The sequence below is a fragment of the Salmo salar genome, chromosome 01, assembly GCF_965601325.2.
Source record: "Salmo salar chromosome 01, fSalSal1, whole genome shotgun sequence".
Lineage (NCBI taxonomy): Eukaryota > Metazoa > Chordata > Actinopteri > Salmoniformes > Salmonidae > Salmo > Salmo salar.
In genome coordinates, this window is record NC_138291.1 from 139,415,186 (window position 1) to 139,537,081 (window position 121,896).

Consider the following 121,896-nt stretch of genomic DNA (forward strand, 5'->3'; position numbering starts at 1 on the left):
TATCAGAAAAACATTTCAAACATTATCACATTTTAGGAATGGATTGAGACTTCATTGTACTAGTGGATCTAATGTTCATTCAGAGGGTGTCAGGTCAAGGTATTGTAAATGCAAATGGTGTTTTCAATGGATAACAGATAGTTAAAGGGAATATTATTCATTGTATATCAGATGATTTCATACCTCAAAGATCCATATGACACTGATGTGTAGATCCCAGTAAATATGTTGCAATAAATCTGCAGGCCTCTGTCTTGAAGTGATCCTAAATGAATAGGAGGGATTGTCAATCTAATTAGGAACTCTGAGTCTGACATAATTACCTCCCAAGCACAGTGGTGTCAAATCCTCACTAAGGAGGCTACTCATCTGCCACACAGAATAGGCCCAATCATACAAGTTAACACTTCTAAGGGAGTAATTGAAATGGAAGTACATTTTAGTCATTTAGCAGACGGTCTTATCCAGAGGGCCTTACAGTTGTGAATGCATACATTTCATCCCCCGTGGGAATCGAACCCACAACTCTGGCGTTGCAAACACCATGCTATACCAACTGAGCCACACAGTCAACATGTCTCAGTTAGTAAATCCTTCATAGACTAGGCCATTACTAATGATGCGTCAAGTATTTGTAAATTATATCATTTTTGTCAATCAAATCACTTTGTAAACATTGTGCAATATAGGCCTACAGTTTAACCAATAATAGGCCTATTTGATTTGTGTCACCAAGGAGTGACTGAAAGGAGATACTACGGGGTCACTGAAGATGGCAATCTGATATCTAGGCTAGTCTGCATTCTAAATGAAGTTGGTCCTCACTGGTAGATTTCAACAGGGAAATGTCATTTTTCTGCAGGACACGTTTTGAACGCAGTCATTCACGGATAATATTCTTATTTGTTTTCGAACATAGGTCGATCTCAGTAAATGACAACTTCCTCGCTATGTGAAGGCGCTTCAGACGGTGAAAGGAGTCCGAGAGAAAACTTTTGTAAAAACTTCTGAGCGAAATGACACGGAATGTACCTCTTTCAACCGGAATGGTGGTTCTTTCCGCGTTTCTTTGGATGGGGAGTCTCGTGCCACTCTGTCAACCGTTAATATACACAAATGACTGGGCGGTCAGGATAAATGGGGCACCCGCGTCTGCAGACAGTATAGCAGAGAAATATGGATTTCACAATTTGGGTCAGGTAAATTCTCCTCAAAAGTTGCATATGATCATTATACTTTTTCTACTGTAGCCTAATGTTTCTTTTGCAGAGACAAAGTTAGCATTCATGAATCGACTGCAATGCAAATATATGGGGAAAAACGTTACACCGGTCTATAGCCAAGGCCCACTAAACTTCTCTTTGGCTAACGGACTAAACTGCTGGTGACAGAATTTAAGTTCACCGTGGAGTTTAGTCCGCTATTCTTCGGCCTAAACATGATGTCTAACTTTACTCGTGCGCACATCATTACCTTTGTCAAATTTGTCCATCGACCCAGCATTTTGATACATAGCCTATGTCTATTTTTGTATTAGCTGTTTCCTTTAAAGTATGCCTATTTTTGGATGAAAGACGTTTTCTATCCCATGTGGATGACAAGCTTTTTGCATGAAATGCTGGATTGGATCTGAATCATTCACGGTTGTTTGGCTGGGGCAGACATCAGATTCGTGTCTGAGACTTCAAACAGTCATGTGGCCCCCATATCAAATTAGCCAAGTCATTGACCTTGTAGTGAGCACCCACATCAGACTATCTTCCTTATCAGAAGATTCAGGCCAAAAGCCCTATTTTCATATGACCTAGGCCTACATCTTTTCAGAGCTGAACGGAAGGCTCACGCAACAATTTGCCATACTGGTTCAAGGATAAGATTGAGTTCAGTCACCTCACAACTCAGTAGGTCGGTGTATGATAGTTTGAATTGGGACCAATGAGTCATCATTTCCACTCATGGATTACAACAGTAGTATGGTCCTAAATAGAAAAGCACTACTCTTACTGTTTTGTCCTTCCCTCTATTAGCGCCCTGATGGAAACATGATCTGTTTTGTGTAGCCCTAGCCTAAGTTCCATTCTGTTCAGGTCCAGGCACACATATGTAATGGTGGTATTATGATAAGCCTGGGTGTCAGAAAGGAGTGTACCCACAGGGTATAGCCCGGCCCATGGCTCGGTACCTGGGGTTCAGGTTGCCCTGGCCTGAAAGTCTAGTAGGGGTGTAAAGTAACCTTCTCAATGACTGATGTCAATGACAGCTTCATTATTTATCAGCCATTTAGACATGGGGACACAGTTGAAAAAGCGGCAGATCTTGTTAGGATACATATACCCGATTATACACGGCAAGTAGCCTAGTGTTTAGAGCATTGGGCCAGTAACCAAAAGGTTGCTGGATCAAATCCCTGAGCTGACAAGGTACAAATCTGTTGTTCTGCCCCTGAACAAGGCGGTTAACCCACTGTTCCCCGGTAGGCCGTCATTGTAAATAAGAATTTGTTCTTAACTGGTTTGCGTAGTTAAAAAAAATAATAATAATGTGTTTCCTACTTTGCGCAGATTGGAGACTTGAACAACTTTTATAGTTTCCGCCACAGTGGGACGGTGGAGCGGTCCACGTTGTCCAACAAAGACTTTACCGACCTCATCGCCAAGGAGACCAAGGTAGAGTAACTTGATCCCATTGGAGGTGTTATTGATACCCTCCTATATCATTTATTAGCTGCATGACATGCTGCACACACACACGAATGAGCACACACACAAGCAAGCAGTCACGCACACACATGCACACACAAAAGACATACTCAATTGATGTAAAAACAAATAAATCTATATGAATATCATTTTACCTTTTACCTGTACGGGATTCAGCAGACTCAGCAAACATGTAAAACTCCACCTTGTACTGTCTAAAGTGTGGATTCCATACTACTGTAAGTAGCCTACACTAGGAGTCCTATAACCTCCATTCCTCTGCAGGTGGAATGGGTGCAGCAGCAGGTGGTCCATTGGAGGACCAAGAGGAACTCCAGAGCCAGTCACATCTACTCCATTGACGTTCGGACGAAACACATTCACCCAGGCCCCGTCCAACCTAACCAGACCCAGACACTGGTTTTCAATGACCCCCAGTGGTGCAGCTTGTGGTACATTGTGAGTATCTCTCAGCTGAGAGGGCACAACTGCACTGAAGACATACAGTAATGGCCGCGTTCCAGCACTTTTTCTTAAATGCATCCTTTCTCTTACCTTGAGGTACCCACTAATCCAACATGACATGATTGATGAGAGCATTGTAAGCGAAACAGATCAGTGATTACCTCAAGGAAGGAAGGAAGGATGAGTTTCAAAGGTATATTTAAACAGGGTCAAACATACATTTACAAACATGCTACAGGTGTGTGTGCATTAGCCACATTTGCCCCATTGTTTTGTATTGTGCTTTGCAAGGACGCCTTGTAGTTATAACTATTACTGAAGTAACAGCTAATGATCCAAATAAACAAGTAAACATGACATGTACTGATCCACCCCCCATCAACAGCACTGCAGTGAGGGCTCCCAGGGCTGTCCTTCCTACATGAACATCGAGGGGGCCTGGAGGAGAGGACACACAGGGAAGGGAGTGGTGGTGTCCGTCTTGGATGACGGCATCGAGAGAGAGCATCCTGATCTCAGGCCAAATTATGTAAGTGCCTCGGGAACCGTCTCTTTGAAGACTTCACAAGGACATTTATTAAAAGCAATTTGGCATATGTCCCGAATGTAAAAGTCCAGAGCTGAGACAATATGCAGTCAAAGCTCTTGGCCCGGAGCTTTTAAAGGTCAACGCAGAGTATTAAAATACAGGCTAAACGTCTTGTCTGCTTTAGTGTTCAGACACGCCTGGTTGATTTGTGAGTCAATAGGCTCTGACTGGTGGAGTATAGGCTAGACCAGACTAGACTGGAAGACACTAAAAGCCAATTAGCCATTGACTTTTGTTTTTTTTATGTGTCGCTGTTTCTTAGGACCCCTTTGCCAGCTATGATTTCAATGGGAATGATGATGACCCCACGCCCAGATACGACTCCAGCAATGACAACAGGTTATTCTTATTTTCAATATGCATATTGCTCATAGCTGGGGCTGTGAGTTTTTTGTGGTAAGTTGATGTGGTCAGGAAATACTCAAGGCCCTACTTATTGCAGCTTTTTGCAGAATCTTAGCCCATTTTATGAAGCAACTTTTTTTTTAAATCCCACAAATACACTCATATATTATGTTCATGTTATATGAATATGCATATTCACTTGTTTGAATGTGTCTATTCTTTGCCAGTTTGATATTGTACATATAGCCTGTCTCCTCATAGATATGAAACTAAGCTAATGTGGTATACATTCCCTTTTTTTTCTGGTAAGCCATGGGACAAAATGTGCTGGGATGGTTGCCGCGGCAGCAAATAACTCTCAGTGCACCGTTGGAATCTCCTTCAATGCTCGGATAGGTGGTGAGTTTTGAGTTCTTTATTAGTCCCGTTTATAAAAACATGAAATGTAGGGGACTTCCGAGTGGCGCAGCAGTCTAAGACACTGCATCGCAGTGCTAGAGGTGATACTACAGACCCGGGTTCAATCACGGACGGTATCACAACCGGCCGTGATCGGGAGTCCCATAGGGCGGCGCACAATTGGCCCAGCATCATCCGGGTTAGGGGAGGGTTTGGCCAGCGGGGTTATACTTGGCTCATCGCACTCTAGCGACTCCATGTGGCAGACCGGCCGCCTGCAGGCTGACTTCGCTCATCAGTTCAATAGTGTTTCCTCTGACACATTGGTGCGCCTAGCTTCCAGATGAAGTGGGCGGGTGTTAACCTGTTGAGGACAGACGTTCCGCTAGCGGAACCCCGTTCCGCCTGCGGAACCCCTAGCCAACAGCCAATGGCATCGCACGGCGCAAAATACAAAACCAACTAAAATACCACAATTCAATTTTCTCAAACAATCAACTATTTTACACCATTTTAAAGATAAGACTCTCATTAATCTAACCACATTGTCCGATTTCAAAAAGGCTTTACAGCGAAAGCAAAACATTAGATTTTGTTAGGAGAGTACATAGACACAAATAATCACACAGCCATTTTCCAAGCAATGTCACATAAACCCAAACCACAGCTAAATGCAGCACTAACCTTTGATGATCTTCATCAGATGACACTCCTAGGACATTATGTTATACAATACATGCATGTTTTGTTCAATCAAGTTCATATTTATATCAAAAAACAGCTTTTTACATTAGCATGTGATGTTCAGAACTAAACACCGAAAACTTCTGGTGAATTTACTAAATTACTCATGATAAACGTTCACAAAAAATCTAACAATTATTTTAAGAATTATACATACAGAACTCCTTTATGCAATCGCGGTGTCAGATTTTAAAATAGCTTTTCGGCGAAAGCACATTTTGCAATATTCTGAGTACATAGCTCGGCCATCACGGCTAGCTATTTTGACACCCACCAAGTTTGGGGCTCACTAAACTCAGAATTACTATTAGAAAAATTTGATTACCTTTGCTGTTCTTCGTCAGAATGCACTCCCGGGACTTCTACTTCAACAACAAATGTTGTTTTGGTTCCAAATAATCCATAGTTATATTCAAATAGCTCCGTTTTGTTCGTGCGTTCAGGTCACTATCCAAAGGGTGACGCACGAGCGCATTTCGTGACAAAAAATGTCAAAAATATTCCATTACCGTACTTCGAAGCATGTCAAACGCTGTTTAAAATACATTTTTATGCTATTTTTCTCGTAAAATAGCGATAATATTCCAACCGGGCAACGTTTTATTCATTAAAGGCTGAAAGAAAAAAATGGAGTAGTCTCGTGAACGCGCATCTCAGTCTCACTGTCCCCAGGCTGACCACTTACAAATTCTGCTGCTGTTCTTTGCCCAGAGACAGCAGACAACCCATTCCACTTACTGATGGCTTTAGAGAGCCAATGGAAGCCTTAGAAAATGTCACGTTACAGCACAGATGCTGTATTTTCAATAGAGATGCAACAGAAGGACAACAAATTGTCAGACAGGGCACTTCCTGTATGGAATCTTCTCAGGTTTTGGCCTGCCATATGAGTTCTGTTATACTCACAGACACCATTCAAACAGTTTTAGAAACTTTAGAGTGTTTTCTATCTAAATACTGCCCCCTATCCCAAAGAAGTTAAGATGTGCAGTCAGGCCTGTCATGTTTTGGAGGACCCATGACTCGACCTTCGCCTCCGGAGCCGGTTGGGGAGTTGTAGAGATGAGACAAAATCGAAATTGGGGAGAAAAAGGCGATTTAAAAAAAATAAAAATAAAATGTATCTCCTTGGTGCAAGCACCATAAATATGGACAAATACTGTATATTCAGTTCAAGTTCAGTTTAAAAAAATATTAAATAGAAGGTATATTGAAGATGCATACATACTGTATGGTGCTGAAGGTCTCTAAGTCAGGCGGTCCCATAACAATATAATCTCATTCTAGTCGGTCTATTCCTATGGGTGATCCATCCTATGTAGTGAATACTAAGGTTATGAAGGTCCATCCCACTCCCGTATCTGCAGGCATTCGTATGTTGGACGGAGATGTGACGGACATAGTAGAGGCCCAATCCCTGAGCTTCAGGCAGCAGCACATTGATATTTACTCTGCCAGCTGGGGGCCGGAGGATGATGGGAGAACTGTGGAAGGACCTGGCCCTCTGGCTCGCCTCGCATTAGACAACGGCATACGCACTGTGAGTGTGTCTGTGTGTCTGTCTAACTCCTCTGCATCAGTACAGTCAAAACGTTTATTCTCCACTGTGTGTGTGCATGTGCACATGTGTATATACTTGTTTTCCTACCTTATCAGGGCCCCAATGTCAATACAACAGAATGTCCTGACAAGGTAGGAAAACAATTACTTTATTTCGAAAAGTCAGGACTTTTTTCCATGTCCTGAATTTGTTCAACTGCTATTTTAAGTTTAAGGATTAGGTTTTTGTGGTTAGGGTTACATTTAGGGTTAGGGTTTTTGGGGTTAAGGTCAGGGTTAGGGAAAATGACCATTGAAAATCCTAAACTATTTTTCTCCACAAAAAGTCCAGAAATTTCATGAAAATAAAGCTGTGTGTGAGTGTTTGGCCTCAGGCTGTATGTTTACTTCTAGTGCTTCTCTTTATCTTCATATCAATATGTAAATAACATACAAATATGAATCATTAGTGACTCTTCACGCTTGGCATTAATCACAGGGGAGAAGGGTGCCCTTAGATCTAGGATCAGTTTGCACCCCCGCTAATCTAAACCAACGGTGAGGGGAATACGCAAGAACAACCTTAGATCAGTGTCTAGAATCCAAATCCTATAAAACCTTGATGAAGGTAATTTGACCAAAACTACTACTCGCATGAACCCCCCCAGGGAAGGAAGGGGCGTGGCTCCATCTTCGTGTGGGCGTCGGGTAACGGTGGGCGGAGCAGGGATCACTGCTCCTGTGACGGCTACACCAACAGCATCTACACCATCTCCATCAGCAGCACCACCCATAGCGGGGCCAGGCCCGACTACCTGGAGCCATGCCCTTCAACACTGGCCTCCACCTACAGCTCCTTCTCCACCGACAGACAGGGAGCCAAGATGGTGAGTCAAGCTGTATATCTGCCCCAACCCGGCTATACGTGACGAGTAAATTTAGATTTGACTTCGTTATTGGATTTGATACAATAGCTGCATATGACAGTGATTTAAAACGTGTTAAATGTGCAGCCACTTCAGCTCTTTTCAGCTGCAGCGCTTGTTTGTGAAATGAAAGGATGGGGTGAATATATCCATTTGTTTTTTTTATTTTGCTTCTTGACAGAATGTGTTTGTAGTTGTCACAGGGGAAATTAAACGACCTGAAAGTTACAGAGTGTATCTTTAAAGCCCCGTATGATGTTTATAAAGCATAATAACACATCTACTGTACCATTTTGTAGTCACACAACAAGACTTTCTATCTGGCAGGTAACATTGGACCTGAAACAAGGCTGTAGCAAGGAGCATTCTGGGACCTCAGTCTCCGCTCCAATGGCAGCAGGGGTCATCGCACTCGCCCTGGAGGCCAAGTAACCTACTTTCCTAGAGATATCATCACCGATATCTAAATCTCATGATAATATTATAGGTAACAAGGAGGTTTTCTTGACCACATGACCTGACCAGGAACAACTGTGGGCCCTAGTTAAAGGCTGAAACTTGGACCGCAAATTCTTCCTTGTCAGGTCACGTGGTCAAGAAAAACTCCTAGCCCTAGTTATAAGCTATTGAGAATGTTTTTGAAGTATTACTAAGATAATATGCTATACAGTGTTGTTAACTTGTGTCTGTGGGATCCTGATCCAGCCCACTGCTGACTTGGAGGGACGTGCAGCACATTATTGTCAGAACGTCACAGGCCAGTCACCTGACCTCCCCTGACTGGCACACCAACGGAGCTGGATACCAGGGTATCTGATTTGATTGAATTTTCTCCCCATACCCTGTTCACAAATTAGTTTGTGTTTCTTTAACGCTTGGCTACAGAAAACTAAAAGGGCTTTCCTTCATTTATAATAATTTCCAATGACATTCAAAAACACATACAAGGGAACAGTTATTTATCTACCACTACACATCAAACGACAAATAACCACATTTAAGACATTCCTACCTAGATTGACCAACTAATTGCTTCATTGATTGCTTACTTAAGTTTTGCTTACATTGATCCATTCATTTATTTGTGTGTTTGTTAGTGTATTTGTTATTCCTTCTGTCCATTCATTCATTCATTCATTCATTCATTCATTCATTCATTCATTCATTCATTCATTCTTTCAATTATTAATTGGCAGTGAGTCACCTGTATGGCTTTGGGCTGCTGGATGCAGAGAGCATGGTGAAGGAGGCTGAGCGATGGAGACTGGTCCCCTCTCAGCATGTGTGTAAGGAGGCTCCCACCCAACAGAGCAGGTACTTGACTGACTGCTTCCCACCATGGACACAATCCTCTATTCCCTTTGAAGCATATCCATCTCCACAGAGAATCCATCGGCATGGGGAATTTCCTCACAATTTCTCTGTGTTTCGCTCGTACTTTCTCTCTCTTTCTCTGTATCTCTGTCCTTCCCTCTCACTCTCTCACATTCTCTTTCACCCCTCTCCCTCTCTTCCGCTCTCCTGTTCTCTCTCTCTCTCTCTCTCTCTCTCTCTCTCTCATATAACAGAACCATTCCTCCAGGCCTTGTGCTGAGGTCTGTGTATGAGTCCACCGGCTGCTCCCTTCATCCCCTGCAGCACATTGTTTATCTGGAACATGTAGTCATCCATGTCACCATCACCCACAGTCACAGAGGTGACCTCTCCATCACACTCACGTCACCCACCGGGACCAAGTCACAGCTACTGGCAAACAGGTAAGTCCCTTTTCACACTTCTGAGCCAAGACAAGATGAACTGTATTGCGCTGGCCTGGTTACACATCCACCATAGTTATTGGAGCTGTGAAAATGACAATGTGAAAAGGAACAAAGTACGGTTCAGGTTGGCATGATAGTGTGAAAAGGGTGTTGTGCTATAGTACTCAATACAAGTGGGATTGGTCGCTTCACCCACTCATAACATATTCAAAATATTTGTTGGTGATAGAAACTGGCTGATGTGCGGAGGGAGTTAAAAACCTCTTACATCTAGACGTTCCGCTAGCGGAACACCTGCTCCAATATCCAATGATGGGCGTGGCGCGAAATACAAATTCCTCGAAAATCCGAAAACTTCCATTTTGCGTTTTGTTGTGCGTTCAAGACACTATCCGAAGGGTAAAGAAGGGTGACGCGCCCGGCGCGTTTCGTGACCAAAAAATTCAAAATATTCCATTACCGTACTTCGAAGCATGTCAAACGCTGTTTAAAATCAATTTTTATGCGATTTTTCTCGTGAAAAAGCGATAATATTCCGACCGAGAAACCCTGTTTTCGTTCAAAGACTAAAAATCTAAAATGGACTCTTCACGTGCACGCGCGAGCCAGTCTCATTGTTCTCAGATCGACCACTTACCAAATGCGCTACTGTTTTTCAGCCATGGCCTGCAAAGTCATCATTCAACGTTCTGGCGCCTTCTGAGAGCCTATGGGAGCGTTAGAAAATGTCACGTTACAGCAGAGATCCCCTGTTTTGGATAGAGATGATCAAGAAGGCCATGAAATGGTCAGAGAGGGCGCTTCCTGTTTGGAATCTTCTCAGGTTTTGGCCTGCCAAATGAGTTCTGTTATACTCACAGACACCATTCAAACAGTTTTAGAAACTTTGGAGTGTTTTTTATCCAAAGCTAATAATTATATGCATATTCTAGTTTCTGGGCAGGAGTAATAATCAGATTAAATCGGGTACGTTTTTTATCCGGCCGTGAAAATACTGCCCCCTATCCATAACAAGTTAAAGTGATAGTTCACCTCAAAGTTTTCTCACCCAAAAAGTGGTCTAATGTGGAGATAAGTCCATATCCCTCGCCATCTGCTGTAGATCCCAGATACATCCCTCAATGCTAAATTAATAGGAACCGTAGGATGTACACAACAGAGGGCATGGGACGTGGACTATTGTGGACATTGGATGACATTTTGGGTCTGAAAACGTATTGACAAACTTTGGTTATGGAGAGAATCCAGAAATGACAGTGTAACATGGCTCTATCCTGTTGTATTTTGGTTCCGGGTCACATTTGCATTATATTACACCATGGTTGTGTTGTGGTCCTGGTCATAGTGGTCAATGTCTTTCAAAGATAATTTGTAAAAATCCAAATAATTTCACAGATCTTTTTTGTAAAGGGTTTAAACACTGTTTCCCATGCTTGTTCAATGAACCATTAATGAACATGCACCTGTGGAACGGTCGTTAAGACACTAACAGCTTACAGACGGCAGGCAATTAAGGTCATAGTTATGAAAACTTAGGACACTAAAGAGGCCTTTCTACTGCCTGAAAAACACCAACAGAAAGATGCCCATGAACGTGCCTCAGGCATGCTGCAAGAAGGCATGAGGACTGCAGATGTGGCCAGGGCAATAAATTGCAATGTCTGTACTGTGAGGCGCCTAAGACAGCCCTACAGGGAGACAGGACGGACAGCTGATCGTCCTCGCCATGGTAGACCACGTGTAACAACACCTGCACAGGATCGGTACATCCGAACACCACACCTGTGGGACAGGTACAGGATGGCAACAACAACTGCCCGAGTTACAATCCCTCCATCAGTGCTCAGACTGTCCGCAATTGACTGAGAGAGGCTGGACTGAGGGCTTGTAGGGCTGTTGTAAGGCAGGTCCTCACCAGACATCTCCGGCAACAACGTCGCCTTTGGGCTGTCCACTGTTGCTGGACCAGACAGGACTGGCAGAAAGTGCTCTTCATTGACGAGTCGCGGTTTTGTCTCACCAGGGGCGATGGTCGGATTCGCGTTTATCGTCGAAGGAATGAGCGTTTTACCGAGGCCTGTACTATGGAACGGGATCGATTTGTAGGTGGAGGGTCCGTCATGGTCTGGGGCAGTGTGTCACAGCATCATCGGACTGAGCTTGTTGTCATTGCAGGCAATCTCAACGCTGTGCGTTACAGGGAAGACATCCTCCTCCCTCATGTGGTACCCTTCCTGCAGGCTCATCTTGACATGACCCTCCAGCATGACAATGCTACCAGTCATACTGCTCGTTCTGTGCATGATTTCCTGCAAGACAGGAATGTCAGTGTTCTGCCATGGCCAGCAAAGAGCCCGGATCTGGGATGTCTGGGACCTGTTGGATCAGAGGTAGAGGGCTAGGGCCATTCCCCCCAGAAATGTCCGGGAGCTTGCAGGTGCCTTGGTGGAAGAGTGGGTTAATATCTCACAGCAAGAACTGGCAAATCTGGTGCAGTCCATGAGGAGGAGATGCACTGCAGTACTTAATGCAGCTGGTGGCCACATCAGATACTGACTGTTACTTTTGATTTTGATTCCCCCCCCCCCTTTGTTCAAGGACACATTATTCCATTTCTGTTAGTCACATGTCTGTGGATCTTGGTTCAGTTGTTGAATCTTGTTATGTTCATACAAATATTTACACATGTTAAGTTTGCTGAAAATAAACGCAGTTGACAGTGAGAGGACGTTTCTTTTTTTGCCGAGTTTATTATACTGTGGTTGTATTTTGGTCCAGGCCTCTTGACCACTCCACTGAGGGCTTCCAGAGCTGGGAGTTCATGACCACTCACTGCTGGGGGGAGAAGGCATCAGGAGATTGGAGTCTGGAGGTCCTGGATACTCCCTCTCAACAAAGGGACAACAGTGAAACAGGTTTGCCATGCTATACTTTTACCATCATTCAATACCACAAGAATTATACCAGATATCAAATACTGTTACGCATGAGTGGAGTCCTGATTTTTCTTCCTGATCACGTGACCTGACCAGGAAAGACTTGGGGACCTAGTTGATTCTGGTTAAGTCATGTAGTTAGTAAAAACCTGATAATGTTGTTTTTTCTTCCTCTCTCTCCATTGATTTACAGGGGAATTGAGAGAGTGGTCTCTAGTGCTTTATGGCACCTCAGAGCAACCATACTCCATGCGGCGTGAGCAAGCCCGCTCGGCAGAGCTGCCAACTGACGGTGGTGACCTCACTGAGGAATACAACGGTGAGTCACTTTACCCGCTGTCACAGAGCAGCTTTGGAACAAGACGACACACAATTATCACACCCTTTTATAGCTTTGACACCGGAATCTAACTACTAATTGTAGCCTGTATCAAGCTCCATTTGTTTAATTAGTAGCCTACGTCAAAGCTAAGTCTTCAGGCTTCACCAAGTCTTAAGGGTTCCACCACTTTTTGTGTTTGTAAGAGATGCTTTCCCTATTCTAACTATTTTGCTTTGTCAAATGAATTATTCCAGGCTATGAAAATGCATGATGAGAAATTACGTTTTGTTTCGTTCCTTCCAGGCCGATGTGACCCAGAGTGCAGTGAGGATGGCTGTGAGGGACCAGGCCCCCAGCAGTGTGTCACATGTCTACACCTCTTCCTCAAGTTCAAGAACAACACCAGGTCAGACTATTCACTCTAAATGTATAGGTTGGCTTCAGTGACGTTGCACTAGGTCTCCCACTCGTGCTGTAAATCATGGGCTGCCGCAATAGTCCGGCGGCCCAATATTACATACTTACGAACCTCATTTAATTGGCTGTTATCGAGTCACAGATGTTTCTCACTGTAGCCCTCCGGCTTTCCAGCTTTGAACTCTGTAGGACACGCAGTTAACACATACATTTAGTATGTGTCCCATGTGGAGACAATCCTAGTGTTGCACTAAACAACATCCAACCAACCAACCGACAAGGCATGTGCTTTCTCTCTTACAGGACGTGTGTGTCTGTGTGCCCAGTGGGATTCTGGGGCGACCGGCGTCGTTGTAAGAAGTGTTTCTCTTCCTGTGAAATCTGCACGGGCAGCCGCAGTGACCAGTGTACTACATGTCGCGCTGGACACCACCTGACCGAGGGAACCAGTAGTTGCACGGCAAGCTGTGGTGACAATTATTACTTGGACCATGGTATGTCCCTGGGTGTGTTCCAAATGACACCCTAATGCCTAAGTAGTGTGCTACTTATGGCTAGACTCTCATAGAATTTTGGTCAAAAGTAGTGCACTGTATAGGGAATAGGATGCAATTCAGGATTTGCCCCCTACGTTGTGAGGCATTCATCGTCATTCTACGACAAACACACATCGATCTATATCAAATTTAATTTAAAAAAACTTGAACACAATTTGAAGATGCGAAACAAAACCACTTTGTGTTCATCACAGAGGGACACACTTTATAGTAGATGTAAGGTGATATCGTGACGAATCGTTAGACTTGCTAGCCAACTCTTTGGTACGTTCACAGGGGGAAGGAGAAAACAATGAATTAGAGCAGTACACCGGGAAATTAGGCGGATTTTCCCTGACCACTAGTTATAAAAAATTATTACAGTAATAAGGCAGCTGAAATCTTACAGCATGTCAATTGTAAAATTGATGGTGAGTATATGTGACCAACCAGCTCGATTCGGTCTGATGTAGACAACATTTGAAATTGTGTTTTTTACATTAGATAAAAGTATAGACTCGTGTACTAAACAACCAAAGATTTCAAGACTAAAGGCTGGTTTATACTACGTCTATCGACATGTCTGTAGACAGTTGTCGCAGTGATATAACATTTGTTGTTGTCGTTATGAGAACGCATAAACACAACAACTACAGGCTGCATGACATCAGCAACCTGGTGGTCCAAAATAACATCGTAAACCCATCCGTTTAAAAATGTATTTAGTATATGTCAATCTAGCAAACTAGGCAACTCAAAGCAACTTTCTAAACAATGTTTTGGTTTGTTTCTTGCTTATTAGCTTGCTAATGTTAAGTTAGCTGGCTAGCCTGTTAAAATAATGACCATATCTTATAACTGACAACGTCTTAACTTTATCTAATTTGTATTTATTATTACAGGAAAATAAACTCTCAAGTTAATGACGAGCTAATTACAGAAAATGGCTTACGTTTGTGAGTGTGACGAAATAAAAGCAGGGCATTCTAACTGAGAATTTTTGAATTTGGACACTGTCTCTTAGGCCTAAACTTATATCCTAATTTGAGTTTAGTGCAGGTCATGTTGTTCTTCACATTATCGTCTCTGGTAAACACACACCATGTCAAATAAAATCTAAGTTTATTTGTCACATGCACAGAATACAGAAGGTGTAAACAGTACAGTGAAATGGTTACTTGCATTGTGGAGTATTTTGTTTTGTGAAATCTACATTGTACTATTTCTCATACTATTTACTATAGCATTGCATACTGGGTGCAAAAAGTGCATGCAAAACATATATATATATATATATTTTGTTATTTACTATTTATCTATCTGAGCTTTATAACTCATGAGGAAATGTTTAACACGGCCATCCACTTAACATTAACATTCAACAGGGTAGCCCTCGTACCCACATACGCATAGCTGCAGTAAGCAGGGGTGCTGAGGGTGCTGCAGAATCCTCTGATATATAAAATAATTTTACAATTTTAAAAATTCCATAAAATGTGTGAACTTGGTCTTTATTACGCCACCCGTCTCGCATGACAAGAAGTTGCCCCCATCCCTCCCGCTGTTTGGGCAAAGCGTTTGCAAATGTTTTGTTGTTTGAGTGAGGGAAATTCTGTACATTTTAAGAGGACTTTATGTATTTTGAAAGATGAGACGTTGAGGATTATTATAAATACTGCTTTGATGTCATACAAGCAAGCCAAACGCCCGTGAATCAAAATGTGCACTTCACATTTCCATATCATATCATTGTTATACCCTGGGTTGTTCTGAACCGAATGCGATTATTTTCATCTGTTGTTATGAAAATTTGCTGCATCACGCAACTGAATGCATTCTTTACTCCTTTCTATGCACACCAAAATGATGATATGTTTCCCTGAATTGCATTTTGAAAGCCTAACACTGCAATATCGTATTTTCTAACTTAGCTAGTCATGTTGGCAATAGAACAAGCCTTCAAATGATGCCCACTTGAGCCAGATTGGGATTTATAATGGACCATTTTTGGATTGTGTGATGGCGGTGATGGAGGATTATGTTCCAACCAAAACAACTACAAGTGTGCTTGCTGTAGTTCCTCAACGGCACAGCTAGGAGAGCTCAAAAAAGCACCTTATAGTTGAAGACTCTTCTTTGAATCAAAAAATTGCATAGAAATTGCTCAGGAACTGTGCTCACTTTGGAGAGGTGTGTGGCCACTTGGAGACATCAGTGTGACCTCTCACTTAAACCCTTGTCAATTATTTGTCTTATGTTGCAATTCCCCAAATTTTCCAGGAATATTCTTCTCATGTTACTGAAGGTATGCAGAATATTTTTCAGATTTGATCAACAAATGTGGCAAAGTCCAGTAAATGTAAACTAGAAATAAACTCAACAGTGATTCAGACTTGTCAGGTGAACTGTTGTGTCCTCACCTTTTGGTCTAATAATGTTCCCATCATCTCCAAACTGTTCCATTTCAATTGCTAAGATTGTTATGCACATGCTTTTCATATTTCTTATGTAAGAAACATTTCAATTTAGCCCTATCCATATAGGCCAATTCCCCCAAGTGTAAAGGGTTTTAAGGATATTATGCTGTATTGTTGTAAAAACCAAGCCGATGTCTCTACTGAATATGTGCTTAATGAACAATGCTTTTACTTCAACTGGAGTGGAATTATACTTGGCAGGTATGAATGCTTGTATTGTTGTTTTCCCCACAGATGCAAATATGTGCAGGAAGTGCAGTGAAAACTGCTTGAGATGCACCTCGGCGAACATCTGCACAGAATGCAAATCAGGCACAAGGTGAACCAATCCCTCTGATGACAGCCGAATTACCAACTCATGCATTTCTTCTCTGTACACAGTGATTCTCCATCTCTGCCACAGAGAATACTAATTCGCACACACACACACATTCTAAATCTATTGCAACAAAGCCACCTCCTATTATAATATTTGTTGTATTTTGCAGTGTTGATCGTTATCAGATGAAACTTCTCAATGAGTGTGTGCTCTGGGTCGGAACACAGAGCCCAGATAATGATGAGTCTCTCTCTATCTCGCTATCTATCTATCCCCCCCTCCAGTCTGTTGGGGAACCGCTGCCAGAGGAGCTGTGGACCAGGAAGTTACCACAACGAACAGGAGAGCACCTGCGAGCCCTGCCACGAGGCCTGTGCCACCTGTGCAGGTAAAGGGAGGGGTGACTTGGATAATACCAAACCAAACAGGACCCTAAGCCATATATATATGTGTGTAAACCAAATACAGTACTAATCATGGAGCTAGTCATCAGCGTCACCATCTACCTGAAGCGATAATGTGTCATGAGAGGGACAATTTATGTGTTTACGGTGCAGATGTTGTCACCAGGTGCAGGTGTTTAGATGGGTTACAGGGTATGTGTGTGCGTGTGTTTGTATGTGTGCACATGTGTGTTATCACAGGTGCGGGCATTGAGGCATGTAACCAGTGTGCTGATGGGTACCTGATGGAGGAGTGGAGGTGTGTTTCCTCCTGTAGTGTTGGCTTCTATGCCACTGAGAGCAGCCCACAAAAAACTAGTGATGGACCCAGGATATGCAGGAGGTGAGTGAGCTCTGTGTTTTGGTGTAGGTGGATTGTTCATTATTATTATGGCTGACCTCATTCCAACATGTGCATAATAATAATTTGCTGGGTGCTTATTTGTCCTATTTTACACATGCGCGTGTTAATACACACGTGTGAATTGTCAGTGCATTTTTTTTGCAAATTCCAACTCCCCCTGAGAGTGGGGTCACAGCCAGGGTCTGCCATTTTCCAAGGTGACCCCAGAGCAATTAAGGTTGTGCCTTCCTCATGTGCACATTGACCGATTTTTCATCTTGGGGATTCGAACTAGTGACCTTTCGGTTACTAGCCCAATGCTCTAACTGCAAGGCTACGGGGGGGCGTGTGTGTGTGTGTGTGTGTGTGTGTGTGTGTGTGTGTGTGTGTGGTGTGTGTGTGTGTGTGTGTGTGTGTGTGTGTGTGTGTGTGTGTGTGTGTGTGTGTGTGTGTGTGTGTGTGTGTGTGTGTGTGTGTGTGTGTGTGTGTGTGTGTGTGTGTGTGCGTGAGTGTGTGTGCTAGGGGGTGTGTGTGTGCTATTGTGTGTTTGTGTCTATTTCTGTGCAGATGTGTCTGTTTATGTAATCTCAGCCAGTCTGCTGGTACCTCCTCAGGTGTGATTCCAGCTGTCTCACCTGTGTGGGAGCAGGGAAGGGGAACTGCAGCAGCTGTGCTGGTGGACATAGTCTTATGGACAAAATGTGTATGGTCAGCACTGTCTGTGGTGATGGTCAGTCAATCAATCAATCACTCTCCTTAAACTCACTCGTACAACCCAGTGTCTATTCCAGGGGTGAAAGTAAGGCGGTACGGTCCGGTACTGCATCCTAGCAAAATAAATAGTGGGGGTACACCATACCTTAAAAACGTGAGCCTATCACAATTATTAAAACTAAATCTCAAGTAAACTGTAGGCTATTTCACCACCTCTTATCATTACTGCATGTCAGAGGCATGAAAAATGAGCGAATGGACATGAAAACGTGTTGTGTAGCCTTCCCTCCAAAATGCGATGTGGCTCCACGAGAACACAGACATTTTGCCAAGGCAGAGATGAATGGCCCACACCGAGACGCGCACGAACAGCAGTGGATGCATAAATTCTGGCCTAATGACAATCACCAAATGTCATTACACTTTGTAGTGTTTTGTGTAACAGATGTCTCTTTCCATTCACCACTGTTTGGAGGCTGGAAATACACTACATGACCAAAAGTATGTGGACACGTGCTCGACGAACATCTCATTCCAAAATCATGGGCATTAATATGGAGTTGGTCCCCCCTTTGCTGTTATACAGTAACAGCATCCACTCTTCTGGGAAGGCTTTCAACTAGATGTTGGAACATTTCTGCGGGGACTTGCTTCTATTTAGTCACAAGACCATTAGTGATTAGGCCTGGCTCGCAGTCGGCGTTCCAATTCATCCCAAAGGTGTTCGATGGGGTTGAAGTCAGGGCTCTGTGTAAGCCAGTCAAGTTATTTCACACCGATCTTGACAACCCATGTCTGTATGGACCTCGCTTTGTGCACGGGGGCATTGTCATGGGGAAACAGAAAAGGGCCTTCCCCAAACTGTTGCCACAATGTTTTAAGCACAGAATCATCTAGAATGTCATTGTATGCTATAGCGTTAAGATTTCCTTCCACTGGAACTAAGTGGCCTAGCGCTCTACTGGCGTCCGCCAAACCCTGATTCGTGTGTTGGACTGCCAGATGGTGAAGCATGATTCATCACTCCACAGAATGTTTTCACTGCTCCAGAGTCCAATGGTGACGAGCTTTACCCCACTCCCACACTTGGCATTGCGCATGGTGATCTTAGGCTTGTGTGCAGCTGCTCAGCCATGGAAACCCATTTCATGAAGCTCCCGACGAACAGTTCTTGTGCTGATGTTGCTTCCAGAGGCAGTTTGGATCTCGGTAGTGAGTGTTGCAACCGAGGACAGACGATTTTTACATTCTACGCACTTCAGCACTCAGCAGTCTTGTTCTGTGAGCTTGTGTGGCCTACCACTTCGCGGGTGAGCCGTTGTTGCTCCTAGACGTTTCCATTTCACAATAACAGCACTTACAGCGAAGAATGAATTCTACTTTCACCCCTGGTCTATTCAGATAGGGAATCGTATAGCTACTGTGTTAGTGTAGGTCACACATTATATTATTATTACAGAACTATACATATAACTAATTAAACGTAATCTGATCAGTTTCCTTTCATTACAAATCAAATATAGTTGTATATGCCTCATCTGCAGTTGCTAGGTACAGCTGAATACTTACGTTCTGTATTAAAATATTACATGGTAATTACATTGAATTAGAGCAACATAAATGTAAAATGTTGTCTTTGTGTTTTGCATGCAGGAGAGTACCAGGATAGCCATGGGAAGTGCCATGCATGTGACGCCACGTGTCTGAAGTGTACAGGCCCAAAGTCCGAGGAATGTATCAGCTGTGGCCCCTCTAGGTAAGTCTATGGTGAGGACTGTATCAACTATGGCCCCTCTAGGTAAGTCTATGGGGAGGACTGTATCAGCTGTGAGCCTTCTAGGTAAGTCTATGGTGTCTATGTAAGGCTATGGCGAGGACTGGATAAACTATGGCCCCTCTAGGTGAGTCTATGGTGAGGACTGTAGCAGCTGTGCGCCTTCTAGTTAAGTCTATGGTGAGGACTGGATCAACTATGGTCCCTCTAGGTGAGTCTGGTGAGGACTATAACAGCTGTGACCCCTCTAGGTAAAGGGATTTCCATACAGGAAGAGATGGGGCGGAGCAGATTTCCCCATAATGCAGCAGATTCTTATTTTCTCCGCCTTGGCTGAGTGGCTTTCACATGCATGAGCACCGCCGATCGCTCCGCCTGGATAGAATTCCGCCCCCGTCTAGCTGCATTGAAAATGAATGGCATCTCCTCCACCGCTTCATGTCTTTAGAGGGAAACTTCGGAATTTTGGCAATGACTCCCTTTATATACTTCCCCAGAGTTACAGTAGATTAACTCGTGGATACCATTTTTATGTCACTGTGTCCAGTATGAAGGAAGTTAGAGGTATCATGCTAGCAGATACCCATAGACTTCCAGTCATTGCGCTAACGCTAGTTAGCAATGGCTCACAAAACTACCTCTTGACTTCCTTCATGCTGGACACAGACATAAAAATGGTATCGACTCACCTAGAGGGGAAATAGTTGAGACAGTCCTCACCATAGACTTAATAGTTGATATACAGTCCTGACATTAGACTTACCTAGAGGGGCCATAGTTGATACAGTCCTAACCATTGACTCACCTAGAAGGCTCACAGCTGATAGTCTTCACCATAGAATAACCAAGAGGGGCCATAGTTGATAAAGGGCTTCATTGCCAAATCCCAAAGTATCCCTTTAATCTATGGTTAGGATTGTATCATCTGTGGCCCCTCTAGATGTGTCTATAGTCTGAGAAATATATAGATATACTGTAGCAGACTTACAGATGTCATAACAAAGAGGTTGATTCAGGTGACATACTGTACAGTTCAGCCATGGATATAAAATGCTCTCTTCCTGTGTCATCCTGTCTGAGACACTTATTTTTACATATAAAAGGTGCATTCTGGTAACTTTACATTCCCTTTTGGTAACACAAGGCAATTCAAAAACAGAATTAACCTAGCGTTAGCACAATGACTGGAAGTGTACAAGTACCGCTAGCATGCTCCACCGGAAGCAAATGTAGTTTAATAGTTAGGTGCTGTTGTCTCATTGTCTCAGGTCTCTGGATCAGGGTTGCTGTGTGGCTCAGTGTGCCCGGGGGAAGTACCAGTCAGGTGGGCAGTGCCACCTGTGTGACCACACCTGTGCCATGTGCCTGGATGGAGGGCCTGCCAACTGCACCAGCTGTGACACCGGTGAGGGGAAGGGACACCTGTCATTCTAACTGACACAGTCCAGTGGACACGTGCTCTGGCTCTGGGACAACAAACACATTGCACTTATATCACAAAAAAACCCCGATGTTTCATAGTAATAGACTTAATAGTGTGTTTTGTGTGTGTGTGTGTGTGTGTGTGTGTGTGTGTGTGTGTGTGTGTGTGTGTGTGTGTGTGTGTGTGTGTGTGTGTGTGTGTGTGTGTGTGTGTAACGATTGTGCGTCTGTCTGCCTGCCTGCTTGTCCATCCATCCATATGCTTGTCCATCCATCCATATGCGTTTCCCTCAGATAAATTCAACATGGACCGTTACCTGTACAAGGGGGGTTGTGTCGACGCTTGTCCGGAAGGACATTACCATACCCAGGAGAAGAGCTGCGAGGCCTGCCCAGACAACTGCAAGCTCTGCTCCTCCGCCACACACTGTCTGCGCTGTAACTCCTCCTACTACACCACTGATGGAGTCTGCACCCGACTGGAGTGTGGAGAAGGTGACAGATATAGCCAGAATGTTGTGTTTTGTTTGATGTTGTGTTCTTATGTAATATCTGTCGCTACAGGTATGAACATGAAGAAGAAAAGTCTTTGAAGTATTTCTGTCTCCATAGAGAATCGTAATTCCCCTTCCCCCCCCCCATCTCTCTCTCTCTCTCTCGCTCTCTTTGTCTGGCTCCCCTCTATCTGTCTGTCTTTCTGTCTCTGCCGCCCCCCCCCCCCCTCTCTCCCTCTACAGGGGAGGTGGAGGATCCAGAGTATGATGACTGTATGGCCTGTGAGGAAGGCTGTAAGAAGTGTGTACTGTGTAAGTTAGTCTACCCATGTGAACCCTATCTATCTAACAGTTTGAACATGGTTGGCGAGGGCCATGGGGAGAGGAATAGGATGAGAAGATGTCTGAGTGTGTTTTTCTGTATTCGTCAGATAATCCCAGGCATTGCCTATCCTGCACTGACGGCTTTTACAAGTAAGTAGAGCAAGGAATACAAATCTTGTTTTAATCTTAACGAAACCCCCCCTTAATATGGAATATGACCTCAGTTATCAATATCTCCATGTGTGATATGTAAATGAATGGGTGACAGGGGAGGAAGACGACACAAACCAACTTCTTGCATTGAGTTTAGATTCCAAGATGGCTGCTATAAGAACTGCCCAGCGAAGACGTTCAGTGTAGAGGAGGAGATGACCTGTGTGCCGTGTGATGAAAAGTGCGTCAGCTGTGACGAACATGAGTGCTACTGGTGTGAAACTGACCTCTTCTTATCAGGTAAGGGTTTGGTCGGTGCAACTGTTTGTGTGTGTGCGTTGGGGTTTGTGTGTGTGTTTGTTTGTTTGTGTGTGTGTGCGTGCGTGCTTGCGTGTGTGTGTGTGTGTTCTTGACATGTTTTAAAGTGGGCTCTGTTCCACCCAGAGGGGAAGTGTGTGCCGGAGTGTCCGGACGGTTTCTACGGAGACGAAGACACCCAGGAGTGTGAAGAGTGTCACTCTGACTGTGTGACATGCAGCGGTCCCGACAGTGACGACTGTGTGTTGTGTGAGGAGGGGACGAGCCGGGAAGAGGGGGAGTGTGTCTCTAAACAGGATTCCTGCCCTGTTAAGACCTTCCTCACTGGTGAGATTTAAAGGATCAATTTACCGAAAAATAGATGGATTGTTACCACACTGTTAGGGCGTACTTCAGAAATGTATTTCATTACACAAGTTATTGTTAGATGATTGCTAATGACCTTGGCACTTCACTTTACCCTGTGAGGGTGTTTGTTACATTAACATTGCACCTTGCTGCAGGAAAGCCATTTCGAAAATAACTTTTTAATCCCAACAACTTTAGTTGTAGGCTATGATTATTATGAGAATAAATCCCCTGGTACTGTATGATATTGACTTGTTTGGTGTTTTCTCGTGTTCTTCCCTGCAGGTGAAGGAGAGTGTGAGGCCTGCCATGCCTCCTGCGACTCATGTTCAGGAGAGGAGAAGAGCCAGTGTAAAACCTGTGTGAAAGGTCTGCCTGACAATATTTCTGCCTGTCAGTTTGTCAGAATGTGTGTAGTGTGTGCTCGCCTGTTTCCAGTGAGGTCACCTTAAACCCTGCGAAAAAGAGAAAGATAAGCACATCCCACTGGTTCAGTTCTGGTCCCGATTGCAGACCGTGACAGTGTGCGTGCCTGCGCCTGCGTCTGTATGTATTCTGACCGTATCCTTCCTGTGCTCCTCCCAGGGCGGTTCCTGTCAGCAGAGCAGGTGTGTGTGCTGAAGTGCCCAGCGAGCTCGTTCGCCAGCCGGCTGAGCGGTGTGTGTGAGCCGTGTCCTCGGGGGTGTGCGCAGTGTGTGGACGAGCATCGCTGCACCCGCTGTCAGGTGGTACGCAAGGCCCCGCTCTACCTGCAAGACGGACAGTGTGTTCGTCAATGCCAGAGGTCAGAATTCATATGAGTATGTTAAAGGTGATAGCTCAGGATTTAGGCAAAGAGGCCCTTGATCTACTTAGTCAGATGAACTCGTGGGTACCATTTTTATGTAGTCTGTGGCTGCGAATACGGAGCTTTTGCCCTCGTTCTCGCCCTTCCGGGAAACTGGATCACGTTCTGCACATGTGTTATTTTACGCACACTATGTAACTACTGCTCACACTCGACCCCTCCCTTCATGTTTCTCTCTTAACTCTTCTAAACTATGATGATGTAGCCTATGTCTCTGCCTCGTATTTCTGAACAGCGGAAATAAAAAACCCTACGGCGAGATGAACAAACGTTGCCAAAAATACATATTATGAAGGCTATACAACCTCATCCTGACCGTTGTAACGGATATTGCAGTTGCACAAGCAGCACACAGTCCCTACACATTGCATTGGAGCAAAAACAATCAGTGTTTTGTGTGAGGATGTAGGGTAATCTTCATAGTTGCTGCCATATCGTAGCCACCAGACAGAGTTCCTGAAAAAAGAACACTACTACTTAGACTGCCTGTCTGCCTCCTGCTTAGCCAATGCTTGCAATGATGATGAAAAATGAACATTATATCGCTGCTTAGACTTCGTCTCTGTGTCTTGCTGGTGTTTGATATGCTGTCTAGACAGCTGCATGCAACTTCCTGCTTGAGTTTTGCGTTTGGGTCCAAAAAGACTATCTGTGTTTTAACTATGCGGAGGCCCTACTAATTGCTATTTTGCTTCTCAATGATCATGCAAGTACTGCACGACTTGGATACCTAGCTGTTCAACTAGGCAGCCGTTCTAAGCAGCCGAGCGTGTATACGGACCGGTAACCAGAGTCTGACAATGGGCGAGTTCATTTTGCGTCATGAAAACCGTAGGGATGGTGCCAGGTTTCCTCCTGACCTGACACTTGACATTTAGGCCAAAGAGTTCAATCTTGTTTCTCATGGTCTGAGAGTCCTTTAGGTGCCTTTTTGCAAACTCCAAGCGGGCTGTCATGTGCCTTTTACTGAGGAGTAGCTTCCGTCTGGCCACTCTACTATAAAGGCCTGATTGGTGGAGTGCTGCAGAGATGGTTGTCCTTCTAGAAGATTCTCCCATCTCAGAGGAACTCTGGAGCTCTGTCAGTGACCATCAGGTTCTTGGTCACCTCCCTGAACCAGGCCCTTCTCCCCCGATTGCTCAGTTTGTCCGGGCGGCCAGCTCTAGGTAGAGTCTTGGTGGTTCCAAACTTCTTCCATTTAACAATGATGGAGGCCACTGTTCACTTGAGGACCTTCAATGCTGCAGAAATGTTTTGGTACCCTTCCCCAGATCTGTGCCTCGACACAATCCTGTCTCGGAGCTCTACAGACAATTTCTTCAACCCCTATAGACAGATGTATGCCAATCAATTGAGTTTACCACAGGTGGAATCCAATCAAGTTGTAGAAACATCAAGGATGATCAATGGAAGCAGGATAACCCTGAGTTCAATTTCGAGTCTCATAGCAAAGGGTCTGAATACTTTATATATATTTATTTTTTTCATTTTACAAACATTTCTAAAAACCTGTTTTCGCGTTGTCAGTATGGGGTATTATGTGTCGATTGATTTTAGAATAAGGCTGTAATGTAACACTTTTTTTCATCTTTAATCCTGCTCCTAGAAACTCCCAGGGTCTGCAGGTTTCTGTTCCAAACCAGGACTCATACACCATTTTGATCATGAGTCATTGCTCCTCTCCCCACACATCATTGCTGTGGAAAATGATGATATATTGTATGACATGGTGATGTATTCACCTCTTTATCTAAATGGCGTATATACCTTTCATTTTACAGAACTGGAGTGCCTGCTGAACTCTACTGTACCTACTCAAACCCTCTCAGTTGTAATGACAAATTTCCCGGAGATGCTCTTCTCCATCACAATGTCGTGGATTGACTCCAATTGCTCACTCCCCCTTGTGGATTTAGAAGCGTTGGATTGGCCTAGGCAATTTACACCATACTTCCAACACCAGTCCACGAGAGGGAGTGAACGAGTGCACACTTTGGGGAGAAAGGTAGAGAATGAGCCCGTAAACCTCAGTGTGCAACTTAACGTCTTATGTGCTCTGCTCTCCCACTGTGTACTGTAGTGGGTATGCAGCGGGCCAGGTGTGTCGCGGCTGTGCGACAGGCTGTGCCTCCTGTGAGAAAAATGCCACCCACTGTCTGAGCTGTGTGGAACCCTTCCTTCTGTACAAACACCATTGTGTGGAGGCCTGCCCCCCTGCACACACACTCAGGGACGGGGAGTGTCAGCACTGTCCCACAGCCTGCCAGGAGTGTAGCCCCAACAGCGAGTGCACAGGTGAGACACACACAGACGAGAGTAGTGATGGCATATTTGTATTTATTAAGGATCCCCATTACAGGTCTACTCTTCCTGGCGTCCAGCAACATTAAGGCAGTTATATACAATTTCAATATTACATGACATTGCATTTCGTGACACTTTTCACAACATATTAAGTATGTTCCCTCAGGCCACTACTCTACTATCTCATATCTACAGTCTATGTGTACGTGGCTGTAGAGCGCGTCTTATCATGTGTATGTGTGTGTCTTCACAGTCTCCGCCGTTCCATAAGGTGGATTTCTATGTTTTTTCAAATCTGATTCTACTGCTTGCATCAGAATCCTGATGTGGGATAGAGTTCCATGTAGCCATGGCACTATGTAGTACTGTGCGCCTCCCATAGTCTGTTATCGATTTGGGAATTGTGAAGAGACCTCTGGTGGCATGTCTTGTGGGGTATGCATGGGATGTCTGAGCTGTGTGCTAGTAGTTTATACAGACACCTCGATGCATTCAGCATGTCAACACTTCTTACAAAAACAAGTAGTGATGAAATCAATCTCTCCTCCACTTACATGCATATTTACATACATATTGTTAATATTAGCTCTCCGTGTACATTTAAGGGCCAGTCGTGCTGCTCTGTTCTGAGTCAATTTTTCAAGGTCCCTCTTTGTGGCACCTGACCTAAACGACTGAACAGTAGTCCAGGTGCGACAAAACTAGAGCCTGTAGGACCTGCCTTGCACTTTAATCACCTCAAATTGCTAAATGTCCACATTATTTATTACAAGATTTAGTTGAGGTTTAGGGTTTAGTGAATGATTTGTCCCAAATACAATGCTTTTAGTTTTAGGACTAACTTATTCCTTGACACCCATTCTGAAACTAACTGCAGCTCTTTGATAAGGGTTGCAGTGATTTCACTCACTGCAGTAGCTGACGTGTATAGTGTAGAGGTCGACCGATTAATCGGAATGGCCGATTAATTAGGGCCTATTTCACGTTTTCATAACAATCGGTATTTTTAGCCACCGATTTGCCTATTATTATTATTATTATAATTTTTTACACCTTTACTTAACAAGGAAAGTCAGATTAAGAACACATTCTTATTTACAATGACGGCCTAGAAACGGGGGTTAACTGCCTTGTTCAGGGGGGATTCGTTTTTGCAACCTTCGGTTACCAGTCCAACGCTCTAACCACCTGCCTTACATTGCACTCCACAAGGATTAACAGGCTGACTACTTGTTACGCGAGGGCAGCAAGAAGCAAAGATAAGTTGCTAGCTAGCATTAGACTTATAAAAAACGATCAATCTTAACATAATCACTAGTTAACTACACATGGTTGATGATATTACTAGTTTATCTAACGTGTCCTGCGTTGCATATAATCGATGCGGTGCCTGTTAATTTTCATTGAATCACAGCCTATTTCGACAAACAGGTGTTGATTTAACAAGCGCATTTGCAAAAAAAGTACTGTTGTTGCACTAATGTACCTAACCATAAACATCAATGCCTAACAGGAATATTTAGACTTAGCCACCCGTTAGATAAAATACGGAACGTATCAGTATGTCACTGAAAGAAAAAAACTTTTGTTTTCGAGATGATAGTTTCCGGATTTCGACCATATTAATGACCTAAGGCTCGTATTTCTGTGTGTTTATTATATCATAATTAAGTCTATGATTTGATAGAACAGTCTGACTGAGTGGTGGTAGGCAGCAGCAGGCTCGTAAGCATTCATTCAAACAGCCCTTCGCTGTGCTTCAAGCATTGCGCTGTTTATGACTTCAACCTGGGTGGGTATAATTTGTGGAACGTTCCAACAGGAATCTATTCCAAAAACTTCGTAAATAACAAGGTTTCCAAAAAACAACGCATACAAAGTTGTGTAGCGGCAGAATAAGATACCGGGTAGGGAGTGGTCTATTTCCTTGCGTTTTTCACTCATCACGTCTATTCCGAAAAATGTCTCTCCTCACATGTCTGTTTGCCTATGGACAAACATTAAGAATAAGCTACGTGGTGAGTTGATGCCTATTCGGCAGCTAGTTAGCTAGGTTTGTATGCGTTGTTGGTTGGCAACCTTTTACTTTACGTTTTTTGGAACAGATTCCTGTTGGAACGTTCCACAAATTATACCGACCCCTTCAAGCCTGTCAACTCCCAAGATTAGGCTGGTGTAACCGATGTGAAATGGCTAGCTAGTTAGCCGGGTGCACGCTAATAGCGTTTCAAACGTCACTCGCTCTGAGACTTGGAGTAGTTGTTTCCCTTCCTCTGCATGGGTAACGCTGCTTCGAGGGTGGCTGTTGTCGATGTGTTCCTGGTTTGAGCCCAGGTAGGAGCGAGGAGAGGGACGGAAGCTATACTGTTACACTGGCAATACTAAAGTGCCTATAAGAACATCCAATAGTCAAAGGTATATGAAATACAAATCGTATAGAGAGAAATAGTCCTATAATTCCTATAATAACTACAACCTAAAACTTCTTACCTGGGAATATTGAAGACTCATGTTAAAAGGAAACCACCAGCTTTCATATGTTCCCATGTTCTGAGCAAGGCACTTAAACATTAGCTTTCTTACATGGCACATATTGCACTTTTACTTTCTTCTCCAACACTTTGTTTTGCATTATTTAAACCAAATTGAACATGTTTCATTATTTATTTGAGGCTAAATTTATTTTATTGATGTATTATATTAAGTTAAAATAAGTGTTCATTCAGTATTGTTGTAATTGTCATTATTACAAAGAATAAAAAAACTAAAAAATAATCGGCCGATTAATCAGTATCGGCATTTTTGGCACCCCAATAATCGGTTTCGGCAGTGAAAAAAAAAAATCATAATCGGTCGACCTCTAGTATATTGTTGTCGTCCGCATACATAGACACACTAGCTTTACTCAAGGCCAGTGGCATGTCATTAGTAAAGATTTAAAAACGTAAGGGGCCTAGGCAGCTGCCCTGGGGAATTCCTGATCCTACCTGGATTATGTTGTAGAGGCTTCCATTCAAGAACACCCTCTGTGTTCTGTTAGACAGGTAACTCTTTATCCACAATATAGCAGGGGGTGTAAAGCCATAACACATACGTTTTTCCATCAGCAGACTATGATCGATAATGTCAAAAGCCGCTCTGAAGTCTAACGAAACAGTAACTACAATCTTTTTATCATCAATTTCTCTCAGCCAATAATCGGTAATTTGTGTAAGTGCTGTGCTTCTGAATGTCTTTCCCTAGAAGCGTGCTGACATTTTCTTCACCTCTTACACACTCACTTTACAGAATTTTAAATGCTTGTCTTTCATAATTTGATCAGTTATACTTGGATGTGTAGTGTCAGCGTTTGTTGCTGGCATGCCATGCCTAAGTTTGCTAATCTTGCCAATAAAAAAAAAATATTGAAGTAAATGCCATGTCAGTGGGTTTTGTGATGAATGAATGATGAAATGAAGTTGAGTTTGCCTTTTTGCCCCAAATTTAATTTAAGGTACTCCAAAGCTTTTTATTCTAATTCTTTATATCATGTATCTTTGTTTCATAGTATAGTTTCTTCTTTTTATTCATTTTAGTCACAGGATTTCTCAATTTGCGGTATGTTTGCCAATCGGTTGTGCAGCCAGACTTATTTGCCATTCCTTTTGCCTCATCCCTCTCAACAATAACGTTTTTCAATTCCTCGTCAATCCAAAGGGATTTAAAGGTTTTTAGCCATTTTCTTCATGGGTGCATGCTTATTATTAACTTCAATAAGCAATTTCATAAATGTGTCAAGTGCAGCGTCTAGTTGCCCCGGATTACACACCATCAACAACATAGGTATCACTACAAAATGTCTTATCTGACCTCTTATACACGATATCCAGCTTTTGGAACTTTGGTTTTCCTAGATATGGCTACTATATTGTGATCACTACATCCAATGGATTTGGATACTGCTTTAAAGCACATTTCTACAGCATTAGTAAAGATGTGATCAATACATGTTGATGATTTAATTCCTGTGCTGTTTGTAACTACCCTGGTAGGTTGACTGATAACCTGGACCAGGTTGCAGACACAAGTTACAGTTTGAAGCAGCTTGATGAAAGCCAGTCAATATTTAAATCACCCAGAAAATATATCTCTCTGTTGATGTCACATACGTTATCCAGATAAAGGGCAAAGAGAGAAAAATAAATATAAAAATCAATAGGTAGCCAGACAGGGAACAAGAAATTACCTATCTTAATCCATCAGTCTCCTTTCTCTCTCTCCCTCATCTCTCTCTCCCTCCCTCTCTCCATTCCTCCCTCCCTCACCTCCTTCCCAGGCTGTGAGGAGTACCACTTCCTCTACGAGGGCCGCTGTGTGATGGACTGTCCTGAGAGGTTCTTCCGGGACTCTGAGCAGGACGTGTGTGTCCGCTGTCACCCTGACTGTGCCCGGTGTGATGGTCCGGATGGGGACGACTGTGACTCCTGTGCAGACCCAGAGGCCACCCTGCACAACGGAGCCTGTCTGCCAAACTGCCCCTCCCACACCTACAGGGACAGCAGGACTGGGCAGTGCAAAGGTGAGGAGGCTTGGACACAGTGGTTCCCATGCATTTTAGGACTGAGATCCCCTGAAACCCTTTGAAAGTTTAATGTGACCCACCAAATAAAGAAAGCCAACCATAAGGGGAAAATTATGCACTTCTCCAGTGTACTATAGGTCATCTAGACTCTTGACTAGGTCATCTAGATTCCATGCAACCCAGTGCTGTGACATATCTGGTTTCTGTGGGATATCTCGTTTCACTGTGTTCACTTTTTCCAGACTGTGATGGCTCCTGTCTTACATGCTCGGGGCCCCACGCTGGCTCCTGCTCCAGCTGCAGAGAGGGTCAGAAACTGGATGCCGAAGGGCAGTGTGACCCCCTGGTTAACAGGTGCACCCCCCGCCACTACACTGACCAGGATGGAGAATGCCACCCATGCCACAAGTACTGCCAGCAGTGCAATGGGCCGGGCAAGAGCCACTGTCTGAGTTGCAACCAGAACCATTTTATACTGAGTGAGTGGAGTCATTCTCATTCCTCAATCCTTGATCATACAATGTTACGCGAGCTGTAGATAAGACAATGCTACAGTGAGGGAAAAAGTATTTGATCCCCTGCTGATTTTGTATGTTTGCCCACTGACAAAGAAATTATCAGTCTATAACTTTAATGGTAGGTTTATTTGAACAGTGGGAGACTGAATAACAACATAAAAATGCTGAAAAACGCATGTCAAAAATGTTATAAATTGATTTGCATTTTAATGAGGGAAATAAGTATTTGACCCCCTCTCAATCAGAAAGATTTCTGGCTCCCAGGTGTCTTTTATACAGGTAACGAGCTGAGATTAGGAGCACACTCTTAAAGGGAGTGCTCCTAATCTCAGCTTGTTACCTGTATAAAAGACCCTGTCCACAGAAGCAATCAATCAATCAGATTCCAAACTCTCCACCATGGCCAAGACCAAAGAGCTCTCCAAGGATGTCAGGGACAAGATTGTAGACCTACACAAGGCTGGAATGGGCTACAAGACCATCGCCAAGCAGCTTGGTGAGAAGGTGACAACAGTTGGTGCGATTATTCGCAAATGGAAGAAACACAAAATAACTGTCAATCTCCCTCGGCCTGGGGCTCCATGCAAGATGTCACCTCGTGGAGTTGCAAAGATCATGAGAACGATGAGGAATCAGCCCAGAACTACACGGGAGGATCTTGTCAATGATCTCAAGGCAGCCGGGACCATAGTCACCAAGAAAACAATTGGTAACACACTACGCCGTGAAGGACTGAAATCCTGCAGCGCCCGCAAGGTCCCTCTGCTCAAGAAAGCACATATACATGCTCGTCTGAAGTTTGCCAATGAACATCTGAATGATTCAGAGGACAACTGGGTGAAAGTGTTGTGGTCGGATGAGACCAAAATTGAGCTTTTTGGCATCAACTCAACTCGGCGTGTTTGGAGGAGGAGGAATGCTGCCTATGACCCCAAGAACACCATCCCCACCGTCAAACATGGAGGTGGAAACATTATGCTTTGGGGGTGTTTTTCTGCTAGGGGGACAGGACAACTTCACCGCATCAAAGGGACGATGGACGGGGCCATGTCCCGTCAAATCTTGGGTGAGAACCTCCTTCCCTCCGCCAGGGTATTGAAAATGGGTCGTGGATGGGTATTTCAGCATGACAATGACCCAAAACACACGGCAAAGGCAACAAAGGAGTGGGTCAAGAAGAAGCACATTAAGGTCCTGGGGTGGCCTAGCCAGTCTCCAGACCTTAATCCCATAGAAAATCTGTGGAGGGAGCTGAAGGTTCGAGTTGCCAAACGTCAGCCTCGAAACCTTAATGACTTGGAGAAGATCTGCAAAGAGGAGTGGGACAAAATCCCTCCTGAGATGTGTGCAAACCTGGTGGCCAACTACAAGAAACGTCTGACCTCTGTGATTGCCAACAAGGGTTTAGCCACCAAGTACTAAGTCATGTTTTGTGGAGGGGTCAAATACTTATTTCCCTCATTAAAATGCAAATCATTTTCTAACATTTTTGACATGCGTTTTTCTGGATTTTTTTGTTGTTATTCTGTCTCTCACTGTTCAAATAAACCTACCATTAAAATTATAGACTGATAATTTCTTTGTCAGTGGGCAAACGTACAAAATTAGCAGGGGATCAAATACTTTTTTCCCTCACTGTAAATGCAATGCTAAGAAAAGAAGAGAAGAGAAAAAACAGTCACTGAAAGTAGTTTTTGGTTTAGAACAGGGGTGACGAACTCATTTTGCCGTGGTGGCCGCATTCGGTTTTCATTGGGGTCCGGAGGGCCACACTGATAATGTGTTATATTTCCTTGCCGTCAAAATTTGCTAAAAATAGTCTTCTATCCATCGTTCTTGGAATTTTTAATGCTCCCCGACTGTCTAGTAATTATTAGCAAGCTGGACAGTCAAGAAACTGTTTGAATATCGGTCCATTATCATTTCTACACAGTTTCGATTTGGTTTTAGTCTTTTTAAAGTATATTGAGTTAGTTCAAACCACCCGCCGGCCAGATTAGACCCTGTGTTTGACACCTCTGGTTTAGATGTTTAATTCATGAGTAGCAGTAGCAAATTTAACAAACAGACACTTTTCCACGCCAGCCATCGTGATCGGAAATTGTTCATTTTGCCTGAGCCACCATTTCATGTTGAATGATTTGTGTGTGTGCGTGCGTTTGTGCAGATGGTACCTGTATGGACTTCTGTCCTACTGGGTTCTACCAAGAGGAATCAAGCCAGAGATGTGAAGGATGCCACCCAGCCTGTCTCACCTGCATGGGCAGACACAGCCACGAGTGTCTCAGCTGCAAGGACCACCTATTCAGAGAGGGCAAGGAGTGTGTGGACACCTGCCAACCAAGGTTTAATTATAGTGTTGTTATTTAGCTGTCACTTTGATTTTGGAAGATAACGTTACGATATGGTTGCATAGTTATTTGATTCATTTTATTTGATCCAAAACAACTTATATTATTTATGACAGTTCTATAATTTATGAACAGTTAACATTAACTCCAGTATATGTGGCTCATGTACAGCAACTCACAAACACAACGTTTTAGTGTTGTATCACCATGCTCCATCGGACCAATGGAGTCTGGGCAGACCATCCGTCATATTGTGTTGGTTCATGCGCACTGTCTTCTGTGCTGTGTAATATATTGAGACCTCAGACAACAGGTACAGACCATTGAATAACAATGGAGCTCACGACTGAGATTGAAATGGCCTTTCATATGGCCTGATAAATGCTAATTAGACCAGATAGTGATTGAGACCGTTACATTTAATGTGCTGTTCAATTGATGCCCTGTTTAAATTTCTCAAAGAGGCTACAAAAGGCGCACAAATGGTAAAAACTGATATTTATTGCTGGGACGTTTCCCAAAAACACACCTGCAAGCATTGGGACACACCACTGACAGTGCATTCGCAAAGTATTCAGACCCCTTGACTTTTTCCACATTTTGTTACGTTACAGCCTTATTCTAAAATGTATTAAATCTTTTTTTTTCCCTCATCAATTTACACACAATACCTCATAATGACAAAGCAAAAACAGGTTTTTAGAAATGTTTTAAAAATATAAACTGAAATATCACATTTACATAAGTATTCAGACCCTTTACTCAGTACTTTGTTGAAACACCTTTGGCAGCGATTACAGCCTCGAGTCTTATTGGGTGTGACGCTACAATCTTGGCACATCTGTATTTGGGAAGTTTCTCCCATTCTTCTCTGCAGATCGTCTCAAGCTCTGTCAGATTGGATGGGGAGTTTCGCTGCACAGCTATTTTCAGGTCTCTCCAGAGATGTTAGATCGGTTTCAAGTTTGGGCTCTGGTTGGGCCACTCAAGGACATTCAGAGACTTGTCCCGAAGCCACTCCTGTGTTGTCTTGGCTGTGTGATTACGGTCGTGGTCTTTGCCCCCAGTCTGAGGTCCTGTGCACTCTGGAGCAGATTTTCATCAAGGATCTCTCTGTACTTTGTTCCGTTCATCTTTCCCTCGATCCTGACTAGTCTCCCAGTCCCTGCTGCTGAAAAACATCCCCACAGCATGATGCTGCCACCACCATGCTTCACCGTAGGGATGATGCCAGGTTTCCTCCAAACGTGACGCTTGGCATTTAGGCCAAAGAGTTCAATCTTGGTTTCATCAAACCAGAGAATCTTGTTTCTCAAGGTCTGAGAGCCCTTTAGATGCCTTTTGGAAAACTCCAAACGGGCTGTCATTGGTCTTTTACTGACGAGTGGCTTCTGTCTGGTCACTCTACCATCAAGGCCTGATTGGTGGAGTGCTGCAGAGATGGTTGTCCTGGAAGGTTCTCCCATCTCCACAGAGGAACTCTGGCGCTCTGTCAGAGTGACCATCGGGTTCTTGGTCACCTCCCTGACCAAGGCCCTTCGCCCTCGATTGCTTAGTGTGGCCGGGCGGCCAGCTCTAGGAAGAGTTTTGGTGGTTCCAAACTTCTTCCATTTATGAATGATGGAGGCCACTGTGTTCTTCAGGACCTTCAATGCTGCAGAAATGTTTTGGTACCCTTCCTCAGATCTGTGCCTCGACACAATCCTGTCTCTGAGCTCTACGGACAATTCCTTCGAACTCATGGCTTAGGTTTTTGCTGTGATATGAACTGTCAACTGTCGGACCTTATATAGATAGATGTGTGCCAATCAATTGATTTTACCACAGGTGGACTCCAATCAAGTTGTAGAAACATCTCAAGGATGATCAATGGAAACAGGATGCTCCTGAGCTCAAATAAAGTATTTTTTATTTTTAATACATTTGGGAAAAAATCGAAAAACTTGTTTTCGCTCTGTCATTATGGTATATTGTGTGTAGATTGATGAGGGGAAACATCTATTTAATACATTTTAGAATAAGGCTGTAACGTAACAAAATGTGGAAAAAGAGGTCTGAATACTTTCATATGTGAAGACTGAATAGTGCATTGAAGCCAAGTGAAGTCAGTTAAAATGGTGTCCCATGGAGACATAACATGCACAGTTTGAGCTACTCCAGGAAGTAACCTCGCAGGCTGCCACTTCTCATTGAGTAACTCAAATTGAAGTCAGACCAGGGTACTGCAGGCTGCCATTAGCAACTAAATTAGCCTGTCCTTATAACTTCTACTGTGTAGGATTTTAAAATAATTGTTTCAAGGACATACATCCGGTGTATTAGAAGAAAATATTGGTACCGTGATTGTCTTACAAAAACACATCTCCCACACAGACACCTAGAAACAGTGACACATCCACAAATACACACACACACCAATAAATAGTCAGTCTCACACACACACACACACACACACACACACACACACACAAACACCTATAAACATCCACACATCACTACACACCTACACAGACCGTCCATGATGGGTGTCCCTGTCTGACTTGCACTGTCTCACAGTCACTATGGAAACATGACCTCGAGGACGTGTGAGAGGTGTGACCCGAGCTGCGGTGAGTGTTCCGGGGGCAGGGCGGATGGCTGTCTGAACTGTGCAGATGGACTGCTCTACCTGAGGAAACAGGGACGCTGTCACTCCAGCTGTCCCCAGGGCCACTATCAGGACAGCCAGCACCACACCTGTGAGCCCTGTCACTCAAGCTGCAGAACCTGCTCAGGTAGGGAGGACGAGAGACCTGTGTGTGTGTGTCTCTGTCTTAGTCTCTTTTTTTCACAGTTGGATCACAAGATACTTTGGAACCCAGTCAATACTTGTTACCATAATCATGAAGGGGCTGTTTCCCGGACCTGGACCCAGATTAAGCCTATTCCAGGACTGAAAGGCACTTTCTATGGAGCTTTTTCATTGAGCATGCATTTTAGTCCAGAATTAGCCTTAATCTGGTCTGGGAAAAGTACATCGATCTGTTTTTGGCATTCACAAGTGATTGAATATCGACCTATTCCTAAAACAGAGAACAACGAGACAGATTTCCCAGCTAGCACATTTGATTCCTTAGAAGTTGTGGGAACGTACGTTTTTGGTTTCCCATTGGTTCTGGGAACAAAGCAATAAGTTTCCTGACCGGTAAAACAAAACGTTCTGAGAACGGAAGTGAACGTACATTTTTAGGTTGCAGGGAGGTTCTGAGAATGTTTCACTATGGTTCCCAAAACCTTTCCTGGGACGTTTTATTTATGTTCTGAGAATGGAAATTATAGGTGATTTGAAGGTAATGAAATTACCCCTCCTCCCTCTCTGCGGATGACTTCGTCAACCATTTTGAAAAGAAGGTTGACGATATCCGATCCTCGTTTGCTAAGTCAAACGACACCGCTGGTCCTGCTCACACTGCCCTACCCTGTGCTTTGACCTCTTTCTCCCCTCTCTCTCCAGATGAAATCTCGCGTCTTGTGACGGCCGGCCGCCCAACAACCTGCCCACTTGACCCTATCCCCTCCTCTCTTCTCCAGACCATTTCCGGAGACCTTCTCCCCTTCCTCACCTCGCTCATCAACTCATCCTTGACCGCTGGCTACGTCCCTTCCGTCTTCAAGAGAGCGAGAGTTGCACCCCTTCTGAAAAAACCTACACTCGATCCCTCCGATGTCAACAACTACAGACCAGTATCCCTTCTTTCTTTTCTCTCCAAAACTCTTGAACGTGCCGTCCTTGGCCAGCTCTCCTGCTATCTCTCTCAGAATGACCTTCTTGATCCTAATCAGTCAGGTTTCAAGACTGGGCATTCAACTGAGACTGCTCTTCTCTGTGTCACGGAGGCTCTCCGCACTGCTAAAGCTAACTCTCTCTCCTCTGCTCTCATCCTTCTAGACCTATCTGCTGCCTTTGATACTGTGAACCATCAGATCCTCCTCTCCACCCTCTCCGAGTTGGGCATCTCCGGCGCGGCCCACGCTTGGATTGCGTCCTACCTGACAGGTCGCTCCTACCAGGTGGCGTGGCGAGAATCTGTCTCCGCACCATGCGCTCTCACCACTGGTGTCCCCCAGGGCTCTGTTCTAGGCCCTCTCCTATTCTCGCTATACACCAAGTCACTTGGCTCTGTCATATCCTCACATGGTCTCTCCTATCATTGCTATGCAGACGACACACAATTAATCTTCTCCTTTCCCCCTTCTGATAACCAGGCGGCGAATCGCATCTCTGCATGTCTGTCAGACATATCAGTGTGGATGACGGATCACCAGCTCAAGCTGAACCTCGGCAAGACGGAGCTGCTCTTCCTCCCGGGGAAGGACTGCCCGTTCCATGATCTCGCCATCACGGTTGACAACTCCCTTGTGTCCTCCTCCCAGAGTGCTAAGAACCTTGGCGTGATCCTGGACAACACCCTGTCGTTCTCCACTAACATCAAGGCGGTGACCCGATCCTGTAGGTTCATGCTCTACAACATTCGCAGAGTACGACCCTGCCTCACACAGGAAGCGGCGCAGGTCCTAATCCAGGCACTTGTCATCTCCCGTCTGGATTACTGCAACTCGCTGTTGGCTGGGCTCCCTGCCTGTGCCATTAAACCCCTACAACTCATCCAGAACGCCGCAGCCCGTCTGGTGTTCAACCTTCCCAAGTTCTCTCACGTCACCCCGCTCCTCCGCTCTCTCCACTGGCTTCCAGTTGAAGCTCGCATCCGCTACAAGACCATGGTGATTGCCTACGGAGCTGTGAAGGGAACGGCACCTCCATACCTTCAGGCTCTGATCAGGCCCTACACCCAAACAAGGGCACTGCGTTCATCCACCACTGGCCTGCTGGCCCCCCTACCTCTGAGGAAGCACAGTTCCCGCTCAGCCCAGTCAAAACTGTTCGCTGCTCTGGCACCCCAATGGTGGAACAAGCTCCCTCACGACGCCAGGACAGCGGAGTCAATCACCACCTTCCGGAGACACCTGAAACCCCACCTCTTTAAGGAATACCTAGGATAGGATAAAGTAATCCTTCTAACCCCCCCCCCCCCTTAAAAGATTTAGATGCACTATTGTAAAGTGGTTGTTCCACTGGATATCATAAGGTGAATGCACCATTTTGTAAGTCGCTCTGGATAAGAGCGTCTGCTAAATGACTTAAATGTAAATGTAATGTAATGTAATGTAAATGAAATAAAGTTCTGAGAATGTTTCAATAACACTGTTAGCTTAGTTTGGGTTAATTGTTTTAACCTCCAAGCACAGATAGGACACATGAAAATGTATTTGCTTAGGCATTAATCATGCGAATACATTTTTTTTTTCACTGTGGCACAGTGTCAGTGAAATTCAAACTTTTGATCTTCCGTTCTGTATCCATGGAATTAGTCAACTGCACCACCAGGATGGCGCCAGCATGCCATGTTTTTTTTTAACTCATTCAAAGCTGTTAGTTTTAGTCTATTCAAATAGACCCCATTTCAAAGGAAACAAGCGCTCCTTAAGAATTTGGTTGATGCTGAGAATGAATATTATTTTAAATATCATTCTTAAAGTGATCTTTGAATCTTACTAATGTTTTCTTGTGTTTTTTTTATGGAAAGTTTTCTTAATGTTATGGGAACATGACTTTAAATAGAACCATGAGGAAACCTGCAGAAAACATTATGCTAAAGTACTGAAATTCCCAACAAGCTCTCACAGTCTCCGAGATCACATTCTTCACATTTTGAAGTTGTTCCAAACGTCAAATTTCGAAGTGTTTTTAAGGTTAAGTTTAGACATTAACTCTGAATGGTTAAGGTAAGGGTTAAGGTTTGGGATAGGCTAAAACCAAAAATCTAAAAAACAACTTTGTATCACTGGATTCAAACATGCAATCTTTGGCACCAGAGACAGATGTTTAGGCATTAACTCCAAATGTTTTAAGGTTAGGGTTAAGTTTAGGCATTTACTCCAAAGTCTTAAGGTTAGGCATTCATTCTGAATGGTTAAGGTAAAGGGTTAAGGTTTGGCTTAAAACACAAATCTCAAAAACAACTTTCTATCGCTGGATTTGAACATGCAACCTTTGGAACCAGAGGCAGATGCTTGGAACCAAAGGCAGATGCTTGGAACCAAAGGCAGATGATTTACGCCCATCTGCCATCCCCGTCCACAACGCCCTAGCAAAACCATAATCTACTTAAAAGTTACAGAGTTCACTAATGCCCCTAGTGGCCGGTTTCCACGTCATCTCCCGACATCTTCAGACATGGATGGACGTTGAATACTGATTTGTGTGGCCTGGCTGGAAATTCCCACAGAAGAAAGTAGTTTCTTAATAATCTCTGAACGTTCTGAGAACATGACTTTAAATGGAACCATGAGGAAACCTGTAGAAAACGTTATCATGAAAGATTGAAATTCCCTCAGGAGAATGAACATTCTCTGAACTATTTGACAACATTCTCTAGTGTCAAACCATTTGGAGAATGTTCTTAGAACATGACCAAAATTGAAATTAAACGTAACCACGTTTGAACTTTTAAGAAAAATCTGTTAAAGTAATGAAATACAAAGAACATTTTTGTTTTTGTCAAGTTTTTGTCAAACGTGTTGAGAATGTTCCAAAGCCAAGCAACTGTCCTGCATCGTTCCCAGAAAGTTATGGGAAGGTTGTATGCAAAATAACCATAGGACAACCACACTCTCACCAAGCTCTCAGAAACATATGGTTTTCAGAACATTATCTGTTAGCTGAGTTGTGTCTTTTAAATTGACTAACTAAATCCAACAGGAAAGAAAAACAATGCACTGGAATGTCATGCCATCTACACTACAGTCCAAGTGCCCAACAATGTAATTGTCCCATATTTCCAGGAAAAGGATCTCAGGCGTGTGACTTGTGTCACATGGGCTACACGCTGTCAGACGGAATGTGTGAGTCCCACTGCAACATGGGTCAATACCCCGTGCTACAGGTAACCACTAATACCCATTACTCACCACTCACCATCTCTGTACTGTATAATGTGCTTCATGTTAGTCACACATGTCAGGCATGACACATTCCCTGATGTCAGTGAGTCACAAATAAAGTTACATACGTCCTGATGTCAATGCAGAAATGAGTGCGGTGTTAAATGACAGATTACATTAAACTTGTTTGATCGATAGTTGTTAGTGTTGTTTGGCTGGAGAACGGTACCTCGTTACCGGGTAGAAATGTGTCCCTAGTTAAAAGGCAGGTTTGTGGCTCTCAAGGACCTGTGCTCTGCACCCTTGACTTAAACTTACCTTGTCCTTTCACATCTGCACAAGTGCATTATAGAAAGTAGCGTGGCTAGGAGTTAAAGGTGGTGCCTGTGTGCTGATTCCTCACGTCTTCTCTCCTTGACTCCTTCTCAAAATGCATTGGAGAAGGTCCAAGGGGAGAACCATTCTGAGGAGGAGGCAAGGAGAGAGGATACAAGGAATCAAGGATAGAGAATTGAGACTCACCCCCTGTTTCTTTGTCGAGGAATCAAGGAAAATACTTTTGAGATTCACCCTGTTTGTGTGACAGCCTGTCCACTTGTGGTCTTCTGGCCAGGATTGTGAGGACTGTGACGGTTCCTGTCTGGACTGTAGCGGACCTGGTCCATACAACTGCACCATTTGTCCTGCCCATGCCATCCTCACAGCCGGGGGGCGCTGTCTGCTCTGCTGTCAGAACGACCTGCCAGTAGAGGGAGATTCCACAGCGCAGCAGCAGCAGGAATGCTGCAACTGCACTGAGACAAGAGGTGGGCTCAGGGTTCTGTTCCAATATACAGACCAGCATACCCCTTAGAATGAAGCAGACCAGAGTTCAAATACTATATGAAATCATTCAAAGTACTTTAGCTGTGCTTGATTGAAGTTACCTGGTGCTCTGGAACAGATAGAAAAGTGCAAACCTCACCCATCTGGCAATCCAGCCATGGTTAAAGCAAACACTAAAAGGATTTGAACGATTTTATTTAAACCCAGGTCTGGAATGAGTTTATAGTAAGAAGTATCATGTTCATGTATTCAACCACCCTATCGCATGTCTGTTGTCTTTCTCTCCGGTCTACAGGGGAGTGCGTCCTCAGCACTAACCTGGCCTTCCGCAATGACGAAGAGGAGTCAACCGGGAACATGGCGCTCTTCATCACCACCTCCATCCTACTGCTGCTGGGCCTGGGTACCATAGTCTTCCTCATCCGACGCTCCCGCTCCAAGAGCCCCTCCCTCCCCGACCCCATCACGGCCCCCCGTGGCTACGAGAAGCTGGGTGGCGGGCGTCATAATACCACATCCGCCGGGCACGCCAGTTCCAGCGGGCATTTCCGCGAGGCCCAGTTGGTGGATCTCACCGACCGCTACGGGGATAAGGATGAGGAAGATGAGGACGAAGATGAGGACATTGTGTACATGGGTCAGGATGGAACGGTCTACAGGAAGTTCAGGTACGGACAGCCAGGGAATGATAATGACGACGAGCTGGAGTACGATGATGAGAGCTATACATTTCGCTGATGAGTGATTTTACGCTTTTTCTACAGTTCTACCTCTTTCTTCCTTTTTCTCTCTGCCTCTTTCTTTTCTCTCTCTCTGACTAGATCTTTCCCTCAGGGCTTGCATCCATTTTATTTGTCCTCCTTTGATATTCAGTTAAAACAAGAATGAATAGCTATTTCATACTGAGGGGTGTTTAAAACAAATGTTGTTCATTCACAAAACTGTATGTTCTAGTCGAAGACCAGTTATTTTTAACATTTATGGGAAATGTATATTTTATTTTGTTGTGTCTTTGGTTTATTTTGTGTGTGGCTTCAACCATGAACCCTCTAAAACAATATCCTATTCGTCGTAAAATCGGTTTCATAATGGTGTTAATCCTCTTTGTAATTGTGGTGGTTTTGAAGTTTAATACGGGCTCTATTCAGTCTGGAACCGATGAAGCGTTACAGATTGCACAAAATAAATGTTAAGGTAATTTCCGATTGAGCCGACATATGCAGCGTTTACCCTGAATGCAGTCTCTGCTAACTCGGGGACATTGCCTTTAAATTTAAATCACGCTGTAACGCTGATGGAGTGGAGTCCTAACACTTTCAGAGTTATGGTTTTGCCACTTGTCTTTGTATAATTAGTTTGCAGTCATTGACTTTTGATTAGAAAATATTGTGTTGTTATTCAAATAAAGTTTAATTGAATTTGAAGAAATGATTTGTGATAACACTAATAGAGACACAAATGTGTCGTATTCATACGGCACCAAAGGAAAGAAAACAGGGAGGGACAACCTGTACTTATTCAATAAGAAATGCTCATTTTCATTGCATGCCCTAATGAATACGACCCTGGTGTTGTGATAGGAAGGTCAATGGCATAGATGGAACGTAAGGAAAAGCACAGGAGCAATGCTCGGAGTAAAGTTGTATTTATTGATATAGTGTTCCATCATATAACACATTTTACACACAATGTAGAAGACCCCTGGGTCAAAGAGCCATCGAGAATCTATGAGGAAGCATGCATTGATACACGCACACACACAGGATGCGATATTGTGCTTTACAGAGCTTTACGCTTCTCTCTCTGTCCTCCTCTGAGGTCATATACTGTTTGGTGCAGAGACAAGAGCCCTAGATGGTGAACATGTAGGATGTCTGACGGAAACACACTGACAGGACACACACACACACACACATCACGCACGACTCTCACAGGACCAGTCATCTGAAAAGACACGCTCTCACAATGTACTGATAGCTTGTTTTCACACATTCACTTAGTTACACACAAATATAATTCATTATATTTCCGTGGTTACTCATGGCATCCACTGTACGTCAGATTGATTCAAAGTGAAAACATCTAGGGATTTATCTGTCAAACACTCTCATCAAGATCCAAATGATTTTCAGATCTAAAAAAAGATCGATGAGACGCGTTACTTGGTCATTTCCTAAGGGGACTGGGTTTTAGCATGTCATAGATATGTCAGATTGATTTTGACGTACCGTCATTGATGTGATGTTCGTCTCAAGGACATAATGACTCGTCTAAATCCAAGATGGACAATATTAGTGCTTCACTGCTTCTCATGCATTATTACCAAAGTACAACATTAAAACTTTGACGCTAAGAATGGATGTGTGTTCTGCACTGTGAGTGACCACATCATAATTATGTTCTTCACAAACTATCATGGTAATGTGGATTTACTGTCAAGTATCCTAGTAGTGGGGATTATTAAATACTGGTCCTGGGCAACCTACATGAGTGCACATTTTTGTTCCAACCCAGCACTAACACACCTGATTATTCAACTCGTCATCAAGACCATGGTGTGCTACCAGGTATGTTAGTTCTGGGAAGAAACAAAACAGTGCAACCTGTGGGTCCCAAAGACCAGGATTAAGAAACCCCACATGCTAATCTCTGGTCTGTCAGAGGTGTTGTAGATGGATTTTACAGTGGTCTTCATAGGATCTACGTCTGAGTGCTAATAGGGAATATGGAGTGTCTTCATAGTCGACTCCACGTCGCACAAACACACAGGAATATACCTTACGGTACATCTGTCTTACTGCATCCAGCATACGAAACAATCATGAGTTTTCGAACAAAGTGACATTCCATTTCGAAACGAGCATTCATTTCCACTGTTGTTGAATGCCACTTTGTCTAGGAGTTGTTCGCGTTGGTTTTATTGGCTCTGCAGAGGAAGAGACGCCAAGGGAACAGAGGCATTAATGTTAGAGTATGCATCCCACGTGGCACCCTATTCCCCTTTATAGTGCCCCACTTTTGATCAGGTCCTGGTAGTGTACTATGTAGGGAATAGGGTGCCGTATGGGAGGCACTGTTAGAATGTTTATATGAAGGGCAGACAAGGCCATCTCTCTTCAGACTGCACTTAAACAAGTAGCTTTAGTGGTCTTACTTACTCACTCAGGTCTCCCCGGCATCGGCTCGGGTCCCTGGAGGAAACTGCTCACTCTGCAGAAGAAGGAAGAGAAAGAATAAACGTCAGACGGGAATCTAGGGTGCAGTGGTAAATATGTCATGGGCTACATATTGAATCGATGGTATGTATGTGTCTTTTGTCAGGAAGGCAGAGCCAAATATGGTCAAATGAGTATGTTTCTCATTGGAATTCTACATCACGTTCTCAGAATTGTCTCATTTACCATCTGTGATATATCACCATTATTAATCATATGATCGTAATCTATGGTTTGTTGATGTGGATGACAAATGCGTTGCGAGGTACATTTATCACATTTTCATATAATTGCATTATGAAAGTGGTCAGAGCAAACCCACAGCAGTGGAGTAGGCTCTCATCCAACATAAAAGCATTTCTGATCTTAAACAGGATCATTTGATAAATGGGAGTCTGGCTAAGAGAAAGCAGAAGTGGGGATACATCGGTTCTGCTTCTGCAGCCATATAGTAATGAGGGACAAAATCTATGCTTACGTTGAGCTCACCGCTGCTTCCTTCAGCTCCTCGTCCAGACTAGGGATGAGAGTTGACAACAGAAGATAAATTGAGAGTCAGTTACAGGTCACAGGAGAGGAGGGGAAATGGAATGATATGGAAGAGGAGGAGAGGAAGGGAATGAAAGGCGAGGAGGGGAGAGGAGGATGAAAGGAAAATAAAAGGGAGTGGGGGGGATGTGTGGACTGGGCTCACCTAATGATGCACTCTGGGATGTGGACGTGTTCCATGGGGATGAGTTCCTGCAGCTCAGCCAGGCTGTTCACATACTTGATCTTATTGCTAAACTTGGTGCTGTGACAAAACACATATACAGTGCTGTGAAAAAGTATTTGACCACTTTCTAATTTTCTCTACTTTCGCATATTTTTGATACTGGATGTTATCAGACCTTCAACCAAAACCTGATATTAAATAAAGGGAACCTGAGTAAACAAATAACACAACAATTACATACTTACTTCATTTATTTCATTAACAAAGTTATACAACATCCAATGCCCCTTTGTGAAAAAAAGTAATTGCCCCCTTACACTGACTGGTTGTGCCATCTTTAGCTGCAATGACTCCAACCACACGCTTCCTGTAGCTGTTGATCAGTCTCTCAGGTCGCTGTGGAGGACTTATGGCCCGCTCTTCCAGGCAGAACTGCTTTAACTCAGCGAAGTTTGTGGGTTTTCAAGCATGAACTGCTCGTTTCAAGTCCTGCCACAACATCTCAAATGGGATTAGGTCTGGACTTTGACTAGGCCATTCCAACAACAACAAAAAAGCAGTTTCATGTAGACTTGATTGTGTGTCATTGTCATTCAGCTTCAGCTCACAGACGGATGGCCTGACAATCTCCTGTAGAATTCTCTGATCTATTAAGGCAAGTCGTCCAGGTCCTGAGACAGCAAAGCATCCCCAAAGCATCACACTACCACCACCATGCTTGACCATTGATTTAGGGTTCTTACTGTGAAATGCAGTGTTTGGTTTCCGACAGACATAATGGGACCCAAGCCATCCGTCTGTGATCTGAAGCTGAAGTCATGCAGCAAGACAATGATCCAAAACACAATCAGGTCTATATGAAAATTTTGTAAAAAAGCAACAAATTTGAAGTTTTGGAATGGCCTCGTCAAAGTCCAGACCTAATCCCAATTGAGATGTTGAGGCAGGACTTGAAACGAGCAGTTCATGCTTGAAAACCCAGAAATGTTACTGAGTCAAAGCAGTTCTGCATGCAAGAGTGGGCAAAAATTTCTCCACAGCGATGTGAGAGACTGATCAACAATAAATTACGGTCATGTATGCTACATTTCAATCCCTGTGTAATGAAATGCGCTCCGAGATTTCTTTACTTAGAACAGAGTAATTCATGTGTGTGTTTACCTGATGAAGGGCCGAGTGAGGGCTAGTATGGTCCGTATAAACCAGGACGGGTGGACGATGATGAAGGATTTCAAATTCTTCCTGAGCCTGAAACCAAACATTCATCAACATTCTTATATTGAGTACGTTTGTGTGATGTGGCATGCTACGATGTTATTACAGTTGACCACATGGGAAATAAGTACACGTAAATCTTTTCACATATTATCCTGTGGGCCTGACTATCCCCCCCCCCCCTTAAACATTTTCCATACAAAAAAAAAATCCATCAACTCATCCATAAATCAACCATATGTCAAATGACCTCCTGTCAATCATCTGGTAACACTTCTTGAGCCAGCCCAGTCCAGGCATCCTCCTGTGGGGCGTGGCTCCGTTCAAGTAGATGATCATGTAGTCTTCTGCCACCATCAGCTCCAACGTGCTGATCACATACCTGAAGGTGGGATATACAGTAGGGGAGGAACACGTCAATCATGAACCTAGTGTATGATTTAAAACGTGTACAGGTGAAAGGTAAAGAGAAGATGGTGAATGATTGCGCTACATGTGTTAGATTAGAACCTTATTGCCATTTAACCCTGAGACCCAGGCATAGATCCAAATGAGGAACAACATATTACCCTTCAGAAATACTTGTAATAGGCCTCTGATTATGAAAATAATATATTATTTATTTATTTGACATTTTCTGGAAACGTTGCAAAAATGCAACATTGGGCTTCAATGTTAGGAAAAATGTGTGTTGGATGAAAAGCATTTACACTGTCTAATGGCATAAAAAAACGAATTGATCAACTCGACCGATTCAAATGTTTCTATTTTGTTGTCAAGAACATAATTTTTTGAAAGGATCAGCAATGTTGTGGGTTTTCTATGTTTGGGGAACATCTAACTTACTTTTAGTAATATTTGGTTGTCCTTTCTGGCTTCGTTTCGATAGGTAACCTGTCTTACTACTTTACTATAAAATAGATGGTCGTCAATGGCAGTATTCTGATCTCAAATGTTATTTGTCACATGCAACGGGTGTAGACTTAATCGTGAAATGCTTACTTACAAGCCCTTCCCAACGATGCAGAGTTAATAATAAGGATTGGACCCTTTTTGTTTCTGCCTAAAATGACATATCTAAATCTAACTGCCCGTAGCTCAGGCCCTGAAGCAAGGATATGCATATTCTTGATACCATTTGAAAGGAAACACTTTGAAGTTTGTGGAAATGTGAAATGAATGTAGTAGAATATAACACATTAGATCTGGTAAAAGAAAATACAAAGAAAACAAACTGAAACTTTGCAGTGTATGTGCAAAGTTTCAGACAGATCCAATGAACCATTGCATTTCTGTTCAAAATTTTGTATCAAGACTGCCCAAATGTGCCTAATTGGTTTATTAATAACTTTTCAAGTTCATAACTGTGCACTCTCCTCAAACAATAGTATGCTATTCTTTCACTGTAATAGCTACTGTAAATTGGACAGTGCAGTTAGATTAACAAGAATTGAAGCTTTCTGCCAATATCAGATATGTCTATGTCCTGGGAAATTTTCTTCTTACTTACAATCTCATGCTAATCGCATTAGCTTACGTTAACTCAACCGTCCTGTGGGGGACCCACCGATCCTGAAGAAGTTTAAAAAAAGTTATAATAAAAAGAAAAATAGTACCACGAGGAATAAAATGCACAAGAATGGAGCTATATACAGGGAGTACAATTATCAGATCAATATGTAGAGGTACGAGGTATTTGAGGGAGATATGAACATGAAGGCAGGGTAAAGTGACTAGGCATTAGGATGGATAATAATAAGAGTAAAATAAATAACAGAGTATCAGCAGCAGCATGTGTGCTTGTGTGCGTATGCATATATAGTGCATGGGAATGTGTGTGTGGCCTTTGTGTGAGTGTGTCAGTATCGTGTGAGTGTGTATTTAAGAAATAAAGCATGGGGGGTGTGGTATATGGCCAATATACCACGGCTAAGGGCTGTTCTTATGCACGAAGCAACACGGAGTGCTAGGACACAGTCCTTAGCCATGATATATTGGCCATATATCACAAATCCCCAAAAAATAAATGTTTTGTCATACCCATGCTATACTGTCTGATATACCATGGCTGTCAGCCAATCAGCATTCAGGGCTCGAACCACCCAGTTTATAAGTAGTGTTTATACAGTCTTTGTGAGTGTGCATAGAGTCAGTGCTGATAGTCTGGGTAACCATTAATGAACTAATTAGCAGTCTTATGGCCAGGTGAAGCTGGTTGAGAGAATGTCAAGTGTGCAAAGCTGTTATCAAGGCAAAGGGTGGCTACTTTGAAGATTCTCAAATATAAAATATATTTTGATCTGTTTAACACTTTTTTGGTTACTTCATGTTTCCATATGTGTTATTTCATAGTTTTGATGTCTTCACTATTATTATATACAATGTAGAAAATAGTAAAAATAAAGAAAAACCCTTGAATGAGTATGTGTGTCCAAACTTTTGACTGGTACTGCGCATCTGGGTCTAAGAAGATGCACTATATAGTGTCTGACATTATTTTTTAGTTTAGGAATGGTACAGGATGCAATTTAGGAAAAGTTGCATTTATACAATGATGGGTCTCACAGGGTTAAGGGATTTTGGGGGGGAAATACAGACAGACTTAAGAACTATAAATGCAATATATCCTTTAAGAACTTTTCAATGAAAGGTGTATTTGTCAGGTGTAAGGTGTAGGGTTCAGACCAGGAAATAGATTCAAGTCAGTAGCTCTGAGGGTGAGGAGGATTCTAGGTGTAACTCACAGGAAGAGATGCTCCATGACTTCATGGTAGTCCTCACTGTCACTGTCAGGAAGGAAACACGCCGCAAACACTAGGATGGCGTTCACTCCATTTCCATAGTACCCTGATGAAGGAAACACAAAACTTGTAAAGAAATATTCACATATGACCCACACCACAACAGTTTATAAGAGTGCCCTGTCGAGGCTTGGTGCTGGAGTGCAGTGTTTGGCTGTTTCCTTTCTCTGTTTGTTTCTTTTTCTCTGTCATCTGCCATCTGTGTGTCTGATTAGCCCTCTACATTTTTTATCCTGCAATTAAGCCCTATTACGTTCTATGAGATTAAAATATATTTTGTATGGAAGACGCCATCAAGAGAAAAAAGAGGCAAGACAAGGTCTATAAAATAAAACAAAGGTATAAAACACAGAACAACGACCAGAACTGTCCTGTACCTCCATGGGAGATAACTCTCTGGTAGGGCTCGATGATCTTCATGTTGATGCGGTGTTCCTGCTCTCCAATGACCACGGCCCTCCACAGCTTCCCATCCTGACGCTCCTCCTCCGTGCTACATGTGGGGATCGGCTCGCACGGCTCCTTCTCCGCTGTACGATTGGCTGTTGGGGGTTCTGGTTTGGGGCAAAAGGCAGAAACACAGCTATCAGAAAATCCAGATGCACTATAAATCGATTTATAATCTGCACAACAAAAATATGATTACAGAGAAATTAGGTATAAGGAATAACATTTTCATTGAACTTCCAGCTTCCAAGTGGCGTGTTATTTAGTATATTAGTCTGTGTTTGAAATAGCCCTACTGTAGTGCACTAAAGGGTTCCATTTGGGACGTACTCCTAGACCAGGGGTACTCAAGTACTATTTGAGAACGTCCGGTGACACAAATGTCCTATGTGGCAAAGGTCTGGATGGATTTGGTCATTTATCAACGTAGTAACAAACCTTCACCTCGCAACCAATGCGACCCCAAACTGTTCACACCCCTCTTGTTGGCGGAGAGAAAATGTTTCAATTTTAAAGCTAATTTCCCGTAATTCTACACATTTTGCATGTATTATGTGTGTTAATATGATACCAGGGTCGAAGCCCAACCGAGTAAAAAAATGAAAAAGTGAGTGGTCGGGACCCACGGTCCGTATTGACCCCTTTCTGGATTCAGATCCGGACCGCGGTCCGCCAGTTGAGTATGGAGGTCCTAGACTGACTAACCCTCCCAGTCCAGCTCATTGTCGGTGTAGTCCAGATAGTCTGCGTCGTCGGGCGTGTCCAGGTCGTCCACGTTAATGTCAAGGTCGTCGGGCGTCTCTAGGACGTCGTCCTCGCTCTGGTCCAATGAGAGGCTGATACACGGGGCAGAGAGCTTCTTCCTCTGGGACGGGCCACCTGGAGCACCCTGCAGGGGCAGCGAATTGGGAGGGGCTAGAGGGAGGGAAGGGGAGGAGTCAGTGGAAATGTTAGAAGGCTCCATATATATATATATATATATATATATATATATATATATATATATATATATATATATACTGCTCAAAAAAATAAAGGGAACACTTAAACAACACATCCTAGATCTGAATAAATGAAATAATCTTATTAAATACTTTTTTCTTTACATAGTTGAATGTGCTGACAACAAAATCACACAAAAATAATCAATGGAAATCCAATTTATCAACCCATGGAGGTCTGGATTTGGAGTCACACTCAAAATTAAAGTGGAAAACCACACTACAGGCTGATCCAACTTTGACATAATGTCCTTAAAACAAGTCAAAATGAGGCTCAGTAGTGTGTGTGGCCTCCACGTACCTGTATGACCTCCCTACAATGCCTGGGCATGCTCCTGATGAGGTGGCGGATGGTCTCCTGAGGGATCTCCTCCCAGACCTGGACTAAAGCATCCGCCAACTCCTGGACAGTCTGTGGTGCAACGTGGCGTTGGTGGATGGAGCGAGACATAATGTCCCAGATGTGCTCAATTGGATTCAGGTCTGGGGAACGGGCGAGCCAGTCCATAGCATCAATGCCTTCCTCTTGCAGGAACTGCTGACACACTCCAGCCACATGAGGTCTAGCATTGTCTTGCATTAGGAGGAACCCAGGGCCAACCGCACCAGCATATGGTCTCACAAGGGGTCTGAGGATCTCATCTCGGTACCTAATGGCAGTCAGGCTACCTCTGGTGAGCGCTGTGCGGCCCCCCAAAGAAATGCCACCCCACACCATGACTGACCCACTGCCAAAGCGGTCATGCTGGAGGATGTTGCAGGCAGCAGAACGTTCTCCACGGCGTCTCCAGACTCTGTCACGTCTGTCACGTGCTCAGTGTGAACCTGCTTTCATCTGTGAAGAGCACAGGGCGCCAGTGGCGAATTTGCCAATCTTGGTGTTCTCTGGCAAATGCCAAACGTCCTGCATGGTGTTGGGCTGTAAGCACAACCCCCACCTGTGGATGTCGGGCTCTCATACCACCCTCATGGAGTCTGTTTCTGACCGTTTGAGCAGACACATGCACATTTGTGGCCTTCTGGAGGTCATTTTGCAGGGCTCTGGCAGTGCTCCTCCTGCTCCTCCTTGCACAAAGGCAGAGGTAGCGGTCCTGCTGCTGGGTTGTTGCCCTCCTACGGCCTCCTCCACGTCTCCTGATGTACTGGCCTGTCTCCTGGTAGCGCCTCCATGCTCTGGACACTACGCTGACAGACACAGCAAACCTTCTTGCCACAGCTCGCATTGATGTGCCATCCTGGATGAGCTGCACTACCTGAGCCACTTGTGTGGGTTGTAGACTCCGTCTCATGCTACCACTAGAGTGAAAGCACCGCCAGCATTCAAAAGTGACCAAAACATCAGCCAGGAAGCATAGGAACTGAGAAGTGGTCTGTGGTCACCACCTGCTGAACCACTCCTTTATTGGGGGTGTCTTGCTTATTGCCTATAATTTCCACCTGTTGTCTATTCCATTTGCACAACAGCATGTGAAATTTATTGTCAATCAGTGTTGCTTCCTAAGTGGACAGTTTGATTTCACAGAAATGTGATTGACTTGGAGTTACATTGTGTTGTTTAAGTGTTCCCTTTATGTTTTTGAGCAGTATATATATATATATATGGAGACAAAGAGAGAAAACTATATATATATGTACATATATATTATTTTTTTCTCTGTCTCTTATGGTTTGTAGGGTTATGGCATTTTGGCTAGTTATTTGGCTAGTCCTCTTAAATGCTACCAACCTGTGCTAAAGATGAACATTTGGACCTTAACAAGATATAGCTGTGCGTAGCTTATGTGTATGTATTATGAATGAGTTAATGTCTGTATGAGTAACTAACCTCATCATGGTGCTGCATGTGAATGTGAGTGTGTCTAATTAACTGACAGCTTAGTTCTGTAGTTCTGTAGTTCTGTAGCCGCAGAGTAATGATGGTATAACAACCTGTCATCCCATACGGAGTTGCCGGTGTTATTGAGGCTCACCTGGTCTGCCCTCGGCCCCCTCGGAGCTCGTCTTACTGTGAGACGCCAGGTCCATCCCTTCATCACCCAGGGGGACATTAAGACAACACATAGCAGACAAGTGACACACTGAATACAGACCCAATAAACACAGGAGAGGCAAGTGTGTGTGCGTGCGCGTGTGTGTGGTGGCGCATTTGCATGCGCTTTGCACCACAAGGAAAGAATAGAATTTTAACTTTAACAGACAGTTTACACAGACACAATCCCCCTTCAACCTCTACATTGCTGTGGAGAATCATCATACACAACACTCCCTAATCTAGGACTAGATACAGTGTACCAGTGAGAGCCTGACTGTGTTTTGTGTTAGTCTGTTCATACACACACACACACACACACACACACACACACACACACACACACACACACAAATGATTGAACTCAGTTGGCAGTATTGTACAGTACACAGTCACGCGCAAGCCATTTCCTACAGGCACACTGTCAGGACTGTTTCTCTATCATCGCTGCCGGGATGATTTCAATGACCACAGCAGAGGGAGGGAGGGCAGTGGGAGGAGTGTTGAGGATAAAGGTCATCAGATCTCTCTTCCTCCGCTGTGAATAATCCATCTCTTCTAGCAGGAGGTGGAGAGATGGATGGGGAGAGGGAAGAGGGTAAGGCTGTTACATCATCAGCAGCCCCTTCTCTCTCTCTCTCTCTCTCTCTCTCTCTCTCTCTCTCTCTCTCCTCCTCCATCTCTCATCTGCTGACTCGAATGTCCACACGCTTACTCGAGCACAGATTGGGCACAGGTGTAAGTAAACCACGTGCACTCACGCACATTAAAATGATCCTGGTTTCCTTTTCAGATGGGAGAAGACAAATCTGATTCCATTAGCAAATGCGACAAAAAGAAAAACCGCTGATCAGAATAGCTGATTTCTGAACAGCAATGATGAATTACATAAGCTACTGCTGATGCTGAATCACACACACAGACACACGCGTGTGCATGCATACGATAGGTATAACAAGTTCAGCATCAGCTGCTTTGCTCCAGGGAGGATGCTGAGCCACCTCATACATAGTGCAGTACAGGACCACAGTGCTGATGACAGCAGCCCCTCCCTCTCCCTTCTCTCTTCCTGTCTCTAGAAAATAAATACGTCTCTCTCTTCTCCTTTTTGTTTATTTTGTATCACATTAAATCCATCTACTCACCACTACTGGGGCACAGGAATCTCTGTCCTTCTCTGTCTTAGTGCATGGATGTATTTCAGCTGTATCTCACACTTTTTCTCTCTTCCTCCCAGGCTCTTGGTAGAGATGCTCAGCTTACAAAAAGCTAACAGCTTCCACCATTTTGTGGTCACGTGACCCAGGCTAGCTCCAAATAAGGCCAATCACCTGCTTCTACAGCTCTGTGCAGCAGCTGGCTCTGGCAGTGCAGCTGTGAGTGTGAGTGTTATTATTCGAGGCCACCTGAGAGGAGATGTGTAAAATTTGGACAGCTGAAAGAGGTTTTATTATCCCTCAGGGCTAAAAGAGAAACAATGAGTTGAAAGGAAGCTAATGAATACAGTAGAATTACAATGAATTCCTTGCCAGTATTATTTACAAGACATTGACTATACAGTGCATTAGGAAAGTATCCAGACCCCTGGAATTTTTCCACATTATGTTACGTTACATCCTTATTCTAAAATTGATTAAATCGTTTTTCCCCCCTCATCAATCGACACACAATACTCCATAATGAAAAAGCAAAAATAGTTTTTTAGAAATGTTAGCAAATGTATAAAAAATAAATAAAAAAATTGAATTTAACATTTACATACGCTACTGTTCAAAAGTTTGGGGTCACTTAGAAATGTCCTTGTTTTTGAAAGAAAAGCACATTTCTGTCTATTAAAATAACATCAAATTGATCAGAAATACAGTGTAGACATTGTTAATGTTGTAAATAACTATTGTAGCTGGAAATTATTTTTAATGGAATATCTACATAGGTGTACAGAGGCCCATTATCAGCAACCATCACTCCTGTGTTCCAATAGCACGTTGTGTTAGCTAATCCAAGTTTATAATTTTAAAAGGCTAATTGATCATTAGAAAACCCTTTTGTAATTATGTTAGCACAGCTGAAAACTGTTGTTCTGCTTAAAGAAGCAATAAAACTGGCCTTATTTAGACTAGTTGAGTATCTGGAGCATCAGCATTTGTGGGTTCGATTACAGGCTCAAAATGGCCAGAAACAAAGACTTTCTTCTGAAATTCGTGAGTCTATTCTTGTTCTGAGAAAGGAAGGCTATTCCATGTGAGAAATTGACAAGAAACTGAAGATCTCGTACAACGCTGTGTACTACTCCCGTCACAGAACAGCGCAAACTGGCTCTAACCAGAATAGAAAGTGGAGTGGGAGGCCCCAACTGAGCAAGTGGACAAGTACATTAGAGTGTCTAGTTTGAGAAACAGACACCTCACAAGTCCTCAAATGGCAGCTTCATTAAATAGTACCCGCAAAACACCAGTCTCAACGTCAACAGTGAAGAGGCAACTCCGGGATGCTGGCGACTCCTGGATGCTGATACAACAACTGAGACATAAACTGAAAAAGTTCCACAGACATGGCTCCGGGCTCTTCGCTAGCCATGCCAGAACATTGACATTCCTGTCTTGCAGGAAATCATGCACAGAACGAGCAGTATGGCTGGTGGCATTGTCATGCTGGAGGGTCATGTCAGGATGAGCCTGCAGGAAGGGTACCACATGAGGGAGGAGGATGTCTTCCCTGTAACGCACAGTGTTGAGTTTGCCTGCAATGACAACAAGCTCAGTCCGATGATGCTGTGACACACCGCCCCAGACCATGACGGACCTTCCACCTCCAAATCGATCCCGCTCCAGAGTACAGGCCTCGGTGTAATGCTCATTCCTTCGGCGATAAACGCGAATCCGAACATCACCCCTGGTGAGACAAAACCGCGACTCGTCGGTGAAGAGCACTTTTTGCCAGTCCTGTCTGGTCCAACGACGGTGGGTTTGTGCCCATAGGCAATGTTGTTGCTGGTGATGTCTGGTGAGGACATGCCTTACAACAGGCCTACAAGCCCTCAGTCCAGCCTCTCTCAGCCTATTGCGGACAGTCTGAGCACTGATGGAGGGATTGTGCGTTCCTGGTGTAACTCGGCAGTTGTTGTTGCCATCCTGTACCTGTCCCGCAGGTGTGATGTTCGGATGTACCGATCCTGTGCAGGTGTTGTTAAACGTGGTCTGCCACTGCGAGGACGAACCACTGTCCGTCCTGTCTCCCTTTAGCGCTGTCTTAGGCGTCTCGCAGTACGGACATTGCAATTTATTGCCCTGGCCACATCTGCAGTCCTCATGCCTCCTTGCAGCATGCCTAAGGCACATTCACACAGATGAGCAGGGACCCTGGGCATCTTTGTTTTGGTGTTTTTCAGAGTCAGTAGAAAGGCCTCTTTAGTTTTCATAACTGTGACCTTAATTGCCTACCATCTGTAAGCTGTTAGTGTCTTAACAACCTTTCCACAGGTGCATGGTCATTAATTATTTATTGTTCATTGAACAAGAATGGGAAACAGTGTTTAAACCCTTTACAATGAAGATATTTGGATTTTTACGAATTACCTTTGAAAGACAGGGTCCTGAAAAAGGGACAATTCTTTTTTGCTGAGTTTATTTCAGAGGCATTATCAATCAATGTACATTCAAAAACGTAGCTGTTGAAATAAGCAATTTAAAAAAATCTGCCTTCAATATAGCATGCTGGGAATTATAATGATGGGCAGGGTTTTGGTTTAACACTGGTTATTTACACCAACACTTAGAAGGTTAATTTAACACCTGAATCAACACTAGAAATGTAACACTGAAAAATCAACACTAGGTAACACTATCCAATTTTCTGTGCATTAAATAGTCGCACACACTAGTTAGTAAACCATAAACCTTCCTTCAACATAGTTGGAACACCTTTCCCTGTGGAGATCCTCTTTGGACGGGTGCATGTTTGCTTAGTCACTCACCTCTGTTATTGGTATCAGTCCCAACAGTTAAACAGGAAGAGGGAGAGAAAGGAGCTTTACCTGTTTGGCACAAAGTTCGTTGCCACAATGCCCTGCCACCACCACACCTGTGCGTGTGTGTACGCAAGTGGGTGTGTGCATGTGTGTGTAAATGAGGGAGTGTCAGACAAAGAACTGGGAGTACTGTATACAGTAATTAATTAACACACAATCTGGGTTATTCACAAAGCAAATAATGAGGTGACTCCGACAATATTCAAGATTATAACCCTTCCATTATATACAGTTGTAGTCGGAAGTTTACATACACCTTAGCCAAATACATTAAACTCAGTTTTTCACAATTTCTGACATTTAATCCTAGTGTAAATTCCCTATATTAGGTCAGTTAGGATCACCACTTTATTTTAAGATTGTGAAATAGTAGCGAGAATGATTTATTTCAGCTTTTATTTCTTTCATCACATTCCCAGTGGGTCAGAAGTTTACATACACTCAATTAGTATTTGGTAGCATTGCCTTTAAATTGTTGAACTTGGGTCAAACGCTTCAGGTAGCCTTCCACAAGTTTCCCACAATAAATTGGGTGAATTCTGGCCCACTCCTCCTGACAGAGCTGGTGTAATGGCCACTCCAATACCTTGACTTTGTTGTCCTTAAACCATTTTGCCATAACTTTGGAAGTATGCTTTGGGTCAATGCTCATTTGGAAGACCCATTTGCGACTAAGCATTAACTTCCTGACTGATGTCTGGAGATGTTGCTTCAATATATCCACAGAATTTTCCTGCCTCATGATGCCATCTATTTTTTTAAGTGCACAAGTCCCTCCTGCAGCAAAGCACCCCCACAACATTATGCTTCCACCCTCGTGCTTCACGGTTGGGATGGTGTTCTTCGGCTTGCAAGCCTCCCCCTTTTTCCTCCAAACATAACCATGGTCATTATGGCCAAACAGTTCTATTTTTGTTTCATCAGACCAGAAGACATTTCTCCAAAAAGTACGATCCTTGTCCCCATGTGCAGTTGCAAACCGTAGTCTGGCGTTTTTATGGCGGTTTTGGAGCAGTGGCTTCTTCCTTACTGAGCGGCCTTTCAGGTTATGTTGATATAGGACTCGTTTTACTGTGGAAATATACTTTTGTACCTGTTTCCTCCAGCATCTTCACAAGGTCCTTTGCTGTTGTTCTGGGATTGATTTGCACTTTTCACACCAAAGGACCTTCATCTCTAGGAGACAGAACACGTCTCCTTCCTGAGCGGTATGACGGCTGCGTGGTCCCATGGTGTTTATACTTGCGTACTATTGTTTGTACAGATGAACGTGGTACCTGCAGGCGTTTGGAAATTGCTCCCAAGGATGAACCAGACTTGTGGAGGTCTCAAAAAAAAAATCTGAGGTATTGGCTGATTTCTTTTGATTTTCCCATGATGTCAAGCAAAGAGGCACTGAGTTTGAAGGTAGGCCTTGAAATACATCCACAGGTACACCTCCAATTGACTCAAATGATGTCAATTTGCCTATCGGAAGCTTCTAAAGCCATGACATCATTTTCTGGAATTTTCCAAGCTGTTTAAAGGCACAGTCAACTTAGTGTGTGTAAACTTCTGACCCACTGGAATTGTGATACAGTGAATTATAAGTGAAATAATCTGTTTGTAAACAATTGTTGGAAAAATGACTTGTGTCATGCACACAGTAGATGTCCTAACCGACTTGCCAAAATTATAGTTTGTTAACAAGAAATGTGTGGAGTGATTGAAAAACGAGTTTTAATGACTCCAACCTAAGTGTATGTAAACTTCCGACTTCAACTGTATTATATTACATAGGCTATCATAAACGATTACTGTATTAAACCATGCGTTATTTCTCTATTTCTATCTCTGTCCTGTCTGTAATGAGTATGACAGAACTCTCCAAAAGGTAGATTTGAATGATTTATTGCTAACACACACATTAACAAACTAAAACAAACTAGTGACTGTTCCAGAATCCTTTGAATGACCAGAGTTAATCATTTATTTAAAGTTTAAAAAATACCTAAAAATAAGGAAAGTGTAAATAATGAAACATATATGTGAAACACACACATGACATTACAACACAAATGTAAACTTAGGAACTTGCACTGTCTGTAGGCATATTTTCCCTTTAGTTCCTCTTAATGGCAGGAACCCCAGGCAGAGATTCAGGGTCCACAACATTCCTCAGGGTATTTGTCTCATCAGTAGTTATGTCATGCAGATGGGATAGTCTACTGATACCCTCCATCTTGTAACATGGAAGATGTTCAGGAGTTTTTCAAATGATTATATTGTATTTTATTAAGTAGTATATATTTTGAAATGATTATATTAAAACAATTTTGATGTGCTTCTGTTGGTGCTATGACTGTGATCCCTGGCTTTGTTATATTAAGAAAGCTTATAATTCAAGACCACAGTTACTTAAATGTCTGTACCAAAACTGGAACCCGGAAGTGAAATAACACTTTTGTACCATATACAGATCTGAAATCACACTAGTCCTAAACCCCTAATCCAGGTTGTACTTAGACATGTTTTCTCTGAAGATGGTGTCTTTGACTGCTTTAAAGACAACTCTGATGTTTTCTGTGTCCGTTGCACAGGTGAAGTGGTTGTACAGGGGTTTGTGACGCCTCATATGCTGCTCTTTGTACATATTCAGGATGAACTTCTTAGCGGACTCTGCATCTTTCCGGGGACCTTTAAAGAAGAAATGTATGAAAAACAACGTAAGTAAAATACACTAGGGGCTCTATTTTCGGCTGGCGTTAAGACGGCGCTAGTGTCAAACGTTTGTTGGCAATTTCAACCTGTTGCTGGCTGGCTGGCTTGGTTAACGCCAGTGCTCTGCTATTTTCAAACTGTTGCGCAACGATTGATAATTGACCTGTCTTATATCAGCTCGCTTGCACTCAGATGGGAGGGGTGGAAATATTTCAGATGTGTCCTTAAAAACATGATCCGCAGTGCTAATTTCAGGCAGCGCAGGTAGGGATATTTAAGACCTACCAAAAGTTGGTTTTAGCTGTAACGCGGTTGGTTACGGCATTCATTTTGAAACCAGAAACAGAATCTACCCAGCCGTGATGCACACTGCCCAAATGCATGGAAAAACAGTAACGTGCTTTTGGTGCCTATATAATTTGTATTTAGACACATAAAAAAACATGTGTTTTTTCCCTGTTTTGTTTTATTAAAAACCAAACATAGCCTCCCCTCCTCTTGGTGAAGGCCATTTTTTTGTCCTGCCCAATGCAATCCCCAAGTAGTCAAGACTGTTGATAAACTGTTTGGCTCTTTAGACCGCTTGGAAATACATCTCTTAGCAAACTGTTGGAAAAAATTGTGTTTGACCAAATACAATGCTATTTCTCTGTAAACAAATTAACAACAGACTTTCAGCATGCTTATAGAGAAGGGCACTCAACATGTACTGCACTAACACAAATGACTGATGATTGGTTGAAAGAAATCGATAATAAGAAGATTGTGGGAGCTGTACTGTTAGATTTCAGTGCAGCCTTTGATATTATTGACCATAACCTGTCGTTGAAAAAACTTATGTGCTATGGCTTTTCAACCTCTGCCATAATGTGTATTCAGAGCTATCTATCTAATAGAACTCAAAGGGTTTTCTTTAATGGAAGCTTCACTAATGTCAAACATGTAAAGTGTGGTGTACCACAGGGCAGCTCTCTAGGCCCTCTTCTCTTTTCAATTTTTTTTACCAATGACCTGCCACTGGCATTAAACAAAGCATGTGTGGCCATGTATGGTGATGATTCAACCATATACCATCAGCAACCACAGCTAAGGAAGTCACTGAAACCCTTAACAAAGAGTTGCAGTCTGTTTTGGTATAGGTGGCCAGTAATAAACTGGTCTTGAACATCTCCAAAACTAAGAGCATTGTTTTTGGTACAAATCATTCCTTAAGTGCTAGACCTCAGCTGAATCTGGTAATGAATGGTGTGGCTGTTGAACAAGTTGAGGAGACTAAATTACTTGGCGTTACCTTAGATTGTAAACTGTCATGGTCAAAACATATAGATTCAATGGTTGTAAAGATGGGGAGAGGTCTAGCCGTAATAAAGAGATGCACCTGACTTTTGGCAGGGATTTGACAACAAGAAAAAGACAAAAAGTTCTCACGCGTTGAAAGCGAATTCTAGTCGTAGAACAAAAGTTTGTTCCCATAGAAAGCGATTTCTATAAATCGCTGGCAGCCTCTCGTTCGGCCATGTTGATACCTGCCTTTCAATGCTGCAGAAATTATAGTATGATAACCATATGTCTAACGTAAACAATCAAAATCTTAGCCCTAGATTACTCTATATTTGCAACACAATTGCCCAAATGGTTGAATTAGCTGGCCAGTGTGATAGCACCACTAAATGTGAAGGATATGTCATACATTGTAAGTGATTATAATCCATCTGCTGTCTCATGTTGCACAGACGATTAAGGAGACACAAGTATTCCTGAGGCCTCTAACCGTTTCCCCAGGAGAGGCATTGCTTTCTACACATGATAACCTTTTTTCTATGACTACAAATCGCTTTCTACGAGTGAGAACTTTTTGTCTATTTCTTGTCATCAAACCCCTGCCAAAAGTTAGGTGACCTAAGCACTTCCAAATATGGAGTTGCAGGTTTGCAATATCTGTCATGTTTGCGCATATCTTTCCTATGTGCAAATCTTTCTGGCCGTCATTTTACTTAAGGCCCTTGGAAATGGCCTGCATATCTGCTGTTATAAAAAAATTCTAATGCAATATATCGATTTACAAATACAAATCCAAAGGTGTGTTTGTTGATAGTGAATTGCATTTGTGGATAGTGATTTACATTTGTGGAAAGGGATTTACATTTGTGGAAAGTGATTTATATTTGTGTACAGATCATGATACACGAATACAAAATGCATGCTGTGTGTTCACAATACATTTGGCATGATATTGATTCCATACATATAAAGTCCAAAGAAGAAGAAGCCTAAAGGAGGAGAGATTACTAGAAACAATGCTTATGCTTTTCGACCTGTCCCCAAATGAATATAGTTGGTTCAGAGTTTGTTTTGATACGTCAACCTGCGTGTCCTGATGGCGTCTGGTGTGGGTGGACAAAATCAACACGTGCGCGAGCGGTGTGGTCAGCATGTTAGGTTTGTTAAAATAGAGCCCTAGGAATAATTTCATGTAGCCTATAATCCAGTTAGATTTGGGGTCAATTCCAGTTCCTGTTGCTTGAATTGAATATGGATTTTTTTTTTATGGAAATGAACTCCAATTCACTGGAATTTAGATGGAATTAACCGCAACTCTGAATGCGACAGATAGATGATATTTACACACATATCAAGGCATGAATAACAATAGTACTTAGGGAAGTCGTCTGTAAGGTTGGAGTAGCCTATAGCTTATACACACATAAATGTATAACTAACGAGTGTACTAACTAGTCTAGTGTACTAACCTGTGAACGCTGGGAAGTAGTCTGCCAGGTTGGAGTGGCAGATCTTTTCCTCTAGAAGATCAGTTTTGTTTAGGAAGAGGATGATAGAGGATTCCTGGAACCAGGGGTATGTGATGATGGTTGTAAACAGGGCTTTGCTCTCCTCTAGTCGATTCTGGAAGGAAAAGAAATCCACACTCCATCACATATGAAGAGCAAAACTTTGACACTCACCTACTGTTGTATGAAGATACAAATACATTTCTGTTTGTTAGTGGTAGAATAGTAAGACTTAAGAGGCCCTTAGAGTCAAAGTGTTTATCCTCACCACGTTGGCACTCTCATAGAGGACCTGGTCGTATTCACTGAGAGCCACCAGAAAGATGATGGAGGTGACCCTCTCAAAACAGTGGATCCACTTCCTCCTCTCTGACCTTTGACCTCCCACATCCACCAGCCTGATCAAGACAACATGGGGAAAATGTCAAATTACACTCTATTCCCCCTATAAGGCACTACTTTTAGGGTGTCATTTGAAATGCTGACATGGGAATACTTGCATCCCTCATTTCCTCCGCCCTTCCTTGAAGTAATCACTGATCTAACATGACTAAATAAGTAGAAGCTAGGGTTCAACTACAGATCCACATTTACAAGCCTCTGACACCATTACTCCAATGGACATTTACCTGAAGATGACAGTCTTGAGGTCAAAGGGGTACTCTATGATGCCTGTGGTGGGGACCCTGACCCTCAGGATGTCCTGCAGGGTGGGGAGGTATGAGGGGGCAGCGATTCTGTCCAGATCACTCAGGTAACTGACATGAAAATAACAATAAAATGAATTGGCAATGGCACATACTTTGCTAAACACCCTAGCTAGATACCTGACTTATTGTGGAGTGCGTATTAATATCTATCTATCTATCTTTATATATATATATATATATACACTACTGTTCAAACATTTGGGGTCACTTAGAAAGGTCCTTGTTTTCCATGAAAACATACATGAAATGAGTTGCAAAATGAATAGAAAAAATAGTTAAGATGTTGACAATGTTATAAATAATGATTTTTAATTGAAATAATAATTGTGTCCTTCAAACTTTGCTTTCGTCAAAGAATCCTCCATTTGCAGCAATTACAGCCTTGCAGACCTTTGGCATTCTAGTTGTCAATTTGTTGAGGTAATCTGAAGAGATTTCACCCCATGCTTCCTGAAGCACCTCCCACAAGTTGGATTGGCTTGATGAGCACTTCTTACGTACCATACGGTCAAGCTGCTCCCACAACAGCTCAATAGGGTTGAGATCCGGTGACTGTGCTGGCCACTCCATTATAGACAGAATACCAGCTGACTGCTTCTTCCCTAAATAGTTATTGCATAGTTTGTCCTTTTGTAGGAGGAAATTGGCTCCAATTAAGCACCGTCCACAGGGTATGGTATAGCGTTGCAAAATGGAGTGATAGCCTTCCTTCTTCAAGATCCCTTTTAACCTGTACAAATCTCCCACTTTACCACCACCAAAGCACCCCCAGACCATCACATTGCCTCCACCATGCTTGACAGATGGTATCAAGCACCCCTCCAGCATATTTTCAGTTTTTCTGCGTCTCACGAATGTTCTTCTTTGTGATCCAACACCTCAAACTTAGATTCGTCTGTCCATAGCACTTTTTTCCAATCTTCCTCTGTCCAGTGTCTGTGCTCTTTTGCCCATCTTAATCTTTTATTTTTATTGGTCAGGAAAACAAGGACATTTCTAAGTGACCCCACACTTTTGAACGGTATGTATGTATGTATGTATGTATGTACGGTACGTACGTACGTACGTACGTATGTATGTAAACATGACAAATCTCACTATTTGGCAAAATCAGGAAGCTGGGACTTGTTAGGTGTACATTTAGGTCTACCTTAGCTTAGTCTGAGTAAGTCGGTAAAGACTATAGACAAATCTCACTATTTGGTAGAGTCAGAGAGCTGGTACTCTCGCTTGCGCTCGTAGCACTTCTGAATTCCCTGGTCGCTCCACAGTCTCCTGATGGCATCCACCTGCCATGGCTCCAGTATGGTCACTAGATCTGCCTTCACCATGCTCAGTCTGTCTGCATGGCTCTAGAACACACACACAGACAGTTTTAGACATGGCAATAAAAACCCATGCACAGAGTAGATGTTCCAGGAAATGGATATTGTGAACCAACAAGCCAATTTATAACACAAGCTGCCATTGAATCTGTTGACAAGCTGCTTACAATGTTCTGGTGATCTTTAAAATCAATCTGTAGGGTCTTCATGGCTTGGATCATGTTCTGAACAGCCTTGACGATGTTCTGGTAAACCAGCCTGGTGAAGCCTCGCTTGTCTGCATCCGAGTAGCCCGTCCCATGGATGATCCTCATCTGTTTGATGAAGGTGCTCTTCCCACTCTCACCAGTCCCTGGAAAAGGAGAGACATTAGTCTGTGTGTGTGTGTGTGTGTGTGTGTGTGTGTGTGTGTGTGCAACATGTAGGTGTATGTTACATAAAAACACCACTTCATGCACATGTATTGCATGCTTTACCTTGTTGGCAATTAACATGACCATTTGAGCAGGAAATCATCGAGAAGGTTAGACCTTTCTTCAATGTCCTGTAATGCTTAGCGCGTCCTAAAATAGCCTAAGAACAATCAATTTTTTTATATTAAGTAATAAATTGACTTTGGCAGTAGACCTTCATATAGCTATTACAATCATTTTTTACATTTTTAAATTGAACCTTTATTTAACTAGGCAAGTCAGTTAATTACAAATTCTTATTTACAATGACGGCCTACCCCGGCCAAACACGGACGACACCGGGCCAGTTATGCGCCACCCTGTGGGACTCCCAATCACAGCCGGGATGTGATGCAACCTGGATTCAAACCAGATACTGCAGTGACGCCTCTTGCATTGAGATGCAGTGTCTTAAAGCACTGCGCCACTCTGGAGTCCGGAGGGTGTGGTTAGTCATTATTTAACTGTGAGAAATTCTGACAGCATAATGCATTGTCTTGTTGGCTTACTAGCCTCATGACTGTTGCATTCAACCGCAAACCAGGAGCAACTACTGCCACTCGTCAACATACCACACATATCCATATCTGCTGATCAGGGAGTCAAAATGGGCTAGATGTTCTTTCCCAGTTTGGATAGAAGCGAGATGCAGGTGACTCAGTTAATACAGATATGTGTAATGATAGGATAGAGACTTTTAATAGGTGCTTCTTGGTCATAGGTACTCTCCAAGTAGCTTGTTCTATGAATGATAAGGACCACTCACTATCAGTAGACTACACATTCACACACACTTTGCACAGTACATTGAAACTACATCATTCTGAGATACACAGTAATATAAAATGTTTTGCCTACTGTTATTCTGCCTGACTGTAATTACTCTGCCAATAACACTTATGGTATTCCTGATCATTTTCCGGGCTGAAAATCACCAAGGCAAACGGTGTAGCCTTGTTCTGAGTGTCAGCTCAATTACTCACTGGTTCAACAGGTTTCAATCAAATATGTGGAGAATGGGGTTTAGAGTGACTCATACCTATTTAGCTGTCTAGGGGTTCTACAGAAAACAACTATGATGGAAACAGAGAGACATAAAACGTGTCCTGTCAGGGTAGCATTAGCTATAACATAGAGGTGATACATTGACTAGATATTGAACTCATTTCTAAAGAATGAAATGTATCATTTCTAAATAAGGTAATTTAGAGGCTACATTGTTTCTTTCAAATATAGAGCAGGCTACCTTACAGTAGGCCTATATTTAAGCAATAAGGTGGCCAATATACCACGACTAAGGGCTGTTCTTGTGCACTACGCAACACAGAGTGCCTGGACATAGCCCTTAGCCATGGTATATTAGCCATATACCAAAAACCCCTGAGGTGCCTTATTGCTATTATAAACTGGTTACCAACGTAATTAGAGCAGTAAAAAAAAATGTTTGGTCATTGGTTGTCAGCCAATCAGCATTCAGGGCTCAAACCACCCAGGTTATTATTATGGGCTCCCGAGTGGCGCAGCGGTCTAATGCACTGCATCTCAGTGCTAGAGGCGTCACTACAGACCCTGGTTTGATCCCGGGCTGTATCACAAGCTGTGATCGGGAGTCCCATGGGGCGGCGCACAATTGGCTCAGCGTTATCCAGGTTAGGGCGGCAGGTAGCCTAGTGGTTAGAGGGTTGGGCCAGTAACCGAAAGGTTGCTAGATTAAATCCCTGAGCTGACAAGGTAAAAATATGTCATTCTGCCTTTGAACAAGGCAGTTAACCCACGGTTCCTAGGCTGTCATTGTACATAAGAATTTGTTCTTAACTGTCTTTCCTAGTTACATTAATATAAACATTAATATGGTGGATTATTTCCCCCCATACCAAACTATGAAATTGTTATGTTCATCCATGATTTCAAGTTAGCTATTACTGACCGATTAAATGGTATGTAGGACGCAAAATATAATTTTGTTGCCATCATTGTAAGCCTGCCATACACACACTGTACGATACATTTATTAAACATAAGAATGAGTGTGAGTTTTTGTCACAACCCGGCTCGTAGGAAGTGACAAAGACCTCTTATAGGACCAGGGCACAAATAATAATATAATAATAATCAATCATTTTGCTCTGTATTTAGGTATCTTACATATAAAACTTTATTTGATCATCGAAAATAGTGAATCACAGGTTAATGAGAAGTGTGTGCTTGAAAGGATGCACATAACTCTGCAATGTTGGGTTGTATTGGAGAGAGTCTCAGTCTTAAATCATTTTCCACTCAGTCTGTGCCTGTATTTAGTTTTCATGCTAGTGAGGGCCGAGAATCCACTCTCACATAGATACGTGGTTGCAAAGGGCATCCGTGTCTTAACAGCACAATTTGCCAAGGCATACTCTGAGTGCAGCCCAATCCAGAAATCTGGTAGTGGTTTCTGATTAAATTCAATTTTCACAGGACCACTTTTTGCAATTTCGATGAGGCTCACTTATTCAGATATCAGTAAGTGGACTGGAAGCAGGGCATGAAAGGGATAATGAATCCAGTTATTTGTGTCATCTGTTTCGGGAAAGTACCTGCGTAATTGTGCACCCAACTCACTCAGGTGCTTCGCTATATCACATTTGACATTGTCCGTAAGCTTGAGTTCATTTGCACACAAAAAAAATCATACAATGATGGAAAGACCTCTGTGTTGACCTTGTTAATGCAGACAGAGAAGAGCTTCAACTTCTTAATCATAGCCTCAATTTTGTCCCGCACATTGAATATAGTTGCGGAGAGTCCCTGTTAATCCTAGATTCAGATAATTCAGGCGAGAAAAAACATCACCCAGATTGGCTCGTCATCATGCAAGCGGTCAGACAAGTGAAAATTATGGTCAGTAAAGAAAACTTTAAGCTTGTCTCTCAATTAAAAAAAATTGGTCAATACTTTGCCCCTTGATAACCAGCGCACTTCTGTATGTTGTAAAAGCGTTACATGGTCGCTGCCCATATCATTGCATAGTGCAGAAAATACACGAGAGTTCAGTGACCTTGCTTTAACAAAGTTAACCATTTTCACTGTAGTGTCCAAAACGTCTTTCAAGCTGTCAGGCATTCCCTTGGCAGCAAGAGCCTCTCGGTGGATTCCAGAAGTGTACCCAAGTGGCGTTGTTACCACTCCAATATGTCTTCTTGTCATGGCTTTTGCGCCATCAGTACAGATACCAACACATCTTGACCACCAAAGTCCATTTGATGTCATAAAGCTGTCCAGCACTTTAAAAATATCCTCTCCTATTGTCCTGGTTTGCAGAAGAGGATGTCTTCCTTAATAAACCCCCCATAAACATAACGGACATATACCAGGAGCTGTGCCAGGCCCGCCACGTCTGTTGACTCAACCAGCTGTAACACATAGAATTCACTGGCTTGTATGGGAAGCATTAATTGTTTCAAAACATCTCCTGCCATGTCACTGATGTGTCATGTGAAAGAGTGTTGTTTGATGAAGACATTGTCTGTATAGTTTATTTGGCTATTTCCTCCAGCATTCTCCCAGCCATTTCCAGGGCAGCAGGAAGAATTAAATCCTCCACAATAGTATGGAGCTTGCCTGTCCTAGCCACTTGGTAGCTCCCCATATAAGATGCTTCTAGCCATTTCTTATTAATGGTATCTGTTGCTACTCGAAGTCGTCTTAATTCTCGCTCAAAAAACTCCTGTGGCTTATTTTTCAAATTGGCATGTTTTGTTTCTAAATGTCTGCACAAGAGTGAAGGTTTCATTGAGTTGTGAGATAGTACTTATGCACATATAACACACTGTGGCTGAAGAAAGGCACTACTCCCAATATAAGTGAACCACAAATCAATGTAGTTCTCATCATATTTGTGCCTCTTCGATGGTCCAACGTCCATATCTGTCGTTCGGGGCTTTCCCGGGTAAGGGGGCAGTAGCTGTTTGGTTGCATCGGGTTCATAACTGTCAGTGTCCATGCTAGCTGGGCCAAGAACAAATGTAGAATGACTGATGCTAGCATTGGATGTGCTCGTGGAAGCAGAACAACTTGTGTTGTCGACAGGTGCAGGTGTAGTACTGCTGGTAGTATCAGTACTACCAGTAGAGCTGGTATGTGTCTCTATGGACGCAGGCCTCACTTTTTATAACCATTTATCCATTTTCGAGCAATTTGAAAGAGCAGCAGGAACGTTTGGCTACAGACGGACCGTTAGTGGAATTCCCGCGAGAGAGTAACGGTTGATGAGATTGTATGTTAATTATTTGACTTGGCTACCTGTATTTGTGTTGTTATTTCGCTGAACACCAGATTGTTTCATTTTATTTTCGGCAGTGAAACGAGGCTACTCAGGCGAGATGTGAATGTGAATCACATTTTTATTTGGCGTACCCCCGACGGCATTGCGTACCCCAGTTTGGGAATACCTGATCTATAGCAAGGTTTACACTAACGCGCATAGCACAGAGGAGGCTGGTAGGCTTTACCACTTGAGGAAAGACACCTTTTCATTAGCAAGATCCAAATAATTTTTGGAAACGCTATCTATGCTATTCGAGTAACAATGATTTGATGTCATAAACTCGGTCAACATGAAGTAGCCTAGTTGAATAGGCACACCTCGCGCAAAAACGTGTAGGTCCCGCTGAATGACCAATTATCCGTGATGGCGTACGCCATGACTCACCTAAAAGCAATAACTTTTTCTCCCGGTGAAATTCATTCTTTTCCCGGCGAAGCTGTCTCTCAATCTCCTGGTGTATCCTTAGTCTCTCCGAGTCTTCCGCTGACATACAGCATTCACCCATCGTGGTGCTGTGTTGTAGCTGTCCGTATTTCAGGTGAGGTAGATGGATATATGATTTATATTCCAACCGACCTCCCCGAGAGACAACGTCCTCACTCGTAACAGGTGGCCTGTCAAAATTCAGAAGTCATTCTACTTGTGTGAAGAGCTGAGCGGTCTGACCGGGTCGCATTCCTACCGTGCTGGTAAAGCCGGTAAGGTGAGGTAAATTACCGAAGCTACATTCTCTATTAGGCCCCTATACTGTCTGGGTTAGTTAACAAATGAAACCTGGAGTAGTGTGTAAACTAAACCCGCCCACAAAAGTTATGTTGTATTTCTTTATAATTTGACCACTCTGTCACATGTATTCTGTGCCAAGTAGGGAAGGTTTCTCACCAGTGCCACACAGGCTGGGTTGATCTGTTGCTATTTGGAACACATTGGGTTTATAGGCGTGTGTGTGCCTGCCAGTTGAACAATGAAACAAGGACATCATAAAAGGAGTAGCCTAGCCCTAATGGAGTATGAAGTCTACAGGAAAGTGTTACTATGATAGCAGCCACCCTGGTCTCCTTGGTGCAAATAATATGAAGCTGACACACACATCCTATAGGCCTACACTCATGTCCCTGTCAGTGTGAACCACATTGTATCCACAACAGGAAATATGCTCTCTAAATCAGTAGCAGTACATTTCTCCCTGCAGCCATGCTGTCTTTGACCAGATGGATATCTCTGAAAGGATTAGAGAGCATTAACTCTCACAGATGAGCTGGGAGAGAAGGCAGACAGACATTAAAACCCATGACAAACAATGAGTGGCAGTGTAATCCTCCAACACCATCTATGGCATTCCCTCTATGCCATAGATTCTGTGGCAATCATCACACAAATATACACCATAGTGCAAAGAAAGCACAGAGAAAGATGTTGCATAAATTGGAATGATTTATTCCATCACAATTTCAAAACATGCACATTGCTCCAAAAATAATTTGACAAAAAAAACAAAATATATATGCTTTATTTTCAACAGACTTTAAAAATGGCACGTAACGACAGATTGATTGACACAAATGAAATAGTGCAGAGAACCTTCTGATTAGTATTTATTTGTACTCTCATATTACATATATAAATATGATTCAAGAAATGAACGCCTGTGTTCAAAGCAGGTCATTGGACCCAACGTTCTCATTCAGCAGGTAAGAATTACAACACTTTTCATTTTACAGGACCTTCAAACAAGAGAACACACAGGAAGTCACTGTACCAGTTTGTATTTACAAAGTGCAATATATATATATATATAGAGAGAGAGAGACACACACAAACACTGTATGGGGAATCATTTTCAGCCCTTTTCACAAATGATCTTGAAACCAGAAAGTGACTCAATAATGCTAATCAAAGTTGTCCCTGAACTGAAACTGTGCCAAAGCAATACAGTACATCTCCACTGAGAATACAAAGGACCGACAAAAAGCAATGTTACGGATCAACGATAGACCTTGTCTAAGTGGATAACTTTCCCTTATTGGATGAGGAACAGTATCATGATGCTTTGTTTAGTGGGGGCAAATATAGTTATGTTATAACACTGGTAGTTGACGTGTACAGTATTTACAACTGCAAAGTGTTGATAGTCAAGCACATTTCAGCTAAAAATGTGGTGGTACAGCTTCAGATTTCACACTTCAGTACAGGCTATTCAGTCAATAGAGGTAATACTATTTTGGCAACACATAAGCCCCACTTACAATGTATACACCAATAGAAAAACAACAAAATGTGTCAGATGTGCAAATAATACCTGTATGCTAGTTTACGCGTTCTAGGTGATGATTATGATGGTTGATTCTATCCTCTGACCCAGAGAATGACTACTCATTTAAATACGTAAACAATGTATAGACTGCGACTATGACCCGCTGGAGGATATAAGGTGAAGAGCTGCATAGCAGTTATCTAAATGTCAACCAGACATTGTCTGACAAGAGAGCCATGGGTCAACAGTCCTCAGAGAGACAGGTGGCACATCAAAGCACTTTAACTCTCATCTGAAGTGTGTTTACACTGTTATAATGTGTTTTGAATGGTTTACAAAGAGTTCCTAATAACTCTCGATCTACACCAGAATCATCTTTCCTCAAAAAGGCACAGTATTATTCATCATCATGACACACCCCGTGGACAAAATCAAAGATGCCCATTTAAAACAAAATGCAGTGGTGAGCAGTTGAAATCCATTGGAAATAAACCAGCCATTTATGGAAATGCTCTGTAGATGCAGTCTTCAACTCCCATTGTGGGTAGTAGGGTTTCACCGTAGTGGAAGACAACCAGTCATACTGAAGAAGTTTGTACTATGGCTCCGGGCCCTGGTCTCTGGCTGCAGCTGTTGGAGCAGATTGCAATAAAAGTCTAACTGCTGTCGGCTGGAGTCTTTAAACCAGGTTGTACTCCTTTAGATTCAGCTGCAGGATGAAGTCCTTGACAGCGGCGAAGACAAATCGAATGTTCTCCGTGTCGGTGGCACAGGTGAAGTGGGAATAGATGATTTTATCGCTTTCTGGATTCAGGTCCACAAACATCTTCAAGATGAATTCTCTTCCTGCCTGTGGGTCCCGCTGGGGTCCTGAGAGGAGGAGATACGATTAGTTATGATTCAGGAAATTATGACAGATGCTTTTTTTTATTGTTATATCGGTCTAAAGCGATACATATTAAATATTGTTTCATTTCCGGTTAATGGAACAAGGTATTGGCCCAACAGGACAGAAGAGGATGGTCTTTGAAAGTGTACTGCCCACCAATTGCCTTAACTGGAACTGTGTGTGTGCTGCTTGAGGTTTAAACATGATTGTTTGTGAATGTCCTTCTGTGGCCACAGGGGACAAAGAGGTTGCAAATTGCACCTTCAAGGATCGATTATAGGCCATAAGGGGCAAGGTCATGTAAATGGTTTTTGACGGCTACATCGTATATACAATACTTTATTTATGGTGAGTATGCTATTAATAGGGTTTATTTAGGGTGTTTATATCTATACACTATATCAGTAATACGATCACTGAATGCTAATCCATTTTGCATTGGTAGCTTATGATCACATTTAGCTGGTCCATGCAAATGAAGCTCTTATCATTTTGTCATTAGGTCCATGAAAAGAAGGAGTTCTTACCATCATATTCAGGGAAGTAATCCACCAGATGTGAGAACAAGATTTTCTCCTGCAATAAGTCAATCTTATTTAAGAATAGTATGATTGAGGAATCTTTAAACCATGGGTAGGTTATTATTGTCCTGAACAATGCTTTGCTTTCCTCCATTCGATTCTGTGTAAAGAAAATGAACACACACACACACACACACACACACACACAATGTTAAAGAGACTACTGGTATTTGAACTCATTTTTTTTATTATTCCTTCAAGCTGGTGTTGGATCTACACAGTCAGTGTGGACAATTACTTTGCAGTGATTGTGTATGATGCAAATACTGTGCAACAACCAGGCTTTGAGTGGGTTCCAATAATTATTACAGTGACTGAAGGGCTCCCCCTGCAGGTGAACACTGAGCACAAACCCTGAGTTGGTCAAAGTCCAGTTCAAGTAGCAGGTGTGTTACAAAAAAAAATAATACTTTCAAACAGTGCGAAGGGTATTCTCAAAATAAAAATCTCAGAGAACACGTAGGCTGGTCCCATATCTGTATGTGCATTTAGCCAACTCTTACAACAATTGGAGTTGTCATGCAACAACAGTCAGAGGGGTTGGCTAAAGTAGAGATCTGGGAGCAGGCAAGGTCCAACTCCAACCCTATGAATGCGTATGAATGGAGATCAGCTGGGGGGGGGGGGGGAATTGGGGAAATCTGGGTCATCTTCACATAACAGGTTTGGGCTTATTAAACATTAGCGCTGGAACAATGTGCCTCTATGTTCAAACTGACTGGTTGATTGTCTTTCTCGGTTGATCCTCTCCTCCACTAGAACAGAGCCAGTCATAGAGAGATAGCAAGAGGCAGAAAGTTTGGCCAACTTTCTAGTAAGATGTCATGGTTCTGCCTCTTAGCAGTCCATCTACCCATTCATGAATTCAAGCAGTACAGTTGGTTAGCACAGATTAAAATAGACTGTCATTGGTCAGCATTATCTGGGAGCATTATCCAGGAGGCTCCAACATGGCTGCTGTGGACTGATACAATGTCCTCTAAGAACATCATAATGCTTTGGACTGTTGAAACCGCAATGGCCAAACTCACCTCATTGTCTGACTCTACCAGGACCTGGTCATATTCACTGAGAGCCACCAGGAACATTATGGAGGTGACATTCTCAAAGCAGTGTATCCATTTCCGCCTCTCGGACCTCTGGCCACCCACATCCACCATCCTGTGAACAGCAGCACAGCACGATGAGGTTTAGGGGAAACGCCCAACAAGCAGGTATAGAGAATACAGAGTAAACTCTTTTTCTAATGGGTTATGATGAGTTATTAAAATGTCATTACTATGTACTGAACTGTAAAGCATGGAACAATGCCAATTTGTATTTGAGTAAATCAAAATGATGCCTCTGATAACAGTTTAATATTCTAGGATAATCTTGATCACTTGTGTTCACCAGACAGGGAGACAGTAGTAGGCTATGTGGATGTTTACCTGAAGACCACACTCTGGAGGTCAAAGGGGTACTCGATGATGCCTGTGGTGGGGACCCGGACCCTGAGCACATCCTGCTGGGTCGGCACATAAGATGACTCAGCTATACGGTCCAGTGAATTCAGGTAGCTGAAAGGGCACGAGAGGGATGGGGTTAGTATCATTATTATTCTGTTTACAGTTCTGTTACTCATTATATCACTTCTCAGAAAAACACAGAGGTCATAAGATACGTAATCTTTCACCCGAGCATCACAATAGGAAGCAGTCTGGTCATTGGACCTCTTCATTGCTTCCCTAAATCTGCACATCCTGTTATGTATGAGAATGAGATGTTTCTTAACATAACTGGTATTGGACACAGTGGAAACTATTTGGCAAGAGTTAGGGAGTAGTTATTTACTGGTCTCTGTGTCTAGTCACTATTTGGCAATCTAGACTAGAGGCTGGTAATGGTGACTTCTTTACTCACTATTTGGCAGAGTCTGAGAGCTGGTATTCCCTCTTCCGATCATAGCATTCCTGGATCCCTGGGTCATTCCATAGACTCTTAATGGCGTCAATGTACGGATTTGTAAACGTGATCTTCTCCACATCCACTTCAATGACAATATTTGCATGGCCCTGAAAAAGGTGAAAGACAAAGAGAAGGGGAAAGAGATCATTACTTGAGAGACGTAGAGAGGCATTTGTCTGAGTGATCACATTCTTGTAAATGGCAGGCACGGGATTGTGTTAGCTTGGCCTCAAACCTATCTAGAATTTAAATGGGTGTTAGTGTGAGGCAGGCAGCACATAGCAGTGAATTTGTATGATTATTATATGGAGGTTTTGCCGGATAGAAAAGGTCAGCAAAGTATATTTGTCTCTCATGGAGTTTCCCTACTTTATGTGTGGGCCAGCAGTCAACCACGTGTACCTTTTACAAGACCTTGTCTGTCATCCTGCTCAGTAACTAATGACATCACCAGCTAGGCAGAAAGTAAACAAAGTTACATATATCATAATGACATCACCTAACCCCTTACTACAAGCCTCACCGAGCCTCTAGAAACTAATAAATGGTCTGTACAAACATGGGCCTAGCCATTACAGCTAGGGTCTGGAGTTTTCTCTGACAATGTGACCTGCCAGGAAAGCCCCTAAACGAGGGGTCTTCAACCTTTTCTCGCCCAGGCACTCCCACCCAGCCAAACCGGTGGCCCAGGGACCACCATCATACGTTAGAAATATGTTTCATGTCTTATCATAAGGTGAATGATAATGGCAAGGAGAATTAATCAACCTTTTTAAATGAATAGACTTGGTAGATAGTTATTCATTATTTTGCAGCGATTGGTGCTCACAGGTACTTTTTAACAGCCTATGTCAGGTACTCCAGTGGGTGTAAATAGCTCCAATTAATGTAATTCGCTCAATACTAGGAATTGAGAACTAAAGATAACATCATTAGAAATAAGATAGTCTCCTATTTTATACTGTAGGTATGTAATTCAAAATGTGTTTATTATGTGATTGCTAGTAATATACTTTTTTATGTTTTTATTTTTGGGACTTCATGCAGTACCTCCGCGGACACCTAGTTGTCCGCAGACCCAAGGTTGAATATCCCTGCTCTAGACTAGAGGCTATGACTAATGCTCATAGTTTTTCCAGGTGAGATTACAAGGTGTCAAGGTCCGGAAAAACACAGGTCCATAAAATGTATTATGGTGCAAAAACTCCTCACCAACAGACTTGTGGGCGCCAACACCAAATGTTGACAATAAACGGGCAAAGTCGGTATAGATTAAACAACAAAAGGGTTACCTGGTTGCCTTCACACTTGTAGGGGATCTGCAGGGTCTCCATAGCATGGATCATGGTCTGCATGGCAGTGAAGATGTTCTGGTACACCAGCTTGGTGAAGCCTCGCTTGTCCTCCTCGGAGTAGCCCGTCCCATGGATGATCCTCATCTGCTTGATGAAGGTGCTCTTCCCACTCTCACCAGTCCCTGGGGAGAAAAAAAGCTTGGAGATTAACTCAGTTTCACTTTTAAATCCCTACTTTTAAACACCATTAATGTGTGCAGTGGCTCTCGTCTCACTAACCCACACAGTAGCCAGAGGTTGCTGATGAAAGTGAGGCACATTTTAAGCTTATAATAGTGTCATCTTTATAAGTGAAATTTAGATTAAAGCAATTGCAATTCGTCACCTGCTATGGAAGAGAGGGACTGTGTTGGCCATTAAATGTTGATACAAAAGTGTCAGAGGGTTTGGCTACTGTGTGTGCATTGTATGTACAGTATGTCACTGGAATAGATTTCTGATCTACTAATTTTAATGGGTGGTGATCCATGACAAGATTCGATGATTTCTAAGAAATGTGTCCCCCTCTGCAATTAAACAACCTAGTGTTTATTTTAGCAATTGTAACACTTCCTTAGTTGCCTAACAAACTACATTGCTGTCAACATTCTTTCATTGAGTTATCATTTATTTTACTCCCAGCAAGCTGACAGTTGTGAGCTAGTTGTATGAACATATTCAAGTTATATAAACATCAAAGAGTACTAAAGACAATGCACAACAATAAACATTGTTTTCTTGGCAATATCTAATTTGAATATAAGTTTAAATTGCCATGTTTATTATAGGCGTGTACATTGAAATAACAGAGCCAACCATGTAACAATGATAGTCATACAATGAAACAATGTTTAAAATAATGATACGATGTCATATCAGTGCTTTGAGTGGGATTCAGAACTTAGTTTACCGAGAAGCAACAGCTTGAACTCGCGGTGCGAGTCTTTCTTGTCCCGGCGAAGCTGCCTTTCGATCTCGCCGTTGATCCGCCGAGCCTCCTTTCCCTCTTCGCTGAGGCAACAGGCCCCTACGGAGTTCAAAGTCATGACTCCCTTGGAAAACACTTTGGCTACTTTGGAGTCGAAGAGGTAAACCTATATTCCCAAAGTGAAAGAAAACAATTATAATTTTTAAAGATATTTATGTTTGTAAAAATTATTCTCTCAGCTCAGCTTGGATTTTCAGTACAGTGCCGTACAGACTAGGCAGTAAAAGCCAAGCGCAATAATAACGCAAATGCAATTCCCAGAATAAATAAAAAAAACTTTGGCAGAAATTGACCACGTTGTTTTCTTTTTATATAAACTGCGGTCCTCCAAAGAAATGCAGTAGCAGCCAAATTGGGTAGCAGTCAATCTGTGGAGAATGAATAATTAAATACCAGCACATCTTTACCTCCAAATGTTGAACTCCGGGCGTGGTGAGTGAATATGGCGGACTTTTACTCCATATCGGCACAAATTTATAAAAAACTAAATTCCATTATTGCACGGGAATATCAAAAAATAATCTCATGCCACAATATGGTGCGTTTGAATATGTCTTCATTGAAAATTGTCTGCTTAATTTTGCTCAATTTTTTCTATTCTCACCTTTGCTTGTCCAATCTTGTAATTTCATTATGTACAGAATACAGGCTACTCTGTAACCTGTGAACCTAGCAGCAAAAAGGCAAGAGCCTTCCAAATAAAAGTGCTCCACACAGAAAAGTACATGTAAAACATTTTTCTTCATTCTTATTGAACTTCATCACTCATCCTAGTCTTATTTGCATTTTCCCACATCATGCTAATCTACATCGTAATCATCTTCACCAAATTTAAAAAGTGTGGGCCCATGAGAGTGAGGGAGGGTCGGACAGTCTCTCATAGTAAAGAACTCTTATTTTGACACAATTCTAGCCATTATTGCTGCAGCTGCCGTGTTGTTCTGGCGTAACGCAACTACACTCCAGACCCGATCCATGTGACGTTAGGAGAGGGTGTGTTTAGATGGGGAAGGCTCATGAGGGCATGTCGCGCCAGCATGTTACTATAACCAGGTTTCCATCCAACAATTTTAAGACTGTAATGTATGTCTGATAAAACATTTCACGATAGGCCGGATAACAGCACATTTTGTCGGTAAATTTTCCAAATGTCGACAACACACACCAGACGGTCGATAAAATGAATGATGCGAGAAATGGCGATGGAAACGCCTTGGCTTTATGCGAAAATATTGATATACGAATCATATCGAAGTAAACAGTTATACCATGTGTTGTGTGGTCCCCCCACTACGACTGAAAAAAAACAGTTTTTAGGCTACAGAGAAGTTTTTCACTTCACAAGGTGGTGAAAGTGCACGCGGTGATCGATGCTACTTTCCAATAAATATCGAGTGTCTTATTCTGGAGACATGATCGACGCGTGGCTGCCTTTTGAATATATATAATATTCTCTTGTAGGCTATCCAGGGGCGGAAATCCCGGGGGGGACGGGGGGGACACGACCCCCCCATCCTGGGAAAAATATGATTTGTCCCCCCCCAATATATCACTGAAACATAACTATGTAATTTAAATAATATTAATAATACGCAATGAAAGCAATTGTGCTGATTATAGACACTTAATAGCGTGTTTTCAAGTTTCAAAAGATTGCGACCCCCACGCCCATTGCCTCACAATGGTTTGATCCACTGCCAGTTCCTTAGTTTGCACGTAACTGCCATGAGGTTCGTCCAGTCAATCGCGCACACACACACTAGCTGAATATGCAGAGCTAGCGCGCAAATATTAACTATTAAGCTAGCTAGTACCTATTCCATTTATGTGGCGTCGTCAAAGATGGAATCTTTGCTATCGTCAATGTATTCCAAGATCAGCATGAAGATGATGATGTAAGTTAGTGCTTCAAAGTCCCTGTGATAAAGGTTAGCGATAAACTGAAGTCCAAACTGAACAGAACTACACTCTCTTCTACCATTGTCTTAAATATATTTCATGGTCTCGTTGCAAAAGCTAAATTGTCGCAAGGGAACTTTTATTTATTTATTTTATTTCACCTTTATTTAACCCGGGTAGCAAAGATTATAGCAAACCCCACTGAAACTGAATTGGTGCTCGCTAGCTTTGCAAATTCAGCTATTGTTGGAAGCCAGCCAATATGAAACAAACTATTAAAATTACAAAAGGTTGCAGCATATGTTGTGTAAATGGTGAACTCATACAGCTGTCAACTCTTGTCATTTTAATCCTTTTCACATTTGCTAGCTACCTTTTAGATCGAAGCCCAAATAGAATGATTGAAGATGATAGAAGCCCATCTCCTACTGTAAATAACCTACACACTGTGTGTGTGTGTAGCCAGCCAGCCAGGTAGAAAAATGGCAGAAAAATAAAAGACGGACATCAGAGTATTTTTCAATACAATACGCATAGTAAGAACCCTAGTAGCCTAATATCTCAAAGACTAGTTGATAAAATGTTCATAAGAAAGAAATGAAATTCTAATGGAAATGTTTCACAATGATGTCATTAGGCAGAGCAAGCAACAGATGGCACACAGACAGCAGAGTTGTGGACAGATATGCAGGGACAGACTGGCAGAGACAGGGAGTCTCAGGTAAGTTTGTTGAGTCTTTGTTTGGCAACATTATGAAAGGTTCTCAATTTTTTTGACTTGTAAAATAGGAACATAATTGGAAAATGCCATGGATACCCCCACTCTCAACTTAAACTGGTGACTGAACTAAGATTTGTTAAAGGCAATGGTATTGCTGTTGTGATTAGTTGTGTAGTTTTGGGTATCGGTAGTTAGGAGTACGGCAAACACCTTATTTCTTTGGTTCCTCAATATACATTTACCATATTACAATGTAGGCTATGTGTTACAGCACTACTTTTGCTGTCCCCCTCAGGAATTGCTCTTGAGAAAATTTCATGTAATTGTCCCCTCCAAAGTTGATATCAGATTTTCGCTCCTGAGGCTATCCTACCCGCACCGTATTTGCTAGCTGTTGATTAAAGCTCATGTGGCAAGACCAAAGTCAATAGGCCTACAACGCAAACCATCAGTAGAGTTAAACACGATAGAAACCCATTTAACGTGTATTCAGTACATTGGCAAAAAGTTATGTGAACTACGTCATCGCGTACAGCCTTTTCATCAACAACAGGTCAATTTCATGGAAATGTCTCTGGTGGGGAAAATGTACAATTGTTTTTATGCGGATTTTAGAATATTGACACGACAATCTGTCGCCAATTGGATGGCAACCTAGCTGGTTGTAGTTATACACGTGCAGCGTTCAAAGAATCAGCAAGTCGGAAATGTCCAAGTTTCGACTAGCAAGTAAACAGTTCATTTGTAATTATGATGCGTTAGCCCTACATGTCATAATAGAAAATGCCTGCCCCCCACCACACGTTTAGTAAAAGGTGGCACAGATTTTATTACTCAAGACTTCCAGCAGATACTACAGACGGGTAGAGCGAACATGCCACTCATATGAACATTTGTTACATTCCCCTTGCAAACTGACTGGCATCTACAAAGATCCCATCTAAAATGTAACAAATGCTTACAAACTGACACGAAAGCAAGTCTAAATGGATCAGAATGTCAATTATTATGTATGCATGAGTTACATCATGTTCATCCCCATGAGTGGCTTGTTAAACATCTGAAATCAGGTAGAAAACTAAACTCAAATTAAAATCAACAGTACTTTTCCTTTTGGCCCCATCAGTCTACCAACAAAATAAAACAATCTTAGCACTTATTCATCCTATGAAATTATTACTGTATATTTCAGTTTTTATACAGCACCTAGTTTTTCAGTGGAAAAAAAAAATAAGCAAAAAGAACCTACATTTATTTTTTTAATCATAAAATGTTCCTTACAAAACAAGATTACATTCTGCATGCTGTACTGACTGGGGGAGGAGTGGCTCAGGGGAGGCAGAGAGAGAACACATGAGTTTACTCCAAGTACAGAACAGCACAAGAATCCAGAAGAAAAAAAAGCAGCGCAAAAAATAACAGGCATTCATTCGACAGCTTTGAGAGAATTTCCAAACTTCTTCTAATTAAAAGATGGTGTGTTAAATGACCGGGGGAGAGCACATCTACCCAAAGCAGGGGAATGTTGGCTCTGAGGGAGAGAATGGGCATGGCAGTTTGGCTTCACTCCACTTCCCTGTTTAGAAGAACCGACCAGAGTACTGCTTCACACTGCAACACAAAACAGTGGAAAAGTGAATAAAGGAACCCCAGGAATCATTTCTAGAACTCCATTATGTTCAATTTCATTTCAATTAGTCATGAACAACTATTTTTTTCTTCCTTGATTACCACTGATAGGTGACGGGTTGAATAGGTTTCCACCATACTGCTTTCACCGGAGAAGAGGAAAGGGTGCTAGCACGTGCCTGTTCTGCAGTAGATACTGGGCGTTCTGGATCTGGTCCTGTGTTCCATTGATGGTGATGATGCGGTCCTCTGAGCCCTCTAGTGGCTCGTCTATCTTGATGGACGCTCCCGACTCGTGACGGATCTGCTTGATCCGCTGGCCACCCTTCCCGATGATGGAGCCGGCCAGCTACGACAAGTGAGGAGCCAGGGTTACTTTTCCCCAACAATGTGATTGACACAATGACAACCAGGTTTCGGGGGAAATTTCAACGACGTATGAATAGAGGCTTATGTGGGGAGTTTCTGATCAATCGGAAATTCTCTCAACTCTTTTTTTCTCCAGTACATATTTTATGGATGTGTGTGTGGTGGTAAGATTATGCTTGGGACTGCTATTTGATCCTTTACTCACATCTTTGGGGATGGTCACTTGTGTTGTGATGACGGGACCCCCGATGTCACTGTATGACCCTCGGCCACCTGGAGAGACCAAGAGATACCATTTCGAATTTATCCACTGTTGTGAGGAAAGTCATCCCTTTATAAAACGACAACGACAAAATACAGAAGCAACAAAATGAGACATGATACAAATGTGATCCATTTGCACTCACCAGACTGAAAGGGCTCCCACGAGGAATTGTTGTCTTTGAAAAGATGGAGGAAAAGAATAACAATACGTCACATTGTGGCTGACAGACTACATAGACCAACAGGGTGACAAAGGACAGGGGGAGAGCTGGTGGTGCTTGCTGGACAGAAAGGTCTTTACACCAACCTAAGAGACATTCAAACAGGGTAGAGACTACCGTGACCAAAAGTAAATGTGGAAGAGAGGAGACTCACCACCATATCCACCACTCTGTATTCAGCAGGACATGGGGAAGAGAGAAAGAGAAAATGAGAAGCTTATTACAACACTGAAACCTACATCAAGTCAATACTGGTTTACATTTAAGATTGAGCTCCATAATTTGCGCATATGAATCTTAGCTGCCCTATTCATTTTCGACTTTGTACATTATTGGTACGACCCTACCAACCCTGCCCAGAAATCGCTTTGGTTTCACCTCAAGTTCATTTGTTAGTTTAGCAGCTCCAGACTATGTACTCAGCTGCTCCTTGGTAACCAAGGAGACAACTGTTGCCAGGCAACAAGAGGCCTAACCAGAACGCTCGCTCGTTGAAGAGCAGCGCCACAGTGTCCAAACCACAGTGCTTTCACTAGAACAGGAAAACAATACCAATCCATTTCCATAAGTAGAGTAGCTACGACAATCCAAACTGTGTCGACTTGCCTACTATTATAAGACCAGGCAATTGACAGACTAACTCGCTCTACCATGCTTAAACCCTTATCCAAACGCAGAAATGCTGAGGTCACTCACCATGCTGTTGTAGCGGTCTCCTGGTCTTCCTCTCCTGTCGCTGCTTAGATAAGATGGGAGGTTGTCAGGGTTAACATGGCATGAGATGGAGAGGGTTCAGTTTACCACCTTTAGTGGACAGATAGTATCCCCCAAACCAACAGGCTGACAAGTCTATACAACACAAGTGTGACAAGTCCTTCTTGGCTTGTCGTTTAGCCACCCGAGAGTGTGAAGAGCCACAACAACTTGTTTTGGAATCAGTATTCATAAGCAGACACCGATACAGATGTGGTGTTCATATAGTCATCTACTTATAAGATAAGAGGTAATGTTGACAGAATAGCTACTGTGCCATGGCTAAAACCATATTGACGCCCATTAAATCAACAGAAGAGTAAACCCAGCATTTTCAACTCCACAGCCGAGAGCTCCATTCTCAAAAAAACTATGCTGATTTGGAGAAGTGGAAAAGTTTCACCCTAACCACTCTGCAGTTGATGCCTTTTACACAAATGACTTACTTTGGTCTGTCGTCCATGTTGCCGTGATAACTCTGGTGGGAGAACCGGTCCCCTCTGCAAACAAACACAACATGTGCAGCGTGACTCAGTGGAACTGTGCCATAAAATATTACTTTAAGGATTAGTCTGACAGTATGACTTGGGTCTATATGATCTCGTTAACATAGGAGAAATCCCTGAGATGATGTATATGACTAACAGTAGTGGGGAAGCTGTGATACTTACACACAGGGAAGGTACACGGTTAGATTTTTTTTAAACTGAGTAACTGAATATGATAGAGGTAGCCATAAACAAGTCAATGAAAGAACAAAAAGGAAGCTAATCTCCTTACCCTCCTCTTGGGGGTGGTGGTGGGGGGAGGGGCAGGTTTCGAGCCCGGCTCCCTCCACGCCCTCCTCTACCTGGCAGGGGAGGGGGCGGTCCCCGACGAGGGCTCATGTCGTCATAGTCCCGTCTGGAGGGGGGCATAGGTCGGCCCCCACGGCCGGGGGGCATGCGTTCAAAGCCCCCCCTGCCCCGCATGGGGAAGCCCCCCATGGGCCGCCGGCCCCGCTCTTCGTAAATCATGGTGAAGCCGCCGTAGTCATACGTCTCGTCGTAGAAGTTGGGGTCATAGGGCTGGGCGCGCCCTTTGATAGGCGCCTACAGAAAGATGGATAACACTATGATACTATTGAGATGCTACATGTCTGTAGCCCTGTGAAGAAATGTAGCTCTGAAATGACTACAATGTCCACAACTGTTGTAAATGGAATATGTAAAACAAACAAAAAAGTGTCTGCTGTTAAATTGGTACAATTCTAGTATAAGTGACTGACTTTCAGTGAGTTTCCATGTTTAGACACTGGTGATGGGGAAGTGTGTTGTGGTCACCGGCTCAGAACCGAACTCTCACCCACCTCAGATACCAAGTCCAGGATAACTTTGATGCATTCAACCACACGGTCTGGCTTCCCTCCAACCAGAACCACACGGTCAGTGGACTGAGGACAGCACTCCTGGAACAGCTTGATGGTGGTCTGGGTGTTCTGGTGGAGACAGAGGAAGCTCAACATGAAATACACCCGCAACACAGGAAGACTCCGCACAACGCCAAATGTTCAAAATGGGTTTGACCCTTCTTCAGCTTTGAGCATGAAATAATATACATCTTCCAATACACTCCCCATAGCCATCTAAGGAAAAGTGGGCAACAACGATTAAGGACTGATCAAGCACATGCACTACATTTCAGCTTATCTTTAACCATGATTATGGACTGAGTCAAGTCAACATTTTGAAACCAGTGGTGTACACATGACAGACAGCAGGATCCCATCTTACCTCTCTCAACTCCTTTATCTTGGCACCTTTCACCCCGATGATTCCCCCGGCCAAACTCTGATGGATCAGCAAACGCAGCTCGCAGTCAAAATCAATCCCGTTATAATGCTGGTACTAGGAAAAAACAGGTACAGATCAGTCAGGTCAAATACGGCCTTTAACTCTCGACTGAGGATCAGGGAAAAATACAAACCTACACATTTTACATGCATGTCATTTAGCAGACGCTCTTATATCTTTGGAGGCCGCGGGGGACTCACCTCTTCCAGAGTAGGTATGATCTTCAGCAGAATCTCTCCGATGGTGTCAATATCTGCACTCACACTCAGGATCCTGGTAGGAAATGGCATGTGGCCAAAGGTAATGATGCAAAACAGAAAGAAAATAAATAAATAAGTCAAATAAAAAACGTACTTTAAGACTAACACTCACGTGAAGGTCACACAGAGTTAAAAAAAACAAAAAGCAAAGGAAGAAGAGGACTGCTGTATACTGTACATCTTTTGGCTTTCCCAACACTGGACTGAAATACGAGCAACTTGACATGCACTCGCTTATCTCACATTCAACAAAGAAAGACAGGAAGATTGGAATGGGGCAGGTTTGGCAGGGCGTTAGATTACAACGTGAGGCACAAGGCTGGCCAGTCAGGGGGAGAGAGAAGCCTTCTTTTAATCATCATGTGCAGCAATTAAAAAAAATATAGAATAAAATCGCCATCACAATCGTGCCACCGGCACACCTTCTCATAGTGACAGGGGGTCGGGGGTAGAACAGAAACAAATAAAGAAAGCAGGGGGTGGGGGGGATGCGAGTGGTAACCACTAGGTGGCGGACAGGAGCGAGGGGGGGAATGAGAGGTTTGGCAGGCAGTCTGGACCGATGGGGGGGCCTGAGAGAAACCAAACAGGGAGATGCAGCACAAGGGGGGAAAAAAAGAGACGACAGTGATGAGTGACAGAGTGGGCGGAGCTTGAGCGCTCAGATCATGAACAGTGATGTTGAGAACAGTGGGGTGGGGGAGGGGCGCAGGGGGTAGGGGGGAGCAAGGTGGGCCAGAAGGACAGAGCGAGAAATATCATTGGCTTTCCTTTCCACAGTTCAAGACGAATAATATCACAGCAAGGAAACATCCAACAGTTCAATATGAACTACTGAAAGTGGAGGATAATTATTTTTAAATCTCCCTCTGTATGGGACAAGTAATTTCATTTATAGTGACAAAAAAAAGGTCCAAATTAAATGGAAATACCTAAATGTGGGGGAGAAGACAGAAAAATTCAATGGAACAATACACGTCTCCTGATAAAGGGGAAGGGGAGGGGTTCTATATGTAAAAAAATGTTAAAATGAAACAGAAGGCAGGTTATCAAAGACATGGTTCTCTGTTCTAATCAGGCAGTGAGGCAATAACTGGTGGGACATACCGCTCTGGGCCACTGCTGTCAGGGACTGATACACTGGCATTGTACTGCATTGGCCGTGGAGGTTGGCATTGGGCAAGGGCATTCAATCACATGATGTCAAGTAAGGTGCCCGTTTAAGGAGGGGCACGTTTGTGGGCGAGCGGCGGGGCGGGGCGGGGCCAACCGGGGTGTCAGGTGGGCGGGCGTTCAGGGGCGGAGGTTGGGCCAACGTCAAGGTGGGCAACGCAGGAGGGGCATGTCGATCCAGTACATGGGCAACGGAGGAAGGTGGCCAAAAATAAAAAAGTAAAGGAGAGGGAAGAGGGGGAGAAGGAATACATTTTAATTGAATACACGCTATACTCCATCACTATACTGCTTTAAAAAAAAGAAAAAAGAACAACGGCGACTAGACTGAGCCAGCTCTAACAAACACACTGTTAGCTAAATGGACTGCATGGCTATAGAGGTTGTAACAGACTATAGGTCCGCTCAGGCTTTGAGACACCAGTTGAAGGGACATCGCCACAGTCCGGTATAGTTTCAAAGCTGTAAGGGGCATTAGAAATCACATTCAGAGTTCAGTAGGGAGGACCGTTTCCTTTTATCTGAACCATGAGAATGCCCCACCCACACTCGACCCCAAATCTGGTCCAATCAAGCCAAACCATGTCTGTCCACATGAGCCAACCTATAGATGTGCCATTTGGGAAAGCGAGAATCTGACTACTGTATAAAATAAATCTGCTGTTGTCTCTCCAAGTGTTCAGACATGCACCATTTGACCAATCAAGTCAAACAATGACAGTCAGTCTATAGATGGGAGATTACCTTTATCAGAGGATAACCATTTAATACAGGGATCACGTTTGTTTAATAGGGCTCGTTAGGGTTGTCATTAGAAATGGGGTTGTTGGATACCATAATGTCTATGAAAATGTTAGGTATACAACGTCAATTATTAGTGATGGGAGAAGAAAAAATATATATATAATTACATATCGCAATATTTTTGGACAATATGATATCTATACATATAAAGTACACCCAGAAAGTATTCAAAACCCTTGACTCTTTCCACATTGATACATTTTAGAATAAGGCTGTAACATAACAATCAACACAAAATAACCAATAATGACAAAGCGAAAACAGGTTTAGACATTTTTGCAAATGTATTAAAAATATAAAACAGATCTTATTTACATAAGTATTCAGACCCTTTGCTATGAAACTCGGAACTGAGCTCAGGTGCATCCTGTTTCCATTGATCATCCTTGAGATGTTTCTAAAACTTGATTGGAGTACACCTGTGGTAAATTAAATTGATTGGACATGATTTGGAAAGACACACACCTGTCTATATAATGTCCCACAGTTGACGGTGCATGTCAGAGAAAAAAACCAAGCCAAGAGGTCGAAGAAATGATCTGTAGAGCGTCAAGACAGGATTGTGTCGAGGCACAGATCTGGGGAAGGGTACCAAAACAATTCTGCAGCATTAAAGGACCCCATGAACACAGTGGTCTCCATCATCCTTAAATGGAAGAAGTTTGAAACCACCAAGACTCTTCCTAGAGCTGGCCGCCCGGCCAAATTGAGCAATCGGGGAGAAGGGCCTAGGTCAGGGAGGTGACCCAAAACCCGATGGTCACTGACAGAGCTGCAGAGTCCAGAGATGGGAGAACCTTACAGAAGGACAGCCATCTCTGCAGCACTCCACCAATCAGGCCTTTACAGTGGAGTGGCCAGACGGAAGCCACTCAGTAAAAGGCACATGACAGCCCGCTTGGAGTTTGCCAAAAGGCACCTAAAGGACTCTCAGAACATGAGAAACAAGACTCTCTGGTCTGATGAAACAAAGATTGAACTCTTTGGCCTGAATGAAAGACGTCACATCTGGAAAAAACCTGGCACTATCCCTTTGGTGAAGCATGGGGGTGGCAGCATCATGCTGTGGGGATGTTTTTCAGAAGCAGGGACTGGGTGACAGATCCTTGATGAAAATCTGCTCCAGAGCGCTAAGGACCTCCGACTGGGGCGAACGTTCACCTTCTAACAGGACAATGACCCTAAGCACACAGCCAAGACAGCGCAGGAAATACAGGTGTGCCAAGCTTGTAGTGTCATACCCAAGAAGACTCAAGGCTGTAATTGCTGCTAAAGATGCTTCAACAAAGTACTGATCTGAAGGTTCTGAATACTTAAATAAATCTGATCAGTTTAAATTGGTAAACATTTTTTCAATTCTGTCATTTGGGGTCTGAATACTTTCCGAATGCATTGTACATATTTATTTGCTACTGTAGGTAGCGTTAGCTCACGCTAGTCTGCTGTGTCAAAACTCTGGTATTTCATCCTATAGCTTATTCTCCATCTTTTTAAGTAGTAAGCCAGCAACTTTATTTCCCTGAGTGATCAAACTCATCCTTATGCTCCCCCTTGTCTCTGCAGCAGACATGGTGAACAATAATACATTTGGAACGTCCAATCACAATACACAGAATTGTGACAATCATGAGAATCGCAATACATATTGTATTGGCACCCAAGTATTGTGATATCGTATCCTGAGGTCCCTAGCAATTCTCAGTTCTAATAATTATAGCTTTACAGCAAATCCCCTGGTCGAGGAAAATATTTGATGCTGCCAATTCTGTATACTCACGTCTGTGCGTAAGGCTTTTATATTCTTGCCACCCTTTCCAATAACGGCTCCAGCATTCTGAGGGGAAAAGAGGGTTTTACTTAGGGACAGAATGGGTCAGATTGTTCCATGTCTATCATTCAGCGGACTATCAAGAATTTCTATTTTTAAAAAGAATAGGCCTAAAATCCCATTTCTGTTGACAGGCTTACTTTGCTCTGCAGCAGTACCCGCAGCTCAACCATCTCGTCTGTGTTGCGAGAGCGCTTGAAGGCCTGCTCCTCCTCCATGTCCTCGGCAGGGCGTTTACCTGGAGGGAGAAACCTGGAGCGTTAGCCTGATGCTACACTGTGCCCTATACATGTTCCAGCCAGGCGACAGCATCCACCCAGCATGTGTTCAGACCCTACCACTCCCCTTCCTGGATCAAAACTGGGCAGAACTGCTCCAAAAACAGCAGTGAATTGGACAAAAAAACATGGCCATCTGACATGCAGTCATGGTGCTAGCATGCAGCTATACCAGTAGTCCCTTCTATAAAGACTGACAACACCCTCTTTTCTCCAATAGTTGATATGTCTGATAATGCATTGACAGAATAGCCTTCATGTCTTACCGTTAGTGTCAGTGTTGCTGAACGTGGTCTCTTCTTCCTGCTGCTCGATTTCTGTCTCCATTGTCTTGCACCAGCGGTGAAACGTGAACAGCCTCCTCTCTGTGGATCTGCTGTGGGGAGGCAACAATGGAAATAAGGCTATGCCTCTTGAGGACGTGTCAGACAAGACTTCACCAATCCTGTCACTAATCAAACCTGTTGCCTTGCCCCTGCTTACAAATAGAATGACATCCCAAAGGCTGGCAGATGGCAATAGTCGTGTCATCTTACCGTCCAAATGCATTGTATGCAGCCGGCAGTACATTCGTATCCCTCGTGGACCGGTTCTTACAACATTCTCAATTCAGACAGCATAGGCTTTGATTTCCTCCTAGTTAAATTATAATCCTGGATGTTCTGTTTACATTCAGCCAATAAAGTTGCAGCAGTCTGTTTTTTTTCTGACCCCTAACCTAATGCAATGCTGTATCTCATTAGTGGAAACCAAGACTCTCTTGGAGGGTCTGCTGGTTTGGACTAGCAGAAGTTACTTTTTGCGGCAGGTAAGGGAAAACTTATGGAGCAGGTTAGGAGAATTAGTGGCAGGTTGGGACGATTAGATTGTGGTTAGGAAAAGGGTTAGCTAAAATTGTCCCGGACTCAAACATATCTAGTTACATCCAGGTCTGCCTTGAGAACAGTCTTGGTTTCCACTAATGCGACGCTGCCAACTCAACAGGCTTGCTTAAAATAGACCGAACCCCTGGTCTGAGTTTAAACCTGATTGGCTGAACGTGATTGAAAACATCCGGCATTGGCTTTTAGCCACTCCAGTAGCATGGTGGTGGAAATGGAAAGGAAAGTACACATTTCCCCCCCGTTTTTTTATTTTATCCACAGAGGATATGAATGTATTGCCGGCTGCATACAATGCATTTGGACGGTAAGATGGCACAACTTAATATTGCCATCTGCCGGTCTTTAGGCTACTTTAATTCCTATTAATGCCGTGCCACAGGATACACAAATGTACTTATTATACTGTAATTTAACGTAAAACATCCCAAATCACCGCCCTTAATACGAGTGGTTGCCGCTTGATGACATAGCTGAATGTAATTTTAACGGGTCAAACGGCTCAAATTAACTCAGTACAGTCGCCCGACAATTTGTTGGGGGTAGTTTGCCACCTCTTATTGTAACTAGCTAGATAAGTAACTTCTGGTGTGGGTGTAAAGTGTAAGTAAGGGATGACATTAGCAAGTGAACGTCTGCTTAATACTGATGTGGACAAGCTATTTATCTAGCTAGTTAACGTTAGCCAGTCAATGACCTAATGCGTGGCAACAGTGGAAGTAATCTAGCTAGTAACGTTAGCTTGCTACCCAACTAGATTACAAGGTAGCTCTGAAGGCCTATAGTAGCTAGCTAGCTACTTCTGCACAAACACATTTACAGTAACGCGTTATCTAGCGCATATTTTTTTGGTCAAGAAGTCGGCTGTTATGTTTCTGTTAACGTTGTCTGAACCTGTATTAGCTGGTTAATGTTAACCAGGTAGTTATGATTATTGGCTAAACCCATGTGTAACGTTACATGCGCTGTATGTAGCTAGGCGAGTTAGCAAGCTAGCTAATTAGCCAACTACAGTATAAAACTAAGGCCGTTTTGCATAGTTAAACGTTAGCTACACTTTTCTCAACGGAGGTAATCGCAAACGTTTGGGTAACTAGATTAACTAGGCTCAACTCCTAGCTAGCTAATATTAGCGATACAGTTCGAGGCGTGTCCCCAAATGAGCCCAAAACTGATTTAATTCCCCAATGACCGATTCAAATGTAAAATAAATAACGCTAACTAACAAACAGCCTCAAATAATTGAAAGCGAACCACTAACCTATTTAGATTGTTTAAGCTAAACTAATATGAAACAAACCTGCTGCCAAACCGTGTTCTTCACAGCCAATTTTTGTCCTGAAATTGGTTGAACAATCTTCCCATTACAGTCGGGCCGCAAAATAGGGCGTCTGTCTTCTTTCACTGATTGGAGAGTGCAGATTCGAGATAACAAAATATTGTGCCGAGATTGGATAAATCAACTGCCTTTCAAAATCAACACGTCTTCAAAGAAATGTGGGCTGCGTTTAGACAGGCAGCCTAATTCTGATATTTTTTTCCCACCGTCGTATAGTAGCCTAGGCTATGTCTAATCACATTTTATTTGTCACATGCTTCGTAGACTAACATTTAAATGCTTACTTAGGGGTCCTTTTCCAACAATGCAGTTAAAGAGAAATAAAATATACATTTATTTTATTTCACCTTTATTTAACCAGGTAGGCTAGTTGAGAACAAGTTCTCATTTGCAACTGCGACCTGGCCAAGATAAAGCAAAGCAGTTCGACACATACAACAACACAGAGTTACACATGGAATAAACAAACATACAATCAGTAATACAGTAGAAAAAGTCTATATAGAACATGTGCAAATGAGGTAGGATAAGGGAGGTAAGGCAATAAATAGGCCATGGTGGCGAAGTAATTACAATATAGCAATTAAACACTGGAATGGTAGAATGTGCAGAAGATGAATGTGCAAGTAGAGATATTGGGGTGCAAAGGAGCAAGATAAATAAATTCAGTATGGAGATGAGGTAGTTGGATGGGCTATTTACAGATGGGCTATGTACAGGTGCAGGGATCTGTGAGCTGCTCTGACAGCTGGTGCTTAAAGCTAGTGAGGGAGATAAGAGTCTCCAGCTTTAGTGATTTTTGCAAATAGTGACACGAGGAATAACTCCACAGTAAATAACAATGAGTGGGAAAAAAACGTACAGGGAGTAACTGTACCGAGTCGATGTGCAGGGGTATGAGGTAGTATGTATATAGTAGGGGTAAAGTGTGTGTGTGTCCCAAGACACTGCATCTCAGTGCAAGAGGCATCACTGCAGTACCTGGTTCGAATCTAGTCTGCATCACATCCGGCCGTGATTGGGAGTCCCATAGGGCGGCACACAATTGTCCCAGTGCCATCCGGGTTTGGCCAGGATAGGCCGTCACTGTAAATAAGAATTTGTTCTTAACTGACTTGCCTAGTAAATAGAGGTTCAATGTAAAAAAAAAAATATATATATATATAATGATTTATTTAACTAGGCAAGTAAATAAGAAATTGTTTTTAACTGACAATGACTGCCTAACCTGAACGACACTGGGCCAATTGTGCAACCTCCCTATGGGACTCCCAATCACGGCCAGTTGTGATGCAGCCTGGAATTGAACTAAGGTCTGTAGTGACACCTCTCGCACTGAGTGGCACTGCCTTAGACCGCTGCGCCACTTGGGAGCCCAAGTTGGGGTGTCATTGTAAAATAAGAATTTGTTCTTAACTGACTTGCCTAGTTAAATAAAATATGCTTAACATAGCTTTGACAAATTACGACTATTTCGATTGAAGCACCAGTATTTCTGTCTTTTTTTTCCTCGGATGGAAGACCCATTTGAAGCACACACACAAACATATATATTGTTTAATAATTTTTCGTAGATGCAGCCCGTCTTGTGCGTCAAACTGCACGTCACACTCGTAATGGCCATCCATGGAGCTGTGGTATTGTTGGAAAAAGCACTCTGTAGGCCTATAGACCGAGGTTGTCGGTATGCAGAATAAAATTGGCACGTCAAACATTACAAATAGAGGTAATATAATTCAATTTTAACCAACTGTGGTATTATAAGATAATGGTGTAGGTAGGCCGTCAATGTAAATACGAATTTGTTCTAAACTGACTTGCATAGTTAAATAAAATAAATAAATGTAGGGCTATAGTTTGGATAACCTATTCCCATCTATTTTTCACAATGTGTACAATAAGCATGCAAATATATAGCTATTGAATAGTCATAACGCTGATAAATGTTGATAAACTGTCAGCAATACAACTCTGTATAAACGCAATTCCAGCGATGACTGGCGGAGATGCGCTCTTCCACAGCGGTAATCAATAGACGAATGCAGGTACCCTGCCTCCTCGCACACGCACTCTGTCGCTATATCACCACGCATTCTGACTCCACCGTGCAGTCTCTTATTTCCATCTCCATCACTACTGCATATGAAGAAGAATCACAAGGATAACGGGTTGCTCCCTCAACATCTGGAGCGCCACGTTTTACCACGCAGAGACAGTAGCTCTGCCTCTGAGAAAGAGACGGGTGAGACGGAGGACGGAGCACTTGACACCTTGCTTCACCGCATCGATATGCAGTAGTGTGATACCAATTCTGCGGAGACATAGAGGCCATTCCATGGCATCCTAATATTACATTGAAGGGATTGCGCATTCGTGATCAAAGGTAGTCTCGTTAGTGGTGCCGAACGGATTAATTTGGCTATAGGACGGGGGAAATTAATAATATCCATATTTGATCAATACCTACCGTGAGATATCGTTGGACCTGCGATGGACTCCAACGTAGGGGAATATGGAATGGCTCGCTTGGGAATCTTTATGGTTTTGATGTGGCTGTGGAGGTTTAGCGCTGCTTGCCCTGCGTTCTGCACTTGCAGCATCTCAAGGATTGCTTGTATCGATCCTGAACCAGGGATCGAGGATTTCCCTATCCTTACGTTAGATGACATAGAAATGGACATCAACATCACCGATATGTAAGTATCGATTAATTAAAATAAATGGCTACGCCATTGCAGACATGGAAAACCTACAATGAACGGTTCATGTTTTTAAGCAAACCAATGTGAGATTTCTCAAACAAATAAATACAAAAACATCTAAGGTGTATCACAAAATAAGGTGTATTTACTTTGCCATACTATATAGGCTGTTCATCTCATGTTTTCAGTTTCGTATGGAGACAGCCTACCCTAAGCAACAATAAAAAAAATAAGTAGGCTATAGCTGCAGCATATAATAGTGTAGGATAATTATCATGCTAAGGGGGGGGTGGTTCGAGCGTGCGTGTCAGGTGGTGGGGCACGCGTTGTTGGGAATATTTGGAATAGGCTATTTTTCGCTAGAAACCAGGCCCTGGCAGGGATAGTGCTAATGATATTTAGTGGGGATAATGGCATGATGGCTGCCGTGGCTCCAACATGCAGAGACCTGGGGGAAGCAAGAAAAAACACGAAGGAAAACAATGTCAGATAAATTAGCCAAATCACGATTATAATGGGCTAGCCAACGTAACAGACTCAGCACAGACTCGGGTCTATGTCGCCCCCACAAAATACCCATCGTAGCAATCGATGCCGCACGAAGTGGTTCTTGTAAATATCAAACACGTTAGCACACAGTCACAGTGGTATCTGTATAAAACACAGGTTTAAAGCCATTTATTAGGTTTAGGCTACAATTGTTGAAGTACCAGAGCTGGACTGGATGAGTTTATTTGATAGACAATAAACAGATAATGCATGTGCGGAGAAAACAATGCATTACCACTGCATGTTGTTGGTGATAAGTGTTACTCTAGTTCATCAGGCCTATTAGCTAACGCAGCATATGTTTAGATGTACCATATTTCAGTACAGTAGGCCTATTGCATATATCCATAAGGTGTATAGTATTGTGCCTGAAACCTATATTGCTCCTGGGCAGATGCAGATAGTGAGAGAACTAACACCACCAGCATGCAAAGGCCATAGCCTACATCTAGACAGGGTGGTGTTGTACTTAACTGTGTCCTCTCATACCATCCATAGCTTAATCAAAGGTAAACCTTAATTGATGATGGTCTACTGGCCTATTACCTTGGCATGCAAAGCATTTTCATTCATTATTATGAATATTTAGCATTAATAATTAATTCTAAGCATATATGAATATTACATGAACAACCATCACCCATCCAGGTGTTGTATACTCTAGTGTAAAGAGATATCAATCATCCTAGCTGTTTTAAACAGTAGATATTAGCCGAGTGTCCAAAGACACACCAGTTTGTACCGCTATCAAATCTATTATGAAGAGAAGCTACAGATTCCAACAAAACAGTTCAGAAACCTGTGAAACTGCCCAAAATCAACATGATGGCCAAATACTATATTTCCATTATTTTTGTGATAACAATCATTTGTAATTATTTTGTGTTGAACTTTTACAGATACATTGCAAATCAAAACAGACTATTTGACATCAATGACAACAGCTTGAAGTACTACTCAAATCTCAGAAATTTGTAAGTATTAGTATTACGCGAGGTTATGATCCAGACTATGTTATGGTTGAACTATATTAATATGTAATTGTGACTAAAAATAACACATTCACTCCCCCACTCCGAACAGAACTGTGACAAATACGAGATTGACTTCTATCTCATCACAGGCCTTTTTCAACAATACAAGACTTCAATATCTGTAAGTACTGTATAGTCTTTGATTAATCCTCAGTTTGGTGTTTTTCTTATCTTCCTCCTCACAGATGTAGCTAATGTACGTTCAAAGAGCAAATGTAGGGCCCCCAAGCCAATCAAAACAATTAAGCCCAATTTATATTATAGACTATGTAGATTCTTACAGATGTAGGATCTTAATTTGGATCTTAATTTATATATTGTTTTGCTGAGAATGTTCCTACACAGTAGGAAATGCAAACTTGTAGTGTATTTGAGTTTTAAATAGGCTTCTAAACGGTGTGTTTTCCACTTTGAAACTTGATTTTCCCTAATGAAATATGTATTAACCCCTCCAAAAATGTCCATTAATTATAATCCACATAATAATTAACATTTCCTGTTGCTGAAGGATTATTTTCCTGCTGTAGCAAACTGTCTCAAATGAAGATTCTACATCTGTACTAACCTTACAGTGAAGCCTTGCAGTCAACACTTCTAATGTGGTAATTCTTGTCCAAATCTGCATGGATTGGCATGATAATGTCGACTACAGTCAAAGGAGCTGGTTCAAGCACATACAGTTTAGCCTCATGGCTGGGTAACGGGACGACACGCTCAGCAAACAGTGAGAAGCAGTTAACGGCCTGACTATATTATTTTGTTAATGCATAGTTAAAAGGTGCTAGGTGCAAAACAAGTGAAAGTGATAGAGAAAATAGAGCAAGCATTCTGTTCCAAAGTCACATGCGTTTTCATTTTAGTTTAATCACACACACACTGATTTTGGATTGAGTTCAGTATATACAGGTAACTGCCAAAAGAAAGGAAACTCGAGGAAATGAGGGATACAAAAGTACATTGAAAGCAGGCGCTTCCACACAAGTGTGGTTCCTGAGTTAATTAAGCAACTAACATCCCATCATGCTTAGGGTCATGTATAAGTGCCCAGTTGCCCATTATTTAGGCTACCATGGCTAGAAGAAGAGGTCTGTGACTTTGAAAGAGGGGTCTCAAATGAGCATAGGGGGTTTAAATGGTTGTGTGTGTGTGTGTGTGTGTGTGTGTGTGTGTGTGTGTGTGTGTGTGTGTGTGTGTGTGTGTGTGTGTGTGTGTGATCTCAACCTGGTGTCACAGACGTATGGGAGATTCTGGAGTAGCACCTGGTGTTTTTAATCACAAAACACCAAATTATGGAATTTCTCTTGGAAAATGGTGTCGCATCCCTCCAGTAGAGTTCCAGACAGTGCTTGACTTGGGCAGGAGCCCACCGGAGCTGAGTACCGGCACCTCAAATGTTCTACTGCTTGAGCTCCTGTTCCTCTTATAGAATATTAACTCAAAAGTATTGTGGAGCTCCTGCAATGAATTGTAAACAATACCAGCACCCACTTCAGTCCAAGTCAAGCACTGGTTCCAGACACTTGTAGAATCTATGTCAAGGAGCATAGGAGCTGTTCTGGCATCTCAATGCCATATTTTCATTTAACTAGGCAAGTCAGTTAAGAACAAATTCTAATTCTAATTTCCTAGTTAACCCACTAGGAACAGTGGGTTAACTGCCTTGTTCAGCGACAGAACAACAGATTTTTACCTTGTCAGCTCAGGGATTCAATCTAGCAACCTTCCGGTTACTAGCCCAACACCCTAACCACTAGGCTACCTGCCACCCCAAAGATACTTTATGTTGGTGTTTCCTTTATTTTGGAAGTTACCTGTACATTGATAACATTAGTTATGTCAGTCTGACCTACAATAGTTGGTTTATTGTAACATTTCTGATTTATTATTTTGACTCGTAGGAATCTGAGAGACAATAACTTGTCAACACTCTCTTGGAAAACATTCCAAAACTTAAACATGACATCTTTGTAAGTACCTATCCCTATTTACTATTTTATGTCATGTAATTCTTATTTTAAAGTGCAATGTCTATGAATGTGTGTGTGTGTTAATGCTCTGTTTTCTTCCCCCTCTAGTCCTCTCCTGTCTGGTAACCCTCTGAAGTGTGTATGTGAGAACATGTGGATCAAACTGAGGCTGCAAGAGGACATTGACAGTACAGAGAGTCAAGAGCTGAAATGCATAGATGACAAAGCAGTGAGGAGGGCCATCTCCAGATTCTCTCCCCCTGATTGTGGTAATGTCAACCCCAGAGAAAGACAGGCATACAGACGGGGAACTACACTAAACATGTTGTGACAAAACAGAGAGAGAGAAAGCTTGTGTACGTGTGGAACATTGACGAGCATACTAGAATGACAATGTATTGCTTTGACTTTTCTTTTCAAATAGTCAGTAAACAGCATGAAGTAGAAATCAAGTGAAGGTCACTTAGGTGCAACTTGTACAGTAAAACAACATTGTTAAAGGTTCTGTTTACGTTTGACAGAGGCTCCCGCAGCGGAGGTCAGTCCCTCTATCATCAAAATGACAGAGGGAAGTGATGGCAGAGCAGTGTGCAGTGCAACAGGGTCTCCTGCCCCTGACATCTTGTGGAATATTGACAGTTTGTTTACCATCACTAAGGTAAGATGATGATCTTTGTTTTGGTATATTATGACACAACCTCTGACTATTACTAGGGCTAGGAGTTGTTCCTGATGAGGTCATGTGGGCAGGGAAAAACTCTTGGCTTTGTATCTTATGCACTTTCCTCAACTGACACCTTAACACTTGCAACAACAAAAAATTACCCCCTTTTTCTCCCCAATTTCGATCTTGTCTCATCGCTGCAACTCCCCAATGGGCTCAGGAGGCAAAGGTCAAGTCACCGACAAACCGCGCATCTTAACACCCGCCCACTTAACCCGGAAGCCAGCCGTACCAATGTGTCAGAGGAAACACTGTTCAACTGATGACCGAGGTCAGCCTGCAGGCTGCCGGCCCGCCACAAGGAGTCGCTAGAGTGCGATGAGCCAAGTCAAATCAAATTTTATTGGTCACATTCACGTGTTTATCAGATGTTATTGCGGGTGTAGCGAAATGCCCTCCCCCCGGCCAAACCCTCCCCTAACCTTGACGACACTGGGCCAATTGTGCGCCACCCTATGGGACTCCCGATCACGGCTGGTTGTGATATAGTCCAGGATGGACCCGGGTCTGTAGTGACGCCTCTAGCACTGCAATGTCTTAGACCGCTGCGCCACTCAGGAGGCCCCATAGCACTCAATTTTATGTTTGTTTTTCTTTTTTTACATGAAACTTGTTAAGTTTTTACCCTTTCAATACGTAAAGAACATTATCATTTTATTATTATAATAACAGCACATTACTCCATACTTTTAGGCGTTTTATAACATACAGCGTTAAATATTTAAACTCCAGATGTTTCACTATGATCACAATGATTTGTTATTAACTGTATTGACTGTGTAATACATGTTAATATTACTAATAATGCTAAAGCTAATAATGCTTATGCTCATCATGACATTGCTAATATTGCTAAATGTATTTATAGATCAATGTCTTGGAGCTGGAGAGCAATCTGACACTGTTAGGTCTCTCGCCTTCGGACAACGGCAGAGTGATCACTTGCAATGTTGAGAACGTAGTCGGCCAAACCGAGGCTTACCTCCAACTCAACATCCTCTGTAAGGACGTGTTCTGTTGTGTTGAGTGCCTATACCATTTTTTTGGTTTATTTTAGTCTGCCACTGTGGTTACAAAATGTAAAATGCCATTTTCACTGATTCTACAGTGTAATTTTATCCTGGATCTGTAGCATCCTAGTATTGGTTATCTACATTCTGAAAGACCACCTCTGGTGGTTCTGTGTCCTTACTGAAATGATAGTATTGCTCAACAATCTGATTGACTCTACATGTCTCCTGTCACCTTACCATACTGTACTCCTCCTTCTGTTTAGCTCCTGGTTGCCCTCAATGCCCTACCATACTCTCCCTCCTGTCTAGCCCCCTTACCCCAGTATCCCACTGCATTCCTCCAGTCCTCCTTCCTCATGTCTAGCACCCACTCCCAGTACCCTGTGACTATTCTTCCTGTTGTCTCTGTGTCAGTTCGCCCCACTATCCTGGAGCTGCTGGAGCCATTGCGCCTCCACCACTGGTGTATCCCCTTCAGTGTGACCGGAAACCCCAAGCCCGAGCTACGGTGGTACCACAAGGACCAAGAGCTCCACGAACAGGAGTACATCAAGACCGAGATCCACGAGAGCACAGGGAGCGTTCACCACGGCTGCCTGAAGCTTGTCAACCCGACTCACATCCACAATGGGCAGTATACGCTGGTGGTCAGGAACGAGTACGGGGAGGATCGTAAAGAAATCGACGCCCACTTCCTGCTCCCGCCAGACACAGACTACGATACAGGTCTCACTGCAGTTTAGTTTATAGTTACTGTAATTCTGTATAAGATGTTATCTGTATGTAAGTTGTTTTTAGACTCTCTGAAAAAATCGGTGATATGTAGAACCCTCTAGGACCATCAAAAAAACATTTCAAGTCAAATAAAACTCTTTTTGGTTCCAAATAGCACCAATTCAAGAGTTCTATGTGGAACCAAAAAGGGTTCTATATGACCTGAAAATTGTAACTTTTTTTCAGAGGTTTCCTACCGGAACAAATGGTTCAACATAGCATCTTTTTTTTCTGAGAATATTCTTTTTTTTTTTTAATGTAGCATGGTATGTGTAATCGATGTTTATGAATAACATGTAAATTCCCTTTTTCACTTATTTCAGAACCGCCATATACCTACCCTTGTAAGTATTTCTTAAGACATTGCAATTTTGCAAAGAATTACAATTCTAAAACGTCCCGTTACAAAGACAAGTATATATGTGTTTTTCTCTTGACATGACATGAAATAACTGTCCAGTGTTTCTCGATTTCTATGAAATATGACGTATAATTAATTACAATATGAGTGAAATAGATTTCCTTCCAAATTTTTTCAATTAAGAATGTTAAAAAGCAGCTTTTCTGTGTTGGAATGGTGTGGGCGTACCTCAACAACAGAATGGTGTGGGCGTATACCAATCCTAAAAAATATTCACGCAAGTAGACCACCGATTGGCCTTTCTGCAATTATCCTCTGAGGAAATTGCAAGCATTTTTTTTAAAAGGTCTGTTTGACATAGAAGTTTGAGGTGTTCCCCCCCCCCCCCCCCCCCCCCCCCCTCCAAATTATGCTTTGGCAACATACAGTATGAGTATAGCACGAGTCAACAACATTATTTAGGTATGAGTTAACAGAATATTAACTTTTTAAAAGTGAGATTTTTACTGGACAGTTACTTTAATTTTAAATATCCAACGCAGCCATTTTTTTTGTTATCTCAATATCAAATCATTTTGGGATACAATTACGTACCTTACTGTGAATGTTTTCAATTTAAATTGTCAAAAAGAAACAAACATTGCTCTTTGCTAAGAAGCTATTTCTCAAGCAAGAATTTTGCGGGGACTGTCTGGGAGTGGTCTGAGCTGGGAAGGGAAAACTGAAAACTAGCTGTTATTGATAGAGGTTTGGAACTGTTTCTTATTGGTCTGTTAACTCATTTACCACCTGGTGATGTCACCAGTCAGGCCAACACCATCCCACAAAACAGTCAAAAGATTTTAGACGTTTTTTTTCAAACAGCTCTTACACTAAAAGGTAATTATCATAAATTTCACAATTTTACAGTATTATTCCAACATTGTGTGTGTGTATACAGTGCATTCTGAAAGTATTCAGACTCCTTGACTTTCTCCACATTCTGTTACATTGCAGCCTTATTCTAAACTTGATGAGGAAATGTTTTGATTGATTAAATCTACACACAATATCCCATAATGACAAAGTGAAAACAGGTTTTTAGAAAACTTAGCACATTTATTTAAAAAAATGACACCTTATTCACAAGTATTCAGACCCTTTGACATGAGACTTGAAATTGAGTTCAGGTGCATCCTGTTTCCATTGATCATCCTTGAGATGTTTCTACAACTTGATTGGAGTCCACCTGTGGTAAATTCAATTGATTGGACATGATTTGGAATGACACACACCTGTCTATATAAGTTCCCACAGTTGACAGTGCATGTCAGAGCAAAAACCAAGCCATGAGGTCGAACAAATTGTCCCTTGAGCTCCAAGACAGGATTCTGTTGAGGCACAGATCTGGGGAAGGGTACCAAAACATTTCTGCAGCATTGAAGGCCCCCAAGAACAGTGGCCTCCATCATTCTTAAATGGAATAAGTTAAGAAACACCAAGACTCTTCCTAGAGCTGGCCGTCCGGCCAAACTGAGCAATCGGGGGAGCAGGGCCTTGGTCAGGGAGGAGAACAAGAACCCAATAATCACTCTGACAGAGCTCCAGAGTTCCTCTGTGCGATGGGAGAACCTTCCAGAAGGAGAACCATCTCTGCAGCACTCCACCAGTCAGGTCTTTATGGTACAGTGGCCAGGCAGAAGCCACTCCTCAGTAAAAGGCACGACAGCCTGCTTGGAGATTGCCAAAAGGGAAAGGCACCTAAATGACTCTGACCATGAGAAACAAAATTCTCCGGTCTGATGAAACCAAGATTGAACTCTTTGGCCTGAATGCCAAGCGTCACGTCTGGAGGAAACCAGGCACCGCTCATCACCTGGCCAATACCATCCCTACGGGGAAGCATGGTGGTAGCAGCATCATGCTATGGGGATCTTTTTCAGCGGCAGGGACTGGGGGACTAGTCAGGATTGATGGATAGAGCAAAGTAAACCTGCTCCAGAGCGCTCAGGACCTCAGACTGGGGTGAAGGTTCACCTTCCAACAGGACAATGACCCTAAGCACACAGCCAAGACAACACAGGAGTGGCTTCGGGACAAGTCTCTGAATGTCCTTGAGTGGCCCAGCCAGAGCTTCGGACTTGAACCCAATCGAACATCTCTGGAGAGACCTGAAAATAGCTTTGCGTCGACGCTCCCCATCCAACCTGACAGAGCTTGAGCGGATCTGCAGAGAAGAATGGGAGAAACTCCCCGAATACAGGTGTGCCAAGCTTGTAGCATCATACCCAAGAAGTCTCGAGGCTGTAATCGCTGGCAAAGGTGCTTCAACAAAGGGTCTGAATACTTATGTGAATTTTCAAAAATATCTAAACCTGTTTTTGCTTTGTCATTATGGGGTGTTGTGTGTAGATTGATGAGAAACAATTTAATCAATTTTAGAATAAGGCTGTAACGTAACAAAATGTGGAAAAAGTGAAGGGGTCTGAATACTTCCCGAATGCACTGTATGTATAAAATACAGGAAAATGTAGTTTTTGACTGCGCTGGGCCTTAGGAATAATGACAGATTGATGATCCTGCCTTGTTATTTTCCTTTCCTCTGTCCACTGCTCTTCCTGTGCTGTGGGATGTCATCACCCTGCTGCATCTCAGACACCACTGGTATGTGCTTGAAGTATGAAATCCTGAGGGAACATATTGGATTTGGGGAAAAATCCAGGGTGGCCCAAAAGCTAATAGGGGATAGACAAGCATAATCCATGGAGAAACCTTTCACTGGACAAAATGGCAGTTTCTGGGCCCTGTCTATTACGTAACTTACAGTGCCTTCAGAAAGTATTCATGCCCCTTGAGTTATTCCACATTTTGTTGTTACAGCCTGAATTCAAAATGGATATCAAAGTGAAAACATGTCTATTGAAAATGAAATACAGAAAGATCTAATTTACATAAGTATTCACACCCCTGAGTCTATACTTTGTAGAAGCACGTTTGGCAGTGATTACAGCTGTGAGTCTTTCTGGGGATTGTGCAACATTTGCCCATTATTCTTTAAAAAATTCATACATTTGTCAAATTGGTTGTTGATCATTTCTAGACAACAATTTTCAGGTCTTGCCATAGATCTTGAAGTAATTGAAGTAAACAGTAACTTGGCCACTCAGGAACAACAAAACAAATGTTATTACTTACAAGCCCTTAACGAACTATGCAGTTTTAAGAAAAATAAGTGTTAAGAGGCTATATACAGGGGGTATTGGAACAGAGTCAATGTACGGGAGCACCGGTTAGTCAAGGTAATTGAGGTAATATGTACATGTAGGTAGAGTTAAAATTCACTGTCTTCTTAGTAAGCAACTCCAGTGTAGATTTGGCCTTGTGTTTAAGTTATTGTCCTGCTGAAAAAAAACTCCCCAGCCCTCAACAATTACAAGCATACCCATAACATGATGAAGCCACCACTATGCTTGAGAATATGGAGACTGGTACTAAATAATGTGTTGTATTGGATTTTCCCCAAACATAACACTATGTATTTAGGAAAAAAGTTTATTGCTTTGCCAAATGTTTTGCAATATTACTTTTAGTTCCTTGTTGCAAACAGGATGCATGTTTTGGAATATTTTTATTTTGTACAGGCTTCCTTTTCACTCTGTCAATTGTAGAGTAACTATAATGTTGTTGATCCATCCTCAAACTATGTAACTGTTTTAAAGTCACCGTTGGCCTCATGGTGAAGTCGCTGAGTGGTTTCCTTCCTCTCTGGCAACTGAGTTAGGAAGGACGCCTGCATCTTTGTAGTGACTGGGTTTATTGATACACCATCCAAAGTGTAATTAATCACTTCACCATGCTCAAAGGGATATTCAATGTCTGCTTTTTTTACCCATCTACCAATAGGTGCCCTTCTTTGCGAGGCATTGGAAAACCTCCTTGGTCTTTGTGGTTGAATCTGTCTTTGAAATTCTCTGCTCGACTGAGGAACCTTACTGATAATTGTCTGTGTGGGGTAAAGAGATGAGGTAGTCATTCAAAAATCATGTTAAACACTATTGCGCACAAAGTGAGGCCATGCAACTTATTATGTGACTTGTTAAGCACATTGTTACTCCTGAACTTATTTAGGCTTGACATAACAAAGGGTTTGAATACTTATTGACAAGACATTTCAGCTTCAAATGTTTTATTAATTTGTAAAACTTTCAAGAAAAAAAATCCACTTTGACATTGTGTGGTGTTGGTGTGTAGGCCAAAAAAATCTAAATATAATCCATTTTAAATTCATGCTGTAACACAACCAAACATGTAAAAAGTCAAGGGGTGTGAATACTTTCTGAAGGCACTGTAGCTAACACACCTACTGTCTGGTTACATCACAACCAGACAGTATTTTTAGCATTTGAAAAAATCTAAGTTAATTTTAATGTGAGAGAAGAAATCAGAAGAAATTAGATGATGTACTTTAATGTTTGTATGTCTAATGCTGTTTCATTCTGTTTTAATTATGACCTGTGCTTGGTCTTTTTGTCTCAGACTTACCACTACCCCCAATAGAGGACAGTGTTGCAGTAAGTTAACATACACGTTATAATTTGTCATGCGTTGTTATGTGCATACTATAATGTTGTGCACTGTTATTGGTAAGTATTTTGCATTGTTGAATGGTGTTTTTCCAGGTGTACATAGTGGTGGGGATCGCTGGCGTGGCATTAATTGGATGTGTTCTAATGGTGATCATTCTGAAATACGGAAGAAACTCAAAGTTTGGGATGAAGGGTAAAGATTTCCTTTTTCATCTTAGTTTAGTCATTTTTCAAACCAGTATTGAGACTTGCAGGCATTTGGATAACAATGAACATCTTGTTTTAGATGCACATTTCTACAGTTTTAATTCTATTTAACCCTACCACATTCCAGCTTATGTTCGGCCACATAATAACATACAGAAGTCAAACACTCCTCTCCTCATAATTGTATTTCCTCCCACTGGGGTCCTCCCCTTCCTCCTCAGGCTCCTCCTCAGTCATCAGTAACGACGATGACTCCGCCAGTCCTCTTCATCACGTCTCCAATGGCAACAACACCCCGTCGTCCTCAGAGATGGGCCACGATGCGGTGATCATTGGAATGACAAAGATCCCTGTCATCGAGAACCCACAGTATTTCCGCCAATCTGGCAGCATGCTGAAATCGGACACGTGTGAGTTACCGTGGTGCGGAGGTCTGCTGTTGTTGTAACCCGGTCTTTTTCTGATAAATCCATGACAGGGCCACTTGCGACTGGATGGACTTCATGGCGATGACTTTGGTTGACCTCTTGCCAGATGACTTGCAGTTAATGCTGTAATATCAGACTGTACGGCACAGAGGATGACACTAGACAGACACACACATCTGACTACTTCACTTGTAGCCCTGTAAGAAATGGAGTTCTGTAATGGCTACAATGTCCATACTCGTCTGACAAGCGACCAGAATATCACAGTTTCACTGTTTTTCCTCTATACAGTAGTAGACTAGGGCTGTTAACTTTAGTGTATGTAATGTGTAGGGCCAGGAGTTTTTCCTGACCACTTGACCTGACTAATTCTAACGAGGGCCCAGAGTTTTTCTTGGTCAGTTCACACGATGTTCAGGAAAAACTCAGGCCTCTAGACTTGGGCTTTGTGATAGCCTTACTTCATCTGTCTCTTTACATCCCAGTTGTCCAGCACATCAAGAGACACAACATTGTGCTGAAGCGTGAGCTGGGAGAGGGGGCCTTTGGGAAGGTGTTCCTGGCTGAGTGCTACAACCTGATCCCAGATCAGGACAAGATCCTGGTGGCTGTCAAGGTAAAGTATGGCCATCTATGCATGCCATTTCAAACAATCAACACACACTTAAGTCCAGTTTTTTTTTTAAATTTTTTAAGAACAGCTAAGTATAAACTATTTTGCTGTTTGTGCTTTTCCCATATGTGAGGATTGTATGTACATTGTTTTGGATAATAGCACGGCAAACAAGTATATTAGGATTTAATCAAATTTTGTAGGAAGGAGACTTTGAAACAATCAACAATCCCATCAATCAATGATTAAATGATGGTGTGCGTGTGCGTGTGCTTGCACGTGCACATGCATCCCTGTCCTCAGACGTTGAAAGAGGCCAGCGAGAGCGGCCGAGCCGACTTCCACCGGGAGGCGGAGCTACTGACCAACCTGCAGCACGAGCACATCGTTACCTTCTACGGCGTGTGTGTGGAGAGTGACCCGCTCATCATGGTGTTTGAGTACATGAAGCACGGCGACCTCAACAAGTTCCTCAGGTATTGTCTTGTGTCCCAATGCCTTTGTGCGTATGTGCGTGTGATTTACGTTTGCCAATTCACGTGTACTGTATTAAAGTACTAACTGACGTAAATACTCCATGTGTGCAATGTGTATGTTTTGTGTCTGTTTTTATCCTTTTACTGTAAGCCAGAGCGCCGAAGACACATTTACATTCTGTGCAAACTTCATGTATAATAAAGGTGTCTAATCTAATCAGTCATGAAAGGTTATGGGGGATTTTGACACATCAGTCAAAAGTTTGGACACCTACACATTCAATAGTTTTTCTTTATTTTTACTATTTCCTACATTGTAGAATAACAGTGAAGAATCAAACTATGACATAACACATATGGAATCATGTAGTAACCAAAAAAGTGTTAAACAAATCAAAATATATTTTACATTTTAGATTCTTCAGAGTAGCCACCCTTTGCCTTGATGACAGCTTTGCATACTCTTTGCATTCTCTCAACCAGCGTCATGAGGTAGTCACCTGGAATGCATTTCAATTAACAGGTGTGCCTTGTTAAAATATAATTTGTGGAATTTCTTTCCTTCTTAATGCATTTGAGCCAATCAATTGTGTTGTGACAAGATAGGGGTAGTATACAGAAGATGGCCCTATTTGGTAAAAGACCAAGTGAATCAAGCCTTCATGGTCGAATTGCTGCAAAGAAACCCCTACTAAAGGACACCAATAATAAGAAGAGACTTGCTTGGGCCAAGAAACACGAGCAATGGACATTAGACCGGTGGAAATCTGTCCTTTGGTCTGATGAGTCCAAATTTGAGATTTGGACTCATCAGAAAGAAAACCGCCATTTCTTTGTGAGACAGAGTAAGTGAACGGATAATCTCCTCGTGTGGTTCCCGCCGTGAAACATGGAGGAGGAGGTGTGATGGTGTGGGGGTGATTGCTGGTGACACTGTCTGATTTATTCAAGGCACACTTAAACAGCATGGCATTCTGAAGCAATATGCCATCCCATATGGTTTGCGCTTAGTGGGACTATCATTTGATTTTCAACAGGACAATGAACCAAAACACACCTCCAGGCTGTGTAATGGCTATTTGACCAACAAGGAGAGTGGAGGTCAGATGACCTGGCCACCACAATCACACAACCTCAACCCAAGTGAGATGGTTTGGGATGAGTTGGATCGCAGTGTGAAGGAAAAGCAGCCAACAAGTGCTCAGCATATGTGGGAACTCCTTCAAGACTGTTGGAAAGTATTCCAGGTGAAGCTGGTTGAGAGAATGCCAAGAGTGTGCGAAGGGTGGCTACTTTGAAAAATCCAAAATATACAATTATATTGATTTGTTTTAACACTTTTTTTGGTTACAAAATGATTCCATATATGTTATTTCATTTTTGATGTCTTCTATTATTCTTCAATGCAGAAAATAGTAAAAATAAAGAAAAACCCTTGAATGACTAGGTGTGTCCAAACTTTTGACTAGTACTGTATGTAAGTGTGATACTTTATTTGAATTGAAACTGGGTAACTGCAATGGAAGCGAATGAGTTTGCACTTATCAGATTAAGTCCTCTTTGTAGTCAATTGTAGATAACTATAGTTAGCATTGTGTTTGACCCACCTGTGTTGTGGTGTAGGTCCCATGGTCCTGATGCAGTGCTGATGGCTGATGGGCAGCACAGCCTGATGGTGGAGCTGACCCAGTCCCAGATGCTGCACATCGCCCAGCAGATCGCTGCAGGCATGGTCTACCTGGCCTCCCAGCACTTTGTCCACAGAGACCTGGCCACACGCAACTGTCTGGTGGGAGAGAACCTGCTCGTCAAGATTGGGGACTTTGGCATGTCCAGGGATGTGTACAGTACCGACTACTACAGAGTGAGTCTGTGGGCATACACACACACACGCACACACACACGCGCCCACACACACACACACACACACACACACACACACACACACACACACACACACACACACACACACACACACACACACACACACACACAAGCAAAACAGAAAGACAGGAATACACTCATGTGTAATTAGAATTTGCTGTTACAGCAATAATTTTAACCACCAAATGTTTTAAATCTATTTTTAATGCCATTTAAATGCAAATTCTATAATCTGCATAGAATTGCTGTTTCCATGGTAATAGGGGGCAACAGTGCAAAATGCACTGGCAGTTTTTTTCCCCTGAGCAAGGAGTTCATGCTTGACGTTGCATTTATGCCGTGATGCAAATTTAGCCTTGAATTCTCTATTTTAAGGCCTTTTCAGAGGCAAGCTACTGCTCTTAAAATACCTAGATTCATGAACACGCTTCTCCTTTCTATCCAGTATCTAACCTAGTTCTTATAAAATGAGTGAGGAAAACATTGTCTACCTTAGCAGATAGCCTGGTAGTCTAACCGGCTTCTGTTTTACCCAACTCCTTTGTTGTTGTTATGTCAAATTGGCATGATATTGGCTACTTAAAGCACAAACAGATTGGGCTAACAGGCTAACTGCTATCTGCTACTGTCTAGCTTCTACTAGAACAGTATAGGCAACACTACTGGCTTTAATGCGATTTCATGCCTGCATGGGCCCAAAAATATTTTGGCCAACTCAGGTTGATCTGACAATTCTCACATAGAAACTTAATTGGGAGGACGGATGTTTGATATTCTTTTTACATTTGTGTAAGAAACAATTTTTTTGAAAATCATAATGAGTGTCAATTTTAGGCCCTTTTTAGACCTATACATGCCCCTTGTAAGACTTAATGATCCGTGAACCGTACATGATACAGACAACACCTTGGTGTCATTATCCTCCTAATAGTGTGCTCATTTTTAGAGATATTGTTTTAAACAATATATTCTACAAGTACATCACATTTCTAAAGTGGGCTCTCTGCTACTTTCAAAGTTATGATACATTTTATGAGCACCACCAACACAATGAATGGGGAAATGGATTCAAAGGGAACTCCCTCTGCTGGTGATTTGCTGAATGTGCAATCCTACAGGAGGGCTGTGATTGGTTAATGACATACAATGTCAATTTCTTTGTATAAAATTGATGATTTCTTCAAAAGTACCAGAGAGCCCACTCTGGAAAGTTGATGTTTGAATAGTATATTGTTCCAAACAATGTCTAAAAATGAGCAAAAGCAAAAAGGTTACTTTTGAGATATTATTCATATTTTTTATGTTGAATAAATTAATGGGAATTTTATTTCAGAATATAGATATACTCCATGTTTTAGAGCACACATTATAAGGAGTAAAATGACAAGATTATTCACAAATCATTTGTTTCTTACAAGAGGCATGTATAGGTCTAAAAAGGGCCTAAAACTGATACTTTCATCATTTATATACAGTACCAAGTCAAAGGTTTGGACACACCTACTCATTCAAGGGTTTTTCTTTATTTTTACTATTTTCTACCTTGTAGAATAATAGTGAAGACATCAAAATTATGAAATAACACATATGGAATCATGTAGTAACCAAAAAAGTGTTAAACAAATCAACATATATTTGAGATTCTTCCACCCTTCCACCCTTTACTTGATGACAGCTTTGCACACTCTTGGCATTCTCTCAACCAGCTTCATGAGGTAGTCACCTGGAATGCATTTCAATTAACAGGTGTGCCTTGTTAAATTAATTTGTGGAATTTCTTTCCTTAATGCGTTTGAGTCAATCAGTTGTTGAGACAAGGTAGCGGTGGTATACAGAAGATGGCCCTATTTGGTAAAAGACCAAGTGCATATTATGGCAAGAACAGCTCAAATAAGTAAAGAGAAATGACAGTCCATCATTACTTTAAGACATGAAGATCAGTCAGTGTGGAAAATTTCAAGAACTTTGAACGTTTCTTCAAAAGCAGTCGCAAAAACCATCAAGCGCTATGATGAAACTGGCTCTCATGAGGACCACCACAGAAAAGGAAGACCCAGAGTTCCCTCTTCTGCAAAGGATGTTCATTAGAGTTACCAGCCTCAGAAATTGTAGCCCAAATAAATCTTTCAGAGTTCAAGTAACAGACACATCTCAACTGTTCAGAGGAGACTGTGTGACTCAGGCCTTCATGGTTAAATTGCTGCAAGGAAACCACTACTAAAGGACACCAATAAGAAGAAGAGACTTGCTTGGGCCAAGAAACAGGAGCAATGGACATTAGACCGGAGGAAATCTGTCCTTTGGTCTGAGTCCAAATTTGAGATGTTTAGTTCCAACCCCCATGTCTTTGAGACTCATAGTAGGTGAACAGATGATCTCCACATGTGTGGTTTCCATTGTGAAGCATGGAGGAGGTGTGATGATGTGGGGGTGCTTTGCTGATGACACTGTCTGTGATTTATTTAGAATTCAAGGCACACTTAACCAGCATGGCTACCACAGCATTCTGCAGCGATACGCCATCCCATCTGGTTTACGCTTAGTGGGACTATCAATCGTTTTTCAACAGGACAATGACCCAACACAGCTCCAGGCTGTGTAAGAGCTATTTGATCAAGGAGTGTGATAGAGTGCTGCATCAGATGACCTGGCCTCCACAATCACCCGACCTCAACCCAATTGAAATGGATTAGGATGAGTTGGACCTGCAGAGTGAAGGAAAAGCAGCCAACAAGTGATCAGCATATGTGGGAACTCTTTCAAGACTGTTGGAATAGCATTCCAGGTGAAATCTGGTTGAGAGAATGCCAAGAGTGTGCAAAAGCCATCATCAAGGCAATGGGTGGCTACTTTGAAGAATCTAAATAATAAGATATATTTTGATTTGTTTAACACTTTTTTGGTTACTATATGATTCCATATGGGTTATTTCATAGTTGTGATGTCTTCTATTATCCTACAATGTAGAAAATAGTCAAAATAAATAAAAATCCTTGAATGAGTAGGTGTGTCCAAACTTTTGACTGGTAGAGAGTGTGTGTGTGTGTATGTATGTATATATATATATATATTTATTTATTTATTTTCCTTTTTTTAAAGCATGTTAAACCTTCCTCCCAATTATGTTTTTATGTGAGAATTGCCAGAACAATCTCTTTTACCAAAAATATTTTTGCGCCATGCTGGCATTATCTTAAAGAGCAACTGAACACGTCAATTGGCACGTGTGTTTTTCTGTTGCTCATTAGAAAAACAAGATTTCATTTTCAAGATTGTCCCCCATGAGACACTGTAGATGCAGAAGAAGTCTATTTAATTTCCTCATAATCTTCAGAATGAATCTAAAATAACTCAAGAAATCTGTAATTAATTTAGACGTTTTTTGCAGAGGATGTTTTAGTTGCGCGATTTCACATCGAACTAAGGTGTTTGGTGCAGTATTTCTGAAGTAACGCACGGTTGTTCCAAACTCCATTTTAGGCGAGACTGACTTTATGACCAAAATTATCCTATTACACTTTGTAGTCAATTTTGACACTAGAATAACTGTTCATGACTCAAATCGATGCCATGTAGGCCGTTTTCAAAGGGATTTGTTGCTTTTTAAAGGCAGTTGCTCAGATTTGGCTCTTAGATCCAGACTTGTTCTGTGTCCAAGTCAGCCCCAGGCCTGGGGTCTATGTAGACTACAGTGCCCTCTGCTGCTTCCTGGCCCTCCCTCGGGAGAATCAATACAAAACAGATGAATGTAACTGAGTGTAAATGGTTCTTGATGTTTCCTTTGTCTGTTTCCAGGTGGGTGGTCACACCATGCTGCCCATCCGCTGGATGCCTCCAGAGAGCATCATGTACCGGAGGTTCACCACGGAGAGTGATGTCTGGAGTCTCGGCGTGGTCCTCTGGGAGATCTTCACCTATGGGAAGCAGCCCTGGTACCAGCTCTCCAACAATGAGGTCAGTAGTCTCTTATCACAGACAGGCAGCACTCTTGAGATTTGGTTCTGGTTTCCGAAGATTACAAGGTCTTAAGACACAAACTCAAACCTTTCCTACAGCAGATTGACTACACTGGTATCATAGCACCTGAGCTCCAATGATGAGACTTATCGTCAACTTCAAATACATCAGTCTTCTGTAGTCTCCATTTTTCTAATCTTAGTTACAGTATATCACATTTGTATTGTCCATATACATTGACTGTACAAAACATTAGGAACACCTGTTCTTTCCATGACACGGCGTGACCAGGTGAATCCAGGTGAAAGCTTTGATCCCTTATTGATGTCACTTGTTAAATCCACTTCAATCAGTGTAGATGAAGGGCAGGGGATGGGTTAAAGAAGGGGGTGGGGTTTGCAATGCAATATTAGGAAGGTGTTCCTAATGTTTTATTCTCTGTGTAGATTTTGATGCGTTATGAATATACATTTTCTGGAAATCTATTAGATGAAACCAAGGCTAATACGTCTGAGTCTAAAAAACATATCACCTTGGTTAACCTCACTTTGTTTAGATGCTGTTATCATGTGAGCAATGGCTTCCTTAATTGCCCCTGAGGGAATAAATAGTTGAATTGAACTGAATTTCAATTGCATTGTGGTGGTGACACTTTATGCAGGTGATCGAGTGTATCACCCAGGGGCGCGTGCTGCAGCGGCCGCGTTCCTGTCCAAAGGAGGTGTACGACCTGATGCTGGGATGCTGGCAGAGAGAGTCCTACATGAGACTGAACATCAAGGAGATCCACAGCCTGCTCCAGAGCCTGGCCAAGGCCTTGCCTGTCTACCTGGATATACTGGGCTGAGTGAGTCTGGGCAGGTGTATGGGTGGGGGGGTGAGGGGGAGTTGTGTGTGTGTGTGTGAGTATGTGTGTGTGTGTGCGTGCATGTGTGAGCATATGTGTTTGCGTGTGTGCCCGACTGTGCTGACTGTGCTTCTGCCTCCTCATCACATAGAGAAAAGCCTTAAATTTGATTGAGATTTCCTTTCCGTCTCCATTTGAAGATACTCTTAGGACCAGTTTCTCAAACCCAGATTAAAATAATCCAGGAGTAGGCCCAATTCTGATTTAGTTCATCAAGAGCTAAAAATGATTTAATGAACATCTATTAACCTTGAATTGCATACTGCTGGACTGTGACGGGAACTTTTTAAATGAAGTTTAACCATAGTCCAACAATAATTGAGGCCATGTCCATGAAACCAAATGATCAGTAATCTTGATTAAATTGTAATCTGGGTCTGCGAAACAAATCATTAACTGTATTATTGTACTCTTGTACACTGTAATTGCTGGGGATGAACAAAGGGAAAATGACTGTGTCAAAATTATCATGGACAATGTATGGACACGTGCCAACATGGATAGAGCTTTTCCTTGTTCCTCCTAACATGAGGAACATCTCATGTGGAGCGACATATAAAGTCCAAGTAATACTTTTTTTTTAAACCCATTGCAATGAAGTAAGGCTTGCCGCTTATATAAGTGTCATGGACTATTTTTATGATGTGAGAACTTTCTTATTGATGTCAGGTGCTTTTGACTCTGTTGTTTTCATGTTACCACTTTACATTTTGATTGGTGACTGAATTCTGTCATCATGGCCAACCAGTCCAGAGCTGTGGAGTTGATTATGATGGTACTTGAAGGGTACCTCTTAGGACTTATAATGACTTCATATCACATTAATAACCCATATATACCACAGTATAAAAAAACAAACATCCATTCGTGAAATGCTTATGTACTGCTTATATATGGTTATTCATGTGTTATAAAGTCTATGTAGGTACCCTCAGTCTAGAGAGAAAAAGAGCCATCCATCCACACAACACAACACCGTTAAACCCCTGAGTGTTACTATACATATACATATGTGCATATTACAAAAACACTTTTAAATGTTATAAAAATAAGGATTTACCTTTTAAAACATATGGGCATTCTCTATGCCATATTTATATTTCATTTTTCAGAATTATTTTCTTTTTTTAAATGAATATTTCAGGTTGTGGTTCATTATCAGTGGTATTTTCTATCTGATTCTATTTTGCTAGATACTGACATTGTCCATTTCCATGTAGAAGGTCTTGGTGTTTTTGAATGTGGTTAGTATGCACTACACATGTCACAATCTTGACTGGATAACTAAAGCACAGTGAATAAGGACCGTCCCAGCATTAAGTTGGAACAGGGAGGAATTTGAGTTGCCTCAACTCAAACCAAAGCAGTAACAAAGTTGACCATACTGTAGCATAGAATAACATTGTCATTTTGTTTTGTCATTTGTGAAGAGCACATTCACCAGCAATGGCTTAGAGAGAGCATCGTTTTATCCTCTACTGTATAAATCTATTGGAGGCCCAGAAATCTACTACACTGTTTGTTTTGCATTTTCGAAGGCAGCTTTATAAATGCCGTGGATGTTGTTGAGGTCGACGTTGATAAGATGTTTCAGTATATTGAAGCTAATAGGAAATGATGGATTTAGCCTTTTAAGGATATTTGATTTATTTCGCTGTATTTGTGGGGAATCAACAGTGACACTGCTTTAGTTTTCACCCTAGAGTTAGAAAAGACCACTGGTAAAATACCCCTATTCAGCGATTTATGCACTTAAATTACTAATTGACTTGTTTACATTATGTATAGCATATTATTTGGAACCAGGGTGTGGAATTCTAATCTTATATTTATTGATATACAGTACCAGTCAAAAGTTGACACACCTACTCATTCAGGGCTTTTTCTTTATTTTCTACATTGTAGAATAATTGAAGACAAACTATGAAATAACACATATGGAATCATATAGTAACCAAAAAAGTGTTAAACAAATCAAAATATATTTTAGATTCTTCGAAGGAGCCACCCTTTGCCTTGATGACAGCTTTGCAAACTCTTGGCATTCTCTCAAACAGCTTCACCTGGAAGGCTTTTCCAACAGTCTTGAAAGAGTTCCCACATATGCTGAGCACTCTTTTGCTGCTTTTCCTTCACTCTGCGGTCCAACTCATCCCAAACCATCTCACTTTGGTTGAGGTCGGGTGATTGTGGAGGCCAGGTCATCTGATGCAGCACTCCAGCACACTCCTTCTTGATCAAATAGCCCTTACACAGCCTGGAGGTGTGTTGGGTCATTGTCCTGTTGAAAAACAAATGATAGTCCCACTAAGTGCAAACCAGATGGGATGGCGTATCGCTGCAGAATGCTGTGGTAGCCATGCTGGTTAAGTGTGCCTTGAATTCTAAATAAATCACTGACAGTGTCACCAGCAAAGCACCCCCACATCATCACACCTCCATGATTCACAGTGGGAACCACACATGCGGAGATCATCTGTTCACCTACTATGTGTCTCACAAAGGCCTGATTCACGCAGTCTCCTCTGAACAGTTGATGTGTCTGTTACTGGAACTCTGTGAAGCATTTATTTGAGTTGCAATTTCTGAGCCTGGTAACTAATGAACATCCTCTGCAGCAGAGGTAACTCTGGGTTTTCCTTTCCTGTGGCGGTCCTCATGAGAGCCAGTTTCATCATAGCGCTTGATGGTTTTTGTGACTGCACTTGAAGAAACATTCAAAGTTCTTTGATATTTTCCTCATTGACTGTCCTTCATGTCTTAAAGTAATGATGGACTGTTGTTTCTCTTTGGTTATTTGAGCTGTTCTTGCCATAATATGGACTTGGTATTTTACCAAATAGGGCTATCTTCTGTATACCACCCATACCTTGTCACAACACAACTGATTAGCTCAAAAGCATTAAGAAGGAAAAATATTCCCAAATCAACTTTTAACAAGACACACCTGTTAATTGAAATGCATTCCAGGTTACCTCATGAAGCTGTTTGAGAGAATGCCATCAAGCAAAGGGTGGATACTTTAAAGAATCTCAAATATAAAAATACATTTTGATTTTATTTAACAGTATTGGTTACTACATGATTCCATATGTTTTGATGTCTTCACTATTATTTAAAAAATAAAGAAAAACCCTGGAATGAGTAGGTGTGTCAACTTTTTCATATCATATAGGCTATTGCAATGATTAGGATCAGTTGTGAGTATCTTAAGTCTAGGGACAGTTGTAAGATTATATTTAGTAGGATTCCCCATGTGGTTGTTAGGCCTCCTGAACAGCTTCTATCAGGGATGTGACGACTTAATAACTCTGGCAGAGTTGAATCAGATTATTTGATAGGGAAGAGGACCTAGGACAGTGCCTTCAGAAAGTATTCATAACCTTTGACTTATTCCATAATTTGTTGTTACAGTCTGAATTCAAAATTGATCAAATATTTTTTTCCTGACCCATCTACACACAATAGCCCATAATGACAAAGTGAAAACATGTTTTTTGAAATTCTTGCAAATGTATTGAAAATGATATACAGAAATATAATTCCCATAAGTATTCACACCGCTGAGTCAAATCACCTTTGGCAGCGATTACAGCTGTGAGTCTTTCTAGGTACGTGTTTATTAAATTTTTTTTGCTTTGCACACCTGGATTGTACAATATCTGCCCATTTTATTATTTTAAAAATTCTTCAAGCGCTGTCATATTGGTTGTTGATCGTTGCTAGGCAACCATTTACAGGTCTTCCATAGATTTTCAAGTAGAATGAATGGCCACTCAGGAACATTCACTGTCTTCTCCAGTGTAGATTTGGCCTTGTGTTTTAGGTTATTGTCCTGCTGAGCGGTGAATTAATCTCCCAGTGTCTGGTGGAAAGCAGACTGAACCAGGTTTTCTACTAGGATTTTGTCTGTGCTTAGCTCCATTCCATTTCTTTTTTATCCTGAAAAAGTGGTACTCAGTAATGTGTTGTATTGGATTTGCCTCAAACATAACACTTTGTATTCAGGACATAAAGTTAATTGTTTTGCAATTTTTTTTGCTGTATTACTTTAGTGCCTTGTTGCAAACAGGACGCATGTTTTGTAATATTTTAGTTCTGTACAGGCTTCCTTTTCACTCTATCAATTAGGTTAGTATTGTGGAGTAACTACAATGTTGTTGATCCATCCTCAGTTTTCTCCTATCACAGCCACTCTGTAACTGTTTTAAAGTCACCATTGGCCTCATGATGAAATCCCTGAGTGGTTTCCTTCCTCTCTGGCAACTGAGTTAGGAAGGAAGCATGCATCTTTGTAGTGACTGGGTGTATTGATACACTACCCAAAGTGTAATTAATAACTTCACCATGGATATTCAATGTTTGCTTTCTTTTTTTTTACACATCTACCAACAGCTGCCCTTTGCGAGGCTTGTAAAAATGTCAAACAATTTCACTCTGACATTATGGGGTATTGTGTGTAGGCCGGGTACAAAACATTTAAATATAATCAATTATCAATTCAGGCTGTAACACAACAAAATGTGGAAAAAATCAAGGGGTGTGAATACTTTCTGATGGCACTGTACATAGCATTATACAACGGGTGGGTCTAATCCTGAATGCTGATTGGTTAAAACCGCGTTCCAGCCGGTGTCTATTCCACAAGTTACCACCGGCTAAATCTATGACGTTAAAATGCCTATTTACTCTGTTTCATCTGACTGCGCAATCCACTTCCTCATCAGCCCAGCCAGGTAATTTATAAACGTGATCTCCACTATAAAAAGCATCTAGACATTCTCACCTTTCTTTTAGACTAACATTTCGTTTTCAATAGCGGAGATTTGTATAAACCTTGCTGTCTGTCTCTCCAACATTTGCAAAATGTTTTCAATATTCAAATTCGATCTGCTGTCGCATAGTAATGAACTAGTCGGACCAAGACAGACAGGCAGACAGCGTTTCTCAGCCAGTCGAAGTCAATTATCAGCTGGCATAATTTGTGTGGTATGTGTGTGTATATATATATATATATATATATATATATATATATATATATATATATATATATATATATATATATATATATATATATATATATATATATATATATATATATATATATATTAAATGTAAATTGAAAAAAGGTCAAATGAAACGCAGCTAATTTGCAGTCATTCCAGCTTCAGTTTGAAGTGATTGTGTTAGCTGTGTTGTTGGCTAGCTCCTTTGGACAACAGTGTCCTGACGAGTGAGCACATGTTCTATGCCAGGTGAAATCGCGCCTCATTAGCTCATTGTTATGGATGTATCTAAATAAATGTCACTAGAAAACAGTTTATGCAAATGCAGCTACTTTGCTGTTATTCTGGCTGGACTTTTTTGACATGACTGAAAGATAGTCGTAGTTGGCTAGCTAGCAAGCAAGGGATAAGAACGTTATCAGCCAGTATGGCAATGGAACATTTAGAATGACTGGGTCGCGTCTCTAGCAACCCTAGATTTGTGTCGAAGGATGAAATGGTATGAATAAATTAATCAAAATAACGTTTTGAATGAAAATATGTCAATCATTATTTGAATATGTTGGTAACCCATTGTATAAAAGTCATAATTCCCTTGAAGCTGGTGTTTGGAGGATATATACGTAACACCCATGCCAATATATCCTCTAAACACCGGCGTCACAGGCGGTGTCGGGACCATTAGTGGTGGTGGTGGTGGGGGGCTGCTGTTGGGTGTCAAAGTTAATCTCTCCAGTTACACAGTTACAAACGCGTTTAAAAAATTGTATTGAGTAAATGTATTTATTGGTTTCTTTTCCATTTGATAAGAGATAAAAATGTGATTAATTGAAGGTTATTTGTTTTTGTAAAAATCTAAATTGTCATTAGATTTGGGGTGGGTTCGCAAGAATTTCCTGGGGGGGGGGGGGTCCCCAGAAATTCTTGCGGGAAAAAAATGGTGTCTCCGAAGAAAAAGTATGATTAGCAAAACAACGTCAACCACTATATCTCCCCTGCTTTTGACTGAATCTTCATGGTGATCATGCATTCCCTCCAAGGAACAATGATGAGTCAATATGGAAAAGGACCATTAATGTCACAGTGCTTTGCTAAATGTGTCTGTCTCATTGTAAGGTACAATCAGATTGTTTCTGCAGTGATATCAATGTACAATCTTTCCATTTTCTCTTTACTGGAGTCACTTTTACTCATAAACGTGCTCTCTAAACTACTGTTTATCAGTGATACTATGTAAGCTCCCAGTTCCCATAAGCTTTGGCTTTTGATATGGAGATAATTCAGTGCAGTAATGTTTGCTGAGACAACAGATCATGTTAAGTGCACTTCAGAAATGCACACCCAAACTACTATGCTTTGAGCCACAGTCAGTTCAAGTGTTGTATTATCACTATTGCATTCTTCATTGAACACAACAAAAATATGCCCCCAGCTATGTTGGACTGTCTGCAACATACCGCTGAAAAATCCTAACATATTTGTTCGGGGATAATGGTCTGTCAGTGGTCTGTCAATGGTTGGTTCTTTCTTGACCAGTTCCAGCATTTACAGTGCATTCAGAAAGTATTCAGACACCTTGACTTTTTCCACATTCTGTTACGTTACAGCCTTATTCTAAAATGGATTCAATTGTCGTCGTCGTCGTCCCCCCCCCCCCCCCCCTCATCAATTGACACACAATACCCCATAATAGCAAAGCAAAATCAGTGTCTATATATATATTTTTTTGCAAATGTATAAAATACAGACATTTTACATTAGTATTCAGACCCTTTACTCAGTACTTTGTTGAAGCACCATTGGCAGTGATTACAGCCTCAAGTCTTCTTGGGTATGATGTTACAAGCTCGGCACACCTGTATTTGGGGGAGTTTTCCCATTCTTCTCTGCAGATCCTCTCAAGCTCTGTCAGGTTGGATGGGGAGCGTCGCTGCACAGCTATTTTCAGGTCTCTCCAAAGATATTCAATTGGGTTCAAGTCCGGGCACTGGCTGGGCCACTCAACGACATTCGGAGACTTGTCCCGAAGCCACTCTTGCGTTGTGTTGGCTGTGTGCTTAGGGTCGTTGTCCTGTTGGAACGTGAACTTCCGCCCCAGTCTGAGGTCCTGAGCGCTATGGAGCAGGTTTTCATCAAGGATCTCTCTGTACTTTGCTCTGTTCATCTTTCCCTCGATCCTGACTAGTCTACCTGTCCCTGCCATTGAAAAACATCCCCAGAGCATGATGCTGTCAGCACCATGCTTCACCATAGGGATGGAATTGGCCAGGTGATGAGCGGTGCCCGGTTTCCTCCAGACGTGACTCTTGGCATTCAGGCCAAAGAGTTCAATCTTGGTTTCATCAGACCAGAGAATCTTGTTTCTCATGGTCTGAGAGTCCTTTAGGTGCCTTTTTGGCAAACTCCAAGCGAGCTGTTATGTGCCTTTTACTGAGGAGTGGCTTTCGTCTGGTCACTCTACCATAAAGACCTGATTGGTGGAGTGCGGCAGAGATGGTTGTCCTTGTGGAAGGTTCTCCCATTCCCACAGAGGAACTCTGGAGCGCCGTCAGAGTGACTATTGGGTTCTTGGTCACCTCCCTGACCAAGGCCCTTCTCCCCCGATTGCCCAGTTTGGCCGTGTGGCCAGCTCTAGGAAGAGCCTGGGTGGTTCTAAACTAATTCCATTTAAGAATGGAGGCCACTGTGTTCTTGGGGACCTTCAATGCTGCAGAAATTTTTTGACACCCTTCCCCAGATCTGTGCCTTGACACAATCCTGTCTCGAAGCTCTATGGACATTTCCTTCGACCTCATGGCTTGGTTTTTGCTCTGACATGCACTGTCAACTGTGGGACTTGATATAGACAGATGTGTGCCTATCCAAATCATATCTAATCAATTGAATTTACCACAAGTGAACTCCAATCAAGTTGTAGAACCAAGGATAATCAATGCAAACAGGATGCACCTGACCTCAATTTTGAGTATCACAGCAAAGGCTCTGAATACTTATGTAAATAAGGTATTTATGTTATTTAAAAGCAAAAAGAAATTGCAAACATTTCTAAAAACCTGTTTTCGCTTTGTCGTTATGGGGTATTGTGTGTACATTGAGGATTTTTTTATTTATTTAATCTATTAGAATAAGGCTGTAACGTAACAAAATGTGGAAAAAGTGAAGCGGTCTGAACATTTTCGGAATGCAATGTAGTCCGTTCTGTATTATAGTCATGTGTGTCTGCTTTGAATACTCTCGCCTATAATCTGCAATCCATTCTGTACAGTTCTGATATTTGTCTAAATTAATAGTATGGTCTATAGTATATTCTGTTATAAACAGGTACCATATCAAAAATGTGTGACATTAAAGAAATATGTGTTATGGGCCATTGGCAATATGTAAATACACATTTATTTGTGAGAAGAAAAAAAATGTATTTGTGCTTTCATATAATAATAATTATTGTATTTTTTTTAACTTTGGAACTGGAGAGATTTCATTAAACTGTATTTTCTGAGTCCTATATCCCCGCTCACTCTGCTTTCCTATCGGATAGAAAGACCATATAGGTTATGACTGAG

General features: G+C 42.3%; 6 protein-coding genes across 12 annotated transcripts; 2 read left to right on the forward strand and 4 right to left on the reverse strand.

Moving 5' to 3' along the window:
* Nucleotides 1-743: 743 nt before the first annotated feature.
* pcsk5a (proprotein convertase subtilisin/kexin type 5a) lies at nucleotides 744-42,621 on the forward strand. Its single transcript, XM_082978834.1, has 37 exons — nucleotides 744-1,199; nucleotides 2,562-2,666; nucleotides 2,985-3,158; nucleotides 3,550-3,693; nucleotides 4,016-4,092; nucleotides 4,409-4,497; nucleotides 6,609-6,781; nucleotides 7,449-7,667; nucleotides 8,034-8,134; nucleotides 8,412-8,515; nucleotides 8,903-9,020; nucleotides 9,275-9,463; nucleotides 12,245-12,381; nucleotides 12,596-12,721; nucleotides 13,028-13,130; nucleotides 13,445-13,635; nucleotides 16,389-16,473; nucleotides 16,758-16,861; nucleotides 17,118-17,259; nucleotides 17,874-17,989; nucleotides 19,627-19,729; nucleotides 21,016-21,152; nucleotides 21,464-21,664; nucleotides 21,907-21,975; nucleotides 22,095-22,137; nucleotides 22,298-22,440; nucleotides 22,585-22,785; nucleotides 23,092-23,175; nucleotides 23,392-23,590; nucleotides 25,734-25,948; nucleotides 30,273-30,515; nucleotides 30,761-30,997; nucleotides 33,204-33,381; nucleotides 35,944-36,161; nucleotides 40,270-40,370; nucleotides 40,982-41,174; nucleotides 41,489-42,621. The coding sequence occupies exons 1-37, from the start codon at nucleotides 1,017-1,019 to the stop codon at nucleotides 41,929-41,931; spliced, it is 5,688 nt and encodes a 1,895-aa protein (XP_082834960.1). The 5' UTR covers nucleotides 744-1,016; the 3' UTR covers nucleotides 41,932-42,621.
* Nucleotides 42,622-42,822: 201 nt separating this feature from the next.
* Nucleotides 42,823-53,906, reverse strand: bmcc1 (BNIP2 motif-containing molecule at the C-terminal region 1). Its single transcript, NM_001139842.1, is given in 11 exon segments — nucleotides 42,823-44,119; nucleotides 44,352-44,403; nucleotides 44,887-44,925; nucleotides 45,103-45,201; nucleotides 46,285-46,371; nucleotides 46,589-46,720; nucleotides 49,083-49,185; nucleotides 49,517-49,693; nucleotides 50,292-50,501; nucleotides 52,558-52,614; nucleotides 53,762-53,906. Coding segments are annotated over 9 exon segments (954 nt in total). The 5' UTR covers nucleotides 52,613-52,614; nucleotides 53,762-53,906; the 3' UTR covers nucleotides 42,823-44,119.
* A 4,611-nt stretch (nucleotides 53,907-58,517) lies between these two features.
* LOC106562041 (guanine nucleotide-binding protein subunit alpha-14) lies at nucleotides 58,518-69,759 on the reverse strand. The gene is made up of 7 exons (XM_014126574.3): nucleotides 69,307-69,759; nucleotides 64,335-64,519; nucleotides 64,040-64,194; nucleotides 62,762-62,890; nucleotides 62,401-62,530; nucleotides 62,094-62,247; nucleotides 58,518-59,319 (listed from the first exon to the last, which is right to left on the reverse strand). Exons 1-7 carry the CDS (start codon nucleotides 69,425-69,427, stop codon nucleotides 59,129-59,131), a joined length of 1,065 nt encoding a protein of 354 aa, XP_013982049.1. The 5' UTR covers nucleotides 69,428-69,759; the 3' UTR covers nucleotides 58,518-59,128.
* A 657-nt stretch (nucleotides 69,760-70,416) lies between these two features.
* Nucleotides 70,417-78,328, reverse strand: LOC106562028 (guanine nucleotide-binding protein G(q) subunit alpha). Of its 2 annotated transcripts, XM_014126555.3 has the most exons (8): nucleotides 77,323-78,328; nucleotides 76,838-77,021; nucleotides 75,886-76,070; nucleotides 74,549-74,700; nucleotides 74,077-74,205; nucleotides 73,678-73,807; nucleotides 72,593-72,746; nucleotides 70,417-72,046 (listed from the first exon to the last, which is right to left on the reverse strand). In XM_014126555.3, exons 2-8 carry the CDS (start codon nucleotides 76,971-76,973, stop codon nucleotides 71,856-71,858), a joined length of 1,077 nt encoding a protein of 358 aa, XP_013982030.1. In that variant the 5' UTR covers nucleotides 76,974-77,021; nucleotides 77,323-78,328; the 3' UTR covers nucleotides 70,417-71,855. The 2 variants fall into 2 exon arrangements, with proteins under 2 accessions (XP_013982030.1, XP_045544703.1); XM_045688747.2 differs by lacking the exon at nucleotides 77,323-78,328 and having other exon boundaries at nucleotides 76,838-77,299.
* Nucleotides 78,329-80,339: 2,011 nt separating this feature from the next.
* LOC106562047 (heterogeneous nuclear ribonucleoprotein K) lies at nucleotides 80,340-91,313 on the reverse strand. Of its 6 annotated transcripts, none has more exons than XM_014126619.3 (16): nucleotides 91,128-91,313; nucleotides 89,213-89,322; nucleotides 88,809-88,906; nucleotides 88,618-88,674; nucleotides 85,971-86,014; nucleotides 84,804-84,876; nucleotides 84,544-84,651; nucleotides 84,120-84,248; nucleotides 83,552-83,862; nucleotides 83,218-83,271; nucleotides 82,715-82,757; nucleotides 82,173-82,188; nucleotides 81,941-81,973; nucleotides 81,739-81,806; nucleotides 81,267-81,513; nucleotides 80,340-81,146 (listed from the first exon to the last, which is right to left on the reverse strand). In XM_014126619.3, exons 2-15 carry the CDS (start codon nucleotides 89,271-89,273, stop codon nucleotides 81,310-81,312), a joined length of 1,299 nt encoding a protein of 432 aa, XP_013982094.1. In that variant the 5' UTR covers nucleotides 89,274-89,322; nucleotides 91,128-91,313; the 3' UTR covers nucleotides 80,340-81,146; nucleotides 81,267-81,309. The 6 variants fall into 6 exon arrangements, with proteins under 6 accessions (XP_013982094.1, XP_013982097.1, XP_013982087.1 ...); XM_014126622.3 differs by having other exon boundaries at nucleotides 81,344-81,513; nucleotides 82,715-82,754; nucleotides 84,544-84,657; nucleotides 91,128-91,312; XM_014126612.3 differs by having other exon boundaries at nucleotides 82,715-82,754; nucleotides 84,544-84,657; nucleotides 91,128-91,312.
* A 1,484-nt stretch (nucleotides 91,314-92,797) lies between these two features.
* On the forward strand, nucleotides 92,798-118,327 carry LOC106562076 (BDNF/NT-3 growth factors receptor). The gene is given in 17 exon segments (XM_082978835.1): nucleotides 92,798-93,862; nucleotides 95,317-95,391; nucleotides 95,501-95,572; nucleotides 97,350-97,418; nucleotides 97,527-97,687; nucleotides 97,940-98,076; nucleotides 99,011-99,143; nucleotides 99,570-99,918; nucleotides 102,439-102,446; nucleotides 104,815-104,840; nucleotides 104,949-105,048; nucleotides 105,284-105,472; nucleotides 105,976-106,106; nucleotides 106,407-106,579; nucleotides 108,203-108,443; nucleotides 112,259-112,417; nucleotides 113,082-118,327. Coding segments are annotated over 17 exon segments (2,415 nt in total). The 5' UTR covers nucleotides 92,798-93,656; the 3' UTR covers nucleotides 113,268-118,327.
* Nucleotides 118,328-121,896: the final 3,569 nt, after the last annotated feature.

What these genes read in the sequence shown, in the direction of transcription:
- pcsk5a (XM_082978834.1), top strand. Translation starts at nt 1,017, where the DNA reads ATGACACGGAATGTACCTCTTTCAACCGGAATGGTGGTTCTTTCCGCG. An exon ending in GTGGACACCTGCCAACCAAG is followed by an intron (nt 33,382 to 35,943) that starts GTTTAATTATAG and finishes ACTGTCTCACAG; the next exon opens with TCACTATGGAAACATGACCT. An exon ending in AAGCTGCAGAACCTGCTCAG is followed by an intron (nt 36,162 to 40,269) that starts GTAGGGAGGACG and finishes CCATATTTCCAG; the next exon opens with GAAAAGGATCTCAGGCGTGT.
- LOC106562047 (XM_014126588.3), bottom strand. Translation starts at nt 89,273, where the DNA reads ATGGAGACAGAAATCGAGCAGCAGGAAGAAGAGACCACGTTCAGCAAC. An exon ending in CAGCAACACTGACACTAACG is followed by an intron (nt 88,907 to 89,212) that starts GTAAGACATGAA and finishes TTCTCCCTCCAG; the next exon opens with GTAAACGCCCTGCCGAGGAC. An exon ending in CCACCACCCCCAAGAGGAGG is followed by an intron (nt 83,272 to 83,551) that starts GTAAGGAGATTA and finishes GTTTGTTTGCAG; the next exon opens with AGGGGACCGGTTCTCCCACC.
- LOC106562028 (XM_014126555.3), bottom strand. Translation starts at nt 76,973, where the DNA reads ATGACTTTGAACTCCGTAGGGGCCTGTTGCCTCAGCGAAGAGGGAAAG. An exon ending in CTCTCAGACTCTGCCAAATA is followed by an intron (nt 74,206 to 74,548) that starts GTGAGTAAAGAA and finishes GTGCCCTTTCAG; the next exon opens with CTACCTGAATTCACTGGACC. An exon ending in TTACTTCCCTGAATATGATG is followed by an intron (nt 72,047 to 72,592) that starts GTAAGAACTCCT and finishes TCCTCCTCTCAG; the next exon opens with GACCCCAGCGGGACCCACAG.
- LOC106562041 (XM_014126574.3), bottom strand. Translation starts at nt 69,427, where the DNA reads ATGGGTGAATGCTGTATGTCAGCGGAAGACTCGGAGAGACTAAGGATA. An exon ending in TTAAAGATCACCAGAACATT is followed by an intron (nt 64,195 to 64,334) that starts GTAAGCAGCTTG and finishes TGTGTGTTCTAG; the next exon opens with AGCCATGCAGACAGACTGAG. An exon ending in CTACTTCCCAGCGTTCACAG is followed by an intron (nt 59,320 to 62,093) that starts GTTAGTACACTA and finishes TCTTCTTTAAAG; the next exon opens with GTCCCCGGAAAGATGCAGAG.